The 107,819-nt window shown below is 44.6% G+C and overlaps 2 protein-coding genes and 1 pseudogene across 5 annotated transcripts; 2 read left to right on the forward strand and 1 right to left on the reverse strand.

Moving 5' to 3' along the window:
- Window positions 1–10,835: 10,835 nt before the first annotated feature.
- LOC146199320 (uncharacterized) lies at window positions 10,836–14,282 on the reverse strand. The gene has a single exon (XM_084594789.1). The coding sequence runs from the start codon at window positions 14,100–14,102 to the stop codon at window positions 13,467–13,469; it is 636 nt and encodes a 211-aa protein (XP_084450915.1). The 5' UTR covers window positions 14,103–14,282; the 3' UTR covers window positions 10,836–13,466.
- A 143-nt stretch (window positions 14,283–14,425) lies between these two features.
- Window positions 14,426–91,357, forward strand: LOC146199321 (activating signal cointegrator 1 complex subunit 2). 4 transcript variants are annotated; one of them, XM_084594791.1, is made up of 19 exons: window positions 14,426–14,481; window positions 22,454–22,534; window positions 32,764–32,966; window positions 33,062–33,133; window positions 34,675–34,789; window positions 39,755–39,952; window positions 42,785–43,020; window positions 48,527–48,607; window positions 50,260–50,367; window positions 56,251–56,331; window positions 57,557–57,631; window positions 59,601–59,694; window positions 63,196–63,402; window positions 75,216–75,325; window positions 76,091–76,189; window positions 76,298–76,489; window positions 82,467–82,545; window positions 88,581–88,710; window positions 90,980–91,357. In XM_084594791.1, exons 1-19 carry the CDS (start codon window positions 14,452–14,454, stop codon window positions 91,111–91,113), a joined length of 2,325 nt encoding a protein of 774 aa, XP_084450917.1. In that variant the 5' UTR covers window positions 14,426–14,451; the 3' UTR covers window positions 91,114–91,357. The 4 variants fall into 4 exon arrangements, with proteins under 4 accessions (XP_084450917.1, XP_084450918.1, XP_084450916.1 ...); XM_084594792.1 differs by having other exon boundaries at window positions 14,452–14,580; XM_084594790.1 differs by lacking the exon at window positions 14,426–14,481 and adding an exon at window positions 14,757–14,921.
- On the forward strand, window positions 35,154–37,481 carry LOC146199322 (uncharacterized; annotated as a pseudogene).
- Window positions 91,358–107,819: the final 16,462 nt, after the last annotated feature.

Raw genomic sequence — 107,819 nt, forward strand, 5'->3', positions numbered from 1 at the left:
GCCCGCGCGCTCACTCTCCGGGTAACGCCGTCAGACATTTTTGATACGGATCCCGAACCCAATCCGGCCCTCACTGAGTTATTCCAATTCGGCCATGCAGTTTATCCCAAGCCTTGTAAGGGCCTTACAAAGTTGAAGGAACGCACACTCGTTCGTCTTTACACCAAAACGCTGCTGTGCCCAGCAGTTTAAAATACTTTGATCTTGGCTGTACAGGAAAACGCCCGCACTGCGCGGAGGTCTTCGGACATTTTCCACATGGTATGGGCATGCCAATCAACCCCGAACCTCACCCCAAAACCCAACCCCACCCGGGAGGAGTGGTGGGCAGCCCTGCTCGGCTGCTCCGATCTGGCAAGCCAGAAGGCCCTGGTCCACCGAGCCCAAGCCGTGGCGGTCGCCAATGGGCTCTTGTAATGAAGAGCCCACCTGCGAGAGGTTGCCCCGGCTACCTCAAGCCGTGCGATAAAGTTTTTCACACACACACACACACACACACACACACACACACACACACACACACACACACACACACACACACACACACACACACACACACACACACACACACACACAAACACACACACACACACACGCACACACACGCACGCACACACACACACACACCGCTGTGTCACGCTCGGAGTCGTGAAATGCTCTTCTACCGTGATGATGATAGCAGGACTCCGCAAGTGACAGATACTGCGATTGGTGCGCAGTTTGAAAGTACCAAAGTTAAGTTGTTGTTGAAAACCTTTATTTCCACCGAGAAGAAGCTCTGTTTCGGACTCCCCGGCACGCAGGCCTGATGGAGTCTTACTCAGGAGCCTCGCGAACTAAGGTCTGGTGAATATGCATTGTTGCTTCACGGCCTCAGCCGCCAGGCGGATGGCTTGCTGCTGCTGAGCGGGGTCCTCGCTTCGCAGCAGGGTCTCCCAGGCGTCTCTATCTATATTTTCTTTAGCTCCTGAGCTGTTGTTACATTCCCATATAATATGATCTAGAGTGCCCCATCTCCCACATGTTATGCAATGTAGATCCTTTTCATCTTTTGAAATTGTTGCATATACCCAAAAGGGACTAATATGATTGCCCCCTTCTCCTCCATGCAATTGCCTCCCCGTTTCCGAGGGAACGGTCTGACGGCGGATAGACCCTTCTGCTTAGTTTATAGTGCTCTGTAACCTCTTTATACGAGATTAGGCTATCTTTTATATCCATTTAAGAGGACTGCTCGGCAGCCGCCCGGTGATAGAGAGCTCGGGCAAACTCGTGAGCAGCCTCATTCCCTGCGATGGATTCATGTGCTGGTATCCATATAATTTCCACGTTGCCCTCAAGCGGCCTCGATTCGAGGACTCGTTTAGCTTCTTCTGATATTCTTCCCTTCCCAAAATTTCTGACCGCATTTTTGCTATCGCATAGTATGAATTTAGCCTTGGTACCGACACAAGCGAGCGCTACTGCCAATTCCTCCGCCGCGTTGGCGTCTCTCGTGCGGCTTGAAGCCGATACTACAGGTGCTCCTGTTCCGTCGACTACTGCGGATACGGCTGCTCCTTGCCGTCCACATGCAGCATCTACGTAGGCCACTTGTTCTGCTGGTTGTTCTCCCATTCTTTCCTCGTAGGCTCTGGCTCTATGCCCGCGCCTCTCTTTGTTATATTTGGGGTGCATATTTTTTGGCATAGGCGGGACGCGTATCCTGGCTCTTATCTCTTCCGGGATATCCACTGTCTTGTGAGCAGTGTATCCCGGTTGGATGTCTATCCATTCTAGTATTTTTCTTCCTGTTTCAGATTGGCTAAGTCGCTCCAGCTGAGCTATTCTAACTCCCTCAGCTAGCTCGGCCCATCTGTTGCGGATACCCATTTTCTCAAGACGTTCCGTTGATGTGGATATGGGAAGTCCCAGAGCCCTCTTGGCACATTTCCTCAGTATCCTGTCTAGTTTATCTATGTTCTCTTTGTTCATATTTAAGTACGGCGTTGCATAGCAGATTCTGCTTGTTATGTACGCCTGTGATATTCTTAGGAGGCTTCTCTCTTTTAGGCCTCTCCCTTTTACTGTTATCCTTCTGAATATGCCTTGCACTTTATCCGCATATATGCTGCTAATTTCTTTATGGTATTGGTATTGTTGCCTTTATGATTGATAACCATACCCAGGACCCTCATCTCCTCGACCTGCGGCACCTCTAGACCCTCTACTACCACTTTGATGTTTGTTGGCCTTTTGTCTCCGCTGTTGGTGTTGTACCTAAAGAGCTCCGACTTCTGCGGTGAGCATATGCTAGTCCTCTGTCGGCTGCATACTTCACAACGGCGTCTGCAGCTCTCTGCAGGCTCCACTCAATTTCTGCATCGCTTCCATTGTTCATCCAGATGTTAATATCGTCAGCATACATGCTGAACTTTATTCCAGAGATCTCATTCAGCTTAGCTGGAGGCCTCTCATTGCTATGTTGAATAGAAATGAAGATAACACGGCACCTTGAGGGGTTCCTTTGCTTCCTAGCCTTATGCTGGGAGAGACTGCGTCCTGAAATTTAATCACCGCTCTTCTGCCCTGAAGAAAGTTCTTAATGTAATTGTATGTTCTTTTGCTTACGTTTACTTCCTCAAGACCTTTTAGTACCGCGTCATATGTCTGATATTATCGAAGGCCTTCGTGAGGTCTAGGCCTAGGATCACCTTAGTGTCTAGCCCTTTCTTGTCTATGATATCATGTCTTAGTCTGAGCATTATGTCCTGCGTGCTGAGCTTAGGTCTGAAGCCTACCATCTCATGCGGCCATAGGTTTTCAACCTCCATGTATTTTGTTAATCTCGCTTGCACTACGTGTTCCATGAGCTTCCCCACACACGATGTCAGAGAGATTGGTCTTAGGTTTTCTAACTTTGGTTCTTTCCATGGGTTAGAAATGAGAATCACTTCTGCCTTTTTCCATTCGTCCGGTAATTTACTTTCTTTCCATACTTTGTTTATGTATCGTGTGATTGCTTCCACCGAGCCTTCATCTAGATTCCTAAGCATGACATTTGATATCTTACCTGGTCCAGAGGCCGAGCGAGTTCTTAACCCCGCAATAGCTGCTCTGACTTCTGCTACCGTGATATCTGCATCTAGTTTGCCATTCTCTATACCCCCATATTCCGCTTGTTTAATTTCTGTTGTTTCTCCTATGTATATTTCTTTGAGTCTCTCCATTAGTTGCTTATCCGTCCCATGGAAAGCGTGTCTCGCCTTCACTTGGTTGACGCTAGCTGTCTGTTTTGATTTGTTCGGGTCTAGGAGGTGCCTCAGTAGGTTCCACGTTTTGGCTAAGCTCATATTCCTATCCATTTCGTCAAACGTGCTGCACCAGTTTTGCTCAAGTTTTATCGCGTAGGTTTCCATGTCTTTCATATGCCTGGCTAGCGTTCTTCTTAAGTTTCTGTTCCATTTTTGGGATTTCAGTTTTTTTACAAGTCTCTCCTTCTCCTTCCACATACTCATTAGTTTGCTGTCCATTATTTCCGGCGTGTCTTCCCCTTCGGCAGCCATTTCCGCGCTCTTAGCATCCTCTCTAAGCTGTTTAGCCCAGGTATTTATATACTCGATTTCTTCAATTCCGTGGTCTCCGCGAATTGCTCGGAATTTATCCCACTCCGTTATTTTGGTCTTTTTGATCTTCCTCAGTTTCACCCCTTCTCCCACTTTGGTAGCTATTATGTAGTGATCACTGCCCAGGTTCTCCATGGTGTTGCTCCACTCGACTTTACTAGCATTTTTACTGAAAGTGAGGTCTGGCGCCGTGTCACTGGTTACACAGCCGCCGACTCTAGTGGGCGCACACGGGTCTGTGTGTAAGGTTAAGCCAAGAGTTTGGGACTCTTTCAGGATAAGTCTACCTTTTAGATCCTGCCTTACATACCCCCACTCCTGATGCGCCGCATTAAAGTCTCCCACTATCACCAGCGGGTTCAACCCGGCCAATTTGACGGCTTTCTTGAATATCGTTCCGAATTTGGTTTTCTTTTGTCTTGGGCTGCTATAAATGTTAAGCAAAAAGATACTTCTTGCTTTCTTCCGCCCTGTTATCATTTCTACCAAGACTGCTTCTATGCTTCCAGTGCTAACATCGTGCCCTAAGGTTATGTTTCTTTTGACCAGCGTGGCCACCCTGCATTTTTCTCCCAGATTGCTGCAAAAACTTTGGTATCCGGTCAATTTGATTTGATAACCTAGTCGCTCAATTAGGGTGGCGTCAACGATGTGGCATGACCCATCTGCCGTCAGCTATGAGGACCAAGCGGGAACGAGTAAAAGTTACGCCAACGATTGAACTTTGCCGCCGCCGCGCTACCTACCTCCTCGCCTCCTCCTCGCCCTTGCGCGCCCCTTCGCTGAAGGCCGGCTCTCCGCCCGGTTTCCTGAGCAACGATTGGTCTCCCTGCCGTTGCCCTTGGAAACCAACGCGCGTCCGGCGTTTTTCTTGTGTTTTCTTTTTCCTTCGCGCCATTTTTCTCCTATTCTCGGCGAGCGAATATTGCGCGCTGTGCTATTGCAGCGTGCAAGCTCTATGCCGTGCTGTTGCGCGTACAACTGCAGCAAGCGGCCTGAAGATGGTTATGCGGTATTCATGATACCTCAAGGCATGCGTGACGGCTTGCGTAGGAGTCAATGGATTCACAAGATTAGTCGAAAGAAGATTATTCCTAGAAAGAACAGGGTTGTTAGCGACTTAATGCGCCTTTCTCACTCCACGTAATAACGCGTCACCTGGCGCTGCGTTTTCTATTCCTGCTTGCTCCTCAATATTTTTGCGGCGGCAACATGTTCATTGTATAAAAATAAAATTGTCCTGTGATCATAAGGTGCGTGATCATGTGTTCACATGATCACACACGCTTCAATTTGACCATGACTACTAGGCGTTGGCAGGTTACCTTCGCTTTGAAAGCTGGAGCTCTAAAACCGCGATTCCGCGTATTCATTTACTGCGAGAAACGTTTTCCCAATCGATGTCAAATCAGCCGGAATCATTGCATCAATTTTCTGTATTTACGAAACTTAAACAATCAATAATGATTATAGTTACGATTTAAAAATAAGGGAACATTTTGCGAGCAACAATTCTTAGCACTGTAACATATTACTCACTTCAACTGTATGCAAGAATATTTTTTTTTTTCACCTAGCCGGAGTGATTAACTCATCGCTCTATGTTCTAGCTACATTTCACTGAAGACCGGTTCGAGCCGCCAATATTACACGAACTCGAAAAAAAAAAAAAAAACTGAGGCCCAACGCAGTTCCATCAATTTTCTCTCACCGACCTGTCCTGAAGCAAAGGCAGCCTCCTCGACAAAGACATGAACCTCGCGCTGACATGTAGTCAGTTATTCCTGTGGCCTGCTCTTTTCCCACCTCCATTTATGAGAAAATAAGAAAGTATAAGAATTAAAAGTCAATGTATAGTCTCGTCAGATATTATGAGGTAACAGAGATATGACTGACAACGTAAGTGAATGAAAATTGAAGTATATCAATGGGTCATGGGATGGCATCAGATTAAATAGTGATGGTTATAAATAGTGATAGCTAATGATGGTGACTGTTCCGGATATTAATAGTAAATGATAGTAATAGGTCCGGATAGTTAGGTGATAGTGTTCATTGCGAATAGTGACAGTTATGATAGGTCACTTGACGGCGTTAGTAGATATAGTGATAGGAAAGCAATAGTTAATTAATTGGCAGTTATATGCTTTCTCATTTCCGCACGTTGAAGACTTATGTGCCCCCTGTTTTTTTTTATTGTTGCATTCAATGAAATTACGCTCTTTTACATAGCGCATGAGGCCACAGTATGCTTGCCCCAGAACTTCAGTGCGTCGGCAATAGGGCCCACCACTTCTCCCAGTGTACCCTGCTGTCTTTTAACCACACGCGAAGTCAGTGAGTGGCCGCGTACTCATAAAATTATGTAATTCCTCCATCAGCATCATATCAAGACAGCCGTGGAAAACCTGTTCCTTGGCTCAAAGTTTGCTTTTATACAAAATTAACTAATTAACACAGATTTGGCCTAAGCTTTTCAACGGTATACGGTTCGATGTTGCAGCTAAAATTTAGATTTTAATTGCAATTTACTAAATATCAATTAATTTGGCCCAGTAATTGATCAAAATACATGTACAATTAACCAATAATCCAATCTCATGGTTGATCACGTGACATATACTATGCTTAGACATATAGCTTGACAGTAGCGAAATAGACTAAGCGCTGCTTTGACCTTCTCTGACCTTGAAGTTCAAAGCACCAGCCTGGATCGTTTTCCGAAGTTTTACCGCGGTGACAGATTTCACACTCTAAAAAAACAAACACAAAGTCACAGGCAGTACTAGATTAAGTGCACAAAGTAAAACACCTTATCATGTGACTTAAAAAGTGTCTGCAGAACAGAACTCGCCTGAAAGCTTTGTTTATCAGTATTTCCCATTCAAACAGTTCTAAGAAGAAATCAATCAATTCATGAACGTTACTTTCAGCATTCTCAATGCTTTTCTCGCAATTTTTCAAAAATTTTGTGCCCTCCTGGAGCGCAGACCTGGCCTAAAAGCTCGCGCTTCACTCATGCTGCTGCCGGCCGGCGGGCGTCAAGGAGAAAAAGCGTATCGTGCGGCGCCTTTCCTTTCCTGTAAACGAATTATAAAATGCCGGTGAACTTAGACGCGCTCGACATGGAAGCCAAGGAGAGTTTAGCTGCTGGCGAACGGCGCAGAAGACTGGAAAAATTAACTTCTTCTGATCCCGAGGTAGTTTCTGCTTTTTGCTACGTATATCCAGGAGTGCGCCTCCATTGAGCGGCCGTGATCCAGGCATAACAGAGCTAAGCCATCTTTCATTTTTTTGCACTGAGAAATGTGGCCGGAAGCTAAGAACCGAAACCGGAAGTTGTCTAGTGGACATCTTGGCTCCTAATTACACACTTAATTAGCTCTAATTATTTACGTGATTAACCCACATTAACCATTTTGTCACTGGCACACCTTTCCTTGACACTCCATCCGATTGGTACCAATTTCTTTTTCTGACTTACCAATATATAGTTCCTTGTGCTTACGCATCAATAATGCAACAATGCTTACGCATTAATAATCCCCTCCTCCTTTCTCGACCTTGGGTAGTGCTTCCAAGAGTCCCCTTTACAGGACTTACTGCAAATTTCTTGGACTGTATATTTTTGGTAGACAATGTGAGTATTTTTAGCACAATAATTAAACAGCATATCATATCCTGCTGCTATTAAGCATACATTCCCAATTTCAGCTGAAATGTTGCTGGAATACCTAGCGCTAAATAATGTGTGTATGGCTGCAGAAGTTATAATGTGAGTGAATAAAAACTGCCCCTAATGGAAAAACAGGAAACTGGGAAAAACATCAGAACTTATATCTGTAATTTAATGGTTAGTGAAAACATAACATTTGACACTCCCGATAACAAAAAATATTTCATAATAATTATTAATAAATAATAATAAGAGACAAAGCATTTTGAACATTCTAGTTTGTATTTTAGCAAAACACATTGGGCCATTCCACACGAAACATCCTAAGCCCCAAAAGTGACCACCACTGATTCTCCTGAAAGAAAAAAATTGGAGTAATAGTCGATCATATGAATACTGCTTTGCCATATTATTGTCGCAAAAAAAATGTTTTCTCACGTAAGCACCTTTCAGTTTTCGCAAGGATACAAAAGATGCTTGCATTTATATATCTCAAATGCAAAAAGAGACAAAATACCAGATTATATTTTGTATTATCGCAGATGGACTGTTCTTTCATTTAACACCATTATTGCCCCCATATAAGTATTTTCTTGGTTCAATAGAAAAGCAAAGTGTTGTGCATTTTTAAGTATTTTTTATTACAAACATTATTCATCGTTTAACCACAATAATTTTTTTCACCATTCATCTGTCAGTAGAGTTTATGCCAAAAATAATGTAAGCTTTCTTTAAAAAGTACTTTTAGAAAAATCAGTCCCAAATTTCATAAAAAGTGATGCTTTTCTTAGATCGAGACCATTAAACATAAAAACCCTCACGATAAAAATATGCCAGATAGCTCATTAAACACATACGCTTCTGAGCCTGCAATGCATAATTTTTTGTTTAATTTTTGTCTTATTGTGAGAAATATATTTTTAAGTTCACAACCAGTGTCACTGGTTGGCATTTCCAAATTTCTGTGCTTTTTCTGCATATTACTTGTGGAGCGCTGACCTTTTCTTATGACGCATGTTTACATTAAGTTTTAACCAAGGCAACACTTTCTCAATCGGTTGATGCCAACAAAGATCCACCTAGAACAATGGAATTTCCAGAGCTCGACACTCATTTCTGGCCTCGGCATGGACAGGCATGCGAAGAAAGCATCAATGCATGACGCATGTTGTGTAGCAGTTATTCTGTTTTGCAGAGGAAGAAGGATCGCGTGGTCATTTCTTTTCTTCTGTGTTACAGCAGAACGAAACGTTGGCTTGAATGGGCCTACGGGTACGTATAGAAGGAGGGTAAACCTGCAAAAAGGAACTTTCTCTACATTCGTCTTCTCTGCCTTTTGTTTTCTCATCCCTTCATCTGTTCAACATTTGAATTTTTTTGTTTTAGATTAAAGCAACATGTATGTACTACACGTCTGTTTCTTTACTTGAATTTCTTGGACGTTTGAGCTAGATCTGACGGCAACATGAAGTGTTGAAGACGTCGCTGGCCTGAAGTAGTGGAGCTGTTGCGTTCCTTTCACTGCGATTGCCATGGCAAATCTGGAAGCCAGTTCTATTCCTTTTTTCTTGTATTTCTGCGTTGGGGACCCAGATTACTGTAATTCACTTTACATTATATTTTGCCCAGGCAAACAGATCCTCTGGTGATTGCTCTCCTCTGCTGACTCGCTCTTGCTGCGAAACGTTTCAGCACGCTGCCAACACAATCGCATGATCTTTTTCCGTGCGAAGGGGCGAAGACTAAAGATGTGCATGACAGAGTAATGCTGATGCTGTGTATTGATATCTTGGCGTGAGCATAATTCGTTTCGAAAAGGTTGTTCTACAGTTGGTGCTTAGTGGTGAGAATCATGCTCTTGCATGACCCATAACAAGCCCAGCTGTTTTATGGATGAAATAATGAACCAGCACCATGCAGAATGTTTCTCCCGTCTAGACAAAGATCTGAAATCATTAAAGTTTTGCTTTCTTCACACAGATGTATGTTATTAAAATGCTATTACAGTGCAAAAAAAAAAATCAGGTAATAGCATAGATGGTGATTTTGCCGCCATTTCTCGCTCAGAAAATATCATTCACTCACATATATTGGATCGAGAATTTACAGGCGCTCTGAAACTGAGCTGTAGCACTTATGTCTTATGCAGTAAAAGTACAGTTCAGCAGTGCCAAGCAGTGACACTGATTGTGAACTTCAAAAATGTTTTTCTCACGTCGGACAAAATTTACTCGAGCAAAAGGTTCTGGATTGTAAGCTGAGAAGTTTGTGCATTTAATGAGCTATGCTACATATTTTTATCTCTAGGGCCTTTATGCTCAATTTAACTATCAATTTAATAAAAGTATTGCTTTTTGCCAACTTTGGGACTGATTTTCCCAAAATGTACCGCTTAAAAGAAGTTTAAAATATTTTTGGCATCAACTCTACCAACAGGTGAACTATGTATATATTTACTGTGACGCTTATCAGTGAAGTTCACAATAAAAAATGCTGCAAGCGCACAATTTTTTTTTTGTCTTTATTAAACCAGAGAAATGCTGAAAAGCCTTATGTGAGGGCAGTTATGAAGATGCATTAAAGAACAACACATACGAGATATAAAATATAATTTGTTATTGTATTTGCTTACACACCTGATTTAAAAATATTTAACTGTAAGCAGCTTTTGCATGTTTGTGAAAACTTCGAAAGTTGCTTACGTGAAAAAAAATTTTTTTCACAAGTCACTTTACCAGAGTAGTATTCATGCGGTCGACAATTACCGTGAATTAGTGATGGTCACTTTTGGGGCCTAGGTCGTTTCACATGGAATGACCCTATAGCCATGCTCATAAAGCAGATCAGCCAAGAACTGTTTAATTGCATATGCATTTGAATTTTTAAGCTGACCTTCTTTTGGTGTTCTTTCAGCCAATATTATTTTCCATGGATGATTTATCGTTCATTTTTTACGATATATCATATACAGTTCTGCCTGGCCAAAAATGAACTGGAATTTGTCTTGGCTTTTTGTCAGTCTGAGTGCTTAATTTGCCAGTAATTATGATACAAATGATTGCTAATTACCAGTAAAGTATTTTTAGACCTGCCTGAAGAAGGAAATGCAACTGCCAGTAAAGCAAATAATGTAATAAATTTATGGAGCCTGCACGCGCGAAGATGGACTGCCATTTTGTTATTCCAGGACTGTTGCACTAAACTGAGCTAGAGGATGGAAAATGACATTTGTGCATTACCAAAATCCTTCAGGGTGTGTGTGTGTGGGGAGGGGGAGGGGTGCATTTGTGTGCATGTGCTTGCATGTGCTTGCATGTTCTTCAGGGCTTCTATTGAAGGATCTGACTGATCCAACTATAGTGGGCAAGCTCTATTAAACCTCATTAAACAATGCAGAGTAAAGTGATTGCCTTGACGAACTCTGCTCGCATAAAAAATAAAAAAGAATCTGTCATGTATTCTCGTTATCCAACCAATCAGTCATCGAGGAGCTCACCTACGCTTACTTCTGCCAAAAAAGACATTGGGAAAGGCAAAGCCAGACTAAACTGCTGAAAAAAAAAAAAAAGAAAGTGACAACAGGGGACATATGCTTTGAAGGAGGCAATAATATCGATTAAACAAGCAGCCAGCAAGAAGAATGGCAATTCTTCCAGTATTTTTGCTTTCACAAAATCGTGCAGCATGCTATTCAGGTCTCCAGAGCACATTTGCTAGGAAAATGTGCTGTCAAGTTTTTCCACTAAATTTAACGGGTTTTTACACCGTTTATCAGGCCGAAATGTTGCATTGTGGACAGGCGGGATTTTAGTCCCTTCTAGCTTTTTGTTGGCGGTTTAGTGATCCTACATATTTTGTTTAAAATACTCTAAATTATTTCAAATTGTATTCATTTCTGCAAGAGAATATCACTTGAGCACGTGGAATTACTGAGATGTCAAGGTGGCGAACATACCCAATACGCCTTGAATTGATTTATGCGGGGCTTTTTATGCAATTGTCTGCTGTTGCCGGCAATGCGGTCAGCAGATTGTGACTTATAAAGCATGTGCAGAAGTTTTGGAAATAGTGATTGCAGGACCCCAAGTTTTGAGGCTGAGTACTGGAAGTTCTAATGCAAAGGAACACTGTGTGTAAATCTGGAACTCATGATTGCCACGAGAAAGAACTGTTGATATTAAACTGCAACGAAAGAAGTCTGCACTCGTCAGGTTGAACAACCGTGGGAGCACAGCTGGATTTTGAGGTGAAGTGAACAAGTAAAATGATATGTTTCTGACAAAAATCTGTGCTTTGAGCTGGCTGCGTTTGTTCTCTCCATGCTGCTCTGGCGGAAAGCCGAGATTGAACGCATGCTGAGTGAACTAAACATTATCAGATATGAGCAGGGAATCTAATGTGAGCAGAGAAGGCGAATCACATCCTAATAATTCGAGCCAGACTCCTAAAGCAGACTAAATGGTATTCAAGCTATGAACTTATCATTAATGCAATTCAAAGGTATGGTTTCATTTGGTTTATGGGGCAGTGACTGAAACCATGAGACGCCGTAGTAGAAGGCTCCGGAAATTTCGACCACCCAAGGTTTTTTAATGTGCACTGACATTGCACAATTCAAAGGATCAGAGAGATAATAGTATATGTTGGTAGCAGTGTAGGAATGCCACCGGTGATATGGGTGGATAATCACTGGCAATTAGTGCTCGGCAAACCAAGATGAGGCAGATGGCAAACTTTTTGCAAGTGAAAGTGCTTGCAATTCGCAATTGGGAAAGAAACAAGCGCTTAATTTGCAACTTTGATCTACAGAAGGCAGGCGGGATATTCCCGAGACGAAAGTACTTGCAGTCTAAAGTTTCTTGTGAGGAAGGAAAAAGTTCTAATATATTTATAATATTGGTTACTTTGTTCACAGACAAATTAAAATGTATAAATTAATTCGATGCAAATACTGAATTTAGTGATTTTGAATGAATTTTGGGGCTTTCTACATAGACCAACATCGCATACTTACAAGCAAAGGGGGTGCTCGCAGACATCACAGCAAACTGTGAAGAGTGGGCTTAGCTCCCATAGGAATATATCTTTCTTATATCCTAGACCGATGCTGGTCTATAGCAAAAAGAAAATGCATTAAATTAATTTTTTAATACAAATATTGAATTTAAACTTTTTGAGCAGATTTTCGGGCCTCCTGTTGCGGGTCTTCTAGTTCTGGGCTGGCAACACTGATTTTCTTAGTTGAAAAGTTGCAAACTGTTATGTGTGCATGGTCTCCTGCAAACGAAACAAAATGAATATGAAGCAGATTGGATGATTTTCAACCATTCCACTGATATATTTGAGCACATTAGCAGTCTTGTTGAACAAAAGGAAAAGAAGGCAAGATAATTCTGTAATGAAATCAAATGATGCTGGTTTGGTTTAGGTTTCCAGAAACTTCGATCATCTGGGGTTCCTTAACGTGCACTGACTGGAACAATACACAGGCATCTTGCTTTTTACTTCCATCAAAAAGTGGCCAACACTAGCAGGATCAAACCTACATATTTGGGATCAGCAGTTGCACACTTTAATCCCTGAGCTACTGCAGCAATGCAAATCAGAGTGCACGCTGGTAATATAACATGATTAATATTTCTCGATATTAATGTGCAAAGCTACAAAATGAAGCTATCTGAAAATACAACTGGCCAGGCATGGTTTCATGGTATGGCATGTCTCTTTAACACAGGCATGAAGATGTCATTCTGGCAGTGTGTCAATTGTGTGCTTTGAAATGAAACTTCTGATAACCTATTCATTCTTTAGTTTCTTGAGAATATAACTTGCCAAACCTTTTAACATTGATGCTTGTGTTGATTTACTAACGTGATTCAGGGAATTCAATTACAGAATTAGGCACTTTGTGTGCCATGTCCTCAAGCTTGTCATGTTTGACCGACTAGTCAGCCAAATTATCCTGAGCAAGGTCAAGAAAAAAAAAATGCCATTTTGAGGTTAAAGGACTTGCAATACAGAAAAGAATAGAGGGATCTGACCAAAATATTACAAAAATGTCCTGCCATCATATGCAGCACAAGTAGGAAAACAACCTGTCTCATCTTCACAAATGCTTGAGTCCTTGCAGCAGCAGCCAATGAAAAGCACAGGCACAAGCAGCAGCACGACAGCGTACGTTATGGCTATTTCTTTGGCTGCAGGTATCGGATCTCGGCCACTTCCTTAGATTGGATGAAATCGTCGGCTACGTTCCACTTTACAACCATGCCCCCTTTGTCTAGAAAGGAGAACAGCTTCGTGAGGAATACACCAGTTGCCGTGAGGCCAACGAAGACGGCCTCCAACTTGGAACCTGGCCTCACTCTCCACGTAGGGGGGCGACGGGAACATGTCGCCAGGCCTTGGAGGCAGCACGGGATGGCAAGGCTAGGAGTCTTTGCGTCCTCTTCTAATAGTGGGTACAACCTATCAAGGCCCAGAACAAGCGTTAAGCCGTGGTCCACGCAAAACACTTCAGCCGCAACGTCAAATCCAACCGAGTTTCTGTGAACGTCAGTCACGCGCGCGCGGACGAGGTCTACCACTGTCCTCGTGTCGGCCACGCAGTACTGACCTAATTCAACACTGTAGAGATGTTTGTTGACACCATTCACGAAGTTCTTTATATAGGGAAGCCTGCTGTCGGCGAGTCGCAGCCAGAATCGTGTCGGGCTTTCATAGTTAGTCAGTACTACGGTATGCTGCACGTTGAGGGGAATTCTCGAGGGGCCGGGAATTATCGGTGTGGTCAGCACTGGCCTTGCCATTGGGATTAGCATATGGTGCAGTCAGCAAGTTTTGGTAGACTGCAGTAACAGACAAAGATGAATTTGCAGTTTTGTGTCACCTTTTATAAGGAGGCGCTTGCAGGCATTTGAAGTATTTCAAGTTTCGCTCGTTCCAAAAAAATCCGCTCTTCTTGCCGTTTAGCGGTTCTTCATGGCTCTAAACGCCCGGCATTTTTTCTGGCTTTGGTTTTCTTATAATAACTTTATAATAAAACTGCCAGTTTTATTATTTATAACTTTTTAAAAACAGTAATAAAATTGTTTAAAAGGTACTTGAAACCTATTGTGCTATTTTATTCTGGCATTATCGTCATCATTAATACCAACCATACACGTAAAGATGGCGGCCGACAGTCAAAAAGGGACGCAGGTAGTTCGCAAATCGCTGATTTTAAGCTTGCATGAATAATGAGCGCTTTTTTTAGGCGCCTAAAATAGCAGTAATTTTATGTTACATATGCCTCGTAAGGTAAATGCAAGTCGCAATGTCTGTCAGCATTCGTTGTCAGTTATCAACAGCTTTCATTCAATTCAGTTGATTTCTTTGCTAGTGTCACATGCATACCTTACTCCAATAACATGTCCAAGTCTAGTATGACTCTTATTTGATTATAAAGTTCTATGTAAAGAGCAGCAATAAGGAAGGTTTGCTTCTATATAATGTGTGTTGTGCTTTATTCATATAAATATATTTGCGTAGAACATTCGTTTTTGGACTTGTCACCGAATGCTGTTTCGTTTAAACCGGTCGTTGAGTGCCGTTTCTTTGAACACGGGCTGTCGCTGTTCATTTCTCTAAATATCTTATGGGTAAGCGTGTGCCATGCACAACATCTGCATTCGTATTATCGCAATATATATAATATTGCGCCGCGCTGATTGAAATGTTTAGGTTGCGAATAGAAGCTCGCCAGTTGTTGAGCGCAAGAACGTTACCTGACGCGCTGGAACTGCGTGTACCTGGATTAGCGCAGTTTGCCGGGGGGAAAGGTGTTATATAATGGTGCTTACGATTTAGGCCGTGTGGACAGGGAAGTTGCAGTTAAAAGCTCTTCTGAAGTGGCGCCTTGTACCGCCTTTTCGATGCTTGTCTGATATTTAGCGGCCACGGAACAAAGTGAGCTAGATTTCAAAACCATTTAGCGCACGCTGCCTTGCTGCTATCACGTGTGATTCGCCATGTATGCCATTTTTTTTCGTAGACAGGGATGGGGGAGTAAAGGGCCTGTGATGGATGCCATTAGTCACTGAAACCAAGGAAAGCAGATAGTAGTATTTCATAGTTTTTATTGTTGTCGATGAAGGGGTAATAAATAGTGCAACTTTTGTCTGCCTGAAAGATAATGAATTAGAAAGAGAAAAAAATGCATGCAGTGGGATCCAAATCCATGACCTGCTTAATCGTTTACTCACTTGGTAGGACACTACATGTGGCAGTGTGGAAGTCGTGGGCTTGTATGCCACTGGGAACATCTGCTCATTTTTGTTACACTTTTATAATATAAAAAATTGCTGACTTTCTGCGGTTGAACAGAATATCTTAAAAGATGTCAAAAGGTAGAAATAACTTTGGTTGCCTTCCTCAGTTTTAATAAATTGTTGGTTTTATTTTGTAAGCATAGACGTTTTAGTAATGACTGCTTTTTCAAGTAGTTAGCCTTCTGGACTGTGTGTGAAGATTTAGTCAGTATAGCAGCTTTACCCACTTTTGATGAAAGAGCGCAAAACAAGTGCTGTGCTGGGGGGGGGGGGGGGGGGGGGGGGATGTGTCTTGTATGCCCCATTGTTCTGGTCTGTTCAGTCACAGATGTCAAGCTTTGCATGTTCACTTATAAAGGAAATGAGCTTTCTCCGTAGGTAATCACGGAATGTTCATTCTGCATTTTTTCCATACTGCTGCTGGCTAATTCTGTAGGATTTGTGAACACCTCAGTTTTGTGGTTTTCTATTTTACTTAATCACTTGCGTACCAAACGCTAAGATTTGCAGAGAACAAATTAAAGGGCTACTGCTACAAAACGTGAAAATAGACATGCTTCAAAAAAAGGCTTGATATTCATTTAGTGAATGCAGGTTATAGATGGGGGGGGGTACTGATGTACTGTCAAGGACAGAAATGGGTGTGTGTTGCATAAGCTTTAACTCGCCTGGTATATTACAGCCATGTAACAGTTGCACCCAGCTTGTGTATATATGTATATGAGTGTGTTCAGATAACGATAATCAAGGTCCCATCACTATTATTTGTTTCCAGTGGAATTTTTATATGTGGTGGGAAAATGTATCGACTTAAAGGAGTGGGCTTTAGTTTTACAAGCTACAGCGTAGCTTTCTGGGAAAAGGCTCGTATATCACTATAGGTGGAAAACGCGTTTTGCCATTTCAAAAAGTTGCTAGTTTGGAGACTTGCTGCTAGCGTACTAAAATCTTGTCATTTATTGCTTTTTACCCACTAAATCTATGAAACTTTTACATTAATCGTAATTATTAGGGACCTGTTTTGTTGTTGCAGTTATTTAGAAAAAACATCGCAAACATTGCTCCAGAAGCAACGCACTACAAAAAAGTCCATTTTCAACCTTAAATACGGGCATGATACATTATGTTGTTAGTATTAAATCTTTTTCCATTTATTATTCAGATAATTTCCTTAAAGACAAAAAAAAGCACAACTTTGAGTCCAATTAAAAAAAACATTTTCATGCAAATGCCTCTCAAGAATCCCCTGTACCTCAGAAATATTACGGCCTGAAAAATTATTGCAGTATATTGTTTAAAATTATAAAAACAAATATAAAACTGACAGCTGGTTTTGAAAGCTGTCAATGTTCAACCCTACATTATGGCACGACCTAATAAAGTGTTGCAGCTGAAACTTATCCAGGACTAGTTCTGTAGTTCTGCAAAAGTTGCAAACTTTAGATTTGCTTGTTCTTTCTCCATATTATTTTGAAATTGACCAAGATTAAAAATGATCTAAAAATGGGCAACATTGACTCGAATTTAAAAATCTACTGCATCTTCAATATTTATCGAATTCTCCTAACAACAATTCTAAGTACTTTATAAGCATTAGGTACTAAAATGTATTGCACTGCAAATAAAGATATAAAAATAAATATAAAACTGAGTGCATATGTTCTCATTCTATAGAAATGCTTACAGCTTCTCCTGTCCAAAGTTCGATTTATTATTCGCTGAATTGAGTTACATTTTAACTTGTGCAATATCCAAAGCCTTCTCAATGCTTATAAAGTTGTTTTCTGCTTGTTGTCAAGGTTGATGATTGTTTAAAATGAAATAAACTTGCTATTTCTGGCAATTTCATGAGAGAATGCAAGTGACAGTTGAACGTTTTTTCTATCCTGTGCTTTTTTTTCTTGCGAGGTGGTGTGTTATTCAATCCAGTTCTTAATTATATTATTTCATTTCTCCTTTATGACAAAAATTGACCACTTTATTCTTGAAGACCATTTTTCTAATGTGCACATATACACTCATAAGCAAAACGCTTTGCAGCATGATAGTTCAGGGGGAGTTTTAAATTTCCTTATAGTAGCAGCAGCATGTATGAGCCGAGATGACGAGCATTCTTGTCAACAGAGCCATCTAGCCCAGGAAAAAGGTGAGCCAACACGGAACGAACCCGCCATCCATCTAACTGCAGATTCTGTTTCACCTTGCAGGTTAGGTGGACAGTGGGTTCGTTCCACGTTGGCTTGCCTTTCTTCTGGGCTAGATTGCTCTGTCGACGAGAATGCTCGTCATCTCTGCTCATGTGCTGCTGCTATATATAAATATAAAACCTAAACTGTCATGCTGCAAAGCGTTTTGCTTATGATTGTAATTATGTGCAGATTAGAAAAATGGTCTTCAAGAATAGAGTATTGTCAAGGTTTGTCATAAAGGAGAAATGGAATAATATTGCCACCTGACGGTTTGAGGTCAACTCTTGAAAGACCAGGACGTTGTAGACTCTTGAGCCTGTGTCTCTGTGTTACCGTTTCCCGTGAACCCCTGTCTTGACTGTGTGTCTCTGCCCCTGTTGCCGATTCCCATAAATCCCTGTCTTCGTGACAGTTTTGGTGGAGGTGCTGGATTATTGTCCTCTCAATGTCGCACACCCCTCCGTGAACCGACACCAACCTTTTGCCTGTGGACACACCAGTTCATCGCGTCAGCCGGAGGAACCTGGGCCTTCCTTTCGAACACAGGCCCTTAGAGTCCACTTCAACAACAAGCCTCCAGCCAGCCACGCAAAGCACTACGTCGGTCATGCAAGGTACTACTCCTGTTTACCTTCAAAACCCCCGAGTGCCGAAATCGTTCCATGGCACTGCGCATGAAGACGTTGATGACCGGCTAGCTCAGTTCAAATGAGTCGCATCTTTTAATCAGTGGGATGACAACTTAAAGCTACGGAACGCTATTTTCTGCCTGGAAGACCATGCTTTGACTTGGTATGAGAACCGAGAAGGGACATTAACATCATGGCCTCAGTTCCGCCGTTTTATCATAGAGGCGTATCTAGCCTGATAGGCGCGAACGAGCAGAACGTGCTCTACAATATCAAAAACAGATGCCAAACGAGTCCGTCATGACGTATGTTGAGGACATGATGAAACTATTTCGACGTGCGGATCCCAACATGTCTGAAGACAGAAAGCTGCGCCACCTGATGCATGGGGTTAAAGAACAGCTTTTTGCTGGTCTTGTACGTAGCCCGCCAACTATAGTTAACTCATTTTTAACAGAGGCAGTCACCATGGAAAAGATCCTACACCAGCGCTCGGCTGTCTACAACAGCCCAATCCTCGCTATGACTGCTGCCGAGCCTCTTACAGCGGCTATAAAAAATACTGATCACCTCCGAGATCTTATTCGTGCAATTGTACGCAAGGAACTGCAGAAGGTTTGCGGCACGTTCCAACCCAGGGGTGATTCTCTCGCACATATAATCCGCGAAGAGATTCAGCAAGTCACGCAGCCATCTCTGCATGTTGCTATTATCCTCATCCGACTTATGCTGACATTCTCCGACGCCCAGTTCCCGTCCAAGCTCCATTGTCTACATTACCACCAACCCAGTGCATGCCCGTCGAGCAGCCAACGCAATACATTCCTGTACAGCAACCAACGCGGTACGTGCGGCCATCGCAGTTACACATTCAACGAACGGACATCTGGCGGGCCCCTTGGAGCTGCCGCCTTTGCTACCACTGTGGGGAACCTGGTCACATTTTCCGGTGGTTCCCTTATCGGGAACTCAGACCGGAGGGTTTTTACACCAATGCACCTAGACGCACGTTCGGTCAACTACCTCGTGACATTGGAGACAACCTCGCACAAGAGAGCCTCCAGATGGCGCGCCAACAATCCAGGTCTCCATCCCCACGTCGGCCATCCCCTTCAACAACTGGTGACTTCCTGCGAGCACCGCTTGGTCGCTCGCCAAGCCCCCACCGGGAAAACTGAGTAGAGCAATCTCCGGGGGCGGGGCTGCTAAATGTCAGCACAAAGAAGTCCCTCCAATGAGAACAGATATGTATTTTGGAGCAGAAACGACAGCAGTTGGTTCACGAGACCGGCTATCGCTGGACATCCCTGTGTGCATCGATGGTCATTACGTCAGCGCATTAGTGGATACCGGAGCAGACTTTTCGATTTTGAGTGGGAAACTGGCAGCGCATCTTAGGAAGGTTATGACACCATGGTGTAGCATGCAGATACGCACGGCTGGGGGGCATGTAATTACTCCTATTGGGCAGTGCACGGCTAGAATCCAGATTCGTACGTCAACATTTGTTGTCAGCTGCGTCGTTCTCTGGGAATGTTCTCGTGATTTTGATTCTCGGTGTGGATTTCCTGCGGGAATATGGCGCTATCATCGATCTCCGACAGCGAACGGTCTCGTTCTCAACGGAGAAAGCGGCTTCGTGACAATATAATTAAGAACTGGATTGAATAGCACAGCACTTCGCAACAAGGAAAGTAAGGATAGAGGAAAAGTTCAACCGTCACTTGTATTCTTCTATGAAATTGCCAGAAACAGCGAATTCATTCCACTTTAAGCAATCATCAACAGTGCCAATAAACAGAAAACGACTTTATAAGCACTGGGAAGGCTTAGGATATTGCACAAGCTAAAATGGAACTAATTTCGGCAAAAATAATTCAAACTTTTGATGCCTACCCCTTAAAGGGAAACTATAAGCACTTCTTTAGAATGAAAACTTATGCGTTCAGTTTTATATTTATATTTATTTTTTTAATTTACATAGTGCAATACATTTTAGTACCTAAAGCTTATGAAGTACTAATTTTTTTAGGAGAATTCGATAAATATCGAAGATGCGGTAGATTTTTAAATTCGAGTCAACATTGTCCATTTTTCAATAATTTTAAATTTTGGCCGGTTTCACAATGAGATTGAGAAAGAACAAACAAGTCTAGAGCTTCCAATTTTTTCAGAGTAGAGAACTAAGTTTGGATAATATAGAGAAAAAGTTTCAGTTGCAACACTATTAAGCCGTGCCAGAATATAGGGCTGGATATTGACAATTTTAAAAACCAGCGCTCAGTTTTATACTTATCTTTATAACTTTAAACAGCATAATGCAATACTTCTTCAGGCCGTAATATTTCTGAGGTACTGAGGATTCTTGAGAGGGATTTTCATGAAAATCGATGGCGATGTTTCGCTCTTTTAAATTGGAATCAAAGTTGCACATTTTTTGCTGTTTTCGAATCTTGAGCGAATTTGATACATTGTGGAGAACACACCTAGCAGTCTAGAGCTCCTAATTTTTCCTGAAATTATGGAAATTACCTGAATAATACATTGAAAAAGATTTAATGCAAATAACATATCGTATTATGTCCATGTTTAAGGTGGAAAATTTGATACATTGTGGAGAACACACCTAGCAGTCTAGAGCTCCTAATTTTTCCTGAAATTATGGAAATTACCTGAATAATACATTGAAAAAGATTTAATGCGAATAACATACCGTATTATGTCCATGTTTAAGGTGGAAAATGGACTTTTTTTGTTGCGTGTTGCTTCTGGGGCAATGTTTGCGTTTCCTAAATCAACTGCCGCAACAAAACAGGTTTTTAATAATTCCCATAAAAGTAAAAAAAAAAGAATAGATGGAAAAATTCTACTACGCTAGCAGCAGGTATCCAATTTTGCAACTTTTTGAGTGAAAACTGTTTTCCGCCTGCAGTGATATACGATTTTTCTCTGAGAAAGCTACGCCGTACCTTGCAAAACTAAAGCCCATTTCTTTGCGTAGAGGTATTTGCCATATATATATATATATATATATATATTGCTGTCTTAAGGCTGGTTCACGCTGGCAACTCGCGGAGGTCGCACGACACTATTTGTCACAGAGGGAGCGATTAGTCACGGAAGGGAAGACCCGTCTGAGGTAGTTTGATGGAGTCACTCGCTGATTGATTTTTTGCGATGCGACTTCAAGTCGCAAAACTACTGAGCCAGTCCGTAGCACTTCTGCCTCCTTACAAGGCGGGAAAATTCAAGAGTGTACGCGCGCGTGTGCACGATTGACTTATTGCACCTGCAGTTGTTGGGCACACATGTTAAGGATCACTGCGGGAGTGAAGCATACTAATTCACATTTTTACTTGTATTCTTGGTCATGGGCTCGACGCTCTGGTATGAGGTGATTTCGCGAGACCGCAAACAGCACACACATCACCGTCACTTCCGGCTTCGTCGAACTAGAGTGCTTTGGCTGTCGAAACAGCCCTAAACATGGGCATAACCATAAGGTCTTCTTCCTCGCTGATACTTGCACATATTCATACCCGAAATGAGTCCGAATTATCTACCCCGAGGTCGGTAGCAGAGGCCGTAAAGGAGCGAAAGTCGGCTCTTCGTTCAAATCTCGCTTGGAGAGGAGGTTGTTGTGAAGCGAGTCAGTCGCACGCCGGCGTGAACACTGTCAATCGGTGCTTGTCGCGGGTCTCCCCCTCCGTGACGAATCAACCTGCGCGACCTCCGCGAGTCGCCATTGTGAACCAGCCTTTAGTGCAACATGCAGCGCACATAAAAATAACAGAGGGAAAGCTCTGGTAAAATTGTCAAGCATCTAGGCAGTTGTGATTGACTGCTCATTTTTTTTAATCCCTTCACCCATTCACTGAGTCAAGGTTAATGTCCATTGCTCTGCACTTGTTTCTCTCAAGAGCAAAGCCACTGAATGTTGTAATCGAAGCCATTGGAATTTCGATGTTGTACTGTGTGATGAACCTCGGTGCTCTGTCAGGCATGTCATTGTAGTCGCTTTCATCTTAATGCTTTCTTATTTCAGGACGCCGGACCTCTACCTCTACATGACAGGGTGATGAACGTTGTTGATAAACATGGTCAGCCAATTCAAGTTGCTGCTTTGGTATGCCTTTATATCAATTTTTTGCTAGAAGGAGAGGTCATTAGGCCATGAACTGGTAGAAAACTCTCGTACCGTTTTTTTCCAGTGTATAAGATGTGGGTTTTTGCAAGAATTTCACTAATGCATTTAACGAAACCCAATTTAACTAAAGCCCCAATTTAACGAAGATATCCCAATTCCCCCTAAGAAGCTCATATGGTCCAATGCTTTGAGTAACTCAATGTAACGAAACTAGTTTCACTATCCGTCCTGATTTAACGAACCTTTTGCTGTAAAATGAAGGTGAAAAAATCTGTTTTTGGTCTATTTTGCACAAAACGCTCAGACTGCACAGTGCGAAACTCGAGTTATATTGATTTTATCCTACGAGATTTTGCCAGCGGTTGAAAGCCGGCCCGTCGACCCGGTGTCGGCAGTGGTACCGTATGCCGACACCGGGACAAATTATGGTTGCCCTTAATCTGCTGGAACACATGAGGGAAAAACGCATAAAACATCCGGGCAGATGTTGCTTGCAAAGCACAAGCAAGCAAAGATCAGTGACGTTTTTTCTGGGAAAATATTTTTATCCCCTGGGACACTTCTTGTCAAGGTGAAAATTTCTTTGCTACTTTTCATACACGTTATATCAGTGTCAGTGGTTGCGCGGGCCGCAATTTCATTGTAGCAACATAGCGTAGTGGACAAGGTGGTACCATTGCATTTAAAGATGACGTGACAGTACAGCTTCCTTGGTCCTTCTAAGCAGTTAGCTGTTACGTCCTTCCAAACATGATTTCATTTTCAGCACATTTGCGCTTCGCAAATATAATGTCATGTGGCACTTCCTTGATGCTGTGACACCATATAATAATCCACTGTAAGTGACCGAGAAATGCCTCCCTCGATTTAACAAAGTTCCCGATTTAATGAAATGTTTCGCAGCTCCCCTCAACTTCGTTAAATCGAGTTTTAACTGTATGTGTTTCTTTTTTTTTCTGCAACATATTGAAATGAAATGCATGCAGTGCAAACAGCTTTAGATGTGTTTGAATCTGTTAAGACAGCATAAATTTGGTGCTAAAGCCTCCAAATACCAGGTGTGTGTCTTATACACCGTAAAATACTTTACTTAGCTTTCACCCTTCTAGGGGACACAAATGTGGGGATTTTTTTCATGTGGTCACCCTGAGGGCCGTTGCATGTCCCTAAGAAAGCCTTTTCTCAGGATTGCTCACTCTTTGCCCCAGCTGTACCACATTCTTATATATGGGAGTTGTTTGCCCTTGTATGATGTGATGGTAGTGGTGTTTACCTTAGAAAAAGTGCTCTAATTAACTGTTATGGTAAAAACAAATGTATAGGTGCAATTACTGTGAAAGAAAGAGAGGTGCTGGTGCTGAAAGAGCGGCCACCAAGTGTGACTGGAAAAGAGTAATGCCTCTAGGAGCAGCACATCTTCACAGGGCTAAGCTCTCTGCTGTCATTGTTATGGAGCAATGTCATGCACCTTTAAATTTTTTTCTGAGACCCCAACATTGACAGTATGCCTGTTTCTATTACTTAAATTTCCAATTCTAGGTAGGCAGATGCTTACTTTCTACTTCGTGCCAAATGTGGCTGAAATTTTCTCATTTTTCACTGCAAACAGACACGTCGCCTTTTAGTGATAATAATTGGCTCACAGGAAGGGAAAGGTGCAGTATCTATCACACTTGTTTCTGTGGACATCTGAACCGTGCTGTAAGGGAAGAGAGGGAGGTGGGAGTGAAAGTGGAAAGGGGGGCCATAGTGGAGGGCTGTGGAGTAATTTCGACCACCTGGGGATCTTTAACGTGCGCTGACATCGCACAGCACATAAACGCTTTTTTGTTTCGCCTCCATCGAAACGCAGCCGCCGCGGTCGAACCCGGGTATTCCGGCACAATAGTCTGGCGTCTTACTACTGCACCACTGCTGTGGGGCAAATACCGTAATCATACCTAGTCGTTTGCCTTATCTGGCTAATTAAAAAGCCGCTTTTTGACAACTTTGCTGGCAACTGTGTGCGGCAGCTCAGCTGACAGATGTATGGTATTCTGTGGGACTACCTCACGTTTCCTTCAACCTTAACTGCAAAGATATACTTTGATATGCTGTCTTGAATATCTTGTGGGTATGGCTAGTGCAGAAAGCACATAGCTATAGCTGGGGAAGTGGTTCTTTACACTTCCATGCAATAGCAGCAATATATAATGCAAGGAGCAGGTGTCATTCTTCAGTGCTCTCAGAGACGAAACTTGACAGGCGGTGTGGCGAAAGGACATTCAATACCTGTGGTTATATGTTTCATTTCAATTTGGTATGAATTATGCATGTGAAAAGCATTTTGACATTCATTGTGTCAGGAGAAGCAGCTTTCTAAAAATATGTTGCAAAGCTTGACGTATAAAACCATCCCATAGGCAAAATACTTGATAAGCATCACATTGCATTTCAGAAATGTGCTTAGTACAAAGGAAACATACCTTACTCTGCAACTTCTAAATTATACTATCACACTGAGGATGCCACATTTTAGCAAACAAAGAATTGGGGGCACTTAATTCTTCTTTGAGGGTACAATGTGACGGCTTTAATGCCCGTCTGCTGTGGTTGCCTTTGCAGATCCTCATTCACTTACGTGTTAATCACAAATCCTTTAAGTCCTATAATTTCACACATACTCATTACCATACAATGGTACGCTAACCCCTTTATGTGAAAAACTGCTTGATAAAGATATAAAACACAGTTTTAACCAAGCCGTATGAATGTGACTATGTGACTTAGGGGTAGGTTCTCTGGCCTGGTATCCAATGGTCCCAGACATTTTGGTTCTTCCCTTCCCACCCTCCCATCTCAGGGAAGCTACCCAAGTCAACAAGCTCGTACTAACTCGGCCATATCATGTGGTCTCGTGACGTCACGCAGCGTCCCAACTAATCAGTTCCTGGCCATGTCATCTGCCCGAGTCATGCTCGTGATTTTTATCACCACATTCACAACACTGGATTTTAACACCATAGTGCTTGAGGTCTCGTTAGTCGGTAAATTTGGCTTAGGTTCCGGCGTCGGCATTGTGAGCAAAATTCGCTTGCTTGGAGCTGGCCGGTGGCATGGCCAGGCAGTGATTATTCGATGGTTTGTGCGACTTAATGAGACCGCATGATAAATTTGGGAGAGGCTGCCAACTCGGATTGTTCATTTGAGATGGGAAGGTACCATATTTGCACGATTCTAACGCATGCCCTTTTTTTTTTTTCATAAAGTGAGCATTTAAAAATGCACGCACGTTACAATCGGACTCAAAACTGAAAAGCCTGAAATCCGAAAATGAAATCTCAAAACCTGAAACAAAGCAGCTCAATAAACTGCAACCAGCCACATTGTCATTGTTATCAGCAAGCCGGGGACCTTCTTGTGAGCTGCCTCTCTTTTTCGGTCGGTCGAGTGTTTGTCCAGCTGCTCTATGTGTGCCATGGTATCAGGGCTTAAATTTGCTTGTAAAGGATCGCGTGTGTGCAGAGTACAGTGACTGGCTCTGTGAGCAGGCCCTCATGCGACCTCAAGAGAGTGACGCTTGGGGACATTGCGAGATGGATTCACGGCTCGTGGAAGGCCAACCCACTAGCAATGGTCATGCGTGCATTTAAAAAATGTGCAATTTCCAACCCCTTCGATGATACTGAAGGTGACATACTGGAGTTGACCTTTTTTGGTCGGTGACCAGCGAGAAAGAGCGGTCTTCCTACTCTGACAGCAAGTATTTTATGACGTCCGCGTTTCGTGGTTGCGTTTCTGCATGCCAATTTTGTTCCATTAAATGCTTGAAGCAGTTTTCAGGCGCTTCTTAACTGTATTTTTCCTTATGTGCGGTAGGATCAGCGCCAAGTTATTTTCATGATTCCCAGGCATTAAATATTACTGCGTGTTACAATCAGGGGCGCGTTAGAATTGCGAAAATGCAATAGAATAACAGTCGACCTTCCAGTGCTCTTGGATGTCAGGTTAAGCAGGCTACACATAGGCTACACAGGCACATGCATATGGCTTGTTTAAAGCGGGACTTTATGTGTTGTGTGGTCACCTACGGTATCGCGTTATCCCCTGTAAGGTTTTCCGGAGAACAAGGTGCCTTTAACACTAGCGTTAAAGTAGATCTGAAAGAAGTAAGTGGGATTAAGCAGCTAGCTGCCTAACTTTGAAATCTTTGAAATCAAGACTCATTGCCTGTGGTTTTCATGAGGCTTGAGATGTCCAGCAGTGCATGGTAAAGCGAAACTAACAGCAATGGAGCAGCTTAACCACGCTTGGTTAAGCTGCTTGGTGAGCGAGGCCAGTGCACATGCACTACCGGCTTTTCTGAAGGCCATAAATCCTATATATATATATATATATATATATATATATATATATATATGAAGGAAAGAAGCCAACAGTCGGCGAGGCCAAGGAAAGCATTGTGGATTGTACTTTATGTCATTTTTTTTTAAGTGTTACTTGGATAATCACAGAAATTAGTAATGTAAACCGTTTAGGGGAAAGATAATTAAACACAAAGTAGAAGAAAAAACAACGTGCCGATGGTGGGAACCGAGCCCACGACTTTCGAATCTGCTTATATATATATTGCCAGGGGTCGCTCGGAGTGAAAGACGTTGAAGTGGCGCTCGGAGAAAAAGGACGAAGTAAATCGGCTCCGGACTCGTAGGACGTACCAAAAGCTTGGACCGTGTAATTCCACCTGCACCGGCTCTGATAACCTAGCCCTAGTCGCCAATATCGTGACAAATCTGGTGGAGGTCAGGTCTGATGTCCCGTACCCCTCCGCTAAGCAGGAGTGCTGGTCGTATATTCAAGGAAATGCCTGTTCGCCGCACCAGCCGCAGGCAACGAGGCCTACTACCTGAGTTTTCCCCATCGGCTATGACTACCGGCAGCCACGACGTCGTCGCAATGCCTGGAGCGGCCCCTACTTACGTGACGTTTCAGAACCCCCGCGTCCCAAAGACCTTTCACAGGGACACCTATGAAGACGTCGACGACTGGTTGCAGCACTACGAAAGGGTAGCTACCTTCAACCTCTGGGATGACGCCGCCCGGCTTCGAGACGTCTACTTCAGCCTTGAAGATGGCGCTCGGACATGGTTCGAGAACCATGAAGATCAGCTGTCTTCCTGGAGTGAGTTCAAGCGTCATCTTGCGGCTACTTACGGTAGCTCAGATCGCCGCGAACGGTCCGAACGCGCTCTCCAATCTCGGGTTCAAATGCCTAACGAAACCGTCGCGGCATATATCGAAGACATGACACGCCTCTTCAAGCGGGCAGACCCTACAATGTCCGAAGACAAAAAGCTGCGCTACCTCATGCTTGGCGTTAAAGAGCAGCTTTTTGCTGGCTTGGTGCGCAGCCCACCGAAAACTGTCGCAGAATTCCTTGCGGAAACATCCACGATAGAAAAAGTGCTTCAGCAGCGAGCTTCGGCACAGAATCGTATCGTCCACGCCACCTCCGTCTGCCGAGTTACCATCGCATGGCATGGACGCATCGGCGCTACGGGAGCTCGTACGTTCGATTGTGCGCGACGAACTCAGACTGCTGTATGGCACACCTCAACCAGCGTCTACCTCTATTGCGAGCGTTGTCAGCGACGAAGTGCAGCAAGCGCTCCGGCCTGCGTTTCCAAGCGGTGAACCTCACCCTGCTCCTCCTCTTACGCCGCCTGAGTGTCAGCGTCCCACATACGCCGAGGTGCTACAATACTCTCCACCCCAGTAGCCGACCCTCATTCCTGCTAACGTAGCTGCACCAACAACACCGGCCCCCGTGATCCAGTACGTAACGGATTCCCGACCGTCTAGACGGAAAGCAGACGAGTGGCGTACCCCCGACCGACGGTCTTTATGCTTTCACTGTGGCGAACCGGGTCATGTCTATCGGCGCTGTCCCTACCGTCGACTGGGCCTCGAAGGTTTTTCCGCCGATTCTCCGCGGCCTCGCTACGGCAAACGGCCCCGAGCCGTTGAAGATTTCGTCAATCACCAGCGCCGTGGTGTTCTGTCTCGTTTGCGGCAATCTCGATCACCGTCGCCCAGGGCTCGCCCTTTGCCATCTGCTGCGAGGTCCTCATGGGCAGCGCAGGGCCGATTGCCCAGCCCGCAGCGGGAAAACTGAAACCAGCGACCTTCGGGGGTAGGCTCGCTGGACATCGCTGCGCGGGAGACCCCCCATCGGCGCGGACACGGAAAGACTAGGAATCGACATTGGAAAAGTCCGCGGTTGCCGATTATAACGCTACCTCGACGCCACCACGACGCACCCGCAACGACGACGAATTGCCGGTGGAACCGACGCTCTGCACCGGCTCTGATAACCTAGCCCTAGTTGCCAATACCGTGACAATATATATATATATATATATATATATTTATTCCATGAATTTATAATCGCAGACTATACTATTTCACTGAAAATCAGTCGGAAGTTTTGCTTAATGCGGTCCAAGCTTGTCATAGTGCTCCCATTTGTGTGTCTGACAAAAAACCAAACATGTGCGGTGCTGGTTGTGTTCCACTTCTAGGTTTTCCATGTGTTAATGCGGCAGCGTTAAATCACTGTTCTCCTGAAAATCCTGTATCGGTACTGTTCAGTAATGTGAGCAAAAAAATCATGGGTACTCCTGTGACAGGCGGCTGCTGAGTTAATTCCATGCCAGATGCACCAATGTTTGGGCTCCACCAGCTCTGATTTTGTTCAAAAAAGCTAGTGGCTTTTTATTCGACTATCAAAACTAAGAGCTTTTAAAAATATTTTTCTGTTCCCTGTCATGTGACAACCATTTGAATTTTCTAGACTAGTGCAAAACTGTGTCAGTGTAAAAAGAAAATCATAATAAAATGTTTATTTCCTTTTGCCCTTCAAATTTTGTTTGGATGATGTATAGAAAAGAGTTGTACTGTTTTATTGTTTTTCAAGGCATTGACTTCACAAGCTTTCATGTTTTGCAGTTCATTTTTAAAATCGAAACACTCCAGTTTGGAACTTTCTTTATAAAGCTCATAAAACTTCTAAAGCTCATCACATAGTGCGCTGCGTGCAAAAAATTGTTTACACTGAATTTAAACAATAATACAGTCGAACCCGGATATATCGAACTCGAAGGGGATCGCGAAATAGCTCGATATATCGATAATTCGATATACAGAAATCGGCTTGGGACGGCACTTACGATGTGAAAAAACGATACTGTATTTGTCGCGTAATCAACTCGCATAGTAAACCCACCCACCACTTTTGCAACCGAGAATTTGGAAAAAAAAAAATTAAAAAGAGCCTTAAGGCCAGCTCGCTCACATGCAAGCGATTAAGCGATCTCAGCGACGAGCGGCAGCGACAGGGCAAAAAATTTCTAACTTGTTGGAACTGCGTCCCTCTGTCGTTCGAGCCAATGCCGCAGTTCAAAACAAGGTTTCTGTGTCGCCGCACCAGAAATCGCCAGCGTTTTCGCTTGCATGTCGCACTCCGTTTTGGTCGTCTTATCCACAGCCCATTTCTTGGCCCAAGATGCTGCGCAGCGATAACGTCGCGGCATGTTTATCTTTTGATAACTCCTGCGGCGGCGGGGAGCGAACTTGGCGGACTGCCCGTGATGGCTTGATTGCACAAGCCTGGTTCGATTTATCACCCTGCGCTTGGGGCGGGCGTAGTCCACTGCCGCAAAATCTTTGGAAAGCGTGATACAGTAGCTGCAAATGCTGTTTGAAGCGAAAAGTGTCTTCGGGAAAGGCACACTTTCAAGTGCGTGGTGCGGAGTTAGATAGATCGAACGACCAGTGAAATTGAGTTTGATATATGATGCGGCTTTCCTATACCTTTACATGGGATTTTCAAGGGGATATTCCGTGAGTTTGATATAACCAAAATTCGATATATCCGGGTTCGATATAACCGGATTCGACTGTAATAATGACAAAAATTTCATAGTAGGGAAAAAGTGCCGTATTTACTCGAATCTAGGCCGACCCCCGATAATCAGGAGGTCAGGAAAAAAAAGAAAAAGTTTACTCGAATTTAAGCCGAATTAAAAAAGGGCATTGACTGGGTCTAGAACATGCATTTTATTATGCTTGAGAAGCTCACATTCAATGCTCACTCTTTGTCCTTGGCTTTGTCGACATTGCCGTCCTCTTTGTCACTGGCTTCTTCCCACAGCGCACTGTCCTCGCTTCCGTCAAGCACATTTGAGATGCTGCACTTTCGAAAGGCCTGCACAATCAGTTCGGCCGGAATTTCGTTTCCCAGTCCCGCCACTTAGTTAAGTGAAGCAGTTTGATGCACCCAGTCGGTGTCAGTTGGTGGTCTTGCAGTGTTAGCCAGTCGTTATAATGCTTCTATAGCCTATTGTTAAATGGCTTGTTGATAGCAACGTCGGTCAGTTGCAGTTGGTTCATCATACCTCCCGGTATCACTGCAATGTTGTACCACCCTCTGAAAGTATGGACTTTATGGCATCTTGTCAAGGGGTTGCGGTAGGAGCTGAGAACCAGGAGCTTGAACAACAAGGCCCCGGGGTGGCGTTGCCAAATGGTCTTCACCCAGTCTTTGACAAGGGCACCACTCACTCATCTATTCTCATGAGCGCGCACGAAGACATCTTTAAGGAAAACCTCTCCATTAATTCTTTAATGTTTTGTCCCAGGCCCCATTTATATAGCCTCTACATTCTGCATGCCTCCATAAGGGCCGCACTGGGGTTCCTTTCATTGTAAAAGAATAGTTGTGTGTGGACAGGTTACCTGAGTAAAATGGTATCAGAATCATTGTCATGCTACGCTGGGACCAGAAACTCCCGCATTTGACCGCTGTCCCACAGGAAGGCTATTTAGGGGGACACCCTTGAAATCGTGGCTATGTGGTCATGAGATCTAGACATATGTAATGTATTTAGTCTCATGTAACGGGGGTGGGGGATGCAGCAGTTGATAGCACTTTCTTGCAAAGGAAGGGAGCACGCGTGAAAATTTCTCATTCTTGGTGCTCTCTGGATTTCCATATAAGCATGTTGCGGCTTTGTGTGCCACTTGTTTGCTAGTATCACTACTGCCTCATTCACCAATAGCATTGTGTTGCAAGGGCTAACTTGAGGTGCAGCGTACAAATTTGGCCCTAGTGTTTTAGAAAAGGGCAATAACTGGCATGCTGCGTGAGCTACTGCTGTTCCTTTTGATATTGCCAGATCTGTTCCAGTCCCTTTAAGCATTCATATTTCGTAAAGTAGTCATGCATATGCAAGGAATTACAGTGTGTGAAGATATTTGCGTAAGTATTGTCAATGATTTTGCTGGGTCCTAAAAGGAGTTAGACTCTGTACATTCATTTCGCATTAAAACAAAAATATTTTCAACATTAACTGTCAATATGAGTCACAGTATTTGAGACCTGTGTTTGACTTCCATGCTTTACACAACTTTTTGCTTTGTGTGGGAATATTTACAGGATTACTGATGGCAGTTTACAATAGGCAACGGAAGTACTGTAAACGGTAGGCGAATATTTCTACTTAGGACAAGTAGCCGCTGATCAGCACCATGAAAGGGAAATAACTCTGAGAATAGGATTGGGATAGAGTGCATTTGGCAAGTACTCGCAGATTACGACTCGCAGCTTACCAGTATCACTCAAGAAGGAAGTATATAACCATTGCATCTTACCTGTACTCACCTATGGGGCTGAAACATGAAGGGTAATGAAAAGGGTTCTGCTTAAGCTGATGACAATGCAGAGAGCTATCAAACAGAAAATGGGAGGCTTAACATTAAGAAATAGAAAGTGTGCAGAGGGGTTCAGAGAAATAACTTGAGGTAATGATATTCTAGTGGAAGTCAAGAAGAAATGTGTATGGGTGGGGCATGTAGTGCGAAGAGAGGATAAATGATGGTCAATAAGGGTAACAAATTGGATTTCAAGGGAAGGAAAGCATAGCCAAGGGGCGGCAGAAAGTTAGGTGGGCGTAAGGGGTTAAAGAAATTCACAGGGGTCGAGTGGATGCAGCTAGCACAGGACTGGGTTAATTGGAGAAGTATGGGAGAGGCCTTCGCCCTGCAATGGGTATAATCATCTGGTTGATGATGATGGTGACTTAGAGGACGCATGGAAGCACTTTTTGCCTAATTGAGTACAGTGTTTTTGTTTGACATGGAACTCGTTCCTTCTTCCTCATCTTCTGCAGAACAAGGGTTTTGTTGAACCAATTTATTGGCTCAAATATAGACCTGCCCGGATCATCTTTAGCTTTGAGGAGTTGATGTCCATCTATGCCAATGAGCCACATAACCTGGCCGAACAGTATTGTGCAGAAATTGACGAATGGCTGGAACGCATGGCGTACATTGAGGAAGACCTGACAAAAATGCTGCGTATCCCACATAATCGGTGAGTCCCAATGCAATATGACGCGGCTTGGGGGGGATTACTCACGGTGTGTCAGCTCTCGTTATCAATCACGTACAACATGCTTTCTCTCCCAGGTTCTGGTCTCATGCCCTCTATGATGATGGTTTTCACCAGTTGCTTGAGTCCTACCTGCGACTTGCACCGAGGTATGCTGATGCATTGTGCTTGGTTGACTTTCGTGCCTCCGCTCTTCTCTTTTAATTCATTTTTCATGTTGCTGTCTGTTCAGGGTATTGCTGTTCTCAGCACATATCTGCCGCCACTTTGGCCACATCAAATATGGGGGAACGGAATTGCTGTAAAAACTTGATTTGTGAACTGAATCTTTGCCGCAAGGTTCTCATTTGTGTTCACTAGCAAGGCCTTTACAGTAGAACATTTATAGGAGGAGTGCAAACATGTATGTGTATGTTTTAACTTAGATCTTTTTTGTTTTTGATCATATTTGGAAATCTTAAGCTCATCAGGATATGTTCGTTTGTAAAGTTCCTAGTGAAGAAGTTACTTGTGACCATATTTGTCTTTGTGGCAGGTTGATTGTAAAGAAAAGTGGACATTGAGGAAATCAGATGTGTCATCACTTCGGCACAGATGAAGCTCACTGTAGTTTTTTTTTTTTAAATTGTTGTTGAAAGATCCAGTTGCTGACAAAACTCAGCAGGTCAGGTTCATATTTTCAAGGTCTATGTGTTGGACATCGTTTACCATGGTCAGACACAACTCAAGAACGAAATGGCAGATGCTCTTCTAAGGAGGCCCTTCGTCCATTGGCATCAGCCTATATTCAAGATGTCATGGTTAATTTGTTTAAGCTGTAGATTAATCCACCTTTCATTCACCACATCCTGACAGATTAGTCATAATTTCATCCAGACTGGTTAGTGCCATTGTCTGGAAGGCCTCCTTTGAGGGACATTAGCCATTCCGTTCTTGCATTGTGTCCGAATATAGCGGTGCAACATCTCCCAGTTCTTGCTTAGTTGCAGAGCTGGTATTGATGTGGGAAATTAAGAAGATGCTGCAAAAAGCATTAGAGGAGGAGTGTGTGGAAAGAATAGCAGTCATTCAGTTCAGAATAAACATGTCTCTGCTGCACAAGTCTCTAAAACATTACTCCGTATTGCGGCAACAGCCACTGTTGGGATACAAATCGAACTGATTGAGCGCGTGTTCACATGGCTCACATCTGGGGCCTGGGAAGGCAATAGGAGGGAAGAGGAGAGATGTGGCGCTCTTTGCTGCGATGTCAGTGTGAAGGCAGAATAAGACCAGAGATGAAAATTGTAGGAAGCTCGCCATTTTTTTGTAGCTTGCATGTTAGCGGGAGGTCAAGACAGAGAACAGTTGGCATGCAACTGCCATCTAAGCAACTGCTGCCTACCAAACAAAAAGTTGCCTAGCCTAGCCTAAGCTAACTGGCTTTTTACAGGCCGGACAAACCAAGCAAAAACAAGCAGCAAATCAGTGCACACAACAAATTTAGGGCCGTAATAGAAAGGCAGCCACTGAGAAGAAGAAAGTGTGCTACACCAGTTTTACTGAAGCACGGCTAAAGATGAAGCTGCAAACAGGAGCCGTTAGCTCTGTTGTGTCATGCCCTTAAAGGCGGAGCTCAAATCACCCCCCTCCCCATGTTTTGTTTCCTGTGATAATTCAGCACCCATTTTTGTTTTGCAATTTCCTCTAGGTACACAGGACTGAGTCGCTGCACAATAACAAAAGAAATGGAGCAGGCCGAAGACAGGGTGTACAAGTTAGTGTTCCGGGCATTCCTTCGTCTTTCCACGAACAAGGAGTCAAAAGTGAGTGTCGCTGATGTGCAGAAAAGTGGCTCCCTGTTTGAAGAATATGTGTGTTTCAGAAAGAAGGATTCAGGGTGCGCACAGGTCCTTGAAAACCCCTGAATTTGAAAATTTCATTTTCAAGGCCCTTTAAAATCCTTGAATTCCTAGCGTATGCATGCAAATGGTTATTAATGAGAAAAAAAAAAAGACGCGGTTAAAATATTTGTATTTTCAATATTGTGTTTCAGTATCTGCATCTCAGGCGTAAAAAATCAGTTTGTGCTAATAAGCCAACTTTGCGCGGCGGTTAGCCATATTGGAGCCACTCTCTTTGAAGCCAACTTGAGCCGATGCAATCCAATCCAATTTTGGCGCTTTTGTTATGGTGGTTGACAGCATTGATTTTTTATGTCGGTTCTGTACCCGACTTGTCGCACTCAAGCATCCAACTGGAAAGAAAGCGCCTGGGAAATGAAAATTTCAAGGCGCGTGACTTCACAACGACGCTTACAATGACTGGATTGCACCAGATACGACGAGTGAGCACCGCACAGGATGCAAGCCTTGCAGCAAGACCTTGGATAACACCACCATGGGCGAGTCGGCATTAAAGAGCCATATGAAGAGTGCCAGGCATGCTGGTGTCATGAAGATTGCAGCCAATAGCTCGGTGTGAAGTTATTTAGTTCCAAGTACGAGCCAACAGTCAGCCATCCCGCCTCCTTCACAATCGGGAAAGCTAGACGATGCTTGCTAGGCACACAAGCTGGTGAGGAACGCAGAGATTCCGTGGACTTTGAAGGTTGTCACATCGCATTTCTTCTATCGGTCATCATCGGAAGCAGGCCAGCTATTCCAGCGTATGTTTCCGGACAGTGACGTGCCAAAGCGTTTTCTTGCGGAGAGAAAAAATGTGCCTACATGACATGCCGTAGTCTGAGGCCCTTCTTTTTATCTGCTTTGCAGCGGGAGATAAAAAATTGTGATTACTACATGATACTCTTCGACGAGTCCACGAACAGTTATATCCAGCAGAAACAAATGGATGGTCACATCCTGTTTTGGAATTTGTTTCCCAAGGTGGCAACGAGGTACTATACCTCGGTGTTTATGGGGCACTCGACATGAGGACATTCAAGGAAAGCTACTGAGTGCGCTCGAGCCTTTCCCTCTTGAGAAAATTCTTCAGATTTCAATGGATGGTCCCAATGTTAACCTTAAGTTACTCAAGAATTTCCAAGAGCACCTGCATCAAGCGTACCAAGTTCAATGTCTGGACATTGGGACCTGTGGCCTCCATACCATGCAGGGCAGGTGTTACAGCAAGTAAGTGGGGAGTTGACTGTCTGCTCTCCAGGCTGAGCGCGCTTTTCCATGGTTTTCCTGCAAGGAGAGAAGACTTCTCAGCAGTTACCGGTCTGGAGGCTTTTCCCTGAACTTTGTTGAACACTGGTTGTTGGAGAATGTCCCTGTGATAGAGAGAGCCTTGCTATTGTGGTGTGATATTAAGAAGTTTATTGCAGCTGCAAAGAAGAAGGAAGTAAGCCCCCTAAAATGTGGATCATTTCACAACTTGTGTGAGTTTGCCAGGGATGTATTGCTGCTAGCAAAGCTTCAGTTTGCACTAGGTGTGGCCATGACCCTCAAGCCATTCCTCACTGAGTACCAAACGGATCAGCCTATGGTGTTTTTTCTTGCAAGGGATTTGGAAATAGTAGTCTGGAAGCTACTAACGAAGTTTCTGAAGGGCTCGGTCCTGTCTTCAGCACAAGGGGTCGCTGGTCTCCTGACGGTGGAGATTGAAAGCACCGAGAACTACAGTTTGCTTGAAAAGGTTGGTGTAGGACATGCCGTTGAACAGACTGTCAGGAAAACTAAGGCAAGCCAGAAGGATGTGTTCCAGTTCTGCATGGAATGCAAACACTTCTTGATCAGTGTGACAAAGAAGGGGCCTGAGAGAAGCCCACTTGGACCCACGACAAATGTGTACTAATATGAGTGCCTGGCCAGCTTCAGAAGAGTGTTGGATGCCCTCATTACAGCAGGCAGAATGTCTGAGCACCAAAGAGACACTGTACTGGGGGTGTGCACTGAGTTCCTGCAGGAAGAGATGCATAATCTGCGAATGTTTGAGAAGAATGTAAGCAGGGTGGACGAGTTCTTGTCCAAGCTGGTGAAGTTTAATTCATCATATGGGGAACTCTGGAAAGTTTTCAAGCTCTTGCTTGTGCTCAGCCATGGGCAGGCCACTGTGGAGTGAGGGTTTACTGTGAACCGCCAGGTTGCCGTAGAAAACCTGAAGGACCTCTCGTATATTTTGCAACATATTGTATGCGACGCTGTGACGAAGGCAGGGGGCATTCTTAACGTCCTTGTTACGAAAGACCTAAGGACTGCTGTATCACCTGCCCGGCAGCAGTATGCTGCACACCTGGAGGCAGGAGAAAAGAAGCAGTGTGATGTCAGATAACCAAAGAGGCGCTGCTTAGACGGAGAGATCGACGCAGTGAAAAAAAAGAAAAAGAAACTCGAGGCAACAATAGCTGACCTCCACGCTTCAGCAGATACGTATGCTGAATAGGCAGAGGCAGCTAATGATCTGAAGTACATTGTCAGATCCAATAGTCTGAAGAAGGCTGCACAAAGCAAGACTGAGGAACTGTGTAGCCTCAACGAGAAGAATCAGGAAAAGTGGCAGGAGCTCCCCTGAAGTTGCCATTAGCAGTTTTGCAGAATGGATTGCTCTTCGACACTGGTGCAATGAATGCATTGCAGGGTGTTTTTCAAAATGGAACATTTTTTAATTATATTGGCTTAGTGCAATACTGGCTTTATTATATTGGCTTAGTGCAATACAAGCTGTTCCTTGAAATGTATCTTTATCGTTTTGTTCAGTAAAATTGGCACCCGATATTGAAAACTGCGGCATGTAGCATTGTGTTGAGTCCTTGAAATTACTCCAGCTGGGCCTTGAGATTCCTTGAATATCCTTGAATTTGCCCGTTTTGAATCTGTATGAACCCTGAGGATTGTTAAATAGTGCTAGGCTATTCTTAAGGTGTGAACATGAGCAGGCAGAAAAAAAAAAAAAAAAATTTTCGATGACAAGATAGAGAAGAATGGTTTTCACACCCTACTACACTATGAAATTCTGCTGCAGGAGCCCAGCTGAGCAGGTCATGTTTAAAAAAAAAAAAATAATAATATATATATATATATATATGTTGTGAAAAAAAATTTTTTTTGTTTCCATATTGAGACCACGCTAATTGTTTTGTGGTTTTTTTTTATGTGTGCATATTTGCAAGTGTAGATATCATCTTTGGGCCTTTGCTATGGGTGCTATTCCCGCAGGAAGTGCATTTGCTCTTCTCCTCTCACGCTTCCCAGGGCCACAGTTGTTAAAGATACGTTCTTTTTCCTGTGAGAGGCAACCTAATTGTGCTGTGCAAGGGCTTTCCATATGTAACGGTTGTTTTGAGTGCCCCTGTAGCCTGAGTATTCTTCAGGGTTCTTAACTTTTGTTATTCTGCAGAGGCACCTTCTCTTTAACAAAAATGCGTCAGCTATTGAAACACTGCATCAATTAATCGAGCTTTATGTACTAAAGCAGCACCATGACATTTTAGGCACGCCATTAAAAGGAAATAACAAGGAGAATAAGACTGGGATGGAGCGCATTTGGCAAGCACTCCCAGATTATGACTAGCAGCTTACCAGTATCGCTCAAGGGGAAAGTATACAACGGTTGCATCTTACCTATACTTACCTGTGGGGCTGAAACGTGGAAGCTAACAAGGAGTTGAGGACAGCGTTGAGGACAACGCAGAGGGCTATGGAAAGAAAAATGGTAGGGATAATGTTAAGAGATAGGAAAGGTGCAGAGTGGGTCAGAGAAATAACTCGTCACTGACATTCTAGTGGAAATCAAGAAGAAGAAATGGGCATGGGCACGACATGTAGCGCGAAGAAAGGATAACCGATGGTCGCTTAGGACAATAAACTGGATTTCAAGGGAAGGAAAGCGTAGCAGGGGGCGGCAGAAAGTTAGGTGGGTGGATGAGGTTAAGAAGTTTGCAGGAGTCAAGAAGTGGATGCAGCTAGCACAGGACCGGGTTAATTGGAGGAATATGGGAGAGGCCTTCGCCCTGCAGTGGGTATAGTCAGGCTGAGGATGATAATGAAGGGCTGTGAATAATTTTTAAACACATACGGATTTTTAATGTTTATTCAAATCTCAGCGCCAAATTGTGTTTAGAGTTATGCTTAATTTTGCTTCGATCAAAGTTGCATCTCTTGTGCGCCCCCTCCCTCTTTTTTTTGAGAATCCCATATCTCCATGCACTACCAAATAAGTGGCCTTCCTTTTCCCACTGCAGGTCCTGAAAAAAAAAAAAAGTTCTTTTAAAAGTTTTTTTACTTTGAGTGCATTCCAATCAGTCATGCTTAGAACTCTCATTAACTGATCAATGCTGTTAGCTGTAAGTTCTCCTATGTGGGGTATTTGCTGCTGTCTTCTTAGTTAGGTTTATAGGGATTAACGTCCCGAAGCAACTCGGGCTATGAGAGATGCCGTAGTGGAGGGCTCCGGAAATTTTGACCACTTGGGGTTCTTTAATGGGCACTGACATCGCTTAGCACAGGGGTGCCTCGCTTTTCGCATCAATCGAAAAGTGGCCACCGCGGCCGGGATTCCATCTCTCATCCTTGGGCACAATAGTCAAGCGCCCTAACCATTGCACCTCCGTGGTAGGGCGCACTCTTGAGCCTGACTATACCCACTGCAGGGCAGAGGCCCATCCCATATTCCTCTAATTAACCCGGTCCTGTGCTACCTGCATCCACTTGACTCCTGCGAACTTCTTAACCTCTGTAGTGGTGACTTCATGCTCAGATCGATGTGTTTACTATAATTTTCTCCCAAGACGAGTGCATTCCTGGCTGTTGATTCTTTCTCTCCCTCTGCTGCACCTTTTCTGACAGATCCACTTCATCGACAAGCAAAAATTTGCAGACCTCATATATGAAAACTACATTTTTGACATTCCGAAAATTTTTGACGTTTGTGTGATGTTCGGGAGAGGTAACCACGACCTGATATGTCGCATGGTCGAGCACATCATTAGCTGTCAGCCAAAGTACTGCTCAGACCTGAAGGACATCGAGGACACCATGCTTTTGGTGAGTGCTTCAGAAGTGCATGAAAAGGTTCCTCTACACGTACAAAAGTGGCCAATTTGCATAAATGCAACTGAGGCACTGGTGGGAAAATGGGGGAATTTCTCTTTATGAACGTAACATTGGGAACTTTCTACCCTTAAAAACTCGCATCAAATTGCACCCACAACATTTTTCATGCTCTAGGGGCGCGCAAATATTTCAAAAACGAGAGTTTACTGTATTCAGCAGCAGTGTGGCAACAACACTTTTCATGCTCTAGGGGCGCGCAAATATTTTAAAAACGAGAGTTTACTATATTCAGCAGCAGTATGGCAATTCTACCTAGTGTCAGGCAGGTGCTTCCCATATAAAATTTATACTGGATTTTCAAATAGGGTACACATTTGTCTGCAATTGTAATTTCAGTTATTCTAATTTTATTCTCATGCAGTTCTAATTTCATATATTAAAGAAGACAAACAATGTTTAGTGTTCTTTTTTTTTTTTTTTTTTTTTTTTGCTGAATGGTTATTCAATATTCGAACACATTTTCCCCTATATTTATATTCAATTCATACTCAAAAATTTTAAATTTGCGCATGCCTATATGCTGCATATATATGTGCTTCATTTCATGCATGTGTGAAAGTAAGGCAAGTTCTTTTACAAAACGTAGCTTTTCATTCAAGTGATAGAAGTCTCGTCATGATTATGAAAGCTCCTGTAACTTTTTTGGCCATGTATGACCACGTTAGTGCTAAGTCCTCCTTTAGTTTCGCTCCTAGTGTCTGGTATATGTAGTGGACTGAACCATAGAGATATGGGGGGCATTTTTTATGAACTGGACCAAAAATGGTCTTGCTAGCGATGTTAGGCGGGTGAATCGTTGTCCACCTGCTCTGCATGCGGCTGGGTCCTGTACTTTACCATTTTTTATGCTGTTGTAGCATGTTTGCATTAGTCTTATGCGGGCCAGCAATGTTAACTACAGTGCAGTGCCAGTGTAGTTTTCAAACACGTGCGCTTCGATGGAGGCAGTGTTGGGGAATTGAAAAACTTCATATAATATCGAGGAATTCGCTACATGGAGATTTGCTACATAGGGGTTCAACTGTGAAACATCCTTAGTGCTAGCTACGAAAACCCACAGGCGCTTGTCGTCTCACTGAGCATACGTTTAACATGGGTTTGGATCATGGAAGGCTGGCAATAAATTATCCCTCATTCCAAGCAGAAAAACTAATTTTGGCCAAAGAGTCCAGCAGGAGCCTCGGGTTTCTCATTACGCCATCTCTGCAGGGAGTGCTCACCTACCAGAGAGGGCGGTAGCCACGGTCACAGACTGCGAGAGCCGCGAAGTTGTTAGTGCCTCGATCCAAAACTGTACGGTCACCGAGGCAGAATAAGCGGCTGTCGCACTGGCCATTAGGCAGGGAAGAGAAACGGGGGAGAGTCTGACGATACTGTCGGATTCTGAATCCGCATGTAGAAATTTTTAGCGGGGCAAGATATCTAAGACAGCACACCAAATCCTGACTTCCACAAGTGAGCCAACAAAACCATACACTCAAATACTAGTGTGGATTCTGGGGCACGCAGGTATCACGGGGAATTTGTACGCAGACAGGGTAGCTCGAGGACATACAACCTACCGTGCGCCCAACAGTCTTGCGGCAGAGGACCTGATTCCGCTTGACCCCGACTACACCAGAATACTACAGCACTACAGATGCTTGCGGAAAGTGTATCCGGAGCCACATAAATAGCTCAGCAACGGGAAGGCCATAGACCTGAGGCAGCTACAGATGGGCACCTATTAAATTACACATATTATACGTGACACATCCCACTACATCCAGAGACAAATGCCCATGGTGCGGGAGGACCCCTACCCTGTACCACATAACGTGGGAATGCAGTGCACATCAAATACAAACAGTTGAAAATCCAAATGAAAGGCAGTGGGAGGCTTTGCTGGCCAGCTTTAACCTGGAGGCTCAGCTCTACCTGGTCACAAGAGCTTGTAAGCTGGCGAAAGACAGTGGTGCCCTGGGCTCAGGGTGCCAACCGCTCGTCAGCCTCGGCTGGAGAGGTGAAGATAAAAGATCCTCAAGCATTTAATGAAGTTTACTCGCTCATTCAGCCGTCAGACTTCTGGTGGGGAGGGAATCGGATCAGAGGCCACCTTATCTAAGTTTAATTTGCTGGAGCAGTCAATAATCTCTCATCCAAATTTGTTACCAACAGACAGGGAAGAAATACGAACTCTAAAAGGATGCTGCTTGCCTGCAAACTTCAGATATTACATGGAGATGATCTGAGTAGTATAAGATTGAGTGGATATGGTTGAGAGTGTGAGTTAGTGGTTACTGTTATGAGTGGACATGATTGCGGATGTCCTGTCTGGGAGCTATCTCTTATGGTGGCAATTAAGCTATGGTTGCACACAATTAAAGTTCGCAAAGCAAAGAGCTGGTGGTTGACTACTTTTGATCACTAGGCAGAGCAAACCTGAGAAAGCAAGTGACATATATGTATTTGTGTGCAGCAGGAAGCATTTAATGAACTTGTATAGTTTATTATGTACTATACTTTCAATTTAGCTTCACAGAGGAGTTTCCAGTGTGGGAAACTTCTAGAATGTGCAGATAAAAGCAATTCTTTCACAAGCGTTCTGCTCCCGCTTAATAAGGGGAGTGAAACATGAAAACGCTTAACTATAAAACTCTCAGTTATTACTGGGTCAGAGTGACCTATGAGTAAAACATAAACCTAATGTTATGTGCTCATGCTCATTTTTTTTACAAGCTATCGTTCTACCACCCTATTGACCTTACTGCATGCGCATTACAGGCATTTGAAAGGGCAGAACAGTCGGTCCAGTCTGAGGATGATGGCGACATTGAGGTGGCACCACGGCGTCTAGATGAGGGAAAGGCCTCAGAAGGGTCACAGCTGAGCCTCATGCCCTTCTGGAAGCTCCTGGAACGCATCACGTACACAGTGGACATTGCAACCACACTAGCAACATTCCTCGAGGTCTACCCAGCGGCCGCCAAAATCTTCACCCTTGAGAATGTGGGTCCAAGGTAAGGGCTCTTTGCTATTAGAGTATGAAGTATATGCGCATGCATGAGAGAGTGAATTGGAGAGCAATTTGACAATTCAGAGATGAACGATGGCAAAGGAGTGATTTAGTGACTGGTGGCTTTGGCACAAGTGCTCTGACTTGCGCAGCTGCCCAGATCATCACCTTTTAACAAAGTATCTCCTATCAAATGCTAACTTTATACATAATGGGGGAGGTGATTGAATTTTTAAATATTTTATTACAGTAGAACCTCGCTGATACGAATCTCACGGGGTCGCGAAAAAATTCGTATCGTCAAAAATAAGTATGCAGGAAAATAAGTATGCAGGATCATAGGAAAGGCTGTCGCACATATCTGTTTATGTCCGAGAAGGTTTATTACTTGCGCGGTTACAGCTCGCTACTCGCCGCGCACACAGCACGACAGGCGATCGCGACGGCGGAGACACACGGGCCGCATGCCTGCGCAGACTTCTCGGGGCGCGTACAGCACGACAAGAAATGGCGACGTGCCAGCCGCGCGGGCCGCAGACTGCTCGCAATGTGTACAGCGCGACTAGAGGTCGCGAAGTCTACGATGTGTGGCTCGTGCGCACCTGCTGCCGCTGACTACTACTCAAGGCTGCGCGCCGCTGCAAACCTTTCACGGCATGTAAAACGATCGCGATGCCGGTGATGTGTGATCCACCCGCCTCCGCATACTTCTCGCGGCACGTACAGCATGACTGAAGATGCCAATATGTGGGCAGTGCGGCGCTGCAAACAGCTCGCGAAGTCAGTGATGTCTGGTCCTTACGAAAGCATTTTGCGGCGGGAGCCTGACAGAAAATCGTGACGTTGGCGAGGTACGGACCACGCGTCACCGCAAACTGCTCTTGATGCGTACATACAGCGCGGCTGGCGATTGCAGAGTCAACAACGTGCTGGCGGTGCTTAGTCCTCAAGGTTGCGGTCGCTCACGCGTTCGTATCATTCGTTGTGGCGCGGGAGAGTGTTCAGACCATCCAAAATTTCGCACATTGTACACAATGCACTCTGGCCAAAGGGAATTTTGCGAATTCGTATCATCCCGAAATTTGTATCAACCAGATTGGTATTATCGAGGTTTTACTGTACCTTTGCAAAAAGCTTGCCGATTGCACTGAAAAATTTTCTGCTTTCTTTGGCGATTAAAAGTGAAGTTTCTTTCGATCGTTCGCGTTTTCATGTCACAACTCAACACTGATTTCAAAGTTGCGCTGTAGGCTCTTGTTTAGACTTGGTTGTGATGAATTCACACTCAAGATAGTTCCAGCAATGAGAGACCGTTTGTCGATTTCCCACAGGACTCGGCGTCAAAAAAAGCACATTTGAGATGAACTGCATTGGATGCGATTCAGTTGAGGTGAAGTTTGCAGCACTGTGATCTACAGCAACCTAGGTGACAACACCCATGAGGTGTCTCCCCAGCACTGTGAAGGAAACTTGAAAAACATATAAAATGCCTCTGCAGAGAAAGAAAAAACGCCTCTGTCAAAGCTTTTGTTCACCGCCGTAAAGTGGTGCAAGAAGCTGGCTTTCGGAAGCACACTCTCTTAGGGAAAAGCCTTCTTAGTTGCACAACTAAGCGTGTGCCATGCACTGCTGCTGACAGATTAGAAGGCATCCATGCACAATGTGCATATGCTATTTACCTCAGGCTTTTTAAAAATGTGCAGAGCCTCATTTTTAACTGAGAAGCTATTGCAGCATGCACTAACCACTAAGGTTCTGCGAGTATTTGTAAGTTTTAAATATCCCAGCAAATAATGCGGTGTTCGATTTGGGAGCTGAAGTAAATAGCAGTATTCGAAAACTGAATATTTTCTAGGTATTTAGAAGTTCTTAAGTTCAGGAAAACGAAATCTTGGAGGAAGCAGTTCATGGTCTTATGTTCACTGTCATACTGGCACACGGAACGTGTCGCTCACACAGCGTGGTGGCTGCATTTGAAACTCTGCCTTCGACGACTGCACGGTTTGGCATGCTGTCCACGGGCGTACGTTGTACTTGAGGGGTCAAAGCACAGATGCAAAAGCTGTGCTACGCTTTCACCGCACAAAAGACACGAAAGACGAAGGTGACTAAAAAGATGAAAATGCAGAACTACGTAGCTGCGATGTCACTGGAAACAAACTTTGAAGCAGGCGACAGCGTATTCTTTACGTCCTTCATCGGTTGAAATTTAGAGGAGACAATAAAAGTAACTTATTTTAGGAACCGTGATCTGAAAGGCGGCATCGTGAAGTATTTTGTGGCACGTGCGCAGCCTTTGTTGCGAAGAAGGCTGTCACATTCTTGCGCTGACGGTCATGCATAGGGGCACGCTTTGCCCTCGCTTCTCTGCTACATTTTTGTGTGGTTTAGGGGTAAGGGTGGGCCCTATTCTTCCCATGTGTTTTAGCCTATGTTTGTGACCTTTTTTCTCATGGTCATCTGAGGTTAGAAAAATTATTCTTGGATTCATGTCACCAGCAATCTGAGGTAGCGATATTGCACTAAGATTATTATTTTCTGAATATTAGGTTTCTTTGTTTGCTGTTTTTTACTAGGCCTACCAAAGTTTAAAACCAAATTTTGCAGTATATATCTGTTAAATCAAAATTTTCTGCATTAACATTCAAAATTAAGTCATTAGACTCTATAGTCTTAAGGTCTCTGCTTGCACTGAGAATAATGAAGCCTGGCGCTTTTTCGGTGCGAACGGCCGTATAAAGGAGTGCAAGTGCTCATTATTATTTTGCGTTTTTTTGCTTAGGCACTGCTCGAGCAGCTTTGGATTTGCCAAGTGCTCATAGATGCGAAAAAGCACTTCACGCACCACATTTTTACTGCAAATTGTATTTGTTCTTGGAGATAGGCTCTCTCTTGGCCGCAACAGCGTTCTGGCAGCATTATGAGTTTGGGCCTTTTGGGCGCAGTGTGTGGTTTGTAACTCTGTCATTTGAAGTAATGAGATGGAAAGTAGCCATCGCGGCCTTGTGCATAGCTCCAACGTCTCCAGCATGAAGCTTCAGGGCCCAGCTATAATAAGACGTCAACTTCTTGTCAAGGTCACCCAGCAGTCTTTCTTTGCCACTAAGGCTCTCTTTTGCACTGCCTTTGTGCTTGGCAGTTACACTGCGCAGTGCCGTGCCCATACGCTTCTGCTCATGGTTTCTGCAGTCCTCTTTTTGTATCTTGATTAAGCTTTATAGAGCAGAGTCTTCCATTGTAAGAAATGTGCAGCTATCGTCATCAGAAAGCACAATAGTATACCTAAGGCTGGGCTTTTGCCATGGCATTTCAAACAGAATAAGTCCAGCTTGGACTTCCATTTCACAGAGTTTTCTTTCCGTGCTTTTTATTCTTTGCACAAGTTCCAGTCTCTCCACTCCCTATAAGACAGGTCGTCATCTTTAGACCCTCGCTCGCACCCAACACAGAAATTGCTTAAAACGACAAAGTCCAGGATCAGCACAGTAAAAGGTTTAATTATTGCACCGACACCAGTGTGGGAAGAATGACCGCGGGTTATCCCTGGACCTTCAAATGAGACAGAAATGTTCGTACTGCTGCTGAATATGCTCTGTCTTTCATGACTGCTTCGGCTGCGCATGTCGTGGCGGGTGTCAATTTCCATTTTAGATAGCTCTGCTATATATTTGTATGCAGACCGTGATGCGAAATGTTCATCGCCGCAGACACATCATTCAGCACAATCTGCCTATTCCCCATAGTTTGCATAGCTCGTGCAGCAAGAATGTTCACAGTGAACGGATTTGTCTTTTGGCTGCCTTGCACGCGCGGTGAACTCCATGCTGTGACGAAATCACCACAGTTTGCGCACAACAAAGAAAATCACTGCTAGACCGTACTCACGATGCCTCTTGAAACCTACACCTGTACGTCCCTGCCATACACTTTGCACTTTGCGGTACACAACAATTCGTTGAGGGGTTCGAATTCACACTACTGAAGGTACTGTCATCTGCACAGCAACCATTTGCACTTTCAGTGGGGCGGGCGCCACAGCTGTCAATGAAGCCCACATTTCTCTTCGTCACCGTGGTCAACTCCAGCGCCTATATCATTTTGGCTTTTCTCTGGTTTTCAACCAAATCCGAACGCTGCAGCTTCGTCGTGTCACAGCGAACGCGGTTGCTCAGCACCGGTGCTGCCACACTCGATGGGCCTACTTCAGCCGCGGAGACGTCTTTGCTTGCCATTGGCCCCTGCCCATCTTTGGAGCTATCCGGTGGCGCAGGACGCTTTCGGAAGTTGTCATCGCACACACTCTTTTTCTTTTTGCCAAATTTGTGACACAAGCGAAATTTATTGAGAGGCGTGGTCTCGCATCGATCTTCACTTTCACCAAAATAGCGTCCTGAAACGACGGTAGGGTGGGACGTCACCAACGGGTCAAGTAGACGATGCGTTGTGATATCCGCCTGTCGGATGGCTCAATTGCAGTCACATGCGCTCTGCAGTGAATCAGACCTCATACTTTTTTTATTGTTTGTGGTTGTTTTTCTCCATGGACATTGAGGGCAGGCGAGAAATAGCAACAGGAAATTGAAGCCCACAGAGCACAATGAGTCCAACATGGCCGAGATAGGTACGGTAGAACAGCGGTTCCGCACAATGAGAAATCTGCTCTTTTTGTTTTTTCACTAAATTCAGTTATGCATAAAGTAATGACTTTGTACTTATGTAAAGTACTGACAGCAATATTGGATTGGATTGGCTCAGCTGTTTAATGCGGGGTAAGCAGCTTGCATATTCTGAGGCTGGCATTGGTGCACTTTTAACTCTTAGGGAACTTTTGACGTTCTTAACGGCCAGTAACACTAATGACAGCCTTTTTAGAAAAACCATTCTAAATTGCAGATTGTGATTACTAAATATCTTCTTGTTGTGAATTATTCGTATATACTCATTATTATCAGCAGCTACACTTTTGAGCCTGTTCACTCGTCAGGCAGTTTGAACTGAAATAATTAGGGAAAACCTAGAAAAGTCAGAGATTTGAAAATAATGGTTTGCTAGACACCCTGACCTTGGAATTGAAACGTGTATTCACGCTATTGGTGTTCATGGGAATGTCCCATGCTGTTGCTGACAGGAAGCGTTTCCTTAATTACTTATATTGTACTGCTAGCCTCAGCAGGGAACATTGCGTCGGTTGTCTGTGCTTTTTTATGGTGTCTTCTTTTTTTTTTTTTTTTAATACAATCTGTGACCGCAGGGTGGCACCTGTTAGTTTTAATGAGTTGCGGTTGTGGTGTAGTGTAGTGTACTTGAGAATGTGATTGTTTGTCTTTATTTCAATTGGTTGGTCTACCGTCATCCTTGAAAGTCTTCGTAGATTAGGTTTTTCTTCCGCTGCGTTTATTGACCAGTGAAGAGCATTCTTGAATGCACTTGCTCAGCTTGCTTCTTGCTCATCTTGGTAACATGGGCGCCATGGCGTGGTAATGCTTGACTCCCTTCTTGCTTTTTCACAGGTTAGCAAGGTTTTTCGACGCCACATTTCCTGCCCTGAAGGAAGAGCTTGTTCGTCGCAACGCAGCGAAGTCTTTTGAGCCGTGAGCAGATTTTTTCTACTACATTATTAACGTCAGTGTTTACACTTAGAGAGCATGACCTTTTGGCAGAGAAATTGGAGCTATGAGTGTAGGGGTGCTGCAGGTGGGCTGCGTGCATGCATACGCACACACACATACGACCATGTCCACCTGTATGCCTTGCGTGCATTCCCCATTTTATGAGCTTGAGAAGCTGCAGTACAACATGGTGGCTGAAGAGATAGAGAACTAATAGCAAGTGGTGTCTTAGGAGGATTACTAGGGCCACTATATGTGTTCATTAGTAACGGAACAAGTTGGTAGCAGTACGAAGCTGCCTTTGGAGAAGCCCAAATTCCTTCATTGTATAGGCAGATTCGTTGTACTGGTCGCCATTGTAGAGGCATTCAGAATACATATAAAAGATAGGAATTCAGCAGGGACCTACAAGATCTCTTCTTATGCGGGCCATTTCATTGCAGAGGCGTTCAGCTGTACATCTAACTGCGTGTAGCACCCAATGCTCCTAATGGCGTACCTGACGATTGCTTCTCACGGAGCCGGGTTGGCTGCGTGGCCCTTGGCACTGGCTGGCTATGCTAACGCTGTAAAACTGTGGGACAGGGTGAATGTTGAGCCCACCTAAAGGTGGCTTTTGGTCTATTTCTTTTGTTTTTGTTAAGACTGCTGTCATGCGGGGAATTCTGTGTTCAATGCACTGGTTGTCGCGCAGTGAAGCCAGCTTAGCAGACTGAAGGCTTGAAGCAGTTCTCGCGCGGTTTTTTTCGCTGCTGAAGGCGACACGGAAATAAGCTGTACCAGAATTTTGGTTCAGTGTGTCATTGCATTTAGGTGGTTAGACCTGTTACGATCTGCAATGGCTTTTCCCAAACCACCGCCTACTGCAGCCCCGATGTGAGCTCCGATTCCAACTGCACTCGGGCCGCGGGGCGTGAGACACGAGCAGCGCGAACTCTGACACTCCGATCTGTCCCTGCTATTACTTGGCGCGCGCTCACGCCCACGGAGCATCACATGGAAGTCCGCCCAGTGGCTGTCCTCCGCGGCAGGCGATTCACAGACACCTCAGCTTGTGTGGGCGCACTGTTTCCACTCACTTGGATTACAGAGAGGCTTATCTGTTGGCATGCTTTTTCTTATCAAATCATCGACATATATCTGGCAATTTCGTACTCCCCTTTAAGTTTGATATTTTCAGGATCGACTGTATGTGGGATTTCAATGTTAGCCAAAAATGCAAATTAATGCCAAGCTATAGGTTTGTTTTTTTTTTTTCTTTTTAAATTCGTTACGCACTTTGGAATCTTGGAACTAGACCTATTACAGCATTTGCCTAGCTCACTAGCATAGTCATGCACTCCACATTGGGATCCATGCTTCTAAAAGGTTCCCTACAGGTGATATTATATTTGATCGTCATTGAAACTCTCCAAGCAACTGTTGGTAGGTTGGCTTTCTTATAATCGACTTTATAGCAGTCAGGGAATGCTTCTAGCGGAAGCTCTTTAGTTGAAGCTTAATTTAAATTTAATATAATGCATGGGCACCCGCTCACTATATCGACTCTTGGTAACCAGAAAGTATTACAGCTGCCTTTTTGTATTTTACAATCTTCCATTAAAAGTGGTAATATGCTTCTGCTATGCTTTCAGGGTCTTTTCGATGGTCAAAAAGCGGCTGTCCTATGCGAAGACCTGTGTGCTGAAAGTGTTCCGTTCTTTGCTGCAGCAGTCATGCTTACAGCCACTCATTGAGCTTGGGTGAGTGATGCCACATTACCTTCATGCCGTGTTCCAGCTGAGGAAAGCTGGGTTCTTAAATTAATTAATGAAACCAGCTAGACTACAGTGTGATCGCAGCCTAGATTGATAGATTGTCCGTCAAAGGTGTCGGATATTGAGATTCTGCTCAAAGGATCGATCTGTTGAGCTAAAAGGTGGCATAGAAATAGAGTGCTCAAGATAATCGATAACACATCCTTGATATTTAAAACCCATGGCAATTTTTTTTAGTAAACAAGTAAATTCACCACTTGCAGCTTCAGAAAGGACATACTATTATGCCAGTCATTATTGTTGGGTGTGGTGAAAGCTGTCAAAATAAGGCCACACCTAAATGAATATGGTAAACAGGTGGACATTTCTTGCTTTCCCTCTTTCCCTCTCTAAAGTTATCAGTTATAATACATTACGAATTTCCTTGCTTTCTAAGACTGTTTGAAATTCTTTTGTAAGCTCACACTTAGATTGTTATTAAACAAGATATCACACACCATGGTGTCTCAGTAGCTTTGGTGTTCAATCCAATTCATCAATACGATGGAATCGAAGCGCAAAAGGCGTTCAGATACTGAGTGACGTCAGCACACATTAAAGAACTCTGTATGATATAAATTAATACAGAGCCCTTCGCTGCAGCATCTCTCAGGGCCTCAAGTGTCGCTTCGAGCTGTTAAGGGTACATTCACGCATGAATGTCATGGACGTCACATGACCGATTTCAGTCAGTTAGTAGTACGTCTGTAGCATTCTAGAAACCGGGGAGAAAGCGCATTGAATCTGCCAAAACAAGTCGCGCAACTTCTGCAACGTGCAGGTGCGCATGCACCTTCACCATTCTATACACTGCACGATAGCACTTTGTAATTGGAGCAAGGTGTAGTACTTTGTAATGGGAAAACTGTTTTTCAGAGTGGTGCTTTAATAATTCGCATGCTGAGCACCTAGAACATGACAGGGACAGCAGCAAAGCCCGCATTGGCATCTCCCCGTGTAGCCAGTCCAATAATGGCACATGACTTTGTGACATTATATGCTTAACATCCTACATTCCGGCATGGCATACCAGACACTGGCATGAAATACAAATAAATGAAGTTTCGAATTCTTCAACTAAAGAACGGCTTTTGGTGCTTGTCATAGAGAGAGATACTTCTTCCTGTTCATAAGAGCCAGAATTCTCTAAGGGACATGGACTGCAATGGTGTGGATAGCAATATGTTGGATTTGAAGCAAATTTTATTAGTAAGAGTTATTATAAATAAATTTTGTTTCCACCCATCATCAGCATAGTTTAGCATACTGTTATGCCTACCAATCATTAAACAAGGAAGCAGGAGTTCTGTAGTAATAGCAATAATATTTGTTCTCGGTGATGACAAGTCTAATAGGACGGCTTCACTTGATGCTCACACATGGAGAAAGGCATTTACTGAATGCCATCATTATGCATTTTAAAGTGGGTGCTTTTTTAGTGTAGGAATGATTGATGTCAGTGGCCAATTGGCGGCGACTCAATACATTTTGCAATACGCAACATTGCGGTTCACGTAAAGAGACACAAGAGTGAGAACATCAGTGGTAAAATAGGCAGAACCATACAGCCCGCATATTTCTTGAACGTTGCTTTTGTCGGACCACAAGGCTCGTGATGGGCTTCAGCCAGTGAAATGCAGTCACGAACCGCAAAGGCGCAAAACCAAAACCACGCCATTGGTAGCCCAGTGAGTATAGTAACACGCAAAGCCGGGCCAGTGGTGTGACATTTTGTGACAGCACGAAAGGCAGTGCTTGTCTCCCATCTTCTTGCTTGTTCACTGTGCTTCGTGCTGTTGCCACATAACCAGTGAGCGTACTGCGCTGTATGTGATATGGTTGTGCGGGCTGGCATCAAGCCTGGCACTTTTGTCATGCTTTTTTTTTTTTTTTCTTGACCATTACATTGTGGCATTTTTTGCATTCTAACAAAAACTGAGAACAATTAAAAATGGTTGCTGCAAAACAATCACTGCAGCGAGCACAGGCTACAACTTCGCTCCTTCACGGGCTGCCCTTCACGAGCCATTAATTCCATGTGCGCATGTATGTTTATCTAAAACGAAGTGATTGGTGCTAGTCAGGCTTGCAGCCTGTTGTCTACTGCATCTTAAGTGGATTCACTGACATGGGTTGCTGCACTTGGTTTTCTGAGCCACAATTGCACAGCGGCCACACGGTAGCAGCCTTAAATAGCCATCAACACATTATCGCGTGCGGGCTTTTGTCTCACGCTATGGCAGTCATGTCTGTGGGCAATGCGTGAGTTGACATGTGAGAAGGGACAGGTACTGTCATTTGGAAATGTCGCAATGCTCTGCTGCTATTTTAGACAAACTAGAAATTAGAACTTTCAAAGTGTTTAAAAGGTCTCTATAGTTTAAGAGGTCTGCATAATTTGAATAGTTAAAGCGCAGTGCGAGTTGAATTTCGAATAGTAAACACTATTCGAAGGGGATTAGAAATTTCGAATATTTTCACACCTCTAGTGCGGACATTAAATTTTGATTGTGTGTGTTTCTCTCTTTTTTTTTTATTCTTTTTGTAACGATGCTCAAGACGTTAATAAATTAGTAAATATAAATCACCACTTTGGATTCGCTTGTGATCGATGAATAATTTATACTTGTATTCTTCTCACCAGCGGAATTCTGGCTACAGTGTTGGCGCTTACAGGGATATCATAGCATGATGTCAGTGATGTAAAAAAATACAATGATGTCATAGCAGCTTGTTCATTCATTGTCATTGAGTTCCTGGAGCACACTGAAAGTCAGATTAACAGTAACATATAACATACAAGCCTCACATGACTTAATCTCATTGTTGGCATGAAAGCTAATATTGAGCTGTTAAAGCCGAAATCAGAGCAAAGCGAGAAAACAAATCGCCATGACAAATTTCACATGATATGGTAGTCTTGGTCATCTTTTGTGCACCACTGGAAAAGAAGGAAGCATGCAACAAAGAATTTTATTCATGTATATTTCCTTTAAATACAGAATGCTCTAAACTTAGCTTAATGTCTATCTAGCTAAGGTCTGAAGTTTCAGGATTAATGGTTTGGGTTGATTTATAGGATTTGACATCCCAAAACAGCATTGGCTGTGAGGAATGCGTTGTGGAGGGCTCTGTAATTTTTGATCATTTATGGTTTTTTTTTAATGTGCACTGACATCACACAGTACAGAAATTCTTTGCATTTCTTCTCCAGCAAAATGTGGCTGCTCATGTTGTGTCATACAGGGTAATCCACGTAGTATAACGATACTGGATATAACAATATATATATAATGATAATATTCTTGGAATTAGTCAGTTTTCCCATTGCCTCTATGCAAAAATGAACCATATAAAATGATCAATTATTGTCAGCATATCGGATGCAACGATAGATTTCTGGCTGCCCAGAAGATGTTTACCATGAAAATTTTATCTGATTGTTTGATACCAAAAAGAGAATGGCGGGAAAACTTGACATGAATGGCGAAAACGGACCGGCTTAGAAAAATTCGTGAGGGCATTGAATACGGTTAGGAAATGAGTGCTATCATTATCGCAATTGCTGCCTATCACCACTTAAAGGGTGCAGCCATATTGTCATCGCCAATCGTGCATCCGTTTAAGATGGCGCCAAGGCGACGGCGTGATAGCTCAGGAAAGTATCTTTGCAGGCCCTGAGTGCGCATTCACCTGACACCGGGGTTATGTAGCCTATACGTCACATACACGTGTCTCAGGTTCTTATTATTTTTATTTTTTCTCTCCTTGAGAAAGGAGTGCTGCTCATTCTAAAGGCACAATGCGTGGGAACGTATATAGCATCAACACCGATTCTCTGCAGTCGTAATTTTTTGCTTTCGTTCTTTTTCTTCCGGTGGTTTGGCAGCGTGGCTGGTATGCGAAGCGACGCAGGGACTCAGGAGTCGCGGGTCAGCTTCTTTGCGGCACACTGCAGTGATTGTGTGTTTGCTTTCCTCGTGAAAACATGCAAGAGTGATGATATGTGGAGCTGCAAATATATTGAGTACCTGAGCATGAGTTGTTTGCATACGTGCATGCATACGCACGGCCACATGTATGCAGTTTTGTAGTGGCAGAAAGGAATATGCTGTCAAGACCGAGAGCGTCTTCTAAAGGGTGCATGAACGCTGACATTTGGAATTAAACTGTGAAATTATACAAGATGTCACTTAGCTTATAAACAGACAATTTTCCATCAGTATAGTTGTTTCACACAAAGGGTGTAACTTAAAGTACAAAAGCAACTGACTGAGCCTAGTGCTTTAACGCGCTGCACACAGAAGCACTCGAATCATTAGCTGCCCCTCTGGTCAGCACAGTGCATACTGCACGTTCTGTGCTTTGCAAAGGGTAGCTCCAAGCCGTCACCTGTGGCCAACACACCGTCTGCGTTGGCTATCCTGTCTGCACTGCTAGGAAAAAAGAAGAAAGTGTGCCTGCTGCTGGGAGCTTTGCTTGCAGAACAGCTAGATTCCCCTCACAGTCCTCCCCCATCTCACAATTAAGTGAGCGCCGAAGACAGCTCAAAGCTGTCACTCATTTGAACACGCTTCAACGGCCGGCCGGGCAGCCCCTCCATTCATCCTTCCCATGCACTGGACTTGATAGAGACCTTGCAGCCTTCTCTCATTCCCTCCCAGTAGAATGAAAAAGAAAGAAAAAAAAAGAAAGAACACCGGCAAGATGTGCTGGCAGGACACGCAGGAGTGATGTAAATACTATGTCACTTTTGTGTCACGGGATTGCGCGCCCAGGGCCTGCAAAATTATCCTCCCTGATAGCTCTCAAGATGAAACAGCAAATTCATTGGGATTTCTGGCAGTGTTTCAAGGTTGGAAGCCTCGCGAAAAAATACGAGCATTCGAAGGTAGGATAATACCTAGCTTCTCCAAAACTTGCTTAAAACCTGATTGAACCACAACACGGCAGCCTGACAGCACCACGCGGTACAGTAGCTTTGAGCCAATGGCGGCGGCATTTCCGAGAGTTGGGGTGCGGCTCTTGGGGACAGAAAAGGTTGTTTCTCATTTCTTTTAAAACTGCTGGGGGACTTACAAAATGCAAAAAGCTCTTCCGACCTGCCCGCAACGCCACAGAAGTGGTAGGCATCGTGTTTGAAATTCGTAGCCGTCATAAAAGTACCTCAGTTTGCCCATTTGTGCACCGCCTCGCATGCTCGCATTGCAGATTTTTATCACTTCTTGTCTACATTCCAAGATTGGGTTACTGGACTTGAAATAGGAAGGGTTAAAAGATAATAAAACACCTAATTCCATTTTTTTACAAGCGTCTCCCCTTAATTGGCATCCAGAGTGGCCTGATCTGCAGCCCTACAGAATGATTAACCAGTTGGTATAGGTGTAATGCAATTAAAACTGATTGCTGGGCTAATTGGTGCATATGGGTATATATATGGTATATATGGGGCTGCGGACTCGTCAAGCCGCCAAGTGGCAGCTTTTTTTCCGTAGCCCTCCATCTGTATAGCACCTGATGGAAATAAAGATTTATTTATTTATTTATTTATTTATTGTCACATACAGGAAAGGTTAATAGCACTACAAAAAGACACTCACAAATAGGCCTGTCCTGTGTGTCTGTGCCTATTTGTGAGCGTCTTTTTGTTGCGCTATTACCCTTTTCTTTAGGTGTAATGCTGCTGTGATTGCATTCCAGTCTATTTAATTTTGTCTTTTTTGTTATTGGCTAGAGAATTATGTTGTGTGATGAATAACAACAGAAGTGTCGAATAACCAGCCGACGTTGTGTCACTGCGCATTGTAATGCTACTTTCTTGGTTTCTAGGCAAGAAAAGCAAGTAGGGAAGGAAATTCCCTATCTTGAATCCTTCTTTGAAGTTGTCTGCAATTGCTTGACAGAAAAGCAGTGAGTTGAGACAAGCCCATTTCTCCTTTTTGCGTGCCTGTTATACCTTCATTGTGTCATGTGCATAATGCGCAGCTTTTCTGGTTTTAAAGAGCAGCTCCAGGGGGTTTTTTGAGCATTTTGTGAATTTGTCTTTGTAGTTATATTAGGTTCACAAATTTTGAGGTAAACATTTGGTAACTGTTAGTGTAGCTAAAAGCCTTTTTTCTATAGTCAGATACAATTCAAGAAGAAAGGTGCTTTCACCACTTAGGAGAGTCCCTTCAGCCAGTGGCGATGTCCGGTTTTCATGACGTCGCAGTTAATTCGATTAAGCTTTGACGAACCGCCAGTCATCTGTCACACAGTGTGTTGCCACATTGGCTGGTGGCTGGTTTAAGGGATATCTACGATGTCGTGAGGGTTGATTGCTGTCATTGACGCAGGGGGTCGTTTGAGGTGCAGAAACAATTTTCTCATCTTATAAGAAGTTTGTTTCGACAAAATTGCCTTTAAAAAACGTGTGGGGATTCTAGAATGAAGCATCCAAATATATGCTACACAAAAAAAAGAGAGAGAGAGCAGTTGCAAGTAGAGCATTTATTGCACTGAGCATGAAGTGAGCTTGAAGATTAATAGCATGAAACCACCTTGTGTTCTGCATCACAGCAGCTGCCATTTTTGTGTTTTTTTTTTCTTTTAACTTTTGAACTTTTGCTTTTCGTCCAGTTCCAGGCACTTTTAAGGTTTGCAGCAATGTAGCCTTGCGTGTCTCTTATCCCCCTTCAGCTACAATTTCTTAACAAGCCTCCCCCCAAGAAAGCGCATTGCCGCAGGACAGCTTCCTAGCAGTCTTCCTGGTGGTGTGCAGACGTCAGCTTGTGGCAGTGCTCATTCTTGCACTGAAGCATGTTGCTTTTCTTTTTTTTTTTTTTTCATATTTTTTCTCCTCTTGACAATGCTGCGCAGATACCTGTTAAGTGCCATTATGCGGGGTCGCCACGGTTTGTGGTCTCTGTGAAAGTTAAATCTCATCTGAAGGACGTGTGAAGCAGTTCATCTTAAACACATTTTTATTTTTTTTTTTTTTTTTAATGTTCAGTCGTAGAAAGAAAAACCAATCGGTGATCTTACATAGTCCACCTTATCAGAGAACCCGAGTTCATGCGAGTCTCTTGAACATTTATTCTCTACTTTCTGCTTTTCCTTCTGCACTAATGCTTCATTTTCTTTTGTTCATGTGCAGTTTCGTGTTTGCCTACCAGCAACGGTACCCAGTGGAAGAAGATGTTGGCATGTTCGAAGAGTACAACTTCTTTGTGTATCCTTTTGCAGGCTATTCACTTAGACTTGGACTGTTCCATCATGGCCGATTAGTTCATATGTTAATGAATGGTGCTTCGTGCTGGTTGGTTCAACATAGTTCTTGCCCGAATACCTTATTATTAGCGGCACTGTCTCTGTCGAAAATAGGGCTTTGTAGATCATAAAGCGGCAATAAACAAAGATGTATTGGGGCCACATAAGGATGAAATTGCACAAACACAGCAGCTTGTATGTAAGGCTTATTCTTAAAAGCTGTTACCATGTTTATTGTTTATTTTATTTAGTGGTAAATTGTCATTAACAGAAGATAGTGAACATGCTACTGCCAAAACTTTGGCTTTTGTGGGGTACTCTGTGCCATTGCTACCTAGCAGTATGAAATTAGGAGACGCCTGCTTCTGGGAAAGAGGGCAGTGGTTAGCCTTGACTGCCTAGTAAAGAGCAGAGGCATTAGTCTGCCAACCAAGATCCGTATAACTCGTGCTATGGTCTTTCCAGTTGTGATGTATGGATGCGAGAGTTGGACTGTGAAAAAGGCTGACCGCCGAAGAATTGACGCGTTTGAATTGTGGTGCTGGCGAAGACTCTTGAGAGTTCCTTGGACTGCCAGAAGATCAAATCAGTCAATATTGTCGACCATAAACGCTGACTACTCATTGGAAGGTCAAATCCTAAGTTAAAGCTCAGCTACTTTGGTCATCTGATGAGAAGAGATGAGTCGCTGGAGAAAGATTTGATGTTGGGAAAGGTTGAGGGTCGCCGGAGAAGGGGTAGGCAGCGAACGCGATGGTTAGATGGCATCCTCGAGACACTGCAGATGAAGTTATGTGATGTTAGGAAGATAGTGAGAGACCGGAAAGCGTGGCGTGACATGGTCCATAGGGTCACGAAGAGTCGGACACGACTGAACGACTGAACTGAACTGAACAAGAAGCATACTTACTCCTTGTTAGATGGACTTTGGGTGTACAGTTAAACCTCTACGTAACGAACCTCTATGTAGTGAATTCCTCGATATTACGAAGTTTTTTAATTCCCCAGCGCCGCCCCCACTGAAGTGAATGTATTTGAAAACTTCATGTAACGAACATGTCGCAGCGGTTGACCTTGATATAATAAACTCGTGGTGCCGACTGTCTCTTAGCTAGTGTCAAGTCACTGGAAATGTGGCACAACCCCGCAAGTTTCAGGACGATAAAATGAAAAACTGAAGTGAGAGGAGCACCTACTATAGCAACGAGTGACCGCAGTTGATACAACGCGCTTTGTTTCAGCGCCAGCGCCGCATCTCCTTGGCAGACGCAGCAGTCACCGCTGCTTTCGCTGTCAGAACATGGCACTACAATGTTTCATGCTTAAAAGCTGCAAAAAATAACAGAAAAAAGACACGGGGTGAGCGGCGCGCGTCCATCACTACCACACGGTTGCTCGCGAGCTCCCGCGTTTCGGTAGAGGGAACAGCGGAGCGCACTTGTGACGCGAGGCAGTCGGTTTCCTTGGGCAACGGTGGTGGTAGTGGTGGACAAGCGCGCAGGGCATGACGCGCAGGGCGGCGGCGCCGCCAACACGTGCGCTTTTCCTCAGAGTGATTCCTCCTCCACCTTCTTTCCCTGCTCCCTCGTAGACGCGTCGCACAAGCAACAGAGGGTGTGGAAGCTGTTGCCGCAGGCGCGCCACGCTGTCAGCGCGATCGCGAAACATTCGCTTCTATGACTTAAAATAATCCTGATTTACTGTAAACACTTTCAGGGTGGTTTCCCTTACATCAATTCTTAATCTGGTTTTCATTCTACATTGTTCTTTTGGGTCTTAATGCGAAAACTGCATGTAACGAAAACCTGGATGTAACAAAAAATAGGGACATTTTACAAATTTGTTATATCCATATTTAACTGTATGTGCTTGCTCTGCTGCTGGTTTTCATGTAGACTGCCTTGTTCCTTGACTACTCCTTGGGTTTTCAGAGATAATACACGCGTCCTGTATGTCCTTCAAAGCATCACCACTGTTTACACAGAGCTTGGTAGCGCTCCACCTAGTAACCTGTTGCAGGCTCAGGTAAGTCATCCAGGCACATCAGAAAATCTCACTCTTGCTCACAATATTGCTAAATTACACTTACCTTTGGTGAAACCTGCAACTCTGCAACTTATAATTTGTTTGCTCAGGCTCGGACTTTCCTTGAATTTGTTTGGTCTATGGGGTTAAATGTCCCAAAGTGACTCAGGCTATGAGAGATGCCGTAGTGGAGGGCTCCGGAAATTTCTACCACCTGGGGTTTTTTTAACGTGCACTGACATTGCACAGCACACGGACGCCTTGCTTTTCACCTCTGTTGAAACGCAGCCGCCGCGACCAGGATTTTCTTGAATTTAGCTTACTCAGCAGGCTCATACGCCTGAAATGCTAGAGCAGTGTTTCTGAAGTGGGGGTCTGAAAGCAATTTTCGGGGTCCACGAGACGCCCGCTCACCAAAAAAAACAGAAGGGTCGCGTGATAATTCTGGCTTAGTTAGACAGTCTAGCGGAGGTAAAAGCATGGAGGTTTAAAGCCGATCATATAAAACTGGTGAAACTCGAGCTCTGGCTGCGCTGCTGGACGGAGCTGCAATGCAAAGCATCTCGGGTGTCCGACAAGCGAGCAGCATGCTGTTGGGAGCAGTTGAATCCCTTCTAGAAGCATACAATTCGGCGTCGATGCGTCACCTCTTCCCTGCATCCTCTACAGACTATGGCGCACTGCCTTATCAAGTGCGGGCTTTTTAGAGTCCAGTTTAGCCTTTACTCAGCATTAAATCTGTGACCTGCTTCCGGAACTGTGGCAGTAGTCCACAAAAGATCGACACACAAGGTCGATCGAAGGAGTCCTACACCACTTCCACTGGTCCACAAGGGGCTCCCACACATCTGTGGCTGAGAACTACTGAGCTAGAGGATTGAAATGAGGCTAAGTGTTTCTTATCAGTATGCATTGAATGGGTACGAAGAAACCTGAGCCCAAATGAGCCTTGTAGGGTGTGGGATTGTTGAGCTTTTTATGCCACACGGACATCGTTATTTGTATACTTAGTCAAACTCAATTGGGTTTCGAATAATATCGTTATGGAAGCTTGTCTTTACGTGAGCTCAGGTAGATGGCTGCTGACTGGAAATGGGCCATTTGTGTAAATGTGCTCCTTTTGTGCACCATGTGCCATGCACTTCATGTTCTGTTCTTACCACACTTTAGTCATTGCAGGTTCATCGGCACTCAAAGCATGCCTGATTTTAAAAAAGATGTTTCTTATTATTTGGCACAGCTTTCTTTAGATAATAGCTATAATAGCTGCAGAGGTTGGTCATCTAGCTAGCAAATAACTCGTTCAATCATATTTGGGAATATGAAGTGAATAATTACTTAGCATAATGTAAGAAGTGTTAGTAATTTTCAGAATAATGTATTTTGGATCAAATTCGACTTACTGTATTATTTTTCTAAGCTAGGGGTCGGCACTCTGAGCCAACTGCTTCTGGCAGTGGAACAGAAGCTGCAAACTTGCAGCACTCCTTCTCCTCTTACGCTGCAAAATATTTAATATGGTGCCTAATTCAGTAGTTTTCTCAGAAAAAATTGTATATTGGTGCTTACAGCTGAATCCTCACGAATTCCTCGATGGGACGAAATATTTTGGAGACCCTGACCAATGTGCTTAAGGTTCCGGGCATTTGATTTGTTTCGATGACAGACCACGCCAATGGTTTCTGAAGAGTTTCTTTGTGTGTAAGCCATAAGGAAAAAAATTAAGCGTTTCACACCTTCAAGATTTCAGATGGTTCCACGCTGCCAGCAAGCACATTCATGGGTGCAGCCATTTTTGCTTTACAAATTGTTCATGATGACTGAATGACATGTCGTCTAAAAAAAAAAGAAGACAAAGTACAATTCCCAATGCTTTCCTTGGCCTCGCCGACTGTTCTCTTCTTTCCTTCATGTGTGTGTGTGTGTGTGTGTGTGTGTGTGTGTGTGTGTGTGTGTGTGTGTGTGTGTGTGTGTGTGTGTGTGTGTGTGTGTGTGTGTGTGTGTGTGTGTGTGTGTGTGTGTGTGTGTGTGTGTGTGTGTGTGTGTGTGTGTGTGTGTGTGTGTGTGTGTGTGTGTGTGTGTGTGTGTGTGTGTGTGTGTGTGTGTGTGTGTGTGTGTGTGTGTGTGTGTGTGTGTGTGTGTGTGTGTGTGTGTGTGTGTGTGTGTGTAATATATATATTAATATATACTGTATTTACTCACGCAGAAAGGTGACATCAGTTTGGGAGAGGGGGGGGGGGGGGGGGGGTTATTTTACGAAAGAAAAGTTTCAGTATATCTTTTTTTATTAGAGTCAAGATTTCGTATCACATGTCTGTCTGCGATCAACAAAAGCGTGTGCTCAGCTGTAATCCTCTCACCGATTTCTAGCATTGTTTCAAAAAGGTGTTTCTTTTTTTTCACGGTGCAATCCGATGATATTGTGGTAGGGGACAACATTGGCCAATCATGGCGAGATATTGTGAACATGTAGAGCACCAGACTTCCCAGCATGCACTGGTGCAACAGGACCTTTCAACTATCAAATCACGTTCCTCAGAGCCCACTTTCTCTGGCGCAAAAGAAAAAAAAAGGAAAGCTTTTCATGATACCGAATAGAAGTGTCTTAAGAAAGCCAAAGCCAAAGCCAGGAAACTGAAACTGAAACTAGGTTCCAAACAGGCAATGGCCTCAGGACTAACCATTCAATGGCAGCACAGATACCGTCCAAAAACCCTTAGCGTGCACTAAAACTCCCTAATGCTAGCGACAGCTTGGGTCTTTGTTTGTTTGAAATGACCAAAAATAAGTTTGAAATGTCTTTTGATGAAGGTAGTCTGAACATTGGTGGTCTTGCATTCAGTGAAATCGCACACGCAACGTTGCCCAGAGAGATCTTTCTGTTTGAGACCACGAAATGGGAAGTTTCAAAATTCATTTCTGCCGGAATGGAACACCTTGCTGCTGTGAAATTTAGCATAGAGGACCAGGCAACTGCGAGGAACGTACTATGAAAATTTCAGTAATATCTGAGGATATAGAAAATAAGCGGAAGTTGGTCTTGAAGGCATGTTTTCTAACATAGCTGTCAACATTCAAAATTTAATGCAAAAGCAGTTTCAACCATTATTACAATTTTGCTTTTATTACACCACTATACAGCCAATCTATTTGCCATAATGACTCAGTTCTGGACACGCTGTCCATTTAGCCTTTGGTTCATGGTCAAGGAACACTGTTGCCGAGTGTACATGTGCACAGCTTGCGTCACTGTTGCGTACATCAATCAAGTAGCATTCACTAATTAATACTAATCGAATTTAGGCAGTTGCCAGTGGGCTTCATATAACATGCTGTGTTATTATGTCTATTGCCTCGAGGAACTAGCAGCTACAGCAAGGTATCGCTTTGTTTCACATACATACTGCTGCATGTTAAATTTCCTTCAGCAGGCCATTGGACCTTCTGTGTTGTCACTGCTCTGCCTGTAACCAGCGAATGCTTGGTGCTTCCTCCTCCCAGGACGCGGCGACTGCCCCAAAGCGTACACCCAAGGTTCCTGCTTTCCATTTGACGAACGGCGTAGATAATGCAGAGGCTGGCAGCAGCAAGGCCAGTTCAGGCGAAGGAGAGCAGGGAGCCTGTGGTGGTGCAGAGTCGGCACCAGTTTCACCTGAGTTTCAGAACCTGAAAGAACTCTTCCCAGATCTCACTCCAGCATTTCTGCAGGTACGATGCGCCTTCTTCGTCGCTTATTCTTTTAACATGAGAGCATTAAAGGGCTCCGTTCACAGGAATGGAATTGCTGCTCCATTCTGCTCCAGACTGCTTTTCTTGCTCCATCCTGCTCCAAAATGCAATACTGCTCCAAAACTGCTCCAAATTGGCTGCCTTGGTGTTCTTCCATCAAATATAACAGTACACAGATTTTTGCTGTGCATGGGGCTATTGATATTTCCTCCAAATGTGATTCGATGCAATTTGATTTCCAATATATTGCAGCTTTGTAGTCTGGCAGATAATACTGAACATTATTATCTTATTTCCAAAATTTGAGAGCCCTAGACACGTTCTTTATTTCAAATGAAGTGAATGTGAAGTTGAGACAACAAAGCTTCTCCCACCGACAGCGATCGCCATGTTGAGACGATTGGTGACGTCACAGACTGACTCCACGTCGTCTGCTGCTGTGCCGGCGCCAATAAGCAGCCGAGCTTGCTCAAAGACAAGCATGAATCACAATGAGTGTACTCAGCATGTTTTTGAAAAAACGAACACAGACTGTAGTGAAGCACAATTTATTTCTTGCCCACACATCCACCTTCTGTGCGACCGCTGCCATCGTCCGTGGCAGCACTGCCCCCACTGCCGTAAACACCGCCGCGCTGGTCATGCCCTTCAAGCCTCCCGCGCCAGTGATACAGCAGATTTCCTTGCGCCTGTCTCAGAAAAGCATGCTAAAATTAGTTTTTTTTTGTAACAAGTTTAGTTTCCCGAAAAGGGAATTTAAAAAAATAAATGCTTTTTCAGAAATATTGAGCCATATGACGGTAGGCTTTGCTTACAGCCTTCCGCCGGTGCGGTGCCAGGCCGTGTTCTTATACGCTAGCTCCACTGCTAAGGCGTCACCGTAAATAATAATTTCCTTCACTATAAAACAGCAGGGGTGAGAGGAAGTTTCATGATCGAGTGGCCCTTTTACTAAAACGCCTTGCTAAGTGCCGTCCGCTGTGGCTTCGATGCTAAGCAATATAGGCCTAGTGACGATTAGGGAGAAGCAGACAGCCAGAGCGCCGTTGTCTGCCGTGCTCGCAGTCGGCACCATTACTGTAAGCCTCATGAGCTTACCATCTACTTTTATAATGCATCTGGGGCCAGGCTTGGACCTAGCAACAAGCAGCGTAAACAATGAGACGGGGCGGGGTACTGGGTGCCTCTATGTACAAAAGCACCGTTCAGTTCAGTTCAGTCGTTCAGTCGTGTCCGACTCTTCGTGACCCTATGGACCATGTCACGCCACGCTTTCCGGTCTCTCACTATCTTCCTAACATCACATAACTTCATCTGCAGTGCCTCGAGGATGCCATCTAACCATCGCGTTCGCTGCCTACCCCTTCTCCGGCGACCCTCAACCTTCCCCAACATCAAATCTTTCTCCAGCGACTCATCTCTTCTCATCAGATGACCAAAGTAGCTGAGCTTTAACTTTAGAATTTGACCCTCCAATGAGTAGTCAGGGTTTATGGTCGACAATATCGACTAATTTGATCTGGCAGTCCAAGGAACTCTCAAGAGTCTTCGCCAGCACCACAATTCAAACGCGTCAATTCTTCGGCGGTCAGCCTTTTTCACAGTCCAACTCTCGCATCCATACATCACAACTGGAAAGACCATAGCACGAGTTATACGGATCTTGGTTGGCAGACTAATGCCTCTGCTCTTTACTAGGCGGTCAAGGCTAACCATTGCTCTCTTTCCGAGAAGCAGGCGTCTCCTAATTTCATGGCTGCAGTCTCCTTCCGAGGTGATCTTAGACCCAAGAAGAGAAAAATCTGTCACAGCTTCCACTTCTTGTCCATTGATGCTCCAGGACTTGATAGGGCAAGACGCCATGATCTTTGTCTTTTTAATGTTCAGTTTAAGCCCGAGCTTCTCACTCTCTTCTTGTACGCGCATCAGAGGTCTTTTGAGTTCCACTTCACTTTGTGCCATTAAAGTGGTATCATCCGCTTATCTAAGGTTGTTGATACGTTTTCCAGCAATCTTCACTTCATCTGAAGGCTCGTCCAGACCGGCCTTCCTCATGATGCACTCTGCATATAGATTAAATAGGCAGGGCGACAGTATGCAGCCTTGCCTCACTCCTTTCTCAATCGGAAACCAATCAGTAATACCATGCCCAGTTCTGACTGTGGCCTCTTGACCTTCATACAGGTTCCTGAGGAGACAGATGAGGTGAATTGGAACTCCCATCTCTTGGAGAGCTTGCCACAATCTGCTGTGATCTACGCAGTTAAACGCTTTCGCATAATTAATAAAGCAGAAGTAGATGGGTTTCTGGAACTCTCTTGCTTTTTCCATGATCCAGCGAAGGTTGGCAATTTGGTCTCTAGTTCCTCTGCCCTTGCGAAACCCAGCTTGCACGTCCGGAAGCTCCCGATCCACATACTGCTGCAGCCTACCTTGGAGGATTTTCAACATCACCTTGCTAGCATGCGAAATAAACGCGATCGTGCGGTAGTTGGAACAATCTTTGGCACTGCATTTCTTTGGAATGGGGATGTAAACTGACCTTCTCCAATCCTGTGGCCACTGCAGGGTTGTCCAAATCTTCTGACATAATGTATGCAGAATGTTAACAGCGTCATGGTTGAGGGTTTGAAGCAACTCAGCTGGAATGCCATCAATTCCGCTAGCTTTGTTCTTAGCAAGGCTGGCTAAGGCCCATTCAACTTCACTCTTCAGGATGCCCGGCTCGAGATCAGTAATCACAACCGTCTTATGTTGGGTTTGCACATTCGGGTCCTTCTTGTACAGTTCTTCTGTGTATTCCTGCCACCTCTTCTTTATCTCTGAGGCTTCAGTGAGGTCCTTGCCTCGTTTGTCCTTTATCACGCCCAGCTTATCACAGAAGCTTCCTTTGATATCTTTGATTGTCTTATACAAAGCTCTTGTGTTCTTTAATTGGCTGTTGTCCTTAACTGCTTGGTACTGTATGTTCAGGAAGGCATTCTCATCTCTCCTTGCTATTTTCTGAAAATCCGCATCGAGAACCTTGTATCTTTCTCTTTCCCCCATAACTTTTGCCATCCTCCTTTCCTCAGCTATTTGCAAAGCCTCTTCAGATAACCAGTTTGCTTTCTTGCATTTCTTTTGCTTTGGAACTACCTTAGTAGTAACTTCTTGTATTATATCACGAACATCAGTCCACATCTCTTCGGGCTCTCTGTCTTCTAGATCTAATTCTTGAATTCGATTCCTCACTTCCACAGCATATTCTAATGGAATTTGATCCAGATCATACCTGAAAGGCCTTCTTGTTTTCTGCGTTCTCCTCAATCGAAGCTTAATTTTGGCAACAAGAAGCTGATGATCGGTGCCACAATCGGCCCCAGGCCTTGTTTTTACTGCTTGTGTAGCGCTTCTCCATCTCTGCCGGCAAAGAATATAATCGATCTGATTTCTGTACAGACCGTCCGGTGAAGTCCATGTGTACAAGCGCCTCTTGTGTTGTTGAAAATGAGTATTCGCTATGGTCAGGTTGTTTTCTTGACAAAACTCTACTAGCCTCTGCCCAGCATCATTTGGCTCGCCAAGACCGAACTTGCCTATAATTCCGGATATTTATTCACTCCCGACCTTAGCATTCCAGTCTCCTATGAGAAAAACGACGTCTGATCATGGGGTGTGGTCTAAAAGGCATTGTAGGTCCGCATAAAATCTCTCAACGTCAGCTTCTTCAGCAGTAGTGGTCGGTGCCTACTGTGCCTAACGGTGCCTAAAGCGCCGTTGGACGGCACTTTATGCGAATTTCATGTGTTGCTTTTGAGACGTGTTTCAGTGTACAGTATGTACATTGTTCAAGCAGGCCAGATCGTGCGGCTTTTGTACTCGGGGGCTGACGTGCTCCAGAATCCCGCCCACAGGCGCCGCGCTATTGCCTAGGTTAAAAGTGCTAACACAGAGATCGAAAAGCAGTTTCCGGTAACTGCGGTTAGCGGCATGAGTTCTGCTTAGTCCCCACATTGACTTCGTGTGACCGCGGTTGAAACTGCTCGTGCACAGAACATGCAGCAGACAATGCGGCATCACTTTATGTCGTCACCGGTTACGCCGGTTGCCAGATCAGCAAGCTGTTCACGAAGAAACGAAAATACTAGTTTTAAATATATCTGCTGCTCCGCTAGAGCTGAAACTTTCAGGTTTAATTGGTTGGCACATCGGGGGTAAGATTCAGTAAACAGTTTAGAATGCAAAATTGATGTCATGACCCCTTTAAGTAATAGTGAGAAGCACTTAGGGCAGTGTCATGCTGTGAGCTCCATGTACACGCTTGAGGGACCGCTTTAGTCGAAACAAAGACAGCACAAAGACAGCACAACGGTGGCAGTTATGATGCACCTCGCGCTAAGCTTAATGCATGTAAAAGTTTCATAAGCTAGAGAAGCATAGAGCATGCCAAATTTGCAGGTAAATTTTAAAACAAGTAGTTGGAGGGAAATAATTACGAAAAAAATGTTTTGTGCACTTGGCATAGCACCTTCTTCAAGCATTTTGAACTGCCAGTGGTGAGAGGAGTGAGCAAAGCAGTTATAGCGGGTACCTCGAGCCGTTAGGAATGTTGTCCGACTGCACAGAACAACTCGAGTTGTTCTAAGAGTTCCTCTGGGAAAACAAGCACTATATAAGTACCAAGTATGTCAAGCCTCTGTCAGACAAAAGCGTACTTGGAGCGTAAGGGGGTGATGCCACAAAGGCGCCATTCACTAGACACATTCTCAAGATTGTTGGAAAGCCATGCATGGCCTATTGTCAGCGTGTTTGAATTAAGGAGGTGCCAGTGTTGCTCGGGTAAAAACAGGAGCCGCTGGCAGAAGGCTGTGAAGCAAAAGAATCTGGAGGAGGAAGAGGCTACCCTTGAGTGCAGTCTGTCCTTCCTGAAGGTACTACTGACAATTGCACTGGAATTTTTCAGCCTAGGCATAGGATCAAAAATGATATGCACAAGGAGAGTGGAAATGTGCTGGTCATTGTTGTGAACTTCGAATTAGTGGTGGTGCTTAAGCACATCAAAGTGATAGACTCCACGTATCAATCTGTCATGTCAAAATAGTCAGACTTAGTTCAGTTATGACGTGTCCAAGCAAGCATTTGGTTCACTGCTAGTCTTTTCCAAGTTGCTCCACAGGTCAGTTGCATGTGTAGTCAGCAAAGCATTGAATGTTGAGTGGAAAGGAATCAAATTGGCCTTTTTTATGTCAGAAACAAATACTTGCAATTAATTAAAAGTATTTGATCCCAGAAACATTGTCTAAAAAATAAGTTGAATGCTCCAAACTCATTTTATTACTCCAAAGCTGCTCCAAATTGGCTTTATTACTACTTCCTGAGCCGCTCCAAAATGCTTGAGCCTGCTTCTACCCGTGCATGTTCTAAAGATGGGAATTGCGATTTACGCTAAAAGAAGCTTGCAAAACTCGCTCAAAATTGAAAATTGTTTATTTTCTTGGCGCATACATTTCACTCGACGTTTAAAAAATTCTTGGAAGTTTCACAAGTTTGGCAGATGTGCGTTATTGGTTGGCCACATAGAGTTGGTGTAATCGCCCGTTCCAAAAGGTCTCTTCAATATGGCTTGCACTGGCTGCACTAGTTCTGAAAAGTGCTGCAGCGGGGGCAGGTGGTTACGTGAGCGTGCAGTACCAGTTCCGACACTAGCGTGCGGCGGCAGCTGCCAAAACGAGTACACAAGTGTAGGACTCTGCAACCTAGCAGACGTGTGCTTGCAGCATACGTAGCATGTATCGCGTGCTGCGACACGATCACGTCCAATTTCGAAGCCAGCTGCTGTAGAGACCTACTGCACTCGGAAAGTGACGACGACTATGGCGACAGTGATGTTGACTATGACCAACTCGCCAATGTACGCGCAGCTACACAATCATTATATCGGTCTGCGAAGATGCTATTCATGTGCTTGGGTACGAAAAAATTAACGTTGTAAGCAGTTGTCCCGAGTCTTAGTTCAAATAGGGCTGCCTAACGAGACACTTGACTTGTTCAACGGTATAAATCCAAGGTTCCAGTCCTCTGTCCAAAAGCGCTGCTGCTGAAAAGACGCATGTGCTTCATTGTGCGGTGTACAGATCTTTTCAAAAAGAAACAGTGTCATATTGTGTGTGCCAGAAAGTGCCAAATTGGATACTGGACTGTGCTGCTAGCACAGGAAAAGTTGAGGATTATCTCTCCTAAACCCGCCCTGCTGCCCAGTCAAACCAGTTTTGCCAAGGCTCTTGAAAAGGTCTATACATTGACTCTCAGACGTCTATGTACTCCGTGGGTGACAAGCTTGATGTCGCAGAGTCGCTGTCATGTGGATGGCTCTCTCACACACACTTGGCACAGCAAAAATGACTAGATCAATCTCAGCTGATTTCTGTTCGCAGCTTCTTAGAAGCAAGTGAGCCTGCCAAAGTGTTTGTCTTCCCAGAAAGTTGTTGAATTTAGCCAGAACAAATTGTGAAGAAGTGGAAAAAGTGTATTTCAGTTTAGGATGGAATGCAAGCAGTTCCTAGTTGCAGTGATAAAAAAAGTCCTTGAGAAGAGGCCCTTGAGGTTCCGAACGGTTAGAGGCCTTTCCTCACTTCACCATCGGCAAATGTGCTGCAGGTCTAGCGAGTGCCTGGCTGGTCTCAAAAAAGTGTTGGAAGCCTTCATAACAACAAGGAGATCAACAGATCAGCAGCAAGACACAGTGCTTGCAGAATAGACTGAGCTGTTGCAAGAACAGAAACATCAACTGCGATTTTTTGAGAAAGCCACCAGTCTAGACACATATTTTAGTGAGCTTTTATTGCGAGAGCAATACTACAACAGTCAAAGCGAGGCAAGGTCTCAGGTGGCCGCAGCTACGCCGTGAAGAGGCGTAGCTACGGCCTCCTCATAAAAAAATCAGCCTGCCATGACATTTGAATTCACGTTACCTCTATGCCACGGGCAAGAGTTGCCAACTTGGGTCGCTCCTTTCATATGGGAGGAGAGAGAGAGATATATTTTAATGGCAACAGGAGATGTCTGCCTGGTGGTAAGCCTAGCATGCTACTCCTGATGAGGGTTGAGGGATGAGGGTGACAGATTGTGGGAGGGGAAGGGGAAATAAATGAGAAAAAAAAGAGAATCGGTGTCGCACACTTTCACACGCACATAAGCACACACAGATGAGTTTTAAAGGGTATTGATCAACCCTGTGTCCTTAAGAAAAGTTAACTTTCACACGCACATAATCACACACAGATGAGTTTTAAAAGGTATTAATCAACCCTGTGTCCTTCAGAAAAGTTAGTAAGGCCTTGGTAGCCCTCGCAGCAGACGATCCGTCGCACCAAGGACCCAGGACATGTTCAAGGCGCAAGGTTGTTTCTTTAGGTAAGCTTAAATTATTGCGCAGTGTCCTGCGATGTGCAGTAAACCGTTGACAGGAGGTTACCAAATGTTCAAAATTTTCACACACATCACATGTAGAGCACAGAGGCCTGCTCGCTATGCCTATTTTATGTAGGAAGTAGTTTGTGTATGACACATTTAAGCGGATTCTGTGTAGACAGTTTCGATGCCACCTGTTCAAATTGTGAGGAATTCGAAAGACGCAAGTGGGATCTATTCGGTGTAGAGGTCGATATTGATGGTTCGGGTCACACCACAGAGAGCGTTGCAATCGCCACGATTCAGTTGCTACAAGTCTTGCTGCATCTCTTCGTGAGAATGGTATTGAAATTGTCCTTGTGGAATCTTTTAGTTCTTTTGCAGCGGCGTCTGCGAGGTCGTTGCCCGCGATGCCGCAGTGAGCAGGTAACCACTGTAGTACAATGCTGTGACTCAGGTCATAGGCCTCTGTGTGTAGCTTATTTATGTCAATGACGAGCTCTTCCTGAATTCTTGATGATTTAAGCAATTGTAGTGCAGCGCGACAATCGCTGAAGATAACCCATGCTGCAGGGCGTTGTTGTAGAATATATATAATTGCTTCTCTCAGAGCTGTTAACTCAGTAGCCACAGCTGAAGTGCGATGACTGAGTGTTGCCGAGATTGTGATGTGCATTGATGGTATCCACACGCCGATGGATGAAGAAATAGCTGTGACAGAGCCATCAGTATAGATGTGGCAATGATGACGGTAGCGTGCACAGATGTGCTCAAGGGCAAAGTATTTAAGTGCGGGTCCTGGGGTGTGGGCTTTTCTTTTGATGCCAGGTATAGTTGTCGAAATTTGCCATGAAGCAAACCTCCATGGTGGGAAAGATGACAGTACTGCACGTTGATATTGTGCAGGCAGTAGATTGGAGAGTGATGTCATGCTTTGCTCTGAAAACGGGTGGGTAGGTTCACGTGCAAAGCGCAGCTGGGCGCGAAGCAGCTCCTGCGGTATCAGCACGGTTACAGATAGACGTCTGCTCTCCGCCAGAGTGCCCACTGTGGAAGTGTTTTTTGGAAGACCAAGGCACACTCTCAAAGCTTTGGCCTGCATGGCTTCAAGTAGTTTAATGCTTGACTGCGAGAGGCCTTGAAGAACAGGGAGGCTATAACGCAGAAGACCTTCACAAAGTGCTCCATAAAGCCGTAATAACGAATCGGTAGAGCAGCCTCTTCTGGTCGTTGAGAGCATACGGAATATAGATACGTATGAAGAGAGTTTGGTCTTAAGTTGTTGAACGTGTGGTGACCATGAAAGGGATCTATCAAAGGTCACACCTAGAAATTTTTGATGGTTGACATACGGTATAGGAGTGCCAGCAACTTTCAGTACATAACGGGAGAGATCACGTCGTGAAAATGAAATTGCTGCGCACTTTTCTGGAGATATAACAAGACCTCGCTTGTTTAAAAATAATGCAATGCCAACTATTGCTTTTTGTAGCCGAGCATGCACAATGCGCCTGTTTCTTCCGGAGCACCATATGCAGATGTCATCTGCGTAGAGGGAGATTTGAGCAGTAGGTGGCAAGGACCTGTCCAAACCAAGAAGAGATATATTGAAGAGGGTTGGACTTAAAATCCCTCCCTGAGGAACGCCACGAGACACATGATGTAAGGACGTGTCACCTTGATCCGTTGACATGTAAATGGTCCTATCCCGAAGATAGTCAGAAAGCCAGTTATACATTCGTCCAGCAATGCCAATTGAACGTAAGGCTGAATGAATCGCCTCGTGCGTGACATTATCAAATGCTCCTTTAACGTCAAGAAAAACAGCAATAATTAGAGACCGCTCAGCTTTGCTGCGCCTGACACAGTTGGCAAGAGCAATAACATTATCAATACTGCTTCGGCCTTTTCGGAAGCCAGACATTGATGGAGGGTAAATTCCCCTATTCGTCAAGTCCCAGGTAAGGCGTGAATGAACCATTTTTTCCATCAATTTCCCAACACAGCTTAGCAGTGCAATAGGACGATAAGCGTTTAGATCAATTGATGGCTTACCAGGTTTAAGAACGGGTATTACGCGCGCAGTCTTCCAGCTCTCTACAAGGCTGCCAGCTATCCAAGAGTTGTTATAGATGGTAAGCAGCTGAGTTTTGGCTTTTCTTCCAAGACGCGACAGCGAAGTGTAGCTAACATGGTCAGGCCCTGGGCAAGATCTTTTGTTGGTAACTGCTAGCGCAGCTTGAAGTTCTTCCATAGTGAACAGTTCGTCTAGGAAAGAAGTGTTGGGCGACGGGACAAAGGTGGGGAGCACATTTTGCAGTGAAGGAGCTGCTAATGGAGCAATCATCTTTGAACAGAAAGTCTCTGCTACATGAAGACAAGTAGTATTGGCATTTAGAGCCACGCACTCGAAAGGATGTAGTTGTGAAGGTTGACTTCTTAAGCTTCGCACAATACTCCACACTTTACATAGTGGCTTTCTAGGATCTAATTTTGCACAAAAAGATGTCCATTTCCTTCTTTCTAGCTTGTCCAAATGGCGTTGAACGTGTTTTTGTGCTCGCCTAGAAGTCCGGATATCGTCTCTAGAAAGTGTCTTGCGCGCTCGTCTTTCTGCTCTGCGACGTATTGCTCGAAGTTTTTCATATTCGGCGTCAACAGCTGAGCACACCTTTGGCAGGTGGAGGACTCTCGTGTGCAATGTTTGAGCATGTGCTACTGCAGCAATGAAGGAGTCATAACTTAAGTTCGACAGATCCTGCTTTTCTACGGCATCAGCGAAAGCTTCCCAGTTCGTGTAGCGAACTTTATGCCGCTGAGAGGCGAGAGAAAAGCCACAAACCTCAATATATGTAGGTAGGTGATCGCTGCCATGAGTCTCGATGTCCACAGACCAGGTTGTTGAAGCTGACAGATCAGCAGAGATCATGGAGATGTCAAGAGCACTGGACCGTGCTCCTTGATAGTAAGTTGCTTGGCCGTCGTTGAGAAATAATAAATTGTTGGAAAGTGCGATGTCGAATAGCTGCCGGCCTCTGGCTGTCGGCCTCTGGCATATGGGAGGGTGATATCAGAAACAGCCTGTCAAAACCATTTGCATTCTCGTTATCCCTACGACATGCAGCCACATCCGTACGGCTCGGTTGAAGCATGACTTTATATGTGAGCTGGTAGCTTACACTCTCGCGTCATACCCTTAAGGATGAGCCTAAGTGTCCCTAGTAATGTAGCACCTTACACTGATAGGGCATGATAGGGGAATAATGTAGCAGGCAAAAGAAGCATCCGTCGTTGTTTTTGCAATTCAACTTGGGTTAACCACAGCTAAACCACAACTAATTTTTTTGCAGCTCAGTGCTTATGCAGAATATTGGAAGATTGTAAAATTATTACTTGTATTGAACCATTGTCAAGCAACGGTTGAGAGAGGCTTCAGCCTCAACCGACAGGTCTGCATAGAGAATTTGAAAGGTCTGTCTTACATCTAGCAACGAATTGTGTGCGATGCAGTGGAAAAAGTTTGTGCTATTTTTAACATCGTCATCATAAAGGATTTGCCGAAGGCCGTACGTGCTGCAGGACATCATTATAGTGCTTACTTGAAGGGCCAGAAGAGGCAGGAACAAGAACGTGTTAAGCAGTCTAAAAAGCGCCATGCTGAGGACCAGCTTGACAGTCTCAACAAAGAAAGGAAGATCCTCGAAGCAGCAATCAGTGACTTGACTGTATCAGCAGATGACTATGTTGAGACAGCGGAAACAGCTAATGACCTTACCTACATTATAAAATCAAACTTATTGAGAAAAGCTGTAAAGGCCAAGGCCGAAGAATTGTTAAAACTGAAGAAAGAGATTGAGACAAAGCTTCAGGAAGTCCCTTGAATTTTCTCGGTACGCCTTGGCCATTGAGTGCAATAAATATGATGGCTATATTTTCTTGAAGATGTTACGTCTCAAAATTAACAGAGCTGTATTGTGGGTCCTTGAAAAACCTCCAGAAGGGCCTCGAAAGTCCTGGAATATCCTTGAATTTTTTTCTCTGTAGCCTTTACCAATCCTGTGAATCTTATCCATATTTAAGAACTTGATAATAATTTTCTGAACATTTGAAAATTTCTGAATACACGGAAAATTTTGTAATTCACCGCAGTTTAACAGCACTGCACGCTTTACTGCATTGCTTGATTGTGTGGATTGCGCACTGAAGCATCCTCAAAATGCTCAGTCTAAATTCGAAACGTAGGCATTAGATACCTATAAGGTTTGTTGTGTTTTTAATATAGGCAGTTCTGGTATGCCTGGGTGTGTTTACCGTTTACATTGCTATACTGCACATGGTCTTTATTTTATCTTTTCTTTTTTTAATCTCTCTAATTTCTTCCGTCTGCCCCCATCCTGAAGGAATGCCTAAAGTACTACAACAACAACCACGATGAAGTAGTTATGGCCTTGCTGGACAACAACCTGCCGCCAAGTCTTAGCATACCTGTCGCATCAACATCAGTATCCTCGTAAGTCAAACGTTGTGCTTGTGGAAGTTGCAGTCTGTGTAGGTGACGCAACTGTACTTTTCTTTTACATGCATGTGTTAACAAATTGGCCTCATTAACCTCTTTATGCCATCTTAAAAGGGACACAGTAGGATTCCTTTTTATCTAATTTTTGCCACCAAACAGAACAGGCCTTGCACTCCAACTGCTCAATAGTTTTAATAGTATGAGCATTTTTTGCATGCATGGTACTCACTGCTTAAGCTCCAAAAACCACAGTTCAACTCGAGGCGGCATCTCTTTCTTTATTGCTTTTTTTTTCTTCTCTTCTGAATGGCTGCAGTTGAATTATTGGCTGTCAGGGCATGCTGTAGGTCTTGTTCTTTTTTTTTTTTTTAACCTTTTTTTCTCACTTTTTATGTTAATCAGGAGTCACCATAATCATAGAGTTGGTATACTACTATAAGCAATTAAGCTTACCTTCATGAAGTCAGGGTACTCATGAAATTGATATGTATTCATGGCCAGTTTCACTTGCAAGAAATGGTGCAGAAGGGAGGGTGGTCCTCGTTTGTTGGTCATTCTTAGTTTGTGAAATCATGTTGCCGCTTGCCCAAGTACGTAGGCACATTTACTGTCAGTGGCATTCAGAGATAGTTAAGGTCATTCTATATCTTATCTGCACATAGCTTGACTTCTTTTATTCATTTAAAATGGAGGGATTCAGCATGGTGGTTACTACGTGCGATGTAATAGAAATGTTTGTTTGCATTTGTTTTCATCTAGTTCTTTTGAATTCGAACCAAGAAGCATTTACGACAATGACGAGTTTGACATTCTGAGAAGGAATGACGTGGACTTGTCCAAAATCCACATTGGGAAGAAGTGAGTCTGATATCCCTCTTTGTTGTTGCTGCTATTGATGCTAGTTGGTAACAGCAAAAATGGGTGAATATGCAACTGCTGACTTATTACATGTTGCTTTAACTCTAGAAAGAAGACACCTTCTTCATTGGATGACAGAGGCCATGACAAGGTGCTCAAAGTAATGTACGAGAAGTACAGCATAGTACAAGATGTGGTGGATGGAGAAGGGATGTACGAGGATGAGTATGATGACACCTATGACAGCAATGATGTCGGCCTTGAGGAGCCAGCTCCTGAAAGCGAGGTGTCGGCACGAAGGTGATGAAATGCTTACCTTTCTGTTCCCCTTCCTTTCCTACGTCCTTACACGCGCTTGCATGCCTTCAAGTATCCGGACAAGAATCTGAGCTCTTAGTCACTTTTGACACAGCTTCTGTTCTTGTGCTGTACAGGATGTGGTGCTGAGACCACTAAATGAATGCAGCTGCCAGATCTCGGACATGTTAATGAGTACTTCATAATGAATGCTTGCTGTGTACCTGGAAATAAAGAAAAGTTGAGTGGGTAACCACGATGTATCCAAGCATTATAAGAGAGCTGATGAATGAAAAAAGGATCTGGATGTTGCCAAGGAGTTTTAAACAGTAAAGATGAAGTTATGACAAAATATGACATCGCTTCAAGTGCACGCCTTCTAACTGCCAAAAGCAGCACATTAATGTACGTTTTATATGGGATATATGAGGTGTGACACAAAAGAAATGAGACTAAGCGTGTAGCTTGAAAAAAGATTGGAATTGTAATGATTGAATGCGTTTTCAGTGGTCAGATCGTTAATGAACACTACTACATTGAAGTACTAAAAAACGTTGTGAAAGCATTAGAAAAAAAGAAAGGTTAGAGTTGGGGAGTGATGGATGCCTGTTGCACGCAGGACAATGCACCCGCTCACATGACCCTATCTGTCAAGCAGTTTCTGACCAGCAAAAACATTACTGTGAATAAGCATCCTTCTTAATCACCTGATTTGGCTCCATGCGACTTTTTTTATTTCCTAAAGTTAGATCTTCATTAAAGGGAACCCATATTACCTCACTTTAAGAGGTTCAGGCAAAAACTGAGAATCTCCTGAAGAGCCTTCCAAAAACCTCGTTTTAGAGCAGTTACCAGCAGTGACAGCACCGAATGCAGGAGTGTATGAATGCTGAAGGCGACTACTTTGATGGTGATAATGTCACAGAGAACTGATTCTGTAAGTACAATAATTTATTGAACTAGTCTCGTTTTTCTTTGTGTCACACCTCATATATTCTAGTGGTTAGTCTTTTGCGGCAGCAGGCGTTAAATGATTTCTCCTCTTTTTCGCTAATTCGGCTTTCAAGGGACAAGGAGACATGTTTGAATTAACTCAAAGTTCAAAATTATGGAAGCTTTCGAAAACTGTTTGCATCACAGTAATTATATCTAATGAACGCCTGTAGGATAGTAGTGTTTGCACGGGATACAAAGCCCTAGTGAGAACGACATTTTTTCCTAGCTTCATCAAGTGCTTTACTTTGTGCATGTTGTCAGGCACTTTGAAATCGTAAAAGCCTGCACTACCCTTTTCGCAGTGAGAAGCAGTAGCAGTGGTGCTTCACCACGCAGTCCACGTGGTGAAGTGTTGCAGTGATGTGCGCAGTGTGGTGAAAGCGCGGCCAACTCCCGATCGCAACCGTGAGATGGCATGAAGTAAAGAAAAGCGAAACCGGAACTGCGCATGGCAATGGCAAACTTCCTATTGTTGTCGTGCCTACCTTAGCATTCACAAAGTGCGCGGCCACCACTCTTTCATATAATTGAGGCTTGAGGAGGCCTATTTCGGCGAACGAGATCTCCCGTCCGAATTGACCAGGAGAAAGCCCGCTCTTAGCGAGCACGCCTTAGGTTTACTTGTGCGTCAGCTGGTTCCAAGCTCTTAGTTCCAATTATCCAGATTTCCAAATTAGCGAGACTTTACTGTACTCATTTCACAGCGCCACGCGTTAATTGTCCATTCAGTGGGTTTTACGACGTCGTGGTAGTAGTGATCAAAAGCACATAGTATGTGTGTCACTCTCGACTTCTTTACTTGAGCGTACCATGAAATGATAATGCCCCATCAGCTGTCACATGGTAGGTTTCTTAAATGCAGAGATTTGTTTTTGCAAAGGTAGCATCGTTACTGCAATTTCTTCCTGATATTTGTATTACAATGGTACCTTGTTCATTCACACTGTGTCATGCATGTAAAATATTTTAATTGGGCACATTTTTGCATAATCAAGAAAATCAAATTAAGGAAATAGTTTTCTGGCAAAGCAGTAGTGGGCAGACCAAGATTAAGGATAGAGCTTTCTGGCACTATGGTGGCAGGCAGACTGGGAGTGGGAATATGCATTAAAAATTGTGGGGGACACTTTAGCTCTGCCTTTAAGAGGGTGATACTGTAGCGTAGGCTACCAGCCCATATATAAAGCCCCGCTCTAACAAAGCCGTTCGGACGAGCCTTTGTGACGTAAGGGTAATGTGAATGCAAGGGTATTGGCAGGCTGATTTTAATATCACGCAGGCTGATTTTAATATCACTCTCCCACGGGGAAGGAGAGACCAGGGTTGGCAATGTGCGCGGCCATGTCAGCTGCCTGCGAGTGCCATGCTCGGGATTTTTCACTCAAAACACCAATACCGGCACGCTGTCGACGCCAGATTTTTCGTGAACGGGGCCTTCAATGCTATCGTGTCAAAAGCATGCGTGTCCTTTGCTCTCTCACTCTCCTCTGTCCAGGCACGGTTCCTCCAGAAACCTCTGAAATTGAAAAGCAAGCACAAAATTTGTTCACTCGCACGCTACGCTTTGAAACCACCATCATTGCACTCGGTTGGGTGCAACAGAGCTGCTGTAGACATTTAATCAGCAACTGTTGGTACTGCAAAATGTAGTGCCAAAAATTATTATTATTTTTTTTTTTTTCGTTTGCATTATACGTGGATAAAAACTCCCCCTCCCCTTCTCTCGAGAGCGACACTACGCCAGGTTTCAGCTTGTCGCATATGCTGTGGCCGCAGCTATGAATGACTTCGAACAGCCGCTCCTAGCAACCGCTTAGCAAAGCTCCGCTAAATGGCGCTACAGTCGGCGCTGAGCCTGCTGCTCGCTCCCGCCAGATGTATGCTCCACGGCCAGAGGAGAGAAGGTGACGCTTCGTGGATATAAACACGCTTTGCCTCGGTGGAATCTAGTTGTTATGGAGAGCGCTAAAGAGAGGCAACAATGACAGAATGAAACTAGAAAGAGACGACACGCTCAAGAGACAGCAGAAGAACGCGCTGCACGACTCGAGAAGTGTGGTAACGAAGATGCAGCTAGAAGAAGTTGTGCTACTTCCCAGGGTGACTCTTTGGCGACTACGGAAGATTCTGGGTTGAGTTCCCAAGAGCATCGAAATGAGACGAAGCGCAAACAATGTGCTGAGGAAACGGAGGAAGAATGTACGAGAAGGTTCGAGAAACGACGGGCCGACACTGCAGCTAATGAGCCGATGGTGCGACGTAGGCGCAACAAAAACCTCAGAAGACAGCGTGCCAAAGAAACGGATGAAGAGCGGGCTGCACGTCTAGAGAAAAGAAGGAAGCAGTGTTTGGCTGCTGCCGGTTTAATCGCTGAGTCTGAAGGCGTCAAAGATTGTAGATGTGCTGACCATGCTTTGATTTCTTGATATAGCCATAGCTGCCACTATGCCAACTAACCACAATTGTAGCCATGCAGCTGTTGCTTTCGCAACTCGACCAGGCTTAGCCAGAGCTAAACTGAGCCTAATTTTTGTTTTTTGCATTTTCGTTGTCGCGAAATTACACTTTATTTATACAGAGCACCTACAGCACCCTCATTGGGGCATTGGGGGGAAACAGCATGAATAAAAACAGACATATAGTACAGAATAAGTTGATGCGATGCAATGGCAATGCACAACGTACTCCGAAAAAAACAAGAAAACCCGTGCACTGTGGCAAACAAGTGCAGTTGAGCCCACTTATAACGATACCGGTTATTACAATATATTGGCTATAACAATGAACAGCCATGTCACCGTCAAATTTATTATGTGTCCGATAGTAAAAAAATCCATTCACTACAATGATGGGTTGCCGCACTAACGGTTATAACGATTAAAACCGGCTACTGTGACCCAGCTTCAAAATAAAATATGCGTGATTCCGATGAAAACGCGAGCGTCCGCAATCGCGCAAAGCGAGCGCATTTCGCTCCGCATGTCACCCTTCCACCCCTCGAGACGAGTGGACTGCGCCCACGATACGAAGAAAGGAGAGCACTTTGTTTCTCTACCCTTGCCCCCCTCCTCCCCCACCTCCGCGCTCCGTCACATGGTCGCGTCCCCGCCGCCGTCCCGACAGACTCTCTGTGTGGCGATAGTGGCGGCTGTGTGCGGGCGGGCGTCATAGTGCTTATACGTGTGGGGTGCACGTGGTGTGTGTGCAACACCGTGTGCAACGCTCAGCAATGATGCATCGGGACTGGATGAGTTTCTACATGCAGATGATGATGTGGAAACGTCCGAAATCCTCAATGACGAGGCAATCGTGGAAAATGTGCGAGCGGCAGGCAACGACAGCGATGACGACGACACTGCAGATCAGCCTCTCCAAGTAGTGTCCTCACAGGAGGCCCTGCATATGATTTATTCCCTCCGGGACTTCGTTTTTTCAAGGGGCCTTCCACTTGAGCACTTCGAACAATTAGACGCTCTCGAGACCAATGTTAATAAGCTTTCTGTGAAGCAAGCAAAGCTCACGGACTATGCTTTTTTTGTTAAGTAGTGGACAACTTTTTTTCTGCTTGATTAAAATTTTTGAACCTTATGTTGACTGCATTTTTTGGCAAACACGGTTATAACAATTATTGGTTATAACAATGACATTTTCTTGGCGCATGAGTATTGTTATAAGTGGGCTCGACTGTATGCAGGTCCTTATTATTCGTGGGCTTTTACAGTAGCCACAGCAAATTCTGCGCCGTGGGAGCAAAGCTAGCCGGAGAATAATGAGCTGGAGAGTGGGCAGACGCTTCCAAATTATCAGCATGAAACTAAGACCGATATGTCCTAGCAGCACTCACTTCTGTGGCTGAAACTTGTAGAACTTCCATACAAATGGTAAGCGTTTGGAATGAGGCTAAGCACCATGCTACAACCAGTAGAAAAGTGCAGGTTGATGATACCCTAGCTGAAGTTATGAGCAGAAAATGGACTCTGGTTGTTCATAACATAACTTGACTGGTGACAATGGTATTGTTGAAGTGAACAGCTGTCTTGGGGAATGATGGTGGCTTTGAATGGTCGAATGAGATATCACTTTTGGGTGATGCCAGGACTGATCACATAGGTCATAGTAGCAAGATCAGGACTGCCTCGTATTCAGATATGTGGTGCAACAAACACAAACACAAGAGAAGATACACGACACACGCGTACACTACCAACTGTAATAAGAATCTGAAAACACTTCCCCTTCACCACTCCTCCTCTTCTACACTCAGGCACGTCTCATCTTCCTCTTCTTCTCATCTTCCTCTTCTTTGCCAAGGGGATAATTGCGCTCTCTTCCTCGCAGACCCTTGGCAAAGAAGAGGAAGATGAGACGTGCCTGAGTGTAGAAGAGGAGGAGTGGTGAAAAGGAAGTGTTTTCAGATTCTTATTACAGTTGGTAGTGTGCGCGTGTGTCGTGTATCTTCTCTTGTGTTTGTGTTTGTTGCGCCACATATCTGAATACGGTGCAGCACCAACTAGCCCCTCAAGCCGTTATTTTCAGGACTGCCTGTTTATTACCTGGCTTATCTGTTCTTACAGTCATGATAAAGTATGGGACTCCTTTGCCATAAAATATTTGTTCATTTTCTTGGAAGGAATTATATAAGCTTACGAACCTAGGCCTCTAGGCTGTCTTAACACTGTTACCTGAAACCCCCCACCTGATATTTTTGATAAGCCATAAACAGAGTTGATTTTGTGTATTCCATTATGTTGTTTGAAATGGTGTCTTGTGACAAGCTCATGTGGATAGCTTGTGAGTTTTTGTGGTTAATGGAAAGTTGTAAATTCTCTATGGTGAAGAATGAATATTTTCCTGGAGTTGTTTGCTTTGTGTGTGTTAGCAGCACTTTCTCCAAGTTTGACTGCAGAGTATAGTTAGCCAGCACGTGGGTGTGGTTTATGATTTATCTTAACATTTTGCTTCATGTTGTTTTTCTTTTTGTCAGACCATTCACTGTTCCTAGAGTCTTGGAGCCCAAGCCAAGCCGAAAACATGAAAATAGACACGAAGATGACACAGCTAGCGTGAGTGTTTCCTGTGGACAACCTTTGTAGCCCTGTTCCTTTCTTCGTTTCGTCTTTCATTTCCCCTTTTTTTATGTTTCGGTGCAAACAAGGAAATGCGGTTGTTAGCAGTCAGCTCAGAAATAAGCAAGCATTCAAGACTGTCAGATAGCCGTGCATTTCAGGGCTCACATTTCTTCTGCAAACTGTTTTTGTCTGGTGACAGATTGCACAGCATCAACTCGGTTCTTGCTTGCAAAACTTTTAAAATAGAGCGCTAAGTTTTACAGTACTGCTATAGTGAACTAGAATAGGAGTAGTGGGTCGAGGGAAGTCGGCGGGCTGAAGCTGTTTGCGCCGACGTCGACAGATGGCGCTGCCGCTCCCTTCACCTGGCAAGCAAGCGCTCGCTCGCAGCAGCTCGGCGAGTACCTGGTGATCAGGCAGGTACGCTCCTGAAGTTATTCGGGCTCTAAGAGGTTTAATCTTACATCAGACATTTATGGAAGAAAGGCAGATAGTCCTCTCTTGTAAAGTCATAAACGCTCCGTGTGACGTATGGCTGGCGTGAGTTCACTGCATGTAGCTCCCATAGGCATGTGAAAAGTCTGATTGCGTTGGAAATATATACAAAATGGCTTTATTTGCAATAATAAGCAAAAATTTCCGAGAAAATGCAAAGCAGCATTGGTGGAACTGACTGCCGCGAATTTTACACACTCTTGCTCAGCTTAGCAAGTTTGGCTCTTTTTCGCTTTGCGCTATTTTCGCTGTTCAGTCCTTTGACGAGAAAATGCAAGCGCGTAAGGACATAGAAAGAGACCACCTTCATGCTAATCTCTTCCTTGTGTACACTGCACCAAACAGCATTAGAATGAATGAATGTTTGCCTCACAAGCGATATCACATCGGAGATGCTGTTGGCGTGCAATTCTCCAGTGCTATTCTGTAAATAAATTTTCCAATTCAGCGACGAAGCAGTATAAATCTTTCGAGGGGTATAAAAGTCCATCCCAGTCACAATGTTTTGTATACTCGAATGGGAGATGGTGCACTGCTGCCTCATTTGGTTCCACGAGAAGAATGTCTTTGCAAGACGCACAGTTAAGTTTCAAGGCACATTTTCTGGCCACGTACCCTGCCATATAATAAATAAGTCTTGAGTCACTCTTTTCTACCACTAATGGCAAGTGTTGGTCATTTGCAGGTGGCACCTTAACGAGAGAAGTCTCAGCCTGGTCTAGTTTACCTTGAGCAAGAAGCTCATCGACTGTCTTTGGGGGTTTAGTTTGCTCCTTGTCACTTACGTTCAGGAGGGCACTTATCGCTTCTGGAGTGGCGTTGGCCCCGTCAACGCTTCGAGCAAGGTTATAAAATGATAGGCAGTTCACTGTGATGAGGAACTGCTCTGGAGAAGGATGGGAATTGCATCCACTGGACTGCCGGATTATTCCAAACAAGTGCTCCACAGGGTCTGTGCTCAAACGCGAAGTCATTAGGTACTTAAATCGAAGCGCCTCTGTCAAGTACTGCAGCAATGATAGCGTGCTAGCCAGGGTAACTCTAAGTCCAGTCGCTGTGGAATCGCTTAGAAAGCCTCGTTTTCCAGAGGTGCCAGCTTCCCACTTGTCAAGATAGTCCACAAGAATGGCAGCTGTTGGAGATGCTGGCCTGAGTGCTTCGGCAGGAAACCTTGACGTCATGGCCGTTATCAGTTTGTTTATCTTCCTGAAAAGAAGACAAAAATAAACACAAATCAAACGTTGTATGCAAGGCTAATGCCGACTGAAAAATCAGTAATTCATGGGTAGTATATCTCACGTGAAGAATTCTTGCGTAGCTTCGATGGAGCCGCATTTCCTTTCAATATCTTTCTTGTAAATGCCATTCCTCTCAGGACGTTTGTCCCGAAAAGTTGGAAGGCGTACGAAACCCTCATTTTCTCAAAACAGTTGGGATCTGTATGCGCTTCAGTGAGTCCAGGCATGACTTTCAGTGTCCGCACGCTGTAGTCGCGTCGGAATGCTTCTCGAACAGGCCACATTGAAACCTAGAGAAATGCAAAAACAAGATTGCAGTTTTCCTCAATTACAAACAGCGATACGTAGTTTCAAAACAATAGTTTCTCCGCCGAGGTTTGCTCATCTCGTAATATCATGGGGTGCACAGCGCAGCAGAGATGAAATCAAGGCGCATATGAATTAACGTACGGAAAAAGGCTTGCCCACGACGATCTTGTTGAAACCAGCGCACGTACCCTACGCAGATGCGTGCACGTGCTAAGATTGCCGCACAAAGTGTTCCGTTTCTCGTACGGTCAGTGGATGGCCCCTACCTGTTTCCTGGAGAAAGTCACGGGGTACACTGAATTGTCTTCTGACAATGGGATTTGGGGAATTACGACTATGTTAAACAGCATAACAGAGGACGACACACTGAAAAAGCACGCCAAGGCAGAGCGCGCTCCCCGTGTAACAAGCCGGCGCCTATCGCAGCGAGCTCCGGAGTATGATGAGGCTGCCAAGTGAAAGGCGCAGCAGCGCCGCCGCGCGGTGGCCCGAGATTTCGGCGCCGCCTGCTTCACGCGCTCCGCTGGCGCGGCGCTTCCCTCGCCCCACTACACATATTCTAGTTCACTATAGTACTGCCACTCGTTGAGTACCTAGTAGATGTATTAACCCTTTCGCTGTCACGAACGTACTCGTACGTTTTCGCGCTTCGCCCCCACAGTGTCACCTACTTACCGGTACGTTCTCTATCGTGCATTCAAAACTTTGCGCCTGAACGCGAAGCTGGTGTGCTTGGACAGGCTGCGCCATCTGTCAAATCATTCTACAAGTTCGTATTTTCGCCCTGCGTTGTGTTGATAAGTATATATTGAAGAGTATGGAGGGACCGTGTTCACCCCTGCCACCTTCTTTGCTCAGGGACGCGGTCATTCCGCGTGTGCTACTCTATCGTGCTAAGCGATTTTGCGACGCGTACGTGCGGTTACGGGTTCAAGGGCTGTTCTGCCATATTCCGCGGGTTTGCAGGTTTTAATTCTTATTCTGTTGGCGTGTCTGCTATGACGCGTCATGTTCAGGGGCTCGCGCCATTGCCTCTCAACACATGACTAGATCGCTGCTTTTGCTCTCTTGCCGCGCTCTTGCTTGCGGCTAGCAGCAAAAAAGGAGGCAGTTTTAGCCTCTGTCCGTCTCTCTGTCATCTTAATTTCACAACGTGCCGTTTATCTCCATTGTGCGGGCCACCGAAAGTATGCCCTCCGTGCGCACCGTTACTTTCGGATAGGTAACCGCGCAGGACCTTCAACTGCGGACTGCAGCGATGGCTCTTTTGATTATAAATACGAGTCGAGCTCGGATTCGGTCTCTAGAGAAGTAACGAGCAGTTTTTTCTTATATTATCCTCATTTATCTAATTTATAATCAGGCTGATAATGATGATGATGTTAACAGCACCCACAGAACACTGAAATGTGCATATTCCATTGACTATGTTATTTGTATAGCAATCATAATAAAAAAATAAATCGTTATGCTCGTTCCCAGATATGCTAGTTCCCTGAAACCAAGCCGACACTGGGGGTGTGTCACAGCCAGAAACGCCCAACAGTGAAAGGGTTAATAATGCTGTGAAGGCATTCAAATTAAGGAATCGGACTGGAGGCTTTAGCAAAATTTACCTGGAGCCCCATGCCATGAGCAACAAAAGCATGTCATGCTCATACAAATTACCATCTTTGTGCGAGTTCTGCTATGTGTCAAGCCTTAACTATGCATGCCTGTGTCACTTCTCAACTTTTTTTAGTAACTCAAACATACCAGCAGAGCAGATGTCTCAGCTTTTCTTGGCTTTGATGGATGCTTTTCAAAGAGCAAAATTATGATAGAGCGACTGTGATGAAGCCAGGTTGTCTTGCACGAGTTGGTCATATTGGACTCCCTGCAAGCATATGCATTGCCGCTAAACGCACATTTATTTGCATGAAAGCTTCAGTTTTAAGTGCTAAATGACTATCTCTTTCTCTACTATGACGTGGCCAGCATGGCCAGGCTATATATGTGAAGACGTCTAACATAAACTCAGCGGTCATTGTGAAGCGCATGGAGACTACGGGTGAAAGTAATGTTATTTAGGAAGTGAGACACTGATCTTTGAAGAATTTTAGAGTCAGAAATTTTATGCAGAAAGGAAGAATGAAATTTTATGAACTCTGACAGAGAGGCCTACTGAGAGGACTTTTGGTCCATTGCGCCCACTGCACATATGCGTTTGGAAATTCATCACGAATACGAAAAATTTTCACAGCTGCCAATGTCTGAGGCAAAAAGTTTGCAACAAGCACAGCAATACTTAGTAGAACTTCGATTCCTGGCGTCGGCATAACCTTTTTTCTTAAGTGCCAATTCACGAGGACATGCTTTAGTGATGCCACTTGAGAGGCAAGAAACGCTTTTGCATCAAAACAACTAGCCAATAATTTACACGACTCTTAGCAACAGTCAAAGAACAAAGTCACTATGGCTAGAAAATTTGTCCTCAAAATTCGAGAACTTCATCATTTTCTTTGTTATTTCAAAAGTGGCTTCCTCACATGCTCCACAGCCACTTTGCAGTGCAAGATAGTAGCCTAAAAAGTTGTTAAATATGTGATTTCGCAAGCATTTGCAGTCTAGGTTGTAGATCGTCAATGTGCTGAGCGCGGTCGTTGGCCCACATTACTATGCATCGGCAATCCTGTCTCCCACACATATTTACCATTCAAGCATTCTTGCAATGATTGCAGCGAACTCTTAATGAGGGGCAGCTTGTCCAGAAAACTCTGAACCCCAACTGCAACATGCTTCCAAGGAAGCTCCGAATGGTGTACAAACACTCAACACACCACTCAACACACCAAGTAGCAGCCGAGTGCAACAGTGACAGCAAAGCACTGCAAATGTTATGTACAAACTGGGTGCAGTGCTTACTGAGAGGCATCACAGCTCCATCTCTGTGATGATCTTATGACGCAGCATAGCAACCTTCGAGTTGCTCAGCATGTTCAGTGTTCCATATAAATTGAGCTCTCAACAAGAAGCTCTAAAAATGTGGCGGTCGCTTCTTCACTAAGCATTTTCCAATTTCACTCATAACAAAGTCAACAAAGCAAAAGAGGGATTTGAGCGCACGCAAACTCATGAGGCTTAGAACTATGCAGCAGAGCAGACATGAAGCAAACACCGCTGTGAACAGAACACGCAAGAAGGATGAAACACAAGGCTATCCTCAAATTCCAAATTTGGCAAAAACACCGGTAAAATGGTAACCACCCACATAAAGCAAAGCAGGCTGCTTTATGTGGGTGTTACCCATGAAAAGCTATTTACTGAAAATATAAAACACGCAGGAGCAATAGGTAAGGCATCAATCCTCTCCGCAATGCAAGAAATTTTAAGCTAGCTTCACTAGCACCGAATTTATGTGCGATAGAAAATCATGTTCCTCCTCTCTCCCCTCAACTCAGCCCACATCTGCGTGCAAGAAAGAATGAATAAAACAAGTCGTGATGGCACCCCATCACGCCCCGTCCCACCCACGTAACTTGGGAGCATCCGATGAGTGGGCACGCCCAGCTTCCCCCTTCATCAGTAGAAAGGTTTGCGCGTGGGGATGTGTTGCCCAAATCGCTTGTGAGTGGTCACTAGGAGCATTTTTTTTTTATTATTATTATTTGTAAATAACTGGCTCCATGCAAAGCTTTCAAATTTGACTTAAATATTCACAAAGACCATCTCTACGAAGTTTTTATGCTTTAAGTTTACTTAAAGTAGCATTTCAGGAGCCCTTTAAGGCCAGGCAGCCAGGGAACAATGTGTAATCCTACCCGCACTTACTCTGAATTTCGGGGCACAGTGCCTTGTCACGAAGTAGCCCACTGAAGTGTCGCTTTACTTTGTGTGTGTTCTTTAGGCAGGTGCACTGTCTGTGGTACTAACCGATAAACTTTAAAGCACTTGCAGTATCTTTAGATTTCACCCAACTGTCTCTTAGTGCTTTGTAATTGCCTGCAGGATAAAGATGAGCCTCCACCACGTGACCAGTTTGTTGCAAACCCAGCCGAAGTGCGGGCTCAGAGGGAGAGGCGGTATCAGGAGAAGATGGAACGCTCTGGTCATGCACCTCGCAGAAGGGATTTCAAAGGTGTGTGTGCACACGTGCATGTGTGTGTAAATTACGTTCTTTGCCTCTCTTGCGGCCACACTTCTTGTCACGCACCTCTCCTCAATGACAGTGCTCATTATCTTTAAACTGGGTTTTCGCAGTAGCTGCAGTGCGTTGTGATGTGTATTTTATCTTTTCTTCTCAAAGGAAACTTTAGGAAAGCAGTTTTTCAATGGTTTGTCGCCCGTGTGGGTGTCGCATATTGCCTATGCATTGATTGCTGATTGGCAAGTGTTGGATACCGGCAGGGTAACCGCACAGACCCTGCTAAAAGTAGTCTGCACCTCAAAAATTTTGCAACATACAACAGCCTGCAGTGAGCTTGAATGGCTCGGTCGCAACTAGGCAGAAGGCTGCCTTTTGCGTCAAGGTTGCAAAAAATATATATATATACAGTCAAACCTCGATATAACGAACACGCATTAACGAATTATTGAATATATCGAACTCTTCCGAAATATTTTTGTCAAACACATGTATTTTCAACTTCCCATAGCGATCGCGGTTCGGCATAAAACGGATATTACGAACTACGAGACGCCAAGCACTACCTCACTTTAATAGCAGGAGGTAGGCTTCGTTGCACTACGTGTGCTTTGCAGCGCAGCAAACATTCAGGACTACCTTGCAGGCGCTGACAGCGCCACAGATGCCACGACGGCATTGGGAGTTGACAGCCAAAGAAATCTATGGCCTCCGAGATCACCTCCACGCGTACAAACAAGCACGGGGAGGTGATCTCGGAGGCCATGAGAAATCGTTCACATCTCACAATTGCTGACAGCGCCACTTCAGCAGTGGCAGCAGCGGCGTGATCGAATGTTGCTTTTGCCGTTTTGGTTTTTGCGTCTCTCGCGTTTTTTTCTGTTAGCAGCGGCTGCGCGGCGTGGCCGTCGTAGCGTTCGGTGGATGCTGCCGTCGGTCGTCGTGTCGAGTGTGGTGCGCGGGTGTGCGTAGTGCTGTGATGGCGGTGAACGGGAAAAAAAGAGCAGCACTGACGTTAAAGACCAAGCTCAAGATAAAATCAGGGCCTTCAAGGAAGTTTACAAGAAGAGACTGATTGACACTCTTCTCGTGAAGCTTCTTATGAAGCAGGACTTGGAAGATCGACTTGCTGGGAGCATTAAAGCGGTATGGGACAGCGTGAAAGGCGAAACGATTGCCAACTGCTCTCGATACGTAGGTTTTGTTCCAGCAGAGGTCCGTGCATCAAGTGACGATAGGGACAATTCCAACGAAGCAGAGCTCCGCGAGCTCGATGAGGCCTAGAACGATTTTTCGCGTTTTGTTGGTGACATGCCCGCAACAATGACTGTAGAGGACTTTATAGGCGACGACAACATCGCGGCGACCACGGCTGTACTGACGGAAGCCGAAATCACTGTGGAAGTTTCTGAACATCTCGCAGACGAAGCTCACGCTGACCCTGGAGACGGATGAGAACATTCAGACTTCACAAGAAGCGCTTGCTGCATTGGATTTACTGCACCGCCACTGCAGTGCTATTGAGAGCAGTGGGTTTGCCCTTGTTGACTGTTTACAAACTGTGGTACAGGGCGTGATACGGAACGCGATCAACACAAAAAAAGCAGGCCACGATAACGCAGTTCTTTGTGCGTAAATAAATGGACGTCACCCGAGTAGGCACCCTCCGAGTTGCTGTGCCTTCTCTGATTGAATTTTGCTGCACTTGCATGTATTTTCTACGAAATTTTATATTACAAATTATGGATAGAGCGAACTATTTTCCGATTTTTCAACTGTTTGTTATAACGAGGTTTCACTGTATAGCCATATGTTTACCCATGTGGTAACGTGCATTTTGTAACAGTGCAAAGTGTTGTTTTATCTGAAGTGGTTAATAACTCGGGACAGTTGTAACATTTGCTAAATGTGTCGGAATTGCTGGGTGTAGTAACTAGTCATGGAATGTGAGTAGTGTGTGGAGGGTTAATATACGTGTGGCAGAAATCTATAGTGTTGCATGTCGGCCTGTTCATAAGTCGGCCTGTCCAGTGTGACAGCAAGGAAAATAGGAAAGCTTGGCATTGCAGGTACCACCAATACGCTCGTGCAGTCAGTCTTGTGACATTCTGACAGTGTGTTGCAGTGACAACAATGCCACATGCATAAGCAGGAAATTTAGCCATAACAGTTGTTGCTGTAAGACAAACTTGTTCACAGTGTCTGTCATGAGCAGAGCTTAAATTTAAGTGTTCTGTTCTCCTTGTTGCATTGCCTTGCACAGGAGGCCCAAAGGGCCAAGGCCAATCTCAGGACGTGGTTAACGACAGGCAGTACAAGGAGAGGCACAAGTCATCCTTCAACCACAACCAGAGGGCGCAGGCCGACTACAAGCGCAGCCGCGGCATGTACTCGTAGCACCAGCCGCGACCCTTCTATGTACAAAGCTGTACAGGTGCAGCTGGAGCAGCTGCCAACGGGACTTGCAAAATGTTTTTTTTTTTTTTTTTTTTTTTTTTTTAAATCTGTGATGCCTATGTTCGTGCTGGTGCCGTGTGTTTGCTGTACACTAAGGGCTTTCTTGAGCAGTTTGGGGCCTGATTTAATATTTTACTTTCACTTCAAAAGTCTGGCTTATGCATTGCTGTTTATTTTTTTTTTTCTCGGCATGTCAAGTAGACACTGCTGAAAAGTGTGCCTTACAGAAAAAAATGTTTCTGACACAATGTCCGAGGGTATTGCACTGGGTTCCAAAGTGCTTGGCACAGCTGTTTTCTTCTCCCCTTTTGTTTCATGCTCCTCACTTCATATTGAGCTGTTGATATCCATATTAAGCATTACTTGTCTATAATAAGAGGGTGGCTAATGGCATCGTAGCTGTTGTTTGAGGCTTACATGTGTATGTGGAGTCTTGCTCAAGTAAACTTTGGCCATTGGGACCGTGTAGGGGAGGTCAGTACTGGCATCTTAAATTATTATTTTTTTTTTATTGTTTCAATAGGATGCGCTACCAGGCACTGCCGTCTTTTCGAAGAGCAAGAACCAAATTTGCTTGGCAGCATCGTTTGCCTTTAGCACAGGTTTCGTATTAATCATGCAATACACACAAAAAAGTGTGTCGAAGTGGAGTACTTTACTGTAGCACTGGATAAATCATTTTTATCTACAGTGTGTTGCATTATACGATAGCACAATATATATTGGTACATTTTAGTTTCTTTTGATGATGCCTACGTGAACTAAGTTAATGTCAGCGCATTTACAGGTGCACATTCAGCAACTGCCGTTTTGTGATAAATAAAATTTGATGGCATACTTTCCTCACGAACACAGTTAAGCTCCTAGTCAAACTTTTCAAACCAGAAATGATGAGTCCCTGTTCTGATGCTCACATTATTATGTATGCATTTGCCGTTGTGTCTGTGTATGCCACAAATCTGATAGAATGCTTTCATCTATGTAGTGCCAAACCTACAGAGAACTCAAAAGCTTCTTGGCTGCTAGAACCTATTCTACAGAGCAGGTCTACAAAGGCCTGGAAAACTAGGGGCCAAATATTTGGCCGTTGTTATATTTTCTTTTTTCTTTAAGTCATGTTCTGCTTAGGATGCCATTGCAGTTTCATGATATACTTAGTGGCGGAGAAAAAAAAAATGAACATATGTTGTGCTTATGAACAAAACTTTACTCTGTCAGCATGTATAAAGCATGCTTGCTTCATAATTTGTGACCAAGCCTTTAGAAAGTCTGTTAGCCGGTACATTACTGCTGTGTGCCGTGAACTCATGTCTATACACCTGACTAGTCCCCTTCATGTAGAGAGTTGTTTCAAAGAGAAGGCCGGTTATGTTGATGCTTGCATTATGTTGGCCAGGCCATAATAGAAAGCAGTGGTACTGTGTCTTCTTACATTTGACTGGAATGCCGTTTAAGTGTGGCGCACAAAACACTGGCTCTATGAAATTAACAGAAAATGTGTAAACATTCAAATATGCAGAGATCATTGACTTTACTGTCTGAACATTGCTCTTCGTAGTGAGCAGCCATCTCCTAATGCTTCCTTAAACATACATTAACACAGTGCTCCTTCCAATGGCAGTGGTAACACATCATGAAAACTACATTTAGTTCACTACCACCCTTGGCCACATCACCATGTTGAAACTCTCCCTTAACATACTTTTGCTTGTAGACAACACATGTAGGTAAATGCACAACATTGCTGCAGCCTCTGCACAGGGTTTTCACAGGCCTTTGACATCCTTGAATGCCCTCAGTTTTCTAAAAATATTTTGAAGGGGGCTTGAAATTCATTTAATTTGGGCACAGTTCTTTAATTCCTTAAAAAAGAAACTGAATCGGCTTGATGTAGCTGTTTAACAAATTTCTGCATGGTAACAAGCTGAAAAGTCTTCAGAGGTGGTCTTCTGGGGTGGCATTTACACAAAAATATATTCTGTGCCAAGTGAATTTTGTAGTAGAGTGCATATTTTTTCAGCGCAAAATTAAAGACAGGACTAAAAGAGGACAGACAAGGGACGAACGCTGAATGAATGTGAGGGATAGCATTCGTCCCTTGTCTGTCTCCTCTTTTAGTCCTGTCTTTAATTTTGCGCTGAAAAAAATATGCACTCTACTTATCAAGACCAACTAGTCCGTCTTTCTACGTGAATTTTGTAGATTTCTTTTTTGAGTGGGTTCAGAGCTCTCCCCCACCTTTATTTGCTCTGTTTCAGCAGGTGAGGCATCTCCTAGCAACTATTCCAAAGCTTTAATTCAGTACAAGCCAGCGATGCAGTTCAGCTCAAATCGGCTTCACGCACCCTTTTTACCTTGTGCTTCACGGCATAGAGTGCATGAAAAGTGCAAGTTTCAGCTTGCGTACCAGAGAATGTCTTTCTTGCTACAAGGTGCCACCTGAAAATCTCCAGGCAAGTTGAGCATGTTGCCAGGTCATATTCATGTAGAAGCAGTAGAACAATGGCAAATTTTACATGCACTGGCAAATAATCAGCAGAGAATGCCTGCAAATGAATGTGACGGCGATCCAAGTTGTTTTCAGTACAAAGCTCATTCGTAACGCGTCCTTTCTGAAGCAGGCGGTCAACAACAGTGATACATGACTCGACGTGAAGTGAGATTCGGAAGTAAGCGATAGCGTTGCATATGCCTTCGTATTAGTCATTCTGTTATGTGATCCAAATACCGAACACTCTGCAAAAGCCTTGAGAAGCTAGGCTGAGGGTCATAGCTCTGAAGAAGCTCGACTTGTGTATTTCGCTTCTCACGCCATGTTTGGACATGAGTTTTGTACAACTCATTTTGCAAATGCAATGTTCAGCACCAGGGCACATGAACGCAATAATAACTAGGGCACAAACACACGCAAAACAATGCTAAGAAACTTTTGAATAAGTTTGGGAAGTTAATAGCATCTTTAAGATAGCGGTAAATGTCTACTCTAGTTGGCATGTTTATTTCGTAACAGGCATGATCATGCCACGAAAATTGAGAGCTTTTCATTCCAGGCAGAAGGTGACCTTGAAAGCTGGAACTTGTGCTCAGTGTAAACACGAATCTGCGATTGCCTTCATGTAAGCTATCACAAATACAGTCGAACCCGGATATATCGAACTCGAAGGGGATCGCGAAATAGTTCGATTTATCGATAATTCGATATACAAAAATCGGCTTGTGTCGGCCCTTACGATGCGAAAAAACGATCCCGTATTGGTCGCGTAATCAACCCACCCTCCACTTTTGCACCCGAGAATTTGAAGAAAAAAAAAAAAGCGTTAAGGCCAGCTCGCTCACATGCAAGCGATTGAGTGATCTCAGCGATGAGCGGCAGCGACAGAGTGAAAAATTTCAAACTTGTTGGAACTGCGTCCCTCTCTCTGTTCGAGCCACCGCAGCAGTTCAAAACAAGGTTTCCGCGTCGCCGCGGCAGAATTCGCGAGCGTTTTCGCTTGCATGTCCATGGCGCGCATCACTCCGTTTCGGTCGTCTCATCCACAGCTCATTTCTTGGCAGCGTGCCAAGATGCTGCGCAGCGATAACGTCGGGACGCGTTTATCTTTTGATAGCTCCTGCGGTGGCGGGGAGCAAACTTGGCATAGTGCCCGTGATGGCTTGATTGCACAATCCTGGTTCGATTTATCACGCCTCATGATCGCAGCAGCTGACGCGTGCTTTCGTTGATTCATACATGCAAGTATAAACGACTCCCGAAAAAAAAAAAAAAAAAGACACCTGCCGCTTCTTAACGTCCGAACAGCACAACGATAAGAAAGGATGACTCGCAAAAAAAAAAGAGAGCTGCCGCTTTTTAACGTCCGCAGGCGCCATAGCCACGTCAGCCGCCGCGCGCGAAGCGTTCGCAACAAAACGCTGCAGAAAACATCCGACGCCTGTCTGAAAACGGGCTGATGGCTTGGCGTGTGCGTAGCGCGTACTGAAGGAGAGAGATAGCTCGGCAAAGGGATGGGCACACCCACGCACATGGCTTGCAAACGTCATGTGTTGGCGCGCGGGAAATGATAATTGCAGATGCGCGCCTTTGGGGAATGTGCGCGGCGCTGCCCAGACCAGCCGTCGCCGAACTGTCCTCTCTCATTCCTTCCGCGCGTGGCTTGAAAACGTCACGCGGCAAACGGCTAAGGGTGATGCGATCGTCTTTGGGGAAGGCACATTTTCCAGTGCGTGGTGCGGAGTTCGATATATCGAACGACCGGTGAAATTAGTTCGATATATGACGCGGCTTTCCTATACTTTTACATGGGATGTTCAAAGGGATATTCCGTGAGTTCGATATATCCAGGTTCGACTGTATTCTTACGAGTAGAGCAATAGGCGATGTTTCCACCTCTTCATCCGCAAGTTGGAAAAGCATTTATGCATAGTATAATGCATGTTGACCATAAAAGTACAAAGAAGAATGAGGACTAAGGCAAAAGGACAGGTACACAAGTGCTTATTTCCAGCTGACTATTTCATGCAATAAGCGGAATCTTGTAGTCTTAAAGTCACTTGTGTGTGCTTACAGGCTATTACCACAAAGTGATGAATGACACACTTTATTGAGCTGTGCATGTAGATAATTCATTTCTCTTTCAGACAACAGAATCGACTGAGCACTTGCACAATCTCTAGTTTCCACTATTTCCAAAGCCTCAACGAGGCAATTTCTCATATAATTTTACATCTACTCTTAGAAGAACTGCATTTGTCAAAAACAATGATGAACCTTGCTTTTGCACAAGACGGTGAATGCTCATGTGTCTGTCTTTTTTGTTGTCAGCATAGTGATGCTCACCCAATCTCTCATTTAGGCATCTCCCTGTTTCCCCTATTATGCAAGAAATTGTTGAGGCTTTGGAGATTGGGCTAACTATAGCTATGTTTGCTTACGTGTTCTGTTGATTTTGTCTGGAAAAGTGATGGCATATCTTGCATCATTTGCATGCACAGCTCGATAAAGTTAAATGTTATTCATCACTCTGTGGTAACCAAGAGAGCACGCGAACTCCCTGGGATGTCCTATTTCAGTCCATGTTGCAACAGGCGGTGCCCAACACACATCTCTAATCGCTTTATTTTTGTTGTCGACAAAGAAATGAAGCTCAATCATAGAACATTGTATGTGAGCCTGATTACTTGTACTGCAAATTAAATAACTTCACGAGAATATTTTATATTACTGCTCATCTACAGTCCAGTACATGTAGTACATACCAGGGTGCCCCTGTGGAGTATATATAGAAGTACATGAGAAAAGTCGTAATCTCGAGACTGTCTGCTGTACGCTTTGCAAATGTAGATGTGTATAAGAGTTTTGAGTGTGTGTTATTGTATATAGTATGTGACATTCCTTGTTTTATTAGATGGAGGGGGGGGGGGGGGCGGAGACGGTGCCGCTAGGACCATCCTCTACTAAGGCGACATCCGACCAAACCAGAGCGAGAACACCACGGTCAATATTCTAATCCGTGTATTTCGCGGCTCTGAGTCCACGAGACGAGCTGAACGAAAGGTGACTATATACAACATTTAGAGGTATGGTACAGGATAGAACAGCATCGGCACGGCGGCCGAAATCTGGCTACACGCGACTGTCTTCGCAAAGGGCCGGCCAGGGAAACTCCGCCACGTCCCCACCAGCCAAGGAGCACAACGCAGGATGGACGCTCACGGCGGTCGCTCTCGACCACCGGCCGAGCACCTTCTTTTATGAGCCAGAAAGCCGTTGGCATTCGAACTGTCCAACCTTGACCACGGCCGGTCTCGAGGGAGAGAGCGCGCTTCTCCTTCGAGACCGGCCGTGCCTTAACGCGGGTCCCCTATCGCGGCGCGAGGGGGGAGAGAAGGGCGCGCCTTCGTGGCGCCGGCGGTCGCGTGTCCGCGCACGCCCGATGCCGAGGATTCTCATGTGAAGCAGCACCGTGGCTTGTATAGAGGCGTCCGCCGCTCGACTGCAGTCGTCGGCCGCTGCAAGAGCTGCGTGAACCACGGCTAGGACCCTGATCCTAACAGCCGCCCGAAAAGGTCTCGAAAGGGGTCGCACTTCCTCGGTGTCCCCTGAAGAGGCCATGTCAGCTTGGCTAGTCTCCGGTCCCCAATTTTGTCCAGAATAAGGCGGAAAGGGGGAGTAACTCAAACAGAACACTTTTCGCGCACTTTCACACACTCCTTTTGAAAGGCGTCACACTTCCTCCGGCTATATTCTGATCGGTCAGGCCTGGAGGTTCGTATTCGCCAATGGTTTCCTAGACTTGGGTGAACCACCCGCATAATTTGTATAAAGTTTGTTCTCTCTCTCGCTTGAAGCAGAGGAGGCGTTCTTGATATGCGGGAAACTTTCGACCGCCAGTGGCGTCGATGTCTCGAGATTCGTTTCACTCTTGGGATGGTCGACTGTCTCGGCGAACACCAAGACAACTTCCAAGCATCTCACCATGGCTAACAGCGGCAAGGTCGGCCGAAGTAACATCGCTCTACACGGCGTGCTAACACCCCGACTCCGCCCCCTTACACACCAGGCTTTGAGGCTTTCACGACAAACGGACAAAAATCCGGAAAGCTAATATTTCAGTTTTTCCTTCATAAACGCGGCAAGCCATTCATATCTCAACCACGTACAACTGGTATAACATCCACTGACGACAGAGAAAACGGAACCAAAATACGAAGCAAGAACAGCTACCCTGAATAGCTATGAAAGGGTGTCCCCTCTATAGTACTGAAATGGTTAGGCTTTTAACGCGCCCTTCGGGGTTGCCGCATGTTCCTTGGTCCTCTGTCGAGGCTTGACAACGGGAAATGACACAAATCCCTCCTTGACCAGCAGTGTTGTATCCGTGCTTCTCCAACGCGCTCAGAAGTTCCGCGTAGCACACTCCATCGTGACGGTGACCAGTACGAGAAGCTGCTCTTTATTCGCGCCTGTCTAGTCGCTCCACTCGATTCTCAGAAAGTATACTTCAGAGTGGGATGACGCCTCTTCCTCTATGCTTGCGGCTCATTTGCCTACACGTGCGGCCTTTGCCGCTCGAGCCCTCCGCATGCCTACGTAGGGTGCCGCGAGATCTAGTCCATTCCGCTCTATCAGGTCGCCTCGCCTTCTTCCCTAGCTCCCTGTCGGCACGGCGGCGTAGCCTAGCTGCTCTCGCAGGCCGATTCAGTTTGAAAAACCCTGCAAGCACGCGCGCTGCTTGACCACCGTTTACAGGTTTTTCACGCGTTCCCCGAAACTACTACCCATTTTCTCCCGTCGTTTTTATTCCAGGACGGCGCGGTTGAACTCCACCTGACGGCCGATGCCGTTTACTAGACCTCGGTTCTGACGTGGTAGGAAAAATTGGTCTGGCTTAGCTTATGGTTAAGCCTAGGATGCGAAGCATACTAGCCTAAAAAATTAAACATTACCTGGCTATACCTGGTTAGCCATTTCATAGACAAGGATAACTCATGTGTTACTCTGCTTCTTCGTTTATTTTTCTCAAACCAATAAATACACTATGATGATTAGTCTTCAGCACGCATTTTCCGTTTGGTAGCATTTCGCCGCTCGAACCGACTAGAAGTACTCGAAGCTTCATCCTTCACCTCGGCATCGGTTGTCGAACGCTGCCGTCTAGCTGCGTACTGTGCATGTCGCTTGGCAAGCCGTACTTCTCGTTCTCCCGTTTCCGTGGCTTTTGGCAACTTGCGCTTTGCGGTCTGGTGAGCCGCCCTCCCCCTGGCCGACATCTTGCTGCTCAACTGACTCAACGAATGCGTCGCCTTTTATACAATTGCGTGACGTCAGTATCTCCTAGCGGTAGGAGCGGGAGTTAGGCCGCCGGCGGAGGCTGCACGTCCGCAAGCGAGCGCACGAGTTGAGCCCCAGAGCTTTCACAGCTGTTGTGACGTCATATCACGTGGTGCGCCGATGTAGGTCAAGTGGTAGCTACGCGGCCGCGCGCGGCGCAGCAAGGAAGAGCTCAGATGTGCGGCTAGTATGCTTCGCATAAAAACGCTTTTTTTCCATCGCTTTTGTGAACACGCGAACCACCCGCGTGCGTCGTGTGACCCTAAACTGTGTCCGCAGGCTTACCTGGCACACCGCTTGAAGGGCTTCGGTTCGGCTCTGCAGCATATCTCTTGGTGGTCTTTAGCCGCCATCAGTACCACCGAATCAAGAGCTTGGCATATTTGGTCTGTTTCCACCTAGCGTTGCTCTCTTCTTTTTTTCTGCGCTTCGAGCGCTCTGCGTGCGCTGCCTACTCAAAATCGGCTTCCTTCCGCTTATGAAAATCCCTGCGGATACATTCTTTCTTTGATTCGCAATGAACCCTCTCTTTGATGTCGGTGAGCAGCGTCATCGCTCCTGGATCGATGGGCTAAGCTTCAGTCTTTGACTATTCTCTTGGCACATTACATTAGTACCTCTAATCTGATGTGCCTTCCTGATCTTCCTTCAACATGAGCTGCTCCTGCACTCAACAACCACTGGCGGCCGCTCGCTTTCCGCATCCGTGCGGCTCAAAGTCAAAGCTCTCTTGCTGTCTAAACACTCAACAGCCTCATCTTGAATACGAGTCACGTCTGCTAATTTCGTGCCCTTGAAAGACAGTTTCCCTTCACTCTTTTTGGGCTTAGTGTCTGAACTATCCGCACGTGTCGCACGATCAGTATCTCCTCTCTTTTTCTGATACGCAGTACGGTAGTGCTTTTCTTTGGGCTTCGAACTAACCCCACTCCTCTTTTCATAATCGACTGCTAGCGCTGGTAACTCAAAAGGCGGGCGTTTCATGGCTTTCTTCGCCGGCAGTGATGCGCTTTTCCCTTCTCTCGGCTGCGTGTCTTGCACTTGCTCGTCGTGTTCGTAAACTAACTCTCCGGAATTTCCATAGACACTACGGGTACACTGTTCTCCCGGTTTACGAACAGCGTTCTTACTGACATCACAGCAAAGGGCAAACATGCCAAACTCAACTGAAGGACCTCTCTGCCTCGGAGTGGCGTAATTTATTCATCTAAGGGCTGTACTTTGGCTTTTGTGCATCCTCCTGACTGCATACCAGATCGCCTGACTGCTTTGAGTCACGCGCACTGTAGCGGCATTTTTCTGCACTGTCTTATGAACCTTTCCAAGGCCACCCCTATCTTTTGTACCTGCACACTTGGGCATATCTACTATTCCCTTATACGTCCGTGCCGGTTGGATGGTCGGGCAAACTTCGTTCTCACTATGTCACACCTATCCAACTCGGCCGCGTTCTCGTGTGTCGTATCTCTTCGGACTGAGGTCAGCTGGTCCCATTTTCCTGCTTTCCCTCTACGTCCGCCGGATACTTGCACGGGATACCCTGTCCTGTAAACGTACCGACGCAGATAGTAAGCGGCTTTTTTCATCCCTTCCGTATATCCTAGAGTTCTCACGTTTCATTTCCACGCGGTTAAACGCTTGATTCTTATCCGAAGCTTTGCGAGTTGCTAGCTCGGCGACGGTCTGAAGCAGAGCGGGTTTCAGCTCGATAAGGGTCGCATCGCGCTTCACCCTACCGTCGCAGCTCCTCCTGCCACTTAGACACCCGCTCCTAACTGGGAAACGCCGGAACAGTTCTTGTTTTTGCGTAGTCGTCCATCCTCATCGGATAGACACCGCGACTACCTTCTCGCTCTTGTTCCTAGCGCTCTATTTTCTCGCTCTCTCCTTCCTCTGAAGTTTGGCTCATCTTATTCAGAGCTGCCTTATTCTTCATCTCAATTTCGAGCTCAAGCCTATCTAGCTCTACGTCTAACATTCTACCTCTTCTTTTTTCTTATTTCTTTCTCAACTTGAGCCATTTCCCACACAATCTGCATAGCCTCTTCGTCCACATTGCAATTTTCTCTCGCTTCGGCAATTTCCAAGTTGTTCATCCCTTCCTCCGCATTCACGCCTAACTCCTTACACAACAGCAGCAGCTCATCTCTGACTACATTCCTGAGGTCCATGATCGCTGTCCAAAATGTTCGCTTAGCCCACTCACGAATGGTCCTGTGGAAACTACCACTGTGCTGCAGACACATTCCCAGCGGTGTGAGCTAACCCAGTTTAAAAGCCCGGCAAATCTCAGAGCAAAAGACAAAGCGCTTACCAGCACATACAGACGATGTCACCTGGTCTATCCCAAGGTTGCCAACCAGTCATTGGGGGGGGGGGGGGGGGGATCGAGCCGCTTTACTATCCCACCGCTGATTTCAGTGTTAGATGTCAGGAGCCGGTGCCGCTTGGAACATCCTCTGCCAAGACGACGTCCGATCAAACCGGATCGAGAACAACACCGTCACTATTCTGATCCGTTTATCTCATGTGCGGCTCCGAGTCCACGCGACAAGCTGAACGAAAGGTAACTATACAATATTTACAGACATGGTGCAGGATAGAACAGCATCGGCACGGGGCCGAAATTTACTGGCTACGCGCGACTGTCTTCACAGCGCCAGCCCGGGAGAATCCACCACGTCCCCTCCTGCCGAGGAGCACAGCACACGGTACGCTCACAATGGTCTTTCTCAATCACCGGTCGAGCGCATTCTTTTATGGGCCAGAAAGACGTTGGCATTCGAACTATCCAATCCAACCCGAATACTGTTATTAGCTGCAGGCCGAGGAGCCCAATAGCGAACTATCCAATCCAACCCGAATACTGTTATTAGCTGCAGGCCGAGGAGCCCAATAGCGAGCGCGATGGGGGAGAGAAGGGCGCGTATCCATGGCGTCCGGGCTCGCCACATGCCGAGGCTTCTCCTCAATGCGTCGGTACCATGCGGAGCAGCACAGGGACTTGTAAAGGGGCGTCCGCCGCTCGCCTGCACCCGCTTGACTCCGCGGCTCGGAGCACGATCCTAACAATGCCTAAACAGCGAGTACTAAGCATTCAGATAATGCTGAATTACAGGCTGTAGCATGCAGTGTTCAATGCCCCCGAAAATTGCTTCAGCACATGGCTTTTAATCGAATAAAAAATTTATTCAGCCATAGATGTACATGTGTTGAACGGACCCCATTTGAACTCATTTAAGTTGAACGCTAAAGATAACTGACTAAAATGATGCTCAGAATGGTCAAATCGAGCACGGTGGCCAGCTTTGTTTATTTCACCTCTGCCTCAATATTCTGCCTGGGCTAGTCCTGCTTTTTTCCAATACGAATTAAATATCCCAGACAACACACCAACTCCCAGGGACGTCCTGTTAAAATCCCTACCTCCAACATCCTAACAGGGTAATCCGCAGGACGTCCCTGCGAGCTCCCTTCTGGGCTATGAAAGAAGGAGCTCCGTGGAATGTTCCATTTACTTGTCCTTTATAATAAGACCATGTTAAATACATTTCAGAGCAGTTGTAAGGGATCGTGCATGCTGTCGCACGACAACGAGTGAAAAGAGCCACACAAATTTGCTTCAGATGTCCAAAACGAAATGCATACTGGTCGTCGTCACTATAACCAGCAATTGGCGCCGTCCCTGCTACGATGCTCTACAGTTGCTAACTAAATTTCAGTTGCTCTTTTCCAAGAGTCTATGTTGGGGGCGGGGGTTGCAACTGATTGTTCACTGTGGTTTTTTCAGAGCATATGAACAGCGAATGTAAGCTCATAGCTGCATTAGCTGATGCATGGGAATTGGTTCCTTTGGAAAATATTTAAAAGGTGGTCACGAAATATATGAGAGGTAAGGTTCAATATGAATCATGTTCGCAAAAGGGGCATATGTCAATTGTAACAGTTAAACGTGGCACCTAACGTGGTGCCCAACTAGCATGTGGCGCCCAACTTCTCCGAAGAACACAAACCAGCTCTAACTAATCGCTTTATTTTTATTGTCGACAAAGAAATGACGAAGCTTAAATAACAGAATGTTGCAGGTGACCTTGATTAACTGTACTACTAACAAAATATATAACTATTCAAAAGATTATGTTATATAACTTTGCTCATATGCAGTCTATTGCTTGCACATATCAAGACACCATCGTGGATGAGTATATATAGAAGTGCTGGAGCAACCTAGGGATCTCAGGATGGTGACTCTATGCTTTTCAAAATGCGACTGCGTAAGTTTGTGTGTGTAATTTGTCAAGAACCGGAAAGTTTGTGCTTTGTTTATTATACATAGATGCGACACCCTGTATATGGCATAGGCAGAAAACATGTATAGCATGCAGTGCTCAACGCCCCCGAATATTGCTTTGCACATGGGCATTCATCGACTACGTACGATGATTCTTAGCGAAATACCATTATACACGTTTCAATTGTTAGTTTAGAAGAACTTCTTGTTGGGCGAGTTGGTGCATTGCTTTAAAGGAACCAAGATGCGCTATAAAAAGACAGACAGAGCGCAAACTATCAACTGAGTTTATTTGTGTGAAAGTGCCTTATACAGTCAGAATCCCAGCAAAAGAACAAGAGGAATGAGAGAGGGGGGTACAGCCAATCAACTCCTGGTCAACAACAGGTTCGCAGAAAATGGTTTTCCTTGTTATACAGTTTGACAGAAGTGTCGCTTACACATTTATCACCGTTTTCTTTTATGTGATAGGCCTCCAAAAGCTCCCGCGCTGTTTTATTTTTACTTCTTCCTAGAATCTTAATCTTTTTAAGCAACGGCTCGCATCCACTGCAAGCGAGGCAATGAGCAGGCAAGTTTGCTCCTTCTTTATTCCGAATGGATCGGGCATGTTCCCCTGCGCGTTCATTCACGCATCGGCCTGTCTGGCCCACGTAGGCGCCTCCACACTTGAGTGGGATTTCATATACCACACCGGTGGCACATTTTACATACTTTTCGGCATGTTTTATGCCGCATCCACTGCCTCTAGCTCCTTGGTTCCCGGTTCTCGGGCACAAGGCTGCGAGTTTCCGTGGGGCAGAAAAAGCAACAGGGACGCCATGCCTCTTGGCCACTTTTTTTACATTGTGCGCCACTTTGTGAATATATGGCACCACCACGATCTTCTTTTTTGGAAGCAGCTCATCCACACTTCTTCGACCTCTTTTTATCTTCCTGAGAAGATTCTCGGCCACGGCTGATATGACGTCGCAGGGGAAGCCGGCTGAAAGTAGCCTTTCAATTTGATTATTAAAACTTGTATGCATTGCATGCGGGCATGACTTGGTAAGTGCGGATTCTAGACACGAGCTTGCAATTGCTCTTTTGACTACCTTCGAATGCGCGGAATCAAACGGAAGCAACTCTTTCTTTGCTCGTGGTGCGTAGTACCAGCAGGCATGTTGTGCGCCGAGGTTAAGGTTAATATCTAAAAATTGCAGCGACCCATTAGAAGGAAGTTCATGCGTAACGGTCAAACCTCGCCCATACTGTCTAAAGGCAGTTAAAATCCTACTCACTGAATCAGTGTGGGTCAAGGTTATTTGTTTGGATAAAACAATCAAAAAATCGTCCACATATCTAAAACACTCACATACCCCCAGCCTAGTAAACTCGTCGTTTAGGGAACGGTCAATGGCGGCTAAAAATATGTTACTAAGAACAGGGGCGACGCAAGAACCTATAAAAATTCCTTGTTTCTGAATGTAAAAGTTGTCTTTAAAAGATATGAAGGTGGCTTGCAAATAAAATTCGAGCAATGACATGAAGCTATCAGCTGATACACCAGCAGAGTTTTGGAAGCCTATTAACCCACTTATTTCAATGCAATCTCGGACAGCGCCAAACAACCCTTGATGCGGCAATGAATAAAACAAATCTTCGACATCTACTGAAAAGGCGTAGCCGATATGGTCATTGGAGTTGAAGAAGGTTACAACATCAGTCGAGTTCTTTGTAAAAAAGAGGTCTTCAATTTGTAAAGCATTAAGGTGCTTCAGTAAATACTGGCTTATTAAGGACTGCCATGATCCCTTCTCGCTAACAATTGTTCTAAAAGGCATAGACACCTTGTGCGTTTTTGCAGTGAAGAATACAGACAGCGCTTTTGTTTTGCATGCAGTTATTGAGCTTGCGAGTCTGGACAGATCAAGGTCACTACACAAAGCAGCAGCTCTGGTCTTGATCCTTGTAGCGCTGGGTTTCACCTGGACGAAGTTCTTTGCGATAGCTTGGCCCGCCTTCTCGTTGAAATCTTTATCACGTACTACGGCAAAGCCTCCGTTCTTGTCTGCCTGAAGCAATCGCCAGTATTTACTGAAGCAATAAGCCAGTATTTACTGAAGCACCTTAATGCTTTACAAATTGAAGACCCCTTTTTTACAAAGAACTCGACTGATGTTGTAACCTTCTTCAACTCCAATGACCATATCGGCTACGCCTTTTCAGTAGATGTCGAAGATTTGTTTTATTCATTGCCGCATCAAGGGTTGTTTGGCGCTGTCCGAGATTGCATTGAAATAAGTGGGTTAATAGGCTTCCAAAACTCTGCTGGTGTATCAGCTGATAGCTTCATGTCATTGCTCGAATTTTATTTGCAAGCCACCTTCATATCTTTTAAAGACAACTTTTACATTCAGAAACAAGGAATTTGTATAGGTTCTTGCGTCGCCCCTGTTCTTAGTAACATATTTTTAGCCGCCATTGACCGTTCCCTAAACGACGAGTTTACTAGGCTGGGGGTATGTGAGTGTTTTAGATATGTGGACGATTTTTTGAATGTTTTATCCAAACATATAACCTTGACCCACACTGATTCAGTGAGTAGGATTTTAACTGCCTTTAGACAGTATGGGCGAGGTTTGACCTTTACGCATGAACTTCCTTCTAATGGGTCGCTGCAATTTTTAGATATTAACCTTAACCTCGGCGCACAACATGCCTGCTGGTACTACGCACCACGAGCAAAGAAAGAGTTGCTTCCGTTTGATTCCGCGCATTCGAAGGTAGTCAAAAGAGCAATTGCAAGCTCGTGTCTAGAATCCGCACTTACCAAGTCATGCCCGCATGCAATGCATACAAGTTTTAATAATCAAATTGAAAGGCTACTTTCAGCCGGCTTCCCCTGCGACGTCATATCAGCCGTGGCCGAGAATCTTCTCAGGAAGATAAAAAGAGGTCGAAGAAGTGTGGATGAGCTGCTTCCAAAAAAGAAGATCGTGGTGGTGCCATATATTCACAAAGTGGCGCACAATGTAAAAAAAGTGGCCAAGAGGCATGGCGTCCCTGTTGTTTTTTCTGCCCCACGGAAACTCGCAGCCTTGTGCCCGAGAACCGGGAACCAAGGAGCTAGAGGCAGTGGATGCGACATAAAACATGCCGAAAAGTATGTAAAATGTGCCACTGGTGTGGTATATGAAATCCCACTCAAGTGTGGAGGCGCCTACGTGGGCCAGACAGGCCGATGCGTGAATGAACGCGCAGGGGAACATGCCCGATCCATTCGGAATAAAGAAGGAGCAAACTTGCCTGCTCATTGCCTCGCTTGCAGTGGATGCGAGCCGTTGCTTAAAAAGATTAAGATTCTAGGAAGAAGTAAAAATAAAACAGCGCGGGAGCTTTTGGAGGCCTATCACATAAAAGAAAACGGTGATAAATGTGTAAGCGACACTTCTGTCAAACTGTATAACAAGGAAAACCATTTTCTGCGAACCTGTTGTTGACCAGGAGTTGATTGGCTGTACCCCCCTCTCTCATTCCTCTTGTTCTTTTGCTGGGATTCTGACTGTATAAGGCACTTTCACACAAATAAACTCAGTTGATAGTTTGCGCTCTGTCTGTCTCCTTGGCTTTTTCCTGTGGCTGTCTTTTTATAGCGCATCTTGGTTCCTTTAAAGCAATTGTTAGTTCAACGCAAAATATAACTAACAATGTTGAGAATGGTCAATCCCAGCACGTGGCCTTTCCCGTTGAAATTCAACTCTGCCTGAAATTCTTCCCACATCATCCCTTCCCTAATTGTCACAATACAAATTAAAGATGACATCTTGAGTCTGCTCATAACACCATGAGCTGAGATTTATTTTGAGAACTGGAAACAAACCATTTTTGGAAGGCCTCGCTAGACAGGGCCTAGAATAACAAGCTGAGGAAATCTCAGAAACAATGTCCCAATATGCTCCTAAAATACCCCAAACATGTCTCACCTTGGTATTGTTTGGGATGTCCTGAGGAAGTCGCTTGTTTCATTTGAGATGTTTTAGGGAATTTTGGGGGACTTCTCCGGACTTCCCTAATACATCCGAACATCCCATAATCGTAATTCCTGGGATGTCCCTGGGACGTATATGTGTTGTCTGGGATGGCATGTTGAGTCTACTCAAAACAGCAACGCGAGTTCATAATTATAAGAGAGAACTGGAAACAAAGTATTTTGGAAGACAATAATTACATGTTTCTTACAAGTTCCCTACGAAACATGGCCTAGAATAACAATATACCGAGGAAAGCCTCCTAAACAATGTCCCAATAAGCTCCGAAAACACCCCTAACATATCCCACAACAGTATTTCTTGGGAGGTCCAGAGGAAGTCACCTCTTTTTTCATTAGGAATATTTTTTTGGCAGTTCTCCGCACTTTAGGAAATCCTGATCTCCCATAATTGGAATCTCTAAGATGTCCATGGGACGCCTATGTGTTTGGGAGTAAATAGCCTGTAAACATGCGCAGGTGACTTCAAGGCTACGAAATTCTGCTTCTTGCAT

Source organism: Amblyomma maculatum, chromosome 2 (genome assembly GCF_055883805.1).
Source record: "Amblyomma maculatum isolate TAMU_Amacu chromosome 2, ASM5588380v1, whole genome shotgun sequence".
Taxonomy (NCBI): Eukaryota; Metazoa; Arthropoda; class Arachnida; order Ixodida; family Ixodidae; genus Amblyomma; species Amblyomma maculatum.

Coding starts and splice junctions, on each gene's coding strand:
- LOC146199320 (XM_084594789.1), bottom strand. CDS start 14,102: ATGCTAATCCCAATGGCAAGGCCAGTGCTGACCACACCGATAATTCCC.
- LOC146199321 (XM_084594790.1), top strand. CDS start 14,772: ATGTGTGTTGTGCTTTATTCATATAAATATATTTGCGTAGAACATTCG. Junction 33,134..34,674: donor TACCTGCGACTTGCACCGAG/GTATGCTGATGC, acceptor AATTTCCTCTAG/GTACACAGGACTGAGTCGCT. Junction 56,332..57,556: donor AATTGCTTGACAGAAAAGCA/GTGAGTTGAGAC, acceptor GTTCATGTGCAG/TTTCGTGTTTGCCTACCAGC.